Source organism: Synchiropus splendidus, chromosome 6 (assembly GCF_027744825.2).
Source record: "Synchiropus splendidus isolate RoL2022-P1 chromosome 6, RoL_Sspl_1.0, whole genome shotgun sequence".
In the NCBI taxonomy this organism is placed as follows: domain Eukaryota; kingdom Metazoa; phylum Chordata; class Actinopteri; order Syngnathiformes; family Callionymidae; genus Synchiropus; species Synchiropus splendidus.
The window spans coordinates 13,187,574-13,303,086 of NC_071339.1; the positions used below are offsets into that span (position 1 = coordinate 13,187,574).

General features: G+C 43.8%; 9 protein-coding genes across 22 annotated transcripts; 6 read left to right on the forward strand and 3 right to left on the reverse strand.

Annotated features, from left to right (window-relative positions):
* The first annotated feature begins 2,557 nt into the window (after positions 1-2,557).
* On the forward strand, positions 2,558-8,608 carry LOC128760429 (sodium- and chloride-dependent GABA transporter 2-like). The gene is made up of 13 exons (XM_053867842.1): positions 2,558-2,738; positions 4,178-4,312; positions 4,766-4,906; positions 5,025-5,112; positions 5,176-5,308; positions 5,465-5,599; positions 5,961-6,064; positions 7,379-7,503; positions 7,572-7,684; positions 7,752-7,889; positions 7,970-8,072; positions 8,147-8,247; positions 8,402-8,608. The coding sequence occupies exons 1-13, from the start codon at positions 2,558-2,560 to the stop codon at positions 8,606-8,608; spliced, it is 1,704 nt and encodes a 567-aa protein (XP_053723817.1).
* A 1,515-nt stretch (positions 8,609-10,123) lies between these two features.
* On the reverse strand, positions 10,124-21,719 carry fkbp5 (FKBP prolyl isomerase 5). Its single transcript, XM_053867244.1, has 11 exons — positions 21,359-21,719; positions 17,822-17,953; positions 16,981-17,125; positions 15,285-15,427; positions 14,633-14,747; positions 14,406-14,562; positions 14,133-14,223; positions 13,980-14,063; positions 13,706-13,891; positions 12,394-12,633; positions 10,124-11,378 (listed from the first exon to the last, which is right to left on the reverse strand). Exons 2-11 carry the CDS (start codon positions 17,924-17,926, stop codon positions 11,283-11,285), a joined length of 1,362 nt encoding a protein of 453 aa, XP_053723219.1. The 5' UTR covers positions 17,927-17,953; positions 21,359-21,719; the 3' UTR covers positions 10,124-11,282.
* Positions 21,720-28,587: 6,868 nt separating this feature from the next.
* Positions 28,588-34,390, forward strand: srsf3a (serine and arginine rich splicing factor 3a). Of its 2 annotated transcripts, none has more exons than XM_053867761.1 (7): positions 28,588-28,722; positions 29,216-29,262; positions 30,744-30,954; positions 31,032-31,163; positions 33,573-33,641; positions 33,718-33,804; positions 33,878-34,390. In XM_053867761.1, exons 2-7 carry the CDS (start codon positions 29,256-29,258, stop codon positions 33,903-33,905), a joined length of 534 nt encoding a protein of 177 aa, XP_053723736.1. In that variant the 5' UTR covers positions 28,588-28,722; positions 29,216-29,255; the 3' UTR covers positions 33,906-34,390. The 2 variants fall into 2 exon arrangements, with proteins under 2 accessions (XP_053723736.1, XP_053723737.1); XM_053867762.1 differs by lacking the exon at positions 28,588-28,722 and adding an exon at positions 28,884-28,981.
* A 126-nt stretch (positions 34,391-34,516) lies between these two features.
* LOC128761090 (uncharacterized) lies at positions 34,517-45,574 on the forward strand. Its single transcript, XM_053868996.1, has 10 exons — positions 34,517-34,597; positions 34,698-41,739; positions 42,861-42,910; positions 43,392-43,462; positions 43,528-43,656; positions 43,720-43,801; positions 44,161-44,275; positions 44,881-44,979; positions 45,056-45,132; positions 45,196-45,574. The coding sequence occupies exons 2-10, from the start codon at positions 34,789-34,791 to the stop codon at positions 45,281-45,283; spliced, it is 7,662 nt and encodes a 2,553-aa protein (XP_053724971.1). The 5' UTR covers positions 34,517-34,597; positions 34,698-34,788; the 3' UTR covers positions 45,284-45,574.
* A 357-nt stretch (positions 45,575-45,931) lies between these two features.
* trub2 (TruB pseudouridine (psi) synthase family member 2) lies at positions 45,932-49,766 on the reverse strand. The gene is made up of 8 exons (XM_053868494.1): positions 49,522-49,766; positions 49,212-49,406; positions 48,896-48,970; positions 48,762-48,823; positions 48,598-48,679; positions 47,784-47,856; positions 47,421-47,557; positions 45,932-47,158 (listed from the first exon to the last, which is right to left on the reverse strand). Exons 1-8 carry the CDS (start codon positions 49,637-49,639, stop codon positions 46,878-46,880), a joined length of 1,023 nt encoding a protein of 340 aa, XP_053724469.1. The 5' UTR covers positions 49,640-49,766; the 3' UTR covers positions 45,932-46,877.
* Positions 49,767-51,336: 1,570 nt separating this feature from the next.
* Positions 51,337-61,359, forward strand: LOC128760811 (inter-alpha-trypsin inhibitor heavy chain H3-like). Of its 3 annotated transcripts, none has more exons than XM_053868491.1 (22): positions 51,337-51,454; positions 52,176-52,336; positions 52,412-52,516; positions 52,751-52,913; positions 52,985-53,095; positions 53,165-53,293; positions 53,359-53,475; positions 53,708-53,876; positions 54,812-54,922; positions 54,987-55,168; positions 55,240-55,413; positions 55,475-55,596; positions 56,648-56,850; positions 57,140-57,178; positions 57,432-57,464; positions 58,413-58,454; positions 58,580-58,690; positions 58,962-59,069; positions 59,266-59,431; positions 60,826-60,974; positions 61,033-61,108; positions 61,210-61,359. In XM_053868491.1, exons 1-22 carry the CDS (start codon positions 51,383-51,385, stop codon positions 61,313-61,315), a joined length of 2,649 nt encoding a protein of 882 aa, XP_053724466.1. In that variant the 5' UTR covers positions 51,337-51,382; the 3' UTR covers positions 61,316-61,359. The 3 variants fall into 3 exon arrangements, with proteins under 3 accessions (XP_053724466.1, XP_053724467.1, XP_053724468.1); XM_053868492.1 differs by having other exon boundaries at positions 58,583-58,690; XM_053868493.1 differs by having other exon boundaries at positions 54,812-54,898; positions 54,990-55,168.
* A 702-nt stretch (positions 61,360-62,061) lies between these two features.
* LOC128760782 (interleukin-17 receptor C-like) lies at positions 62,062-67,853 on the forward strand. 4 transcript variants are annotated; one of them, XM_053868443.1, is made up of 14 exons: positions 62,062-62,424; positions 63,132-63,321; positions 63,755-63,855; positions 63,926-64,043; positions 64,106-64,147; positions 64,207-64,319; positions 64,485-64,541; positions 64,614-64,668; positions 65,458-65,678; positions 65,813-65,866; positions 65,928-65,979; positions 66,046-66,141; positions 67,087-67,125; positions 67,195-67,853. In XM_053868443.1, exons 1-14 carry the CDS (start codon positions 62,317-62,319, stop codon positions 67,731-67,733), a joined length of 1,785 nt encoding a protein of 594 aa, XP_053724418.1. In that variant the 5' UTR covers positions 62,062-62,316; the 3' UTR covers positions 67,734-67,853. The 4 variants fall into 4 exon arrangements, with proteins under 4 accessions (XP_053724418.1, XP_053724417.1, XP_053724419.1 ...); XM_053868442.1 differs by having other exon boundaries at positions 64,485-64,668; XM_053868445.1 differs by lacking the exon at positions 62,062-62,424 and adding an exon at positions 63,536-63,668 and having other exon boundaries at positions 63,242-63,321; positions 64,485-64,668.
* A 251-nt stretch (positions 67,854-68,104) lies between these two features.
* Positions 68,105-70,485, forward strand: LOC128761030 (protein disulfide isomerase Creld1). Of its 2 annotated transcripts, none has more exons than XM_053868881.1 (6): positions 68,105-68,179; positions 68,589-68,749; positions 68,989-69,072; positions 69,719-69,814; positions 69,888-70,028; positions 70,088-70,485. In XM_053868881.1, exons 2-6 carry the CDS (start codon positions 68,596-68,598, stop codon positions 70,303-70,305), a joined length of 693 nt encoding a protein of 230 aa, XP_053724856.1. In that variant the 5' UTR covers positions 68,105-68,179; positions 68,589-68,595; the 3' UTR covers positions 70,306-70,485. The 2 variants fall into 2 exon arrangements, with proteins under 2 accessions (XP_053724856.1, XP_053724857.1); XM_053868882.1 differs by having other exon boundaries at positions 68,119-68,179; positions 68,564-68,749.
* A 2,742-nt stretch (positions 70,486-73,227) lies between these two features.
* On the reverse strand, positions 73,228-110,366 carry erc2 (ELKS/RAB6-interacting/CAST family member 2). Of its 7 annotated transcripts, none has more exons than XM_053867585.1 (21): positions 110,200-110,366; positions 99,806-100,610; positions 93,393-93,416; positions 92,156-92,590; positions 91,979-92,053; positions 89,466-89,621; positions 88,748-88,915; positions 87,622-87,789; positions 86,285-86,422; positions 85,116-85,256; positions 84,878-85,018; positions 84,318-84,353; positions 82,048-82,250; positions 80,688-80,810; positions 77,356-77,470; positions 77,131-77,291; positions 76,187-76,334; positions 75,511-76,095; positions 75,305-75,371; positions 75,068-75,227; positions 73,228-74,677 (listed from the first exon to the last, which is right to left on the reverse strand). In XM_053867585.1, the coding sequence occupies exons 2-19, from the start codon at positions 100,475-100,477 to the stop codon at positions 75,345-75,347; spliced, it is 3,516 nt and encodes a 1,171-aa protein (XP_053723560.1). In that variant the 5' UTR covers positions 100,478-100,610; positions 110,200-110,366; the 3' UTR covers positions 73,228-74,677; positions 75,068-75,227; positions 75,305-75,344. The 7 variants fall into 7 exon arrangements, with proteins under 7 accessions (XP_053723560.1, XP_053723562.1, XP_053723563.1 ...); XM_053867587.1 differs by having other exon boundaries at positions 75,305-75,368; positions 75,508-76,095; XM_053867588.1 differs by lacking the exon at positions 93,393-93,416.
* Between the last annotated feature and the right edge of the window lie 5,147 nt (positions 110,367-115,513).

Genomic DNA, 115,513 nt, shown 5'->3' on the forward strand with positions numbered 1-115,513 from the left:
GGTTTCATTTTGAACAATCCAAAATCCTGGAGATCCATGGAGCCTGTTAAACGCTCCCTTCGACTATGTAACTTTCTCTGGGCGAGCCGCCCGGACGAGTGTTCTGTAGGTGGCATCACCGCCCCAACTCCACCCCCACCACAAGACTTTATCACATAAGGGCAGAGCACCTCGGCAGCGAGCTGAGTTCCTTTGTTCACATCATGGCAGAAGAATTGAATGACAGAGCAAGATCCCAGACATGTGTCAATATAGGAGATGCATTTACAGCCTGGCAATAACTGAGAGCTACAAAAGGCTTTTCATCTGATCCGGAAGTGGCGACGTTTCTACTTGACTTGTAAGTAAATTTTGTCCCCGTTGTGTTGCCAAATCATGACACAAATGTATATGTGTTTGCAGCAAAACAGATGAACTTGCCGTGATAAAATGGGATAGATATACTTCGTGTATGGTGAAAATAGTTTTTCAAGTAATTGAAAATGATGGATGTCTGCTGTTTGTCATATTGTACTGTCGAAGCACGCAGTGAACATACAGCTGGCCAAACCATTAGCCACCATGCTAATAACCGCACTAGCCATGTGAGTCAATATATTGTGGTGAACAGTGTTTGTACCGGACTTCGAAGGCATTCTTGGTGCTTACAGCGAGTCTTGGATGTGCTATCAAACGTGGGGGACTTATTTTTGTGATGATAACAAACGTGGAAGTGTCCGTTACTCATTTTATTGTGTTTATCACAGTGGCTAACATCCGTGGCTAACGTCCACTAGCATTTATCAGACAGAAAAAAAGCTGATTCACCGTCGTTTGCAGTGTTCATGTTCCATCTGGTACGGACAAGTGTTTGCATGTTGTATCTCATGTTATCTCATCTGTAGCTGCTGCCGTTGAGTCCTCTGATCTGCAGACCTGCTCGGAGCTGCCGAGAGACGCGACTAGCGCCACATTTCATCATCCATGGCGATTGTTCTGGAACTGATTGAAGAAGAATAGTTTCTAACTCTGACGTCTGTGTCCACAGTCAACTCGAAATAAACGTGTGAATGGATGTCTTGATGTTCTCGCTCTGATCGCTGTTTGTCTGCTGCTTATTGAAACACAAGACAGTCACAATGTAATAAACCAGAGGAAAAACGCTGCTCCTTCGTCTTTATTATTCTACAGCGCTGTGAACGACAGTGGTGCACCACCACGGCTTAGATGCTGGTGCAGTTCTACACAGCCATCATCGAGTCCATCCTCACCTCCTCCATCTCCTTGTGGCACACCAGTGCCAGGCACATGTGGGATCTGAGATGACTCTTCCCACCCAGAACACGTACAGTTTGTGTCTCTACCATGAGGCAGGAGGCTACGGTCCATCCGCACCAGAACACCCTGCCACAACAGTTTCATCCTCATAGCCATCTTAATTTCATTCATTCACCACACAATCCTGCTCTCTGTAAATATTCCCATTTCACTTACTACACATATTTTGTTAGGCATCAGCACTCCGCACAACACTGAACAGGACTAAGCACTGGTTACCTGACGATGGATGGGTGTATATTTGTTTGAGTTGGATGGTCAACTCTAAACTGACCATCCAACTCAACCCATCATTTTTCTGTTCGAAGAATTATGGCCCCTATCGATGGTTTTGAATTGCTCTTGTGTGGTCCCTCAGCGAGGACGTCTTTGGGAGACAAACAGCAACATAGACTCAAGGCCCTCTACAGTGGAAAGAGGGTGATGCAGGCAGGTGATTTACATTTCAATGGGTGTAACCTATAGACATTGCTTTTCTCTTTGCCGTCTACAGATTTCAGTGGAATTTTCTGGAACCAGGTGACAGAATTTCTGTGGCATGTCGGGTCACCATGTGGATCCAGGAAACATTAGACGGATTTGTCCCTGTCAGAGAACTGCAGCGTTCAGACTTTGCTTTTAATAAATGGACAACACCGCCTCTCAACAATGAGCTTTGGACAAACTCATTGGTGACAGTCACTTTATGGCCTGCTATGTGGAGTTAGATGTTTTGTTTTATCACCAAGTTTTGATGCTATTAAAAAATTAACTGAAATCCAGTTTTTCATTTATCATATCTTGAAGACAATCTCCCAAGTACTTCATTCAGTATCATTCAATAGTTTTGAATTCTAATCGCTCATCACCTGTTGTCATGTAGAACTGACCCACATTTAACCGCACAATAAGATGGACATAACATTTTTTTGGTTTGTTTGTTTTTTATCCGGTGTTTTCTATCTGGTATCAAACACCAACTGTGAGTGATGGTGTTTCTAATTGAGACATTGGTGCCTGTGGTAAAAGTTACTCACGCCATACTGTTACTATTACCAATTTTAAGTCCAAGGACAGCAGGAGAGGGGGAAGGGTCTGAGAAAAAAGCAAAAAGTTCTACTAGTTGGAATGTCATAAAACAGAAGAGGGGCCGAGGTAGAATCATACTCAAATCTAAAGGTGTCTTCAAAGTGGGTTCTGAAGAAGAATGGAGACGTTCTGTTGAGATTCACGCAGCTTCATCTTCTCTGGTTGCAGCACAATGGCTCAGCACTCTGACCTGGACTGCAAGCTAAGGTTGGAAAAGGACACTTCACATCCTGCTCCTGTCAACCGCGGACAGTGGTCCAGCAAAAATGATTTTCTCCTGGCTGTCGCTGGAGAGATCATCGGGATGGGAAATGTGTGGCGTTTTCCTTACCTGTGCTACAAATACGGAGGAGGTGAGCTTCACAGACAAATTGCAAAGCTCAGGATGTGGATGTGTTTTCATCTTGTGACATTCAAACTCAGATTTCTTTATTGTCATTCAGCATTAAAAATTGGTGATGCACTGCAAAAAATAAATGACGCTACATCACATTTGTAGCAACAATAAAAACAGTTGTGTTAACAATAAAAAAATGTAAGAAAAACCAGATCAGAGAAGGCAGTATAAATAAATAATTATAAATAGTTTGCAAGAGGCAGAAGTTAAAGTGTGAGGTATTTGCATAGGGCCAGGCCGGTTTGCATGTGGTTCGATTCTGTATTTTTCCGCCTTTCTAACCAAGTGACTTAATATGTAAATATATTATGAATGCAGTCTGCGGTGCTCTAGCGAAATGGCACTGTGGAGTGATAGTAGCTCGTGCTCGTAGCATCAATATTCGGTGTTTGCTTGTCACAGGTATTAAACTTGAGCTCAGCTTCCCACAAGTTTACCAGGAAATTGATTCTGCTGACATCAGAATATATATATATATATATATATATATATATATATATATATATATATATATATATATATATATATATATATATATATATATATATGAGAATTGTTTTTCTTCCGAGCCCTATCTTTGCATGTGTTGAATAGTCTGATGGCAGATAGCTAGAAGCTGTTCCAGAAGCTCACTGTTCTGCAAGGCTGGCTGCCATGACTCCAGCCAGGGATTTTTGTTGCCCTCCACAGGCAACCCCAATATGTTTTTTCACTCATCGCACTACTCCTCACAATGCAATCCATCCTCACTCTTATGGCATGATATGCTGGTAAAGTTTCTGTCCTATGCTGACGAAAAAGGCAACCTGCAGCGTCGTGTATGGATGAATTAGGTTTTCAGTTGAAGCACGTTTCACCTTCCACAACACATAAAAAGAGACGAAGGTTGGGGTCGGATGGCGCTCCATTCATTGTAGGTATAACAAGGGCTCAATGCTTTTCAAAGCCCATTAAAAGGCGGAGGTTAGTAATGGTGGAGGAGAGTCGTAGAAGGGGCTATAAATTCAGTGATTCAATGATGTAGTGAAGAGAGCTTCTGTACGTCGCCTGGTCTCTCCACGGTCTCACGACATCCTCACACCCACCTGGAATCCATAGGGACTTTTTTCACTCCCTGCACACAATGCCCATCGCGTCCCCGCCACCCGGCTGGAACCCTACATGGAAAGTTGCGTTATCCACGTACTTGATGCTGTGGTTTGTGTTGTCCTTCGCACAACAATCGTGAGTCATGAGGGTGCAAAGTTTTCTGTATTGTCATATTGCCCAAATCATTCAGCCTCACAGCGGACACAGACTGCCCTGTTGGGGCCACGCAGTTGGACACCTAGTGGCGAGTTTGAGACCCCCCACTTCAACGGTTTGTATTTAAAAACAGTCATTTGTGTTTCCCAGGAGCGTTCCTCATTCCATATGTCATCTTCCTCTTCACTGGTGGTATTCCCATCTTCATGCTGGAGACATCCCTGGGACAATACACCAAACAAGGAAGTATTACATGTTGGAGGAAGATTTGTCCACTTTTTGAAGGTACGATTTAGGACTGAGAGACAAAAAACATTTTGGAGTGTCTCAAAAACCTCATTTACTCATGAGATGAGAGACATATGCGTCATATCAGGCTGATCGAAACAATTGTTTATATTGATTTGAGATCAATGTGGCGGATTGGAGAAAATGGCATTTCAGGAGGTGAATGCAAAGCATTGTATGCAGTCTTGGTATATGAATTTCACCTTTTTAAGTCTGAGCCAAAATGTTTGGACTTGTTTTGCTGTGCGCAGACCTTTGTTAAACTAGTGACTATTTTATGGCAGCATTTTGATGGTGATTCAAAGGTTGTTTTGGATCTGAGCTCTGTTTAAAAAGGGCACAGATTGTTTTACTACTGAGTGAGCATGGACCCCTTTTCTTTCAAATATCTAAATGTGTCAGTCGAAATAAAAGCAAATGTTGCTTGCATATTATTGTTCCAATGAATAGGTCTGGGATACGGGTCTCAGGTGGTGGTCCTGTACTTCAACATCTATTACACTGTCATCCTGGCCTGGGCTTTTCTCTACCTCTTCTCATCCTTCAACGCGGAACTCCCCTGGTCCAGTTGCAACAACACCTGGAACACAGGTCATTATGAATGAATTGGTTTTTAAAAAGCAGGAAGATTTATCCGACATCTCGCACATGATCGTATACTGAATTTTAATCAATAGCAACCTGGATTTTAGTTTTTCTTTCTGATCAGAGAGGTGTGTGGAGTTTGATCGGAATGATGTTCTGTTCAACGTAACCGTGCCGGCCAATGCCACATCACCAGTGAGAGAGTTCTGGGAGTAAGTCACTCAGATACATATTATCCTGAACATGAAACACATAACTTGTTTTTTCTATTGAAGGAGACGAGTTTTAAATATCACCGGAACCATTGATGAATTGGGGGGGATGCGATGGGAGTTGGCGCTGTGCCTCCTCCTCTCCTGGGTCATATGTTACTTCTGCGTCTGGAGAGGAGTCAAGTCGACTGGAAAGGTACTAACCTTAACATTTTTAGCATCACGTGTTCCTGTCAATGCTTCTGTATTCTTTCATGTAAACATGTCGCTCGTATTTTAACACAAGTCAGCAGCAGCAGAGCAGTCGTCTTTGTCCTTGCGTTCACTTTAACATTCCATTGTTTTGTGGCAGGTGGTGTACTTCACAGCCACGTTTCCGTACCTCATGTTGCTGGTGTTGCTTGTCCGTGGTCTCACGCTTCCTGGAGCCTTAGACGGCATCAAGTTCTACCTGTATCCAGATCCAACCCGCCTCTTGGACCCGCAGGTACGTACAACTCTGCTGTTTGGACATGATTTCCCATGTGACATACACTTGTACAGGGAGCCTAAGTCTCCGCCCCTTCTGGTCGGTCCATGGGACCTAAGATTGGACAAAATGAATAGAAGTCTACAGGGAGGTGAAAGTTATTTTCTGGTCCACTTTGCCTCATGCCCTGGATCACACATCTGCTGCACCTCAATTAAAATGATTCATATTGGTGTGAGTTTCGACTCTGTATGTCGTGTGTATGTTGATTTATTTGTTTGTGAAAAGACCGAATTATTTGGACTACAACTCAAACATTGTATGTATGACGTCACACCAGACAGTTCGGACTCAACACTACAGTTTTCCTTGTTTTCAGGTGTGGATGGATGCTGGAACTCAAATATTCTACTCCTACGCCCTTTGTATCGGCTGTCTGACTGCTCTCAGCAGTTATAACAACTACAATAATAACTGTTATAGGTATGTATGAAGCAAATCTCGGCTGATCTGGTGCACACAGAGGAATAGCAAAACTACTCCCTCAACCATGTCATGACAAAAGTCGTCAAAGGTGCAGAATACTTTAAAATAAAAGGGTCAAGATTCATGATTTGTCATATGCATTTAAAACACAGGGTCTGTGATGCAAGGAAAAGCTTGGGATGAGAGAAACCGTAGACTTGCAGAGAACACAAAGTACTAGTAACATGCAATGCTAGTGTCGGATAGATAAAGGTGCTAAAGAGATCAAAGTGCTACAAAAGTTAGTAAGTGTTACAAAACAAAAGAATCCTTCTTGCACAGAAAGTGTGATAGTATTGCGCAGGTAAGGTGGGGAGTGCCAGTGAGGAGGAAAGGTGATGAGCGATCCTCACCACCTGTGGTCTGTTGGAAAGCAAGTCCCATATCCAGCAGCACATGGACTCCTCCAGGCCGACACCAGTTTGGAGGGGATTCTACGCGATTGTACGTGAACTGCAGGGGATCCAGGGTGTTGGGAAGGGAGCCAGAGATGTGTTTCTCAATGATCTGCTCAAGGCACTTCATGGAGATGGATATGAGTGCTATGGGCCTATAGTCATTAGGACAGGATGCTGTGGGCATCTTGGGGATGGGAACAATGGTGGAGGTCTTGAAGATGGCGGGCACGATAGACTGACTCAGGGACAGATTGAAGATGTCTGTGAACACCCCGGTGAGTTGCACAGGCTCTCAGGACCTGGTCGGGGATGCCGTCGGGCCCTGGAGCTTTGGGGGTTCACCATTTTGAGCGTTTGTTATACAGTGGCTGTGTCTAAACATGGCACAGCGTCCTCGTTGTCCATGTGTGCTCTTATAGCAGACGTGGCAGTGTGGTCAGCATCAAAGAGGGCGTAGATGGTGTTTAGCTCATCCATAAGTGTTGCACTGGCCTGCTCCTCGCCCTGCTGTCCATGATGCAACGCAGTCCATGCCACACATGTATGGAGTCATGGCTCTGCCGGTTTGAATCCACTTTCCATGTACTTGGCTGCTTTGTAGGCATCTGGGTCTCCTGAGTTGATGGCAGCTGTGTGGGCCTTAAGTTTGGCACGCAACTCTGGGGTAGGTGCGGATGCTGGTTTGGGGCACCGTGTCCTCAATGTCCTCAAACTTCCCTATGTACCTGATGACAGAGTCTGTATATGCACTAATATCTCAGTCCGTTGCATCACTTAAAACGTTTCACCTTTTTTTTGCATGAGCCTCTTTTGCATGAGTCGTGTAAGGTTGACATACAGAATGATATACAGTGGGCACTTTTTCCTCCTTCAGGGACTGTGTGTGCTTGTGCCTTCTAAACAGTGGCACCAGTTTTGTGGCAGGTTTTGCCATTTTCTCCGCCCTGGGTTTCATGGCCTTCGAGCAGCAAACGGACATAGCCACAGTAGCAGAATCAGGTAACAAGAAGAAGCTGATGAAAGAATCATTTCTCGTAATTCTCGTCCCATAATATTTTTCATCCCAGGTCCTGGTTTGGCCTTCATTGCCTACCCTCGTGCGGTGGCCATGATGCCGCTCCCTCAGCTGTGGGCGGTGTTCTTCTTCGTCATGATCATCCTCCTGGGACTGGACACTCAGGTTGGATGCTCTCAGACAAACTTGTCAACAAGTCCATGTCTTCAGGACTGTTGTGTCTCTGCTTCAGTTCGTAGGACTTGAAGCGATGGTGACGGCCATCTCTGACATGAAACCTTCCTTCTTCCACGTGGGCCATCGCCGTAAACTTCTGCTGCTGCTCATCTGTGTTGTCTCTTTCTTCATTGGCCTCACCATGGTGACAGAAGTAGGATTTCCTTCATCTCTCCCAGTAACCAGACCATTCAGCGATGACTTGACTCACTCAGGTGCTGGTCTCCTCGACAGGGCGGCCTCTACATCTTCCAGCTGTTCGACTACTACTGCTGCAGTGGAATGACGCTCCTCCTCTTCGCCATCCTGCAGTGTGTGTCAGTCGCTTGGGTCTATGGTTGGTACACTCACTCACGTCTGATCTTCAAATCATTGTGGTCCATCAACGCTGTGTGTCTTCGTCTCACTCAGGAGCGGATCGTTTCTATGACAACATTGAGGACATGATAGGATACAGACCAGCGCCGCTCATCAAGTACTGCTTAAAGTTTATCACCCCAGTCATCTGCATGGTGAGGAGACCTTCAGTCTGATCTCAGACATGTTGCTCACACTGGCTTCTTTAAGTTCAGTAGACCCACTGGAAAATCCTTAAAATCCTTTTTTTCTTTGGTGTTGTATGTTTTGTTCCCGAAAAGAATCATGACCTCATTCTCTCTTGTGCAGGGAACCCTTGTTTCCTCTTTAGTTCAGTTCACCCCACTGAAATTTAACAACACCATGGAGTATCCCTGGTGGGGCACCACGCTGGGCTGGTGGTTCACACTCTCCTCAACACTCAATGTTCCCCTGTGGATGCTCTATAATCTGTGGAGAACACCGGGAACATTACGACAGGTAAAGACATACAAGTTCCACAGTAGAACTGTCTGAGTTCTTCATTACAACTTTCCCTCTCAACAGAGATTTGCCACTTTGTGCACTCCGTCCGACGACCTTCCTCTGTGCAAGAAGAGGAAGAAAGCACTTGAAATGGAAAGCTTGGCCTTGAATCCTTCACACGATTGTGAGAACGATTATGCATAAAGTGGCATCACTGCACAACACTTTGCACTTACTCCTGCAATTTTACAATTTTACAACATAAATATTCATTTAATAATCAATCAGAAATCAATTTCATGTTGTATTTTCTTAAGATTTTTTTTTAACTGACATTTTTTGTCAGGATAATAAATTTGATGAAAACACAATTTGTCTCATGGCTCACTCAGCATGAACGGAGGATCGATGTTCCTCATATTGTTCGTCTGAACCTGTTGAAAAGCCAACTGTGTTCTACGGCTCATTAATGAGCCGGTGTCTTCTGCCCACCGCGCATGAAGCTTTGGTGGCTCAGTGAGTCAGAACTATAATGAACAGACAGGGACATTCGTGATGGCTATGAAAGTTTTACGTTACACGTCTTAACAGTCCAGCACCGAGTCATCAGTATCTCATGGAGAGTCTCACCTGTGATCAAAAGCATGACTCTGTACTTTAGTTACTCCGCATCAATCATTCTTGAGATACAATGAAAACATAATAAATTATAATTATATAATAACACACGTTTTATTCAGAAACTTGTGAGTTTAATTCCAAAACCTGGTGAAGGAAGCGTGTTGATGTTGATGACAGCTCCATGACAGTGACAACATTGAACCATTGCTCCTGGACCTCGGAAGTTAAACTAGTTAAACTATATATATATATATATATATATATACTGTATGTGTATATATGTATATATATACTGTATGTGTGTGTATATATATATATATATATATATATTTTTTTTTTTTTTTTTTTTTCACCCCTTGAAATAGTCCTTAGAGAGTGCAGAGACACTTTTTTCGTGCTGGGGCCACCCTCAACTGACGTCGGGCCTGTCCAGCTGCAGTGCATCATCTTTAATAGTTTCCTCCTTGATCCGCTCCAACACTGACTGATCCGCTCCAACACTGACTTCCACAGGCTGCCTAGAGAGTGTGTAGGGCCCTTCCAAGTTCTTGCCTGCCTCCAAGTCTTGCAGCTGCCTCCGCCTCCCGCTGGATCCTGCCTCTCCTCACTGGCTGCATGACAGAGCGCCATCTCTGATGTTGAATGCTTGGTGCTCCTAGAGTTGCCTTTGCAAGCATAAGCTGGACAGCGTTGTGTATATTGCCATCTGTGATTATGTTTTTAACTGTTTCGCCACAGTCTTTCCTCATAAACGAATAAACATGGGATGGGCGGGGCAAATAGACTACGCACAGCGGCTTTAATAATTCCATCACCTATTTTCCATGTAAACTCAAGCAACTCATTCTTCAAATGCAAGTTTTTATTTTAAGTATTTAAAGTGCCAAAAAATAAGACAGACAGTACCATCGATTTGTTCCAAAATATTTGCATAAATGCCAGCTCAACATATGAATTCCTTTATTATCGAAAGTAATGCTCCGCTTTTTTTGAATACATGTTACACATACTGTTACACACCTTGCAGTCCCAACGTAGGCACAACTGACGTGTGGCATTGCTTCTGTCTCAAACCTGGTCACTTTAGTCGAGGATAAATATTCAGAACACTCATAAATACACTGCTGTAGAAAAAAAAAGTCATGCCCGCTGTACAAGACCCCCAATATATATTCAGGCGTGTGATGCAAAGATTCTGGTGAAGACAGCTGATGAATTTACATGTGATACTGCTTCCAAAAAAAAAAAAAAAACTGACTGAATCAAGGTTGTTTGGCAGTCAAAGTGCATCAACACCCCAAAATGTGGTTACATTCATTCATTCCCAAGTCAAGCATCTGGTTTTCATGAGTTGTACATGAATAAAGAATACTAGATTTAAAGGGCATTTTCCACCGCAGCCAAGTCGCTTTATAATCTGATAAATCAAGAAACATGTTCGGCTTGTTAGTCAAAGCCCGGCAACGTATCCACCTCCTCAGGATTTTAACAAGGAACAACCTCAGTCAGAGGCTGCTGGTGACCTGGAAAGCATCTTAACATACTGCATCACATCATGATAGGCAGGTATATTGCACTGTAGTTTTGTATGTTATACTTTTAAATACTGTTTATGTTATGTGTTATATTTTGCTATGTTTGGTGCACATGGGTCGAGTGTTGTTTATGTGCGAGGAGGCGCTGTTTTGTTGTATTCATTGCAATGACAATATGTGCTCGATCAATCAATGGAATATGCAGGGATGACGCCGTTCCTCCAGCACAGTGATTTCTTTTGACAAAAGAAACCAATGTTTTACTGACAACAACAGGCATGCCGTCTTGACAGACAACAGCAAAAGGGTGTTTTGGCGAGTGTGTTCTTCCCGTGTCCATTAGCATCAAACAACTGGAGAAGGAAAATCATTGGGGTTGTCAGTCGCATGTGGTGTTGATCCATTACATCCGACTGTTGTGGTGAAGTAGTCCGTGCTGTTTGGCAAATATCCTCGCTGAAATGACTGCATGAAATGACATGGAGGTTTGGTTAAGAGGTGGCTATATTACATCGTCCCTGCAAGGCCTGTGAATCATTCAGTTCACTCATTTTATAAGAAAACAAAAGTCATTGGTGTGAGAGAAAGTCCTGACTCCTCCGTCGACGTTTCACATCACCATTCAAACTGCACCTCGAGCTTCCATCTCTTTTCAACTTCCCCACCTGGATGGAAACAGCAGCACAAATATAGGTGACAACACAATCGAGGAGCGTGAACAGCATCTGTCGCCAACACGCTGGGCTAAACATCGCACTTCCTTTTCCTCTTCCTTTCAATTTCGCTAAAATAGAAGCCTGACCGGGACCATCAAAATGATAATAACAAATAAGTTAGTGTAAACTTCTCTTCAATAAAAGCTGGTTGGTGGACACATGCCGAACAACAACATTTTCCAGGCCTCACCTCACACAAACATGAACCAGATAACAAGGTAGAATCTCAAATGAACCAAATGCTTATTTGTGTCACAAGCAGAAGTGACATGACAAGTCGAGACCTTTGTTGCACCATATATGAGCACTTCTTCAAATTTAAGTGACACTTTTTCTCATAGTTTAAAAACGTAGGTTGTATCAAACTGATCAATATAACAAAAGACACGAGTGCTCTTCAGTCAAATATGAAGTGATTTGTGAAGTCGCACCTACAGCAATTTATAATAGCATGAATTACCGCCAGAGGTCAGCAAAACGTCATTTTACCATCCACAATAAACCGGACCTTATCCTGCATTTCGTATTGTACTTTGAAAATAGCATTTTAAATGTATTTTAATACAGGAAGCTTTAATGACCTTGGTAGTTTATCAGCAACCAGGTGTCTGGTTCAAGTCCTTGTGTTTCACAGACTGACAAAACAAAATTTAATAACTTTTTTTCTGCAGATTAACCACAGCTAAAGCTGAGAACTGAACAAAACAAACTCCAATACAAAAAAAGTCAATGGTGCAGGGCTCCACTGGAGTCCAACATCATCATAAAGGCCTTATAAATGAGTGAGATAGAGCCCCTATAACACCAGCGGGCATGTTTATTTTTAATCCGTACGTACATGTCCACATCCTGCAGGTGAATAACCTAAATTGACCGGCAGAAACTAGGTATTACAATGCTTCACATTAATGTCAGAACACCTTAAGTTTGTGTATTGTGACTGTGAGAATGGCACTTTTCATACCTTGGTCTCAGGCTCTGCAAGTTTTTTAAACATGTTGGCGTAGGTCCTCTTGTCTTGTTCGTCACACTCCTTTATTTTCCTTTGACAGAGGGCGATCTGACTGCGAGCAGCCCGATTTGCATAGTTGATCTCCAGCACTTTCTGGAAATCGGCCATGGCCTGGTGGTACTCGTTCCGTAAGAGTCTGGCTTCCGCGCGACGGTACAAAGCCTTCTCATTCTTGTCTTCAATCTCAAGAGCCTTACAAGAAAAATAGAAACCCGTATTACTCTCAGCTGAGTCAGAGCTAATGCTTCAACATCAAGGATTATTATCTGTCCCGCCAAGATTTCACTGACTTTTTTTTTATTGATTGTTGGACTAGGTTTTGAAAATATCCCAAGGAAAGTTGCGATAATTTATGGTCATGGAAATTTGCTTATAAAAAAGTCACTTTTTAGCCCCCAAAACGGAGCAGATTTTAGCAAAATATGCTTGATTTGTAAAACGAAGTAGTATTTCAAGAGCAAAGAACACACGCACACACAGACAAAATAAATAAATGTCCATGCTAAATATAAGAAAGTCATCCCCCCACAAGGGCAGAGACTGAGCGCTAAAAGTGGGGAATGTGTGTGACCGAGGTTGTACAGCGGCTCATTAACACAGACAATTAAAACAAGAACTGGCAATTATGTCCTGTTCCACAGGGATGAAGTGTGTCAGAAATAGCGATGAGAGGGATGGTTGTCACGGGCGGCCATGTTTGTTTACGTCCGCCCTGTATAGTGTTCGGGTGACGGCGCACTGCACTCGTGACTTCCACCTATTATACGTTTAAATAATCGGAATTTGGACTTTCATTAACCGATTCAGCATCCTTCACACCCAAATTGTGGCACTTTAAGTGAAGGGTCAAATTTGTGGCAAAGTGGCGGTGGTTGGAAAAAAATGCAGAATCTTGCAGGACACTCAAGGATTGGTTGGAATTGTGTTAGTAGTTGTGGATTTTAATGTGTATTTCATTTTGTCAAGTTACTTTTAGCACAATGTGGTCCTGGTTTTTGGGAGGGGGTTTGCCATTTGTTACACACAGCTATTCAATACACTAGATTTCCCTTGAGGCTAATTGTCCTGAGTAACTGATCCAAAGTTTAACTTACCATTGAATCTTTTTCTGCACAAAAATGCAGTACATTGAATTCAAATTCCTGTGCTTCTCTTACAGCATGAATCCACCGAGTTGTCAGTGCACCCACTTTGGCCCTTGGAGGACCGCTTTGAGACCCATTTTGCAGATGAACATGTTTACTGTTCAACCATTTAAACCCACCTTGTTGCAGTTCTCTACAACTTGTGCGTACTCCTTCAACCTCAGGAAGCACAGCGCTAGATTAAGATGAGCCGTCATAACAAAGTCCCGAATCCTCTGCTGCTGCTCCGGACTGCTCCCACACTCCATCTCTAACCAGGTTATGATGCGCTGGTAGTGAATCGACGCTGAGTAGTACTGTCCTGCCTTTGTTACACACACACAGCAGCAGCGTCTTCAGCACCATGCAAAGTCACAGTATTGGAAAGTTGAGGAAGGTAGAGGGACGCCTCACCTTACAATGTTGGTTCCCTTTTTGTTTAATTTCTGGAGCCAGATTCAGCTTTTCCTGTAAATCCAACTCCCAGAACTCCTTCGCCTTCAGAAGTTAAAATGTTGGATTATTTTTTGGCCAATGACTCTGGATAATTGAAGAAAGGTCACCCACCTTTTTAAAGTCTTTGAGCGTTACTTCATATACAAGATCTTTGTCGGGTCCAATTTTAAACTCTGGTTTTCCACCACTTCCAAAGCCATACCTGTAGCAGAGGTACAAGAGGGTTTTGTACTTCCTAGATTCGACGTTGTCCACATTGGAGGTCTTATCCAGACCATCCCCGACCAGCGCTCATGAGCAGTCAAAACCAGAAGGTATTCCTAGCATACACAAGTGTTGATCTCAGTTGGAAGACAACTGTGAATATATAAAACATGAACTCACTTTGGCTTGAGATAAAGCACACAGCACTCTCCCTTTTGCATCTTGTCCATGGCTCTATCCACTCCCACAGGGATGTTGCTGTCCTCGAAATCACTGATGACAAAGCTGACGTCTCTGCGGTCAAACACTCGACCGTCACAGCTTCCTACTAGATGAACTGCAATTATACGAGCTAATGTTTGATGTTCCGGCCCTTTGTCTCACCATGAAGATGAAAGCACACTTACTATCAACTGTTGCTCCGTCGTTGGGGCTGGTGAATCCCTCTCCTTTCACCTTTATTCTTCTGACGATGCCAGCATCTTCTGTCAGCTTCTCACCTTCAAAGTTCAGCAGCTCCACCTAAATGGGAGTCGACAATGTGTCAGAGCGGAGAGCACAAACGCCTGATATTTGAACAGGAAACCATGCATCAGTCACTGCATAAATATACAGAGACAGGCATGTACGAACTGCTCCTCAAAGGGCCATGAAGAACACAGCCTCACCAAGCAGGTGTCTGACCACTGTCACCAGTTGACTGTCAGAGCGGTGGTTTCTGCTCACATCTCATTGGTTGAACTGGGTGTGCTTGACTGGTGAGAGCAAAAACCCACACCACCCCGACCCTACGAGGAGCAGTTTGGACACGCCTGGCTTAAAGTCTGGGATCATCAAAGGAAACATAGCAATTGCAAGAATTCACATAGATTTCTAGTTCCATTTTTTTAAATTACTATTTACTGCATGACCACCATGTCCGCCAGGCCATAAATGTGCTGCTGACTAGTCGACTTATGATCAAGGTAGTCAGTGACTAGCCGACTATCATGATAGACAACAGTTACAGGCCGTGCACAAATTCCACAGGTGGAATGTTGATGTCTCTCTCGGGCCTACCTCAAAAAGTACTAAAGAGTCCGGCGGAATTTTGTCAGGATTTCCAGTGGATCCATAGGCATACTCCGGCCTACACAGCAGTGTGCACAGCTCTCCACTTTGCATAGACAGCACACCAATGTCCCAGGCCTTGAGGACTTGTCCTGAACGGAGACAAGAAGCTACATTTTACCCTGGAACTTGTGACACAGAAGGAGTAACAAGAGTATAATCGAATTATCGTGAACCAGATCAAATCATTTTTGGTTTTGCCTGAAGCACAGCAATCTTTATTTTTCAGCAGTTACCACAAAATGACATGGAAAAATAGTTAAAAGCATTTTGTTGAGCATTTGAATTAAGCCAACAGGTCTATATGTCATTGCTTAGCTATTTTAACTCCTTAACGCCAGGATTTATTTTACAGCCGCAAACTTCCGCTTGCATCAGTCTGTTTGCCAAAGGTTCCTGGTTTGTTTTGGAACACTGGTCACACAGAGAATTCAAATCTAAACAGAAAACACTTTCCTAATTCTCTTGATCATGTGTGAAATTATTAAAACACAATTTTATTCCACAATGAGTACTCTTTATATTTATACACATGTGACTTCCTCATGAATTCAAAGACGAGTATCAGGCAGAAAATGTGCGGAAGGGCGAATGGGGACACGAAGCAAAAGAAAAATTCATAACCCTGCTGGCGGGTTCATTGGCAGCAGCCATGAGGACTCTGACTCCTGCCTTGTTGCAGACACCACCCTCCTCAGCAGTAACTTTCAATCACGTCCAGAATGTTAGAGCTCCATGAGACCCCCAAACTTGCTGTGCCATCCAGAATAACTTGTCCCATCGCCACCATAATTTTGTAAATCCCTTCTATTAATTGGATTTGGTGTTTATTGACCTCAAATAGTTCCCCTTCACCGCAGACCGAGAAGTAAAGCAGCAAGCATTGCTAGCATGCTGACTGATGCATTCCCCAGCAGTCATGGGGTCAAGCATTCAAGTCACAATAACAGATGCAGATATTTTTATAGGGTTGTTTGTAAAGTTGGCATCACACTGAGAGAGACTGGTAATGAAGTGGCTGGTTGTTGCATACAAAAAATAAGCAACCATTGACGATGAAAATACACGTTTCTAATTTGGACAAACAAGTCAGCAAGTGAGGAGTGACACACAGGAGTGACTCACGTCTGACATGAGCAGTAAGCCTTCTCCACAGACCGCTGAAATGACACTGTTTAAACAAGCACAGCTGCTTATTAATCTAGATTACCATGACCACCCACAGCGATGGGGAGGCGCAAATGTACGCAGTTTTGTGAGTGGCTATCTTTCATTAACGTGATATCGACTTGTCGTTTCACCTGGAGTGATTCTCTCAAACGATTTCACTTGTGGTCTTGTTCTCATAGATGTCCCTGCATACTTCCACTTCTGTCATGGAAACTCCTGTTTCATATCAATGATTCTTTTGGACACCATCCTGAGAGAAACTTGAACTAACAATACACACCATTTCGCCCATTTACTCATCTGGGGTGGGTGACGGATTACAATGCAACATGAAGGGTTGCACTGTTTATAGCCAAAGCGACCCCTAATGTTCCATGGGTCATGAACAACACCAAATCCACTGTGTTAAGTCAAGACACCACCACTCCACAAGTCATTGACATGGAGACTTTGAAGAATAAGAAGGGGTCCTTACCTTTGCCAACATTGAAAGTAAAAGATTCCTTGCGTTTTCGGCTGCAGTCAAAGACCTTCCCTGTTAGCAGCCTGCCAGTGTAGTGAATAGACACTTTGTCCCCAATCATCGGTGTCTCCCCACCAATCCCTTGCTGTTTAACAACCTAAAACAAAGACAACCTCCATGAAAGTGCCGTACGACAACAGAATTTCACAATAATACAGTGTGAATTCATCGCTCCTTCATGCCTACTGCTCTCAGGTTATATAATAGTAAACTTTGATGGGACTGATTGTATCATTTTTCTTGGACGCAGTTATTGTATTATTTATTTGTCATAATATTTGGTTATATATCATGAGTATTTGCCTTGTGTTTGATACCTCTTGAATCCACTCTTGTGGCTTTGTGCTTTCATGTATGATGTTTGTTGTGTATCTTGAATATCTTGTTGTGTCTTTATTTTATTATTTATTTATTATCTTATTTTATATATATATATATATATATGTATATATATATATATATATAATGTGTTGGTTGTCTTTTGTGTCTTTGTTTTCATTGACTGTTGCGGCAGAGACACACACGTTGAATTTCTCCACTGTGGGACAAATAAAGGACATATCTAAGTCAGTCACCACCACCTGAACTTCACCACTCTCCCAGGTCACGCCTGCCTCTTCATGTCCTCACTAGCAACATCAATGAACCTCACTGGTTGTCGTTCTCTTCACCTTATACCTGGTACCACGTGTCCAAACCTCACCACATCGCATGGACTGACCCTCATCAGTTTATAAATCAAACAGATGTTTAAAAATACATGTTTGCAGAAACAAAACTGATGGCAAAATACCTTAATCACTCCTCCGTCCTTCCTTCCTGTGATATCAACGCCCTCAGTTCCAAACTCAGCCAAGGCTGCGTGTCCCTCGGCGGGCAAGTCCTGGTCCATAGTCATTTCTTTCTCAATGTATCAAACATCCAACTGTAGGAAAAAAAGAAAGCATCTGATGCAGCAAATCCACCAGCAGGAGGGTAAAAACAGCATCGCATAAACTCCATGCAGAGAAAACGAGAGATCATTTATCATTTTAGGAATGTGCCGGTAAATCACTCGATTAAACTTTCCATTCAATCCACTCAGTCCCACTTGTGATATTGAAGATCTGTGATGACTCACACAACAATCCTCTCGCACATCTACCATCATTACGTAACAGTAAATCTATGCCGCTTTGGTCAATTTATATAATAAGCACTGGAAAGTACATACGGTTCCTCACTGTTTTGGACAAGATTCTATCAAAAAAAAAATCACATTAAAATTGTATACCGGACTGCATGTTATGAAACTGTAAGCCCAAGAGTAAAATTCAACTATTCTGTGTGGCGCCAAGAGAGCTTTAAATGTGTGTCTGGAAGTGCACCTGAAAACCAGCTCACGTCCACTGCATGCATGATCGTGTTAAGGCCTTGCTATTCAGCAGGCTCTTCTGTAGCAAGCTGAGATTATAGATGTCATCCATCCATCAGAAAGAAAAGTGGGGTGGCACCCCCATCACAAGGCAAGATGGTGGTTAGGGATAATATCATTCTAAAAAGATTCTGGTTTACAGTTAAAAACCACTATCTCACACGGCCGTAACGTAACCCCAAAATAAAAAAGACAGAATGTGACGTCACAAACACAACAGGTGAGTTTGACACTCCGGCATCAGTGAATAACAGCAGCAGACAGTGAATTCGTCGCATGGGATATATGTCAGAAGACACATTCACACTCAAATACTGAAAGCCGTCACAATGACAAGGTCATGTTTTGTGGCCAGAGACACCGTCAGATGGTTTTACAACTGAAAGTGAAAAAGCTATTCACATTCACATCATGGCCGCCTTCAGTGTCACAGTGTCAATACATTCACTATAAATTATGACCTGTGTAAATTGTTGATGAACAACAGCCCAGTCAGAATTGAACTGCAAGCATCTCTCTTAAGAGCCTGACAACAGGGATGATTCACTCTCACAGACATCAGTACAAAATTAAAGTGGGCTCCAGTTTGTCATTCTGCCTCTTAACTCCGGTTTGAAACCTTGGAAAGTGTGATAACACACAATACTAACACACACATACACCACTGGTATCTTTAAAAGCACTAAGAAGGAGAAAGAAATCATGAATACCTTTTCAACAAGCCCAGCAGGCAGACTGGATATTTAATTATTCACTTTAATGTGCGAGTTTTGAGGGCCATTGACGAAGAAGCACTCGAGAAATCGTGTGGAGAATGAAAGGCCACCTTTTCTCAAGGAGAAGAATTTGCCAAACAAACAGCGAGGCTCTTTCTGTCGGGTCTCAGGGAGTGTTCTGAGCTTTCCGTGACCCCAAATTTCACAAGGCTACTCCTCTGTCCACACTTTAAAATGACTTTACAAGAGGAAATCATTCTGCAGCAACACTTCTTAATAAGGGCTGGTGTAAAAAAAATGGATTCTCCAATATATCACGTTGTTTTTAATGACAATATTAAATAACTGAATTAAATATTTTCCCCAGAATCCATTTTTTAAACACTTAACGGCAGGAGGCCGCGACATCATATCCTCTGGGAGCCGACAGTCGGGAGCCGAGCTCAAGCGAGTCTGCCGCCGAGTTTAATACTTGTGACAGGCTTTTATTTTGAAACACCAACTATTGTCAAATGTAGAACACGGACTGGTTGCTGGATTCACGTAGCTGATGTTAGCATTGCACAGCCAACTGTCACTCCACAGTACCATTTCGCCAACACACCATGGACTGCATTCATTATATACAGTATATACATATTATGTCAAAATATTACTGTCAGAACCTGTTCTGACACCTTGTTACTGCACATCAACTGCTCTGTATATTTATAAAGAGGGAATAATACTCTTTATAAATACACAAATATAACCACGGTCACCACTATATATATATATATATTTATATATATATATATATATGTGTGTGTGTGTATATCCACGTATGCGGAGACCACACAGCCTTACTTTGACACAAGCAGTGAAAATGTTTGTTTTTCTACTCCATGTACATTTCAGTGTGTTTCAGAGTGTACGGCGTATCTGTGTGTGTATGTGTATTTGGGGAGTGTATATGTGTGTCTGAACACAATGTTCCCTCTATTCATGTTCCCTGCTGCCAAAACCTAATGGCGTTTTACCACTCTGAAACCAATGTTTACATCACAGGGTAAAAATACACTTTAAGATTGAACTTTTGTTTCAAGCAAAATCAACAGACAGCTCTGTCACACTGTGATAAACGTTTCAGGTTTACAGAGCAAAGTGAGGTTTGGGCATCACGCACTTGGACAGGGACGGCGAATGTTCCTTACAAACGTTATTTTATGAATGTCCAAGTACTAGCAGAAGGAATTCCGAGAGACAGCAACACACAGTTGAGGGCCATATTTGTACATTTTGTCTCGGGCCTTTTTGTCACTCGCATCCTTTATAAAGGGACTGTCTGACACAAGCGGGGCTTTATTCGACTGAACTAACACCAGGTTGTCAGCGATCAGAAAGAACAGCTTGTGCGTTGGCTTTTATCAGAACTACTTCTGGGAAATCCCACAACGGCAAATCAACCCCCCCACCCCTCGACTTCAGAGCTTTTCTTAATGTTGACTTGTACCCAAGTCTAACTAAACAAAGGTCCCTATTTGGCCACTTTTAGAAAGAATGGGTGACATTTTCTGGTGAATTCAGCACAATAATAATGTGTTTTAAAGTACAACTCCAGTCACTTATATCTCAGATATAAATCTTATTTTAAATCTTTATTATGTGCAGTAATAAGTTAGTGGTTACAACCTGGATCAAATGTGCTCATGTCAATACCTCACTGGTGTAGCCCCGTTGAATTTACCCCATGTGAAAATAAAACAGACCGAGAGTGTTTTCTAAGAATGAAAACACAAATAGACTCGGAGATGGAATAAAAATAGCTGAGAATTCTGAGCAGTCTTTTACACTGCATAAACAGAATCGGTTCCATTTTCACTTCAACACCAGTCCTTTGAAATGTCTTAAAAATAAAATTCTCAATTGTAATCTTAACTCTGGACCGCATTTATGAAGTGAAGATCAATTTTTCAGAAAGCCAGAACTGAGTCCACTAGAGATGTGATCGCCTAAAACAAAGTTAATCATGATGATCGATACCCTGTTTTTTTTTTTCCTTGAGCATCAGCTGTATCGCCTCGAATGTCCCCACACGTTTCAAACGCCTCGTCCCGTTCAACTCCACAGCAACACCCGTTCGCCCATCAAATTGTTGACTTGACCGGAATCCACGCGCAGAACACTTGCAGGCATTAACGGAGGAAATAGCGGGACTCACGTTGGTATGATCCGGTCCTCTTATATGGCCAGCCAAGAAATACTCTCTCCTCGTGCGCAGCTCTCTGGTTTCTCCCTCTAAGAACTCGATGTTCCAGCGCGGCTTCGCACTCGCCTCCTGCGCTCGTCGTCACGTCACAGGTGCCGGTGAGTCCACACGGAGACTCGGCTCTGCGATGACCCAGCCGGAGGTGGAGAGTCCGCCACCGAGGGGGGATTTAGAGGGTAGTGGGAGGGTTTTGAGCGTCAAAGGCAGGGCTGGTCTTGGAAAGCCGCCACAAAGTAACACAATGTTCCGGCTGTACCACCGCTGCTGACGAGAACACTGTGTTCCAATAGACACTCTGACCTGTAACCCGTTCTGTGCCGAGCCGCGCACAGCACAGAACAGCCTGTACCGTAGCAGACTGTCCTCCTCCTTCTCCCGGTCAGCTGACACCAACGATCATCAACACTGGCGGAGCACACACACCGACTTCAGTCGCTCCTCGTGTCCGACTCTCGCTTACTCCCGACGGAATGGAAATAAAACAGTAGTTACCGAGTGCATAGATTTTTTTTTTTTTACTGAATTACATTCAGCTCGTGTGTGTGTATATATATATATATATATATATATATATATATATATATATATATATATATATATATATATATATATATATATATATATATATATATATGCCTTTACTACTAGTAAATAAATATGTGCTTTTAAGATGTGATGTTGATATTGATAATATCATTAATGTCACACACTACATTAATTTGTTCTCTATATTTGTAAACTTTTAATAGGAAAGACTGTGTCTGAGCTTTTTTTTTTAATAGGGTGGGGAAGTGGAATTTCACACCTATGTTCTGCTGTGAAGGAAACGAGCATGTTGTTATTGATGTGTCATTGCACATGGTCCTCGGTCTTTGTCGATGCCAGCAGTCCTCCAGTGGCAATATATTAAAACAGGGGCCTCACCGACCACCACCTTCGACAACACTGCCTCTGTTTCCTCTTTTGTGCATCGTCATTTGAATCTTCAATTCCTCTTCCACAGTCTTGTGTTGGTTTTGGAGTGTGTAATTGTCGTAAACCTTTGTCTTTGAGCTGCTCCCCCGGTGGATATAGTGGTGAACGCCAACATAAAGAATGCATGGAAGTAAGTGATCAGTGACGCTAACATTTGAAATGGATGGGTAGAATTGTGTATGTAGAGGGAGCACAAATGGGCCTCAGGCCACTCTAGGCTGATGTGCTCAATGCTTCTATCCTCCACCACCACGGAGGAATATGAGCCTGTCAGCAAAAATCATTTCGATTTCAAATGAACACCTTCAAACAAGCACATGAACCGTGAGCTGCAAGCGGATGCCTTGAAGAGAAGGGATCACGGTGAGATCGAAACATGCAGTGGGAGGGACTGCCGCTGTCTCAACCTGTTGGACCAACTTGTTTTTGATGCAGCATGTTTCATATTGATATATTGATGGTTTGTTGTCCGACCAAAAGCAATAAAAATGTTGGCACACAGAGATGGACATCAGCCAAGAACAAGCTACTCTCTGCTGGCTTATGACATATTCTAGTTAAATTAAATCTCTACTCAGCATTTATGACGCATCAGTGCAGTCTGCATCACTTTATTAATAAATAGTCATCTGTTTTAAAGCAGCTGAGTAATTTCCATAAATCTCTAAGAATGTATTAAACGCCCAAATGCGCGTGAGAATATTTATTATGATTTCAGAATGAATATTTAAATGATATTGTTCTGATGTAGAATTATTTATTATGACCAGAATGTGACCATATTAAAGTGGATTAATTCAAAACTGAAATAGAATTCTATGGTGCATTGTGATTAATATTTATGATTTTATCTGTCATGTTTCTGTGTGTTGAAAACAATGGCAATGCCATATTTTTTCAATGACTGTAATGTATTTATATTCCTTTTTTATGTTGTTTGCTACAATATTTAATACCAAATTATATATCCTTCACCTCCATTGGATAAAGTTATTTTTCATTTTCTCATGAAATATTGTTTCATAAATATCTACTGTATTTTTTCCTATTTCTTTTCCCTAACATGCTCTTGATGTTTTTTGTTTGTCAGTTCTTCACTTCGATTCCTCCCACAAAACTCATCTTTTATGGTATTCTTATTCTCTCTACCCCTCAAAAAATAATGATTAACTGTAATTACTAACTAATGTTGTTATTAGAATATTATTACCTGGAAGAATGTTGACTTCCTCTAGAGGAGCATTTTAAACCAGCCAATATACAGTATAAGCGCTAGTGGGAATTATTATCTTACTTTTTTTTTAAATAAAATATTAACAAGTACATGACTAAACATCATAAATACAAGAATTTTAATGAGAAAAGAATTGACCGCTGAATGCTGTATTAATCTCAGGACGATACAGGACCTGCTTTCACCTGCAACATTTCATACTGTGACAAATAAAAAACACTATCTTTACGGTGTTTACATCTTTCTTCAGTTCCGCTCCGACTGCAGACAACAGCTAATAAAAGCAATGAAAGATGTTTAGTGGTCCAGCCAAGGCTCGGGAGGACACAGTGATATTATGGGCCCATATGTTTGCAGAACAGAACATGATGTGACTCACCGTCATTCCATGCATAATTTCGAGCTATGCGCTCCTCTTACTTGCGATCAGACGGCAGAAGCACAGTTTGCAGAAGGTGACGGCTCAGTCAGAGGTGGCAGGGATACAGACAGGTGGCAGACGGCCTGACAGCAATAGCGGGGGAACATGATGATCCTTGTTATTATGATGTGACGTACAGTACTGTGACAGGACATGATCAGAGATTGTACAATCCTGGAATGACCTGTGAAAGCCAGACAGGCCAGCAGCAATATTATTGACTGACACTCTCATGGTACCTGTACACTTCAAACTTGGGGGAAACTCTAAAGGTGGCCATTGAACTACCCAGATTTACGACTTGTCTTAAATGAGAGTTTTGTTTCCAGTTTATTAGTCGTGAAATGTGAACATTTATTTAAGTCGCAAATTATTCATGCGTATACATGCGTTGCAAGGGTTGAAAGTAGTTGATTCTCTCACACAATGACACAGTACAGTAACACAATATATGACCAAAAAATCAAACCACCATCACCATCCATCAGGAACAGAACCATTCCAAGATTCTGGTTCCTAAAATGGCCACGGTGGTCAACACACTCAGACAGAAGAAACTCTCCCACCACACCATTTTGGTGGGAGGTGTATCTGCATCTGTAGTTTGTTTTTTCATACACATTTTATTCTTTTTTTCTGTTACAAGCTGAAGAGGGTCATTCATTCTGATAGACGTGTTTACATAAAGCATTTTGAATCAGACAATGCACCATGGCAACATTGAACTAAGTGGCGCTACTTGTTTACACTGGAGATGGAAACACTACTGACTGTATATGCAGAAGTTCGACTTAAAATTTAAATTTCAGAGCAATTTTAGAATGAGCATGTCTTTGGGAGGAAACCGGAGTACCCGGAGAAAGCCCACACGCACTGAGGCAGAAGATGCAGACTCCACCCAGAGAGGTCCAGAGCTGGATTCAACCTCCTTGCTGAGGGGCAGCAGTGCTAACAAAGTAGTAATGCATTCTAATCGCTTTAATATTTTGGTTCTACTTGCACTGGGACATGACCAATCATGACGTGGCACAGAAGCATCTTAAGCCCTGATGGAACAGTAAATGGGCACCTATTGTCAAATGAAAAATACAATTGAAATAAGGCTTTGTATACAGTGATGCCTTGAAACGGGTCCCAGCTACTTGTGCTGTAGTCAAGAGAAGCTCCTGCAAGACAGTGTCGAGACCGAGACCAGAGCATAGGGAGATCAAGTTCAAGACTTGGAGGGTCCCAGACTGAGTCATGGCCAAGACTGAGACCAAACTGAACGCAGAACTAACAGCATTTCAGTTTCTGATTTATTTTGACAAATGGATTCTTTAGCTGTCAGAAATAAATGTGCGTCTATATGATTCATATGACTAATGCATCAGTATTCTGTGTTCACTTTGCTCTGGCTCTGTGGTGCTGTCAACTACGACTCTTACTAGCAACACAAAAAACCAAGTACGGATGCCACAGGTTAGTGAACCCCTAGCGTTCCATGTTACATAGATGCCAAACTCAAGGTCCTGGGTCCGATCGGGGCCGGAGTGTGGCTCAGAGTAAGTGAAACTAGGTGATTCTTAGTATCGATAATGACTCATGAATGTCTGTGAGGAGAGAAAATTATGAGTGTGTCAGCACTGTGGTAAAGTCATTCATTTTGAATCAAAAAACACATATCTATGAGTTTGCCTCGAGGATTTAGCCCTGTGTGTGTCACGCCAGCTCTCATTCTCTACTACACACACCTCAGTGCCAGTCCTGAGTCAGAACATAACTGTAAAAAGAGTCCTTGACATAATCAGTTTATCTTTCTAATTGAGTCATGTATGGCAGGTTACAGGGAGTCTGACATGTGGTCGTGAGAAGCATTTGGTAAATGAGTGTCGCGGTGTAACTAGAAGCATGGGGGTGAGTTCATCCAGGGACAGAGGCTGCACTGTCATCAGGAAGTGAAACAGAACAGAATGTCCTGTGCTAATCTGATTGAAAAACATTGCCCCAAGTGGATATATGCGAAGAGAGAAAATAAAGCCATGTTTCACCGAAGCAGCTAAGTGGAGAATCTTGTGTGCAGAACAGCTGCTGATATATAAGATTAGGTGAGGAGATGGCCACTGCTGGCGGGATAAAGCGGAGCACTAGAATGCTCTTTGTTTTTGTTCGAACCATCTGTGTTACGTGCATGGAGTAATCTCCTGAGTGATCCTATTTAGCCCTGAACTTTTGCCCTGAGAAGCACAGGTTCTGCACAGTCAAGGTCCTGGGATAAACAATAACTCCACACAGGTGATTAGGAGAAACGTACTGTTCCTTTACATGGTCTCGCCACCACTACAAAGAACCTACAGTGGCAGCATTTATCACGGCAATAAAACATCTGCTTTGCTGATGAAAATGGACAGAAAACATGTGGAAATCTGGAAATCTTCAATTTTTCTATTCAAAACTGTATTTTATTTATCAAAATGTATTTTATTAAATATTATTTGTTTGTTTGTTCTCTGAAAATATTTATTTGCAAACATTTGCAATGAACTTTTATTCTCTTATTGCCACTCAGAGCTGCTGCTTTATGGTTTCATTAGTTAAATAAATAGATTGTTTTAATCATCATATTTAATTGAGTTAGTTATAGCAATTCTAATCCATATTATTTGACGCTACTGACTGTTGCCAGGACAATATGCATTTGGCCCCGTTCGATATGTTCCCGATACGTGGTTGCCAATTTGATTTACATTATATATTGAGATTCTTTGTCCGATTTATATCACAATTGTGAGTTATTAATCTAAATATGAATAATAAGAATGCACATCATATTTTTTCCCACCAACATTTGGTCAAAGTGTTGCTGTGATTGTATTTGTGTATGTTTATAATGAGTATTATTCACTCTTCATGAATAAAATAATAAAATAAAAGAATCTAAAGTAGCTGATGTGCAATATCAAGGAGCCAGTACAGATTCCGACAGTAATATTTCGGAGGCTAAATTGTTTCGCCGTGGTAGCTGGATTAAATAACCATTAGCCAACAACTTTCCCCACAGTTTTACAGCCCAGGACGACCATCCATCACATAGATGGTGTTATTCCACGTTCCCCCAGAGCTATACTGAGCAGCGGTTAGCAGAGAGCGCTAACATGTTAGCACAGGGCTGCCACTTCTCTCCTAACTCGCGTAAACCTCTGGCACAAGAGGCTTTTGTCAGGCCACACTTTCCATTTGTCTGGCTTTTCTAGCCAAGTGTATATATATGATGAATGCAGTCCGTGGCGTCCTGGCGAAATGGCACTGTGGAGTGACAAGTTGGCTGCCCGATGCTATGTGAATCCAAATACCAGTCCTTAGTCTACATTTAACAATAGTTATTTTTTGAAAGAATAAGCTTGTCACTAGTAGAAGAAATTGATTCAGGGGAAATATATTGATATTTCATGTTCCAAATATTATATATATATGAATTCAGTATATATATATATATATATATATATATATATATATATATATATATATATATATATATATATATATATATATATATATATATATATATATAATGCATCTATCTTGAAATAAATAGACAAATAAACAGTGTAAACATCAAAATTGACATGGAAAAAGTAGTTTCAGTTAGTATTATATATATATGAATTCATATATATATGAATTCAGTATATATATATATATATATATATATATATATATATATATATATATATATATATATATATATATATATATATATATAAAATGCATCTATCTTGAAATAAATAGACAAATAAACAGTGTAAACATCAAAATTGACATGGAAAAAGTAGTTTCAGTTACTGAGCAGCTCAAATGGAACCAGTTACTATCCCACTTCATGTAGGAATATTGTAGCTACTTAGTTTGTTTCCAGTGATGTCTGGTGCTCACTGCGCCAGTTCTCTCATCATGGCCATCTGATTATTTAATTTCATACTTTGTTACATGAAGAACCAGCTGAAATGCAAAATAAATGTATCTTTTTTTTAATCATCAATAACAATTATGTTGTGATATATACAGGTGATATACAGGATGCTCTCAAACATATCCGAGCAAAGGGAACTCTAGAAATGGGCTTTGTTTGACACCAGGAACTGAACGGCTTCATTTCAAGCCAGTGAGCAAAGACCCAAACAAGTGAAAGTCAGAGAAGTGGGAAAAAGACCTTGGCATGTTGCCATTTATAAACCGGCAAGCACATCCTGGATTGTTCACCCACAATGTCGTCTTCGATGTGCAGCAATGAACTTTCCTCATGTTACATTTTCAACAGACTGTTTTGCCAGACTGTTGAGCAATTATGTGCGAGGTGTTTTTGACCAAATCTCTGCAGGTCAAGCACAAACAACTCTTTAGATTCGATTTCAGTGGTTAAGCCCGGTCAAGAAAAAGGTCAAGAAAAGGTATATATATATATATATATATATTCATTTCAGTATTTCAGTTTTGCATGATATATTTTCCGTCTCCGGTCTGACCCTCCAAATTTCCAAGTGTGTGCAGCAGGCGGCACTGTGGAATCTGATGAAAAGCGCAAACGAAGAAGAGATTCCAACATCACTTCCGCTCTTTTGCCGGCGTCTTCAGGCGCTGTTTGCAAACGGTCCGGTCGAAACGTGCCTACTTCTATAGCTTTTTTATTTTTTTTTTAATCCAAGAAAGGTGGGTCTTAATTTTGAAAGTATATGTTGTTTGAATCTTCTCGCTGCTGCTTCGTTTTAAGCTCCTGGCCTCGAATAGCCGATGCTAACATCGCCCGTGCTAACAACTGCATGTTAGGGTGAGGGGGGAGGGGAGCCGTGCGTTTGTTCGCGAGACCATATGCTTTGTCTTGTGGCTCGGTCCGCAACTTCATCAACTTCACCTCACAAACTTATCGTTTTCTCCGAACTAGCCAAACAAAAGCCGGCGACCACCTGGTGTAAGTGAGGTTGTGCTATTCTTTTCTGAGTCTCATGTTGGCGCCCACCATGTTTGTGACGTCGACGGTGGCGTCATTGAACAGGTACTACCTGTGTGCTTGAATTCAGTGCGATGTGGGCTCACGGATGCACTGCCGACGGTCCGGAATGCGGCGTTACTGTTGGGGAAGGCGTTTACGTAGTTGATTCGATTATGTTTTCATAATGTGCTGTGTTTGTCTTTACTACTTTAGGTACCTTTGCTTTTAACTTCTGACCCCTCGACTTGGCGAAATGGGAGGTAAGAAAATAGCCACTTTATAAATTGTGCCTGGCTCAGCTTGTTCATGACCGTGCATTGATGTGTGTGTGAGATTGAAACTGCCAATCGATGGGGATTCTTGTTGCCCTCGAGACGTTCTCGATCTCAAGCTAAAGTCAGGCTGTATTAGGACAACACTACGTAGTTGAAATATTCGTTTCGTTTTTGCCGCTCCCACTGGTAGAAGAGTGTAATTGCAATCTGTGGAAAACCGGGTCTCCATTTCCACCCTCCAGTCGTGTGCGCTTCCGTTTTTAAGGAAGGATCACGGATAGCAAACTCTGAGGTGGTAATATACAGGATGCACTCAAACAGACACTTGCAAAGGGAGCTGTTTTTTGCTTGCCACCAGGGACTGAGCTCCTTCATTTCAGCCAACTGAGTGAAAGTCAGAAGTGTGAAAAAGACAGAAAATAAAACATTGACTAAAGCATGTGGCAGCTTGCTGTTCACAAATGTTTTACTGATAGAAGAGAATAGGAACAAAGTTAAAGGTGCAGCTTTTGTGATTTGGAACTGTATTCCATAATGAATGCAGCTTTTTTAAGTCATGAGTAAACCACCCGCAGTCAATGATCACCTAAACCTCTGTCAATGTTTCATTATTGTGAGTTTAAAGTGGAGAAAGACATCAGAGCAATGAGCTAGTTTCTAAGTCAGTTGCAATAGATCATGTTGTGTGTGAACATTGCATCAAGTCAACTAATGAAATAAAATTGACTACACTCTTTGTCTAATATGATGCATAGTCAACGCATGTTTGTTTGTGTTAGCCAAATGCCTTCCTCACAAACTTTACCAAGACCAAGAGTGCGAGAAGTCGTCCAGTAGAAGCATTGCCATTTCAGCATCAGAACCCTTTAGGGCTCTTGGGTTCTCATCAGGACTGCAATTCATTTGTTCACTCTGGTTTGTTTGGTTGCTTTTCTCATCCTGAACTCATTAAGAATGTTCACTTCTACTTTGACACTCTTCTTTCAAAGAACAGTGTCGCTGGCATCTCATAATGGCACATCTCTACTTTTTTCATTGTTCAGCTTTCGTTATGTTGACGTTTGTTTGTTCGACTTTTTTCAGTTTATTTACTCCATTTGTGTGTGCACACTTAAAATGTCGGTTGTTGGATCCCTAAAACTCAATTTTACAACCTAAAAGACAAGAGAACTGCGTTTGAAGTAGCTTTAGGTGCTACCATTAACTGTTATCGACTGGGCTTGTTCTTGATGCCACAGAGGTTGTCCGTTCACAAATGTTTGTTCACAATTATTACCTATAGAATAAACCGTCAATATGATGGTAAGACCAATCATAATATACAGGGTTTCTGCCAGGATTTCTTTGGAGTTCTGGCACACCCACTCCCCACAGAGGTCACTAGATTTTTCACCTCTGTGCAGTCTTCATACCTTGATGCCCACTTACTTTGTGCTAAATCCACCTTTTCTTTGTGTTCTCGCTAGATCCATCGTTCAATAAAGACTGTCCCCTGGACTGCAAAGTCTATGTAGGCAATTTGGGCAGCTATGGGAACAAGACTGAACTGGAGAGGGCTTTTGGCTACTATGGTCCACTGAGAAGCGTTTGGGTGGCCAGGAACCCCCCAGGTTTTGCCTTCATAGAGTTCGAGGATCCGAGAGATGCAACTGATGCTGTGAGAGAACTGGATGGAAGGTAATTGGTGTTCTAGTAGTGTAGGCTGCAAAGTATTTTTCCTCAACCAATGTCTTATTTTATTTTTTTAATCCAAGAACAATGTGTGGCTGCCGAGTCCGTGTCGAGCTGTCAACTGGTGAAAGACGCTCTCGAAGTCGTGGCCCCCCTCCGTCCTGGGGCAGACGTCCACGCAGTGTTGGCAGGCGCAGCCCACCTGTTCGCAGACGGTATGTTCAATTACAGCAGATACTCATGTCTCTCAGCCTTGTTACGTTCTCACTCAAACAGTATTTAATCTTTTAAATACCTTCTGTGATGATCACCATCCACCTTAAGGACAGACTATTATTTAGTTATCAGTGACCATTATTTAACAGACATGTTTATACTGTAGGTTGCTCTTTATTCTTTAAACATGAGCATTTTTAAGGGATGGTGAAGTTTTCTTTCATACTTTGAGTGGAACTTTGTTGTTTAACTTCTTCTGAGTCCAGTTTCCATCAATAAATTCCCCATTTCAGAGTCACCACCATTCTGCTCTCCGTCTGAGTCAGTCTACTAGTCCTCGTCCGTTGTAGTCACATGGCCAACACCGCCAGCCTTCAATTCCCTTTGCAACTTTGACTCCTGAGCGTGCAGCGCCCAGCGTCCTCTGGTTCCGCCAGCCTTTAACCCGTCAGCAGTGCTTCACTTTCAACAATTCTGATTTAGTGTGAGACCTCGACAGCAATCCACCATGTTACTCGTCACCGCCGGTGGCTCACATTCGTCTCTGTCATCCCAACAAAAAACTGGTTGAATCCTCAACTACTCCTTCAAGCTGCCAGGCAACTTGCTATCACCAACATTATCTCCATGTGGCAAATCTACAATCACACCTCCCTCATCAGTCCAGCTCCTTGCATCATTCCCATTGCGTCAGAATTCCCCACAATAGTAAGTTGATGTTCTATTCTTTTGTAATTGTCAACTTTTGTCATCAGTTTTAAGCTGACAATAATTGGACTCATTCTACCTTGAAAGTGGAATGCAACTTGTTCAGTAACAGTGGAAGCGGAATAAGTACCGTACTTTCTGGACTACAAGCTGCTTTTTTTCCCCTCGTGGTCTGAATCCAGCAGTTTATACAACGACGCTGCTAATGTATGAATTTTTTGAAGGCTAAAGAGCGTCATGCTGTCAAGATATTGAGCCTCATCATATCAAATGATGAAATCGCTGGCGTATTATTGACCTTAAACTGCTCTAAATGCACTGGTTTCACCCGCATGTCGACAGCTCCGCCCACAGCGTCGATCTCCTGGAAGACGAGAAGCAGCAGCTGAGATCGGATGTGGTGTCAGAACTTGCAGACATGCAGGCGAAAACAGTACATTTTGAGCGCTTTAATGTCAACAAAAGAGTTCAGAACATTGGGCAGTTTGTTTCATGCTTCAGTCTCCATGCTGGAGTCCATTTTTAAAACTAGTTTAGAAGTGATTTTTAAGTGCATTTTTAAGTTTGGGAGCACCACTGACCTTTCTACGGCGCAGACAGCACCACTGCACCTGCGGCTCATCGACCGCTGTGGCTTATGTATGAACAAGATCCATTTTGGTTCCTTAAATCTAGTGGTTGGGGCTAATATTCCGTTGCACTCTGTGGTCCGGAATTTACGGTACTCATTTTGAATGACCTATTTGTGAGGTCTTATTCTTGACATTCTTTACTTAAGCAAAGAGACCCATCTTAGCTGAGGACATTCAGACCTTTTAAAACAAGCACATATTTAAATCAGTTCTAAATGAGGCACTTGGCCAGTGTGACAACTTTATCAGTATTGTGCGCTCATTTTTTGGTCTTGGTCAGCAGAAGCAAATTTGAAAACTGCAAAAGAATTTCAAAGAATAAGAAAATGAGTACTGCAGTAGATATCCACTTGTGTTGGGAAGTAAGTGCAGTTGACAAACTGTGTGGAGTCATGCCAGGAGTTTGCTTGGGGCCATCTTCTGCCTTCAGCTGACACTGTACAGTGAGTGACTGTGTCCGTTGTATTCATGCTAAGCTGCATGTATATAACTGCTGTTACTGCATGTGAAGAGGTGAGCGTTAGTGATGGGTAGAAGAGAAACAGTCTTATTGATGAAACGGTGTCCTCGTTTTCAGAGGCCAAATCAGGACACTGTTTCATGAAACCTCATCTACCCATCACTAGTGAGTGTTGTTGCTGTCAGCACCAGCTCCTCTAAGGGCTGAGCTTTAAGCAAACGTGGGCTCGCAACCTGCTACTTGGGGTCTACAGTCCCGTCCAATAATAATGGTGGGTTTGGTCAATTGTGTTTATTCATACAGAGTAGTGATTGCACCTCACGTTGAGTGATTTGAGCTGAACTGTGCTCCAGTTCCGCCTTGTCCGCTCTATGTAAGGGGTCTCTTCTGGAGGTCTGTTACCCCAATTTATTGTTTGATCCGGAAAGGATTTGTACATCGCATTGACTTGGTTTAGTTTCCAAAGTCAGTTGTTGCATTCTTCTGTTCTGAGTTGGATGATTTATTAGGTCTCCGGTGGTCACTTCTGATTTTGTGGACCATTATGGCTGAGATGCCAAAGATTGAAGCGACAGCTGCTGACTGAAAATGATGCTCCTGCACTTTAGGTCCCCGAGAAAGAGGAGCATGAGTCGCAGCCGGAGTCGTAGCCGCAGCCGTAGCCGCAGTCGCAGCAGGTGAGTCCCAAAAACTGTTGACAAACTGGTGACGTTTTTGTTCTTTATGCAATTTAAACTTGGACTTGGGTCGCAGGTCAGTGTCAAGGGACAGGCGCAGGTATCGCTCCGTCTCCAAGGACAACGGTCGGAAGCGTTCAAGGTCGTTCTCACGATCAAGGAGGTTTGTTTTGTTTCTTACATGCTGCTGCTGTTGTTGCGAATGGCAAGAGTTGACGGTTTTGTCTTTTCCACAGTCGCTCCCATTCAAATGAGAAGAAATGATGCGTCCAAGAGAAGCTGGCTGGTGCAGGATCTGGCTCTGGTTGTGGAAATATGCATTTTTTTAATGATCACATTTTTATTCTGTCGTTTCCCAGTAAAGGCTCAGTCGTCAGTCACAGTTTTGAGTCAATTAAATACATTGTTTCTTGCTGTTTTTGTTTTGAACTGATGCCCTTCGTGATATTAGACTTTCTTTTTTTTTTATATATATACAAGTTGTCAGGCTTTTGTTTTCCTCTGGCTTCACTGAATGTAGGTAATGATGCACCCATAAGTCACAGTTGATGGTAAACTAGACTCGCCAGCAGTGTTCACACTGTTGCTGTTTACAACCCGTCTAAGAAACCAAATGCCACTTTGGTAATTTCATTTTGCTTGTTTGTCCACAACAGGACACATTTTCATACGTTTTGCTCGCGTCTAAACTATATCAATTTACGGTGATGCAGACAAACAACTTTAAATAAACATTTTCAAAGGTGCAAGTTTTCTAAGCCTCTTCTTTACCACGGTAGCGTTTTTCGAAGATTTTGAAATGGAGTGTGTGTTTGAGGAAGTAAAGAGAAGAGCTGCAAGAGCCACCGGAGCTTCCTGTTTCTCTGAAAGGAACACCCACATGGGTGAAACCTTTATTCACACATACTTTACAGCAGCGTGTTGGCAAGGTGCAGCTGACTTGTCGGAGCAGACCCGTAAGTAAATCTTCCGTTTTCCGGTGGCTGTGCATTATTTTTAGATTAAAAGCTTTGCGGTCTATTTAATGTGAACATTGTTTTGCTTGTGCTGTTTTAGGTAATGAGCACATCAGAACAGATGAATTGCTAGGAATTTAAAAACACATTACAAGTCTCAGGACTGTTACGCTGGTGCCAAAAACGAAGTCATGTCTGCAAGGAAAAAGAGATTTGGGTCGCGACGCACATTAGCAAACCGTAACAATCCATCTGAACCAGGCCAGGCGCCTCCGGCACCACAGATTTTGGAGGATGCTGGGTCGTCGCAGCCCTCGCCTGTTGGTCCAACAGAAAATCCGGGAAAAGAAGCAGAACCAGGCATCAGCTCAGGAGTTAATGTTCGTGATTCTGTGGCTGACTTTCGTCAACACCCTGCAGAGGAAGGCGTGCAGAACATGACTCATGAAATGACACTGTCAGCGGTGGCTCAACCTGAAAGATGTGTCGAGTTGCTTCAGGCAAGTGAACACAAGATTGCTTTCTCACATGATGGTGAAAGGGAAAGGACGATTGACTCCCAAGATCTCAGCCATTTGCTAAAGGAGTCAGGCGAAGGACAGGATCGTTCCCCTCGTGCTGCTGACCAATTGACCAAAGCACTTTCATGGCAAGATGAATTGTTGAACAGTAGTTTGCATGTTGTCGAGGAACAGTTGCCTGCAGTGCCAGAGATGTCGAGTGAAACAAGTGCCGGAAACTACGATCGAACAGCCAAGCAAAGAGATGAAGTAAGCGTGACACACAAAGTCCCGGTCATCTCTGTGAATCAGGTGCTGAGTGAGCAGGAGCCATTGGACACAAATGAGTCAAACAGTGAGGAAACTGATGACAAGCCAGCTACCAGTGAGTCTTCTCTGTCACCTCTGACGTCCTCTGTGCTTGACCCTCAATGTAAAGATCCTGTAGAGTATGATAGTGAAGAGGAGGCTGCAGTGTCTCAAATCCCTCCAACAGTTGACTCCTGTCAGCTGCAGGAGAGCACTCCATCAGAGCACGATGTCACCGTTTCAAATGCTCCGGCGACTGGTCACGACTCAGTTAAGATGGGAGGTGAGGTCAATGACCATGGAGAGGAAGTCATTCCTGAGAGTTCAGTTGGCAGCGCTCAAGTTGATGAAGAGCACATCAAGTCTCTTAACTCTGATGATCAGCCAAGGCCCTCTGTCAGTCATGATCTTTCTGAGCATCTGACACCCACAGCAGTTTCACGTGAAGAGCCTACAAATATTGAGACCAAATATAAAGACTTAGAGGCGTATGACACCTTACATTTTGTGAGTGAGGACCTTTTGCAGCTGCATGACAGAAACAGCCAAGATGAGAACCACAGTGACGGTGTGAATGCTTTATCTGAAAATGAGGAACAGCGTGAGCAGTTCACATACTCAGAAGACAAGGTCGGTCACTTAGTGGATGAGCTACACGCCCTCAGAGAAAATCGAGATCCAGTTGAGGGTATTTCCTCAGGGAAACCAGAGGACCTTACCCTGGAAGGAGCATCAAATGTGGAGGACACAGCAGACAATAAAGCGATGAACATCATTCAGGAAGCTCAGAATACCAGCCTGGATGATTTGGCTATTGGAAATCTTGTCCAGGAAAGACTTGAAATTTCAGAGATAATATCTGTAGATGTACAGTCAAATGTCGAGTCCAGCATGGATTCTCCTTACAGAACAGGAGAAACCAAGAACGAGATCCCAAACCTGGAGTTGTCGCAGACATTTGAGCGTGTGGCTGAGTCATATGGAGCATTGGAGCACAATCCCGAGGCGGAAAAAGACGACGCAACATTATTAGCGGAGAATGAGGAAGACTTGACGTCTGTGCTCAGCGCTGAAGACACGATCGTGGAACAGTGTGGAGACGAGGTGAAATCGAACACGTGTCTTGACGGGCCGCCACATGAAAGTGTGTCGAGCGCTGACGTCCAGACTGACACCGGGGACACTGAGCCTGAAACTATTGAGGCCATGGCAGACAAAGAAGTATTTCCAAGAAGAGTTGAAAATGACTCTTCGTCACCAACAATGGAATCTCAAAATGATGGAGAGAAAGCTGGAGTTGCAGCGGATGACTCGTCCACCGAGGCAGACAATCCAACAGTAAATCTTGATGATGGAAGCCATGAGGCTGCCAGTCTCCTGGAGGACACGAGTGAAACGGAAGCAAACTCAAAAACCGCTGATGGTAAATGGGAACATGTGATCGAGGGCCAGATTGGGCCAAGTGCCATTTCTGAAAGCGGCGTTAACATCCCAGATCCAGACGTTTCACCGTTGCCAGTTCACTTTGAAATGGTGCAGGACATCAGCTTGAGCGACACATTTGAAATTGTGGACTTCACCGAAGGCCACGACTTTGCCACCAAGATTGTTCTCCGTGGAGACGAGAAGGACAGCGTGACGGTGTCAACGCCGAGCAAGGATGAGCGAACTGCCCAGCAACACCTGGAGAGCTTCCCCATGCTGGACACCACTCTCAACCCTGAGGTCGTCTTCAGTGAAGTACCTGAAGATGGAGCTCAGTTATCTGAAACGCAGCGTGTCGACAATCGACCTGAACGTGAGATCATTGATTTGAGTGAAGATATTGACACTTTGGCTGGGACCCTCCAGACTGACCGTGAGAACATCCACAACTCAGACCAGAGTGAAAATATAATGGAAAATCAACCAACTATTACACATGAGGAGAACAGAGAAGAACCTAATGTGGAGGCTACAGAGTCCAACAGCGAAGTAAATGTTTCGGATGCAAGCAACACGAGCTGGGACCTCAGTAGGAACCGAAGAAAATTGGGATCAAGTCGACGAAATAAAGGCAGACAACCCATCAAAAGCGACGATATCCCTGCGGAGTCGGTGAGTGCCAAAGATCTGAGTCATGTTAGTGACATTGTTGACGTCGTGGGACAATCCCCAAGCCTCACAGAAAGTTCTCCACGTTCAGTTCAACCTGAAAGTGATTTGAGAGAAGCTTTAGATACTGAATCACATATGACAGAAACTCTACCTGAACCCAGTATTTTCGGTCATGATGGTAATGTTTTGGGCAGCGAGGAGCCAAGCAACACCTTCTCCAACCGGACGGGGAGTCGAAGAAAACTGGGATCCAGTCGGCGAAATAAAGGCAGACAGCCCGGCAAAAGTGCCGTTGCAGGTCCAGAAAGTCATGATCATGCTCCACAGTCACTGAGTTACTGTGATCTGAGTGATGTTAGCGGCATCGCTAACATCGAAGAACAGTCCACCAGCTTCACAGAAGGTTCTCCACAGCTGGGGGAGTCCGACAGTGATGTAAAAGTCATGGACATGCGTTCTGAAGAGGTGGCAAGTGAGTCTTCTTTCCTGACTTTGCAATCAGACAACACATCTCTACTAGAGGCTCAAGATGATGCAAACATAGCTGAAGGCTACAGTGCGAAGGACATGAAACAGATGGGTCATCAAGAGGAGACTGTAGTGGCTGGTGAAATCCCACCGACCACCGACTCCAGTGAGATGCAGGAGACGACCCCACCAGAGCATAGTGTTATTACTTCTACCATCATAGATGCCCAGGAGGCCCATGACAAAAAGGAGAGTGACCTAAACAAAGGTGAAGCATTAACTCCTGAGGAAGACGTTTTATATCTTGTTCCTGACAGTTCAACTAAAAGCCAAGTTGTAGATGAACACCAGGTCAAGGTTTCCAACTCGAGTGACCAGTCAGGCTTCCTCGCTCGTGATCTGTCTGAGCAGTTGACTCCCACAACAGGCCCAAGTCAAGAACTTTCACATGTAACAGAGATCAAGGCAAGTGAAATTTTGCATGGTGTGAGTGATGACTTTTCACCGCCGCAAAACCAGCCCAACAAAAACAGCAGCGGAGATTACAATGACCAGGCTGACAGTGCAAATGTTTTATTTAGTAATGAGGAACATAGACTTGCGATGCCCTCAGAGGAGAAGGTCAGTCAGGCCAGTGAAGTGCAGACTGAGGCCTCAGACAACCAACATACGGACCAATCTCCTGTCTGCGTTTCGATTGACACTCTGGAAGTTTCTGGAACTGACACTATGGACACCAACAAGTTCACTGATGCTCATGCCGAGAAGCTCCCTGCAAGCCAAGCAGATGTTTTGGATCAAAGTGAAAAGGAGGATGAACAAACCGCTGGCAACACAGAAACACAAAATTCAGAAGAAACTCTGTTTAGAGATGTTGAGAGTTGCTCTTCTGTACAGATGCTCCAGTCTGAGCTAAACTCTCCTCTGGACGTCCAAAGTGATGGCAGCCTTTTGATGGAGGTGGATGAGACAACCAAAGATGGAAGTCATGATACGCTGGATTTGGCTGATCAAACTACTAAATCAGGTAACCTGGGAGACCCATTTAAAATTGTAGACTTGACAGAAAGCACTGACTTTGCAACTAAGATGGTTCTATCAGAGGAAAAGGCTCAAGCCGAAAACAAGAGTGACAATGCGACTGTGTCAACACCAAAGGAGACCGATCGAACTGCGGAGCAACTGGAAAGGTTCCTCACACTGGACGTTAGTCTCAACCCTGAGGACGTCATGTCTGAAGATGGAGCTCAGTCACCTGAAACACGCCGTGCTCAAGACCAACCTGAACGTGAGGTCACTGATGCGAGAGGAAATTTTGACAGCTTGGTTTGGAACCAGATTGAACCTCAGAACACTCACAAATCAGACCAGGGTGAAGATATAATGGAACCAGCCGTTACAAATGACAAGAACTTAGAGGAACCTTCAAGTGGTGAAGGAAATGTTTTGGGCGAAGAGGAGCCAAGCAACACAAGCTTGGACCTCCGTAGGAACCGAAGAAAACTGGGATCAAGTCGACGAAATAAAGGTAGACAACCCATCAAAAGCGACGATATCCCTGCGGAGTCGGTGAGTGTCAAAGACCTGAGTCATGTTAGTGACATTGTTGACGTCGTGGGACAATCCCCAAGCCTCACAGACAGTTCTCCACAGCTTGGAGAGTCTGAAAGTGACAAAAACATCATGGTATCACTCTCTAAAGAAGCGACAAGTGAATCCACTTTCCCGACTTTGCAGTCAGACAACACATCTCCAGCTGACCCGAGAACAGTTCAACCTGACAGTGATTTGAGAGAAGCTTTAGACACTTCAGGCGGAAATCTGCTGGAAACCCATGACTCACATATGACAGAAAGTCAACCTGAACCCAGTATTTTCGGTCATGATGTTTTGGGCAGCAAGGAGCCAAGCGACGCCAGCTCCAACCGGACGGGGAGTCGAAGAAAACTGGGATCCAGTCGGCGAAATAAAGGCAGACAGCCTGGTGAAAGAAACTCTGCAGGTGGTAATGATGCAGAGGCAGTGAGTCACAAAAAGCAAAGTAGCGATCACGATGGAGCTGCTGCTGAAACATACATTCCTGAGTTGCAGCAAGATGATCAAATACATGGCAGTGCCGCTGCAGATGGACAGCATGGATCAGGTGTTGATCAACACATGAAAGAAGAGGCTGCGCTTGTTGGAGAATCTCAGCATCTGGATTTGACCCAAGAGCAGGAGGCTTTCTCTCAGGACTCAAGTGAATCTCAAAGAAAATCGCCGGACAAAAAAAAGGGCAGCGACGAAAAACCTCTCATGGTTTCAGAGCTTTTCACAGCGCGGCAAAGTGGTTTAAACACCTCCGGGGGTGAAGGAAAGCCATTCTCTGAGAGTCAACTTGTTGACAACTCTGCAGATCTTTCCCAGAGTGGCACCACCCTCACAGGACATGTTGAAAGACTAGACCTCAAACTTGCTGAGGAAGTCAGCACAAATTGCCCAAGCATTCATGTGACAGAAAACCAACAACCTCCGGTGGAGGAGGAGAACGTTTTGGATCGTAACATGAGAGGCATGGTTTCAGGATTAGACCACTCAGACAGTGCAAGCCAAGGCGGTGAGACATCTGACGGCATGAGTCCAGTAAATTGGGATGCGCCTGTTTTGGGAGACTTGAAAGACTCGAGCGCAGCTTCCTCTCAATCGCACAAGCACACACTGATGTCCGACACTGGTCATTTGGAAACAACAGAGGCGGGGTCACTTGGCACACCAGAAAAAAACAGTGAAAAGTCTGACCAGAAGAAAAGAAAGTTGGGCTCCACACGCAGGTCCCAACTGAACAGGAAGCACAGAGGCTTAAACACTGAGCCTGATAACACACAACTTATCAATGTCACACGGGAGGATGAAGCACGTGAGACTGCGTCCACAGACTTGTCAAAGTACCAAAAAGCAGAACTATTACTCAGTGATGTGGGCGAAGAGAAACAGGAAACAACTGATCAACTCATTATTCAAGACCCACAACCTACAATGCAAGACTCTTTGACACGTGATGAGGCTTTCCTTCCTGACCAGGTCACCGCGCCAAGTCAGTCCGTTCATGCCGGTGAAGACCGGACCACTGAAGTGGGCGTTTCCCAGCCTGACCACTGGACACAGAATCTGGAGAGCAGCCTTGTCTCATTTAAACCTGATGAAGATCTGAAATTGTTCCAGGAAAACAGGCAGACCCTCCCAGTTGTTGAGGAACGGATCCTTAAGTTGGATGTTCAAGAACAGGAAACCTGGAGGCAGACAGGATCTGATGCTGCAGATGTGACAGACACAGCAGACACTGAGAGTGAAGATGCTCCAAACAGGAGAAGAAAGTTGGGGTCTTCACGCAAGACATTGAGAGGTCCATCAAATCAGGATGAGCTGAGCCAAACACAGCAAGTAGAGAGTGAGGAGACTGAAGCTGCAACTCATCCAGAGAATGTGCTTGACAAGGAATTCACTGCTTCTGAACCAAACGAAGAAAACGCTGCTGTTGGCTTCAGCTTGACTGCAGACCGAGAGGCAACAACTCTTCTGACCGGTGAAGAGAGTGAAGCGGCAGTGTCACGGTTTGCTCCACATGACTTGGCCACTCATTCACCTGGAGGAAGGAGAAGAAAAATGGGGTCCCATCGCAAGTCACACGGAGGACTGAGTCACCAGAGGCAGACGAGGGAAACTTCCACTGGAGGCGAAATTGAGACCATTGAGGAAGATGTTGAGCAGGACCCGAGGAGCAAAACTCAGGTAAAACACGTCGACGTCTTATCTCATTTACAGGCGCCCGATTGAGTCATTTCCTCTGACTCACCTGTAAACATTTTAATGTTTGAATTACCGAGTTATATTTAGCTTAAAACAGGTAGAGTTATAAAGACTACAAAAATGTCTGACACATCTTCCCTTTCATCCTCACAAGCCTTTGCAAATGTTCAAGTAATCCAAATATATTGATATATATTGATAACCAAAGTATGATGAGCGTCTTACATGGACTGGCTTCTGATTTACCTTCTTTTGCATGGTTTTATTCTAGTTTGGGGACATTCTTTGCCTCATATGCTTCATAACAACAATGACAAACTTTAAACAACAAAGCAAATGTTGGCGATCGACAAGTTTCAATAACGTTTTGAAGGGAGGCGTCACGTTATCCGTTAGCTCTGCGTGGTTCTTTGGCGTCGCAGGTCCGACGAGGATCACTCCATCGTTCTGTCGTGAAGGTGTGTGGTCAAGTTAAATTTCCTAAAAGGCCACATTGTAAGCTGTGACTGTTGGGAGGCCCCATCATGGCAAAAGAAAGGCGGCGATGACTGCGAAATGTGTTGGAAAAAAAAGTTACAAAATGAACCATAAAAGGTTCAGTGGAAGCAACGATATTACGAAGTGTAAATATGGCATGAACCTTGTAAAAATATTCGACATGCATTTTATTTGAATAGAAATCAGAATAAAACTATGAACGTCGAAGATGAAAAGGGAATTTATTTCAAAATACATTTTTAATTTTCTTTCAACAAATTTTGAAATACTAAAATGACAAAGGAAAAACAGAAGCAAGAATGCAGTCATGAATGTGTTGTATTTGCTGTTTAACTAGTACTGACTAAAGCTGGAACAGGATTAAAAAATGAAAGAAAATGACAGCTTATCAGTTGTATAGTTTTAGTCTGACCTCATGAGGACTGCAAAAACACAGCCAAAGGGCCACGTATGGCCCCCGGCCCAGGTCTGTTCTTACTGAAGGTGACACAAAATTCCTTATAAACGTGTGAACATAGGTTTCATCATGCTGACGCTGTAGATAACACTTAAACTCTGGATGTCTCATCTAAGTAACAGAATTTGTCACACATTCTTGTTCGCAGGTGAAAGAAATTCACGAGTCCACCATCGAAGAGCTGGATGGGGCCAACAGGTGTGTGAAGAATCTAAATATCCAAAATACTTTGATAATTAAAATACGTTTCTACCTCAACAGCTGATGACTGGCTGTTGAAGTAGTAGAATACTATTCTTCATGGGTACGTCAAACACAAGTTAGAAAAGTGTGTCAAAAGGGCGTTTTACTCTCAACCCACAAGCATTCTGTATCAAAAATTTAGTTTTATGACCTTAATTTGTGTTTGAGGAAACATGCTTGTGAAGAGCAAATGAGGAACTTAGTGGCCAGAAGTTTCAGGACACTGAAACTTTTGTAGAAAACAAACTACGCAAGAGAAGGAAGGTTCACCTTCTCACTTCTCCTGTTTTCCTGGTATCACCTGCCAGAGTTTTAGCTCGCCTTCTGTGTATGTTACAATAGGGATGACCGCAGTATCTTTAGAAAGAGACATGTCAGAGGTGCGTTTCTAAAGTTGATCCAGCTGCTTCAACTCTCTTATTGTGACCGACTCCAGAGACGGGACGTCTCAACAAGAGAGGAATCGCCAACGCTCTCCCCGTGAAGATCAAAGAAACAGTTCTCTAGGTAAACTCCAGATTCTCTGCTGAGTCTTCATGCTATTCCTTCAAACTGCGATTTGATTTCACCAGGTAGTTCTGTGGGCTTCATTGGAGACTGTTACAATGTCGTCATGGTGGGAGACAGCAGCGTGGGCAAGACCTCCTTCATCAGAAGAGCTCAAAGTGGGAAGTTTTCTCTGGAAATACCTCCATCTATCGGTAAGATCCCTGCTGCGGGTTTGTGGAAAAGCAAGAGTTTGCAGTGCTTAAACCTTCATCTAGGTTTGGACACCTGTTTCTGGACTGTGATTGTGGACGGGACGCCAGTGGTGCTGCAGTTGTGGGATACAGCGGGTCAAGAGAGGTACAACACAGGCTTCAACACAGCAGCCCAACACATACCGTAAATCTGACCGGGTTTCTAAGTGAGGGGTTTCTGACCAACTCAGACTGACGTAGATCACTTTGAACACTAGTTCTCATCAGATTCAGTTTCGCAGTAGCATTTCATAACTCAAGATTCCAATACAAACTGTAGCTTAAGTCATAAACAATGGGAAGTTCTTGAAATCACTTGAGAATCTGGCCACTTGAGAAGCCACTGTTGACACCAGATCTGCAAGTTAGACGACGGGACTACACCTCTTGGCCTCTCTGCTTCTGTCACACATGCAACGTGTCATCTCCATCACCGTAACAAAGAACCGCTGTTTTCCGTTTTAGGTTTCACAGCATCACCAGGAATGTGTTTTATAAAGCTCAAGCATTTCTCCTGATGTATGACGTCACTTCCTCAAAGAGCTTTTCTAATGTTCGATACTGGGCCAGTTGCATTCAGGTACATTTTGCTGTTGTTATTGTCTCACTGTGTTTTCTTTCAGAAATAAGATATATATGAACATCACTGCAGAGAAAGTGTGAAAATTTGAATGTTATTGAGGACAAAAAAATAATAAATAAATCAACAAATCCATTTTAATTTGTAATATGATTGACTTAAGATGGATAATTCTATTTGGAAATAATAAAAATGTTTAGTGTACAGTTTCTTAAATTTAATGCTGCATATTTATTTTTGATTAAATACACATGAAAGTAAACTTGCATTAAGAAAATGTTTTTTCAAAAATTATTTTTAAAAAACGATCATAAAAAAATAGAACTAATAGAAAGTAAATATTTCCAACTTTATTTGTATTAATATTTCCTTATTTATCTTCTCATTTGTTGATTCATCAAATATTCCTCAAGTCTATGCAAATAAACTAAACCACTAAACCTTATACATTAGTTTCAAAGTCACAATTGCTTTGTCATCTTTACAGTGGAAATGGAATTTTTAAACAGCAGAACATTAAAGGGAACATTTTGCATAAACTACATCCCAACCGCTATCATCATTTCATAACACAGCCATTGAAAAGCCTAATCCATGTGTTGCAGGAAGGTGCAGTGGGCGATGTGAGCACATTACTCCTTGGGAATAAGTGTGACGAAGCAGTGCGACAAGTGACAACTGAAGAGGGGGAAACTGTGGCCACGGTATGGGATATTTTCAAAGTAAAAAAAAAAATACTAACACACAAAGAAAGGATAAGACTGGCTGTTTTGATGACAGGGGTACAACATGACTTTCATGGAGTGCAGTGCCGCGACGGGTCATAATGTCATCGAGTCTTTGGAGGCCATCGCCAGGTAGATGATTTCTCATTGTGCAACGTGTTGTGCAAACCTTTCATCACTGGATTTCATTCCCAGGCTGGTGAGTCAAAAAGCCAACAGAAGAGAAGGAAATGTGGTGTTGAACGATGACACCAAACGGAAGAAGAGATCTGGATGTTGTTGAAATCCTCTGAGGCGATGGAGCTTCTTTCAGCATTTTCAGTTTGTCTGCTGCATTTGTTTGCAGTGAATTATTGGCGGTTTATGGGCGCAATTTATGACATCATTAGACTTGAGGCTGCGATAATGTTCAATGGGATTGTAGTGAAAGTCTTTTATATTACATTATTAATCAATTTGCACAACTTTTTTTTCAAGTTTTTAGAGTTTGGGAGTTTTGATTAGAAATGAACAAGTCGCTGCATCTCTCTCACGGTTCTTGATGCTATTTTATAATGATCAATAAACATCTTATTTATAAACAGACAGAGCTGTGATTCAGTGACTCAGAATGGCAAGTTATAAACACTGATCCTCCACAGGTCCTGCAACGCGCTTTAAGACAGTCACGCCGAACTGTGTTTATAAGGAGACGCATCTGTCAACAGGATGCAAATCTAATTTGTGAATATAAGAGGCAGCTCCAGGGAAACCATTTTGATCTCCTGTCGGAGAATAATGTATATCTTTACCAAGTTTGTCCCAGATTTTCGACTTCTCTTGTTCCATTATAATTCAAATTAATTTAAAGGTATAATTTAATTTAGAAAATTTAAAAACATTGGAAAACTATTTTATTTTAAATTAAAATTTGTAAAAACAAAACGTCCACAAGCATAGACTTCATTCACATTATGATACACGTTGACATTATTTAAAGATATGGAATATTACAATATGAATGCAAAGACTTAAATGATATTATTGTATACAGTAGGTCATCAAATCAGTATCAATTCAGTCTGTCAAGTCGGTTGCCTGCAGGGATTTTTAATGTCCAGTAGGTGTCAGTATTCAGTGGCACAGTATCAACACAGTATCAGCAGTGAGTCGTTGAGTCGAAACACTTTATGATGCCTCTTTCACCCATCACTATCCATAGCTTTCTGAGATCAAATCAATTTGAGACACACGGAGAGCAGATAGAGGGGACATGATGGACCAACAGGAGAAGGCAAGGAGGAGGCGCCTCATGGGAAATGTGGCAAGAAGATCACGCTCAGTCATGTCCTTGTACATCTGTCGCAACAGCTTTAACAGGCTTGTGGGGCTTCCACCTTTTTTTCTGATTCAAGCTGTTTTCAATTTCCATTGCTAATGCAGACCAGAGGACACGTGACTGAAACCCTCGGAGTCTTCCCTCCCAACAACTGAAACTAGTGCTCCTCATGTCTCATCTCATCTGCATGCTCAGGAGGTTCATTTTTATCTCTAGTGGAAGTTTCGTCCTCCAGACTGACAGAGATGATGGCGTCACCATGGGGACCAGTCAAGCCACACGGATGAGGGTCGAAGTGTCTATGAACGAACGTCATGACTTGGTAGAAAAGTTTGCATTGTCGTCACTGTCCTCAGAGAAGCTTTGTTTGGCAGACAAAAAAAATACACTAAGTGTAGTGAGTCATGAATGAATATAAATGTTATGATGGGACATAACAGTTGTAGTATCCAGGAGTATATTTTAATTCCTTTCAACTGGTACTGTAAATATATTTTATTGCCAGTTCTGACGAACGCATTGTGTCTTATTAAATCAGTCCTTCAAACCCTGGTTCAGCCTACAGAGCCGAACGCTCCTCTCCAGTTTGTGAGGCAGATGTTGCCGTCAATTTATCCGTTGTCATTTTTCTCTTGCTCTTCTTAGTGGCATGATAGTGTCGGACAGCCTTGATGATGTCATCACTTGTCCATTGGTGGTGCGTCAGCGCGTCCTCCACCGTAAAAGGTCCGTCTCTGGTCCTTCGCACCCCTTTGCACACGGCGGTGCTGCGCAGCTCAAGTCCTATCTCGTGCACGATTTTCCTCAAGTATTTCTGAGTTTCGTTCAGGCACCGCACCTCTGCAAAAAAAAAAAAAAATTAAGAAAACTATGAAAGTGAGCAGTCCATGAAGAATATTAACTAGCTAAACCGGTTATTTCTGTGGTTGACATAATCAAATTCAGTCCGGCAGAATAAAAAACTGGCCATGTGAGCAACATACTTTCTCATGAATAAAATATATTTTCATTTCCATTGGTTTTTTTTTTTCATCATTTATATGCTATTAACAGCCATTGCAAGTTCTAAAAAATATATATATATATATAAATAATTATTTACCCAGAGTGAAGTTGGGAGGCTGGAAGTGAGTGCAACGTAATCCTGTTAATATTGGGTGCGATTTTCCCTCGGGGCCCAACAAACCGTGCGCGGCCAACTCATACGCCTCCTGCGACTTCATGTCCACGTTGGAATACCTGAAAAGCGAGAAACCTCGTGAGAGAAACATATAAACCTGAGGATGAGGATCCTTGATTTAAATGGTTTAAAGCTCTTCCACAAGGGGTCGCAGTCCTGACTCTATGTATTAGAGAGAGCAACGATGACACTACATAAACATTGTATCACAAAATGAATACAAATGACAGTATTTAAACTCTAAAACTTAGATGGTAATAAAGGGATATATAATGAATAACTTACATCAGTAAAGCCTTCTGATTGGCTCCCTGCAGCATCGCCAAGACTCGGTCCATTTTTTCCAGAGTAATGTGACCTGACAGACAGAGACAAAGAAAACATGTAAAACTCTTTCAAAAGGTTTCTTTCCATTATTGATGAACCTTATCTGGTTCAGATGTTTGAGTGGTGCAGCTGTGAATGAGAGGTCGTCGGTTCAATCCTAGCTTCTGATGGCTTATAGTGTTAGAACATTCCGCTGTGGTCATTCTTAAATGTACGCAGCACAACACCAACATCGAACAACAGCAGCTCTGTCCATCGTATATTTGAAGCGAAAAGCGTATCATTTCTTGAATATGAATCACCGTAATTTCCGGACTACAAGTTGCTATTTTTGTCTCGTGGTCTGAACCCTGCAGCATGTACAACGACGCGGCTAAAATGCATTTTTACAGGCTAAAGTGCATCATGCTGCCAAAATATTGAGCCTCATCACATCAAACGGATGAAATCACAGGCGTTGTATTGACCGTAAAGCACTAAAATGTGCTGTTTGTTGCCCGTGTGTCCGCAGCTCCGCTCACAGAACCAATCTCCTGGAGGACCAGAGACGAGAAGAAGCAGCCGAGACTGGCTGTGGTGTCGGAACGTCGGACCCGCGGGTGAATACAGCGCATTTTGAGCGCTTTAATATTAATAACAGATATGAGGAGTTCATGATTCATGTTCAGAACATTGTCCAGTTTGTTTCATGAGTCATTCTCCATGCTGGAGCCCGTTTTCCAAACTACTTTAGAAGCCCCGTCATGCACTTTTTATTTTATCTTACTCATACCAAAGGTGGCTCTTTCCAGGACTCTGCCCTGATGAGAGAAGTCATCCGTAGCTGTGCCGAACTCCCCCTCCAATGTGTAATCCTGTTGGATCAAACATTCATCATTGAGTTACAGCAATGACTTGTCATGCATCAACAAAAAAAATCTAAAAACTGAAACTCACCCTTGTGACTGCAGAGGTGTGGGCTTCATTCAGCACCTTAGTTCCATTTCCAACTGCAAGAACTGAAGTCAAATGCAATGGAGGCCTCTTTAGTTACACAACACACATTTTTCCCAACAAAATATTATTGCCACCTAAAACACCAGATGAAAAGGCATCCAGGCGATGACCTACTGCCACACGAACACGTCGGTACTCAGGTCCTGTGACTGTAGGGTGGAAAAAAGAGGGCGTTTTAATCAGCTTTACACATTAAAGCACTCAACACAATTTGATATTGAACGTATTTTTTTGGCTGATGGAGCTTGAAAATGTAGCTGTTTCATTACACACAGGAGTAATAACCATTCATATTCAACCATAACACCATAATAACCATTCAACATTTTTAAGTCAGTTTTTCCTTTGTTTACCACCTTGTGTTGTATGTCAGCACATGAGCGGACATACCAAGAGGGTGCTTTGATAAGACGGGCACCCAGGTTGGAGTCCGTCTTGCGACTACGTTGGTCTCTGTCCGCGTCACTGCGGTGGTCTCCGGTCCACTTGGAGACGGAGCGGCCCGCTCAGCTGCCGCTACGGCGGAAGACGGTGGCAAGAAGCGGACTTCTTTGGGAAGCGACGGAGCCGGTAACGCGTTTATCCCTGGAGGAAAAATACGTCAAGATAAGAGACTCCTCTATCCGTCCTTCAATGGTGAGATGTGGCTACTGAATAACAGAGGAAAACCAGATCGTAAGACAAAGGGATGTTGACTTGCCTTTAAGTATAGTTGTCTCGATAGTGTCTCGCACTAACTTCCAGTGGACGCCAGCGGGTTTGTAAACGCAGAACAAACCATCAAGCTTCCGGTACAAACGGACAGCACTGGTTGTCATCTTGTTAAGTGAAGTTCATCCTGGTCCATACATTCACGAAAGGCGCACCACTGAAACCAACGTGTTCTATCACATATACTGTCCTCCAGAACTACGGATGGCATGTGGCACATGCGCAGAAGCGCTATAGTTGCTCATTTCCTTGTCGATAGCGCTACCTGTCGTGTAGGAGGCCATATTGCAGTTCAAATAAATACCTTGGCATGTTTCTTACGTGCCGCGAACACCCAACTACGCTCCTCAATTGACGACGTATTGTGCGAAGATGATGTGTTTTCCAAAAGGATCTAGCTCTCTAGATAGTAGAATGTCAATTAAGTGCTGGAAGTGGTTGAAAAGCAAGACAACAAAATGTTTGCATTCACCAAATGACATGTAGTCAAAGTTTGCAAATGGCGGCCCTGGCTCAAGATGCTTTACACTGACAGAACGACAAGGACTACATAAATGTTTTGGTTTACGAATGACAAACATCATTTTCCAAAGTATTTAGAGCGTCTCCAACAAACTTGTCTGTGTATGAAAATGTTGCATGCTGTGTAAAAAACAAACTTAATTCACCGAAACATTGTGCCGGGATATTTAGAGGAAGCAAATACAGTGGTGCCTCGGTTCTCGACCACAGTCCGTTCCAGACGGCCGTTCGAGAAGCGAATTGTTCGAAATCTGAATCAATTTTCCCATTACAATGAATGGAAAAAGAAATGATGCGTTCCAAGCCTTAAAATAGGCTTTTGTAGGAGTGAATGTAGAGTGTCTGCTGCAGGTGCGCTGTTCCTCTATGTGTGTGGCCGCTGCATGTGGGAGGGGTTGCCGAGTGAGTGACGTCTCTCCAGAAGTGAAGAGGTGCCCGGTGCGTGTCCAGCTCTGAATGTGCGCTTCTGTGCAGTTTGGCTGTGACAAAGTCATAAACCAAGTCACGCTCTGTCCCAGACTCGCCTCATCCCTGTCCCAGCTCCAGCCCACAACAGGACATCAAACCCTGGAGTGAGCGTTCCAGCCTCGGAGGTGTTGAGGAGCACCTCCCCTGTGACACTCTACCACAGTCCAGTGCGGAGACAGGAAAGGTTTTATACCTCAATTTGAAGAAAAAACAGTCAGTAAATGTAGCTAACGGGACACGTCTGCATACAGAGGCTGCGTTATACACAATAACAAAGCGCGTCGTGGGTCAGCTGAGTGGTCCGCGCGCGTTATGTTTTTTCCGGCATTTTTCGGGGGCGTTCCAGTTCTGGATTTTCGTTCGAAATCCGAAGCAAAAAAATCTCGAAATTTTTGTTCGAACTCCGATTTGTTCGAATTCCAGGACGTTCGAAAACCGAGGTGCCACTGTATATGTCCCTGTCTCTCACTGTCAAAAAAAACCTTTCCCCTTCTCTCAGGAAAATACACAGCCTCTGTAACAAAGGTGCTCAAATCAGACACAATGTAGCTAAATTTGCTAGTAGCGGATACACACGGTCCTATCTCACTTCAGTATAATATGGTATTGTTTCGCCTTGCTTCAACTTCAGATATTTGCTGTGGATAAGCAAAAAAGGGCCCCTACTTTTAATATAACCTGCGAAATATATTTCTCAGTAATGTGTTTCGTCAGCATGATTCCCGGCAGCCTGTGTTGGTGTGTAGGAGTTTGTCCAATATTTGTTCAAATCACATGATAGTTTGTAAAATAAGGATAGTGGCCTCTTGTTCAGAAATAAAGGTCAGCAGTCACCGGCCAACAGTCTGACTTGGGAAACCATGGAGAGGACTGTGGTGCTGAAGCTCCTGTGTGGCCTGCTGTTGGCCTTCACAACTGCTCTTCCCAACTCGGTAAGAACAAAGGACGTGAGACTTCAATTGTGTTTCTTTCATTTATATTCAGTGATATTTCAATGTTTACAACATAAACATGGATCATTTTTACCCGCCGGTCGTTTCTGCCACTCGTGGTTGCATCACTGTGAACTCTGCCTTTCAGGTAAACAAATAGTGACAAATAAGACTTCCACAGTCTTATTGAGCGATATTGTTAAACTCTAACATAGTTGTTTCCAACTGATATACTGGTCTTCAATAGTATTGTTTGTGCATGTTAAATAAAAACTGAAACACTGAATTGACTACTATTTCATGATGAAATTTGTTCGAAACTCTAATTTTAATATTCAGTTATCATGGGGGGCAGGGTTGAACTTGCATGAAATGAAACTAAAATAACGACATGGAATTGATAGGTTGATGAAAGAAGGGCAAAGAATGTCGATAGTCTTGCATCGCAGCCACTTCTTAGTTGCCGTCATAGTCAAGAAAGATAAACATGTGGAGAGAAACTGACATGAAGAGACATGAGTTTCAAGATTATTCATGCTATTTTCATCTGTTCCCCCCCAATTATTACATCACTTTAAACTTGACTTAGTGGTTAATGAGTATGGAGGAGTACTCTATGGTCTAAAACATACAGTCTACGTCAATATAATCTTTGGTCTGCTGGTTGTCAGCCAACACAGACAGCACAGGGCACATTTTCAGATTCTTGCTGTTCTACAAGGATGACTGGGACATCTACAGTTTCCACATCAACTCCACCGTCACCAGCCGATATGCCACCACCACCATCACCAGTCGAGTGGTCAACCGCATGGATGAGGCGAAGGAAATAGAATTCCACGTCCAGATTCCCAAGAACGCCTTCATCAGTAGATTCAGGATGTGAGTGAGGGATGGCCTACAAAAAAAAAAAACGTCATGAGGTTGTGATGTTTGACTGCGATTGGCCTTGTTCAGGTTCGTCGACGGTCAAGCGTATGATGGCGAAGTGAAAGCTAAAGAGGTTGCTCAACGGCAGTACGCAGATGCCGTGTCCAGAGGTCAAAGTGCTGTGATTGTCAGGTACATTTCTTTAGTTTTTTCATGCTCAAAGCTCATTGCTATGAGGCGTTTTGACAGTACGGAATTCAGGCATGATCTGATATGATGGAATTCTATGAACAGAGTTTCAACTCCTGCACTCTCTCAAGCACAAAGTCACAGAAAATGTGTAGCTTTCAAATCAAAACATCAGCCTATTTCATCCGCATATCTTTGAAACTCTTCATTCACTCATTCTGTTGTTCCGTCCTGCAGTTCTGTGGGTAGAACCATGGAGGAGTTCAAGACCTCTGTGACCATAGCTGCCTTGAAAAAAGTGACATTTGAACTGACATACGAGGAGCTGCTAATGCGTCAACTCGGCAAGTACAATCTCCAAATCCATGCTCAGCCCCTGCAGCCTGTAAAGGACTTCAAGGTGGGTCTTGCTCTTAAAATTTCAGGCCAGTTAGACAAAGTCCTGTACAGCCATTTTCTTACTCCTCACAGGTGGATGTCTACATTCATGAGCAAGCTGGCATCAATTTTGTTGAGATCAAAGGAGGCCTGACCAAAGATGTGCTGGCCGACGCCATCACCATGACGCACTCTGGCCACGAGGCATGACATCCATCATGGCGGTAACGTCTCTGATGTATACACACTTGAATAGGCTTGTTGTTTTCGCAGGCTTGGGTTCATTTCTACCCAACAGTGGACCAACAGAAGACATGCAGCGGTTGTGGCGATAAGGGCCTGAATGGTGACCTGGTCATTGTGTACGATGTCGACCGAGAAAACTCACTGGGTGATATCGAGGTGAAGAAAGAGAAAGAACATTGTTGATGTCTTGTAAGTAACCGAACGTTTGTCATCACCTCCAGACGTCGCCGGGTTACTTTGTTCATCACTTTGCTCCGGTTGGTCTGCCCCGCATCTCAAAGAACGTCGTCTTTGTCATTGACCGAAGTGGCTCCATGCACGGCCGCAAAATGGAACAGGTATATGTTGCTTGAATGCACTCACATGTGGCACATTTATTGACTTGACTTTAACAACACAACTCGTGATGTAAATTGAATCCACTTGGGCATTTCTGTCAAGCGGCTGCACTATTGTCCAGACATGGAATCATTTTTCACAATATTACAACGTGAGGCGGGATTTTTTTTTCTACACCTTTGTGAATAAACACAGGACTCCAGCTGATAAGAATCACCACCTCTCTTTCAGACTCGAACAGCTCTAATCCACATCCTGGGTGATCTAGCCGAGGACGACTTCTTTGGTTTGATCACCTTCGACGGGGAGATTTCTCACTGGAAGAGAGAATTGCTCCAGGCAACAAGTACCAATGTAGAAAGTGCCAAGAGTTTTGCTTCCAACATTGATGATGGAGGAGGTGAGAGCTTTCGGTTGATGATATAGTGAGGCACCACGGCCACATCAAAGGCGTTTTATTGCTTAGATTGTATGCTGTGTCATGTTTTATCTGAGCCGAATGTTATTAACATTAGTTACACTTCAGACAAGACCGGCTTTAACTAAGGGAAGTCTGGGCAGCAACCCATTTATTATTATTATTATTATTATTATTATTATTATTATTATTATTTATGTGAAGGCGGACAATTAAAAAAAAGTTTTCTCTACTTGCTCAGTGCAGGGTATTTGTAAAGAATCGTGTTGCTCAGCTTATATGAGAGACGCTATGCCTTCAGAAAAACTCTTCTCATAAAAAAACTCTCTCTCATATTAATATGAAGTGAAAACATCAAAACATGTGGAAGACAACACATCATGGAGGTGGATATAATCAAGTTTTTTTTTTTTCAACTGAGGTGGTGCCGCGTGTTATACAGGTAGCATGTGACTGAAGAGGGGAGGGAGCAGGGAATGCCTTCTTTTCTGTCATATATAGATACCGTATTTTATTAATTGATGTTGTTTTCTTTGTTCTCGCTGTTTTTAAGATTTACTTATTTATATTATTTAATATAATTTCATATCGCCAGGACCGCCTTTGACTGTGACAGATGTATTACCTTAAATAAACTACTTGTTCATGTGTGTAGAACCAGCTTGCTAGTTTGTAAGTCATTGATATAAAGTTCTGATAGACAATACTCACCCTGGAACGCTGTTCGCGGCCGGCCATATCACCAATGGCTCCATTCAGAAAATGTCCACTGGGTTGTGCTACTGGGTATTGTCAGTCAGGGTTATCCATTTTCAGTAGAGATCTTAGCTTCATGACCAGTGTGTTACAGCGTCAAACAGCAGGTAATGGATGAAACAGCATGCTTGACCAGACGTAAAACATTTCGATCTTTGCAGCTACAAATATCAACGACGCCTTGCTGGCAGGGGCTCGGTTACTCAATAACCACCCGAGAGAAGGTTCAGCATCCATCCTCATTCTTCTCACCGATGGAGACCCCACCGCAGGTTTTTATCGAAGGCAGTTTCATCTATGAATCAGAACAGAGCACCTAGCCTCACGTTGTCACAGGGGTCACCATTCCTGAGGCCATCCAGTCAAACGTGAGGAGAGCGATATCTGGAAAGTTCCCTCTTTACTGCCTCGGTTTTGGATCTGATGTGAACTTCGACTTCCTGGAGAAGATGTCGCTGCAGAATAACGGTGCGGCTCGGCGAATTTATGAACATTCAGACGCCGACTCGCAGTTGAAGGTCCTGCTCTTCAATATCGTTGGCCATATTCAAACAGGTTTCGGAGATGACTTTCTCACGTGTGTCAACAGGGTTTCTATGAAGAGGTGGCCACTCCTCTGCTCACGGACGTGACCATGGTCTACGTCGGGGGCACCAATGTGACCCAAACTAAGTTCAGCCAATACTACAATGGCTCCGAGATTGTGGTGGCCGGTCAAATCACAGACAATGAAAGTTTCACACCTTATGTGGAGGCCATTTCGGTAATAGATTTGTGGGATTGACAACATAACAAAATCATACGTAACCATTTACCTTTTACAGGTGAAGGTGCCGATCAAATTTGGTGAGATGAGTAAGACCATGAACACCAGCGATGCTGCCTTTGACAGCAGAATTGAGAGGGTTTGGGCCTATATCACTGTCAAGCAGATGCTGGAGAATGAGTGAGTAGAAATCTCACTTCTTTTCCTCCATCTCCTGGATAGGGATTAATTCTCCTCACATGTAAGAAGTGGCGAAGGATGTTGTCCTGCTCTGTTTCAATGGTGTGGAGTGAACATGTAACTCAGGGGTTGAGGACCAAAGGCTCTTGGAACAGCTCTCCGACATCAAGATCAGCGAGCGGAATTCCGTTGCAACTAGTTTCTTCAACAACATTCTAATCTAGCCATTCTGTTCGGCCACTTTAGTAAATGGCTAGCATGTGAGGTGCCACCACCCTCAACAGCAAATTCAGTCACGGTGACTTCCCATGATGCTCTGCGGTGAACTTTCAAGCGCGCACTGTTTTCATCCACATGTATTCCAACCCCTTCTTCTTCCCGCTTCTCTTCTCTTCCTGGAGCGCCGTGCTGCTCAGCTGACTGGCTGTGGTGGCGGAGCCATGTTGTGGCTATCAACCACTGTGAATTGGTGGACTTGACTTCAAAGCATCATAGGCACTGTTTAGGTCACTGCTTGGTATCACCATTTCACTGAACCAATCATTACCGCAAGATACCAGTAGACATCAACTTGTGTGATCTACCTGATGCAGGGGGAATATAACTTTATCCTGGGAAAAAAATATAAAAAACTCAACTCACCTTAAAAATTATTTAGTTTTTGGAGCGTATAGAACAACAACAAGCAAATAAAGCTCACTTCATAAGTTGAATATTTTAATTACAAAATAGACAAATACTTATGAGATATTGCGGGGAAGAAAGTCTAAAAGTATTTAAAGGTTCACACAAAATTAAAGACAGAATGTTGACAGCTTTTTATCAAATGGTGAGAGTCAAAGTTAAAATGACTCAGAATAATGAACTGCATGCATGCTTCATATGAAGATAGAAAATGAAAAACAGCTGTTCGCTTTGATTGTAGTTTTGAATTTTCGGCGCCCTACCTGGGAAAACATTCATGATTAGGTTAGTTCAGAAGGATTCAGTTGAATCACAGACAACACGTCTGTATAAGAGAGGAGAGACCTGACTAACACTCTTTGTACAGACTGCTGTTATCTGGCGCAGCGAAGGACCAATTAAAAGAGCAAATCTTGGAACTCTCCCTGAAGTACAAGTTCGTGACCCCGCTCACATCCATGGTGGTCACCAAGCCACCGGGGGAGAACGCAGATGTGCTCCACAAGGGGAAGGAGACATCCAGTCAACAGAGAGCAGGTCTACCACTAAGTGGAGGAAGTTCACCCCAAGGTCTATATTTAATTTCTCAAGCTTTTACCTTTTCCTTCCCTAAGTTTTATGTAACTGCTGACATGTTTTTGTACTTTAATTCCTGCCAAACGTTTCTCCTCTCTATTCATATATGACAGTGTTCTTTTGGGAAGTGTGGCGTGGCGTTAAGTTTTTTAAAAGCTTGCGACCAAAGTCCAACTGAAATGCCCACTACACATGTAGCTGGCACAGACCACAGTTTGCCCAACTTACCCAAGTCATTATTCATGAATGTTTCTAACTCTGATCTTTTTTCTTTGTGTGACAGTTCTTCCACCACTGGGTGTTCCTGGGATCAGTCGGCACCGTAAGACGTCACGTCACTAAAATGCACTTAACCCCCAAAATGTCTGTTGCTTCACTGCTGTCATCATAACTAGCTATGGTCTTTACACTTGTTTGCGATCCAAACTGATATACTGTATCCATAGCCCCCTTTTTAGTTTGGGCAGGTATGTGTTCTCTACAAACCAGTAACTGATGATAGATTTGGAAATAAGCAAAGCATGGCCAACAAAACCCACTGTTGAAACTTTTTTTTTTTTTTTTTTTTTTTTCAGATTCTGGTTATCCGTTCCATAGATTATTTGCAGGTATGGGAAAGTTTTACGTTCTACACTCACACACACACACGACAAATATATATATATAATGTTTTTTTGTTCGATGAATGTGCATGCTCAGAGTTTTTTGTTTTGCGAACTGTGTTTAACAATCAGTTTACTCAACCTAAAGTCAAAGTTCTTCTCAACAGTCCATCAATGTAATATGGAATGCAGATTGCATGCGTTCACCATGGCTATATAAAGTATACATATACGTGCTTTGGGTCTTTTAGAATTGTCATGAAAGCATGGCGGAACGTGGCTGTCCAGTGCGCGCATGCGTGCTAATCCTAGGTAGGTTTTTTCTGTCCGGTACCAACAGTAACACAATGTTTTTACGCTGGCAAACCTATTTGTGTGTGGCAACAGGAGTTTCTTTCTAAAAGAATAAAATTCTAAAAACAACATCAGAGTTTATTTGCACAGGACAGTCTGCAGTTAGACAAAGAAACATGACGACAGATGGACTCAAATTGAAATGTTTAAATCACAATGTTTCTGTCCTTAATTTCTAGCTCCAGTCTCGCTCACAGAAACAAGCTCTGAGAATCATAGACCAAGTCAATGACAGAGTACACACAAGTGAGCGACGTCTCATGTGAAGCTTTCACACCTGATCGTTGGACCGGCACTCTTAGATGGTATTCACTGTCAGGCGAGACTGCAGACCAGATCTGTTTGGCTTCAGAGCACGGAGCACACCTTCGTGCTCACCAGGTTTCTAACAATGCAGCATGGGATTAACGACAGGAAGCTAAACCTTAGAAAAACATCTGTTGAGGACCTAAAAGCCAAGATGGGCTCTCCTCGCTGCACGGCGGTGGAGCAGTAACACAGGGTCACGGCCCAGACAGCAGGGTCATGGTGAAAGTCTGTGACAGCGATGAGAACATGACAAACAAAACGGTCAATATATTCTTCTGCTTATATTCTCAGTTCCATCTCGACCAATATGGGATTCAGTCTTGTCTGCTCGAGGTAACAACCCAAGTATACAAATCATCTTGTGTGCAGAACAGTGAAAATCGTTTTGGCACAATGGGTACTTTTGCAAGAGTCTGAATATTTGTCAAATTTGTACGTTTATTTTTTTGCATTTGAAGCAGATGACGAAGATATGGAAACAAGAGACATGTTGGAAATGGATTATGGTCCCACCTACAGCAACCCACCCACACAGGCCCCCCACATGGCCCCAACCACCACCACCCCAGGTAGCATCCGGCATCCTGACAGATCTCAGGTTCTATTTGCAATTTGGGTTCAATTCGATGTGCTTCTAACGCAACTCCACCAAACCATTGTAGATGTAGATGACTATTTTCATTAAAACGTTGACTTTTTTCCCCCATTTTTTAATACACTGGCAAAAAATGACCATCTCTGAGCCCGACCAATGGAACAAGCTCCTTTCCAAATCAGCTTTAAAAACACCACACTGGATCTGGATTCAACTGCGACTTCCTTGTCTGTGTTCCCCTTCAGCTCCATTCACTCACAGGTTTTTGCTGAAAGCTGAGAATCAGTCTCTCCCACTTTGTTTTGATGCCAGTGGGTCCGTCCACCTCAAGCTGTTTCACCACCTCAGCGCTGGTGAGTCTTTCTCTTCTGCTGCGCAACAGCTCTGTCATCTTTATGAGGAGATGATGTGAGCAGGGCCACATGATTCTGAATCTTTTACCTCTCAGCCTGACCACATGAGAAGTAGTGAGAGGCCAGATGTAACCCACTGGCCGCCAGGTCTCACTTTTCTTGATGTGCTTACTTCAGTTGTTGCTCCTCTGTTCAGATCTCTTTGTGGATGGGCAACTTGACTCACTGAAATTGGGGGGGTTTACAAGGATCGTGGTGCACCTCAGAACGGACCACTACATTGACATTGATGTCTCCGGCATCTCGGTGAACGAGGACCACACAGTGACATTGAAACCTGAACCCCTCTTCACAGCTGGAAGGTAAGCCAACCTGGCTAACTCTACTGACCTCTCCGTCCCTACTATCGTGGTGAAAAATGGCTTCATAAGATCATGAAAACTTGTGGATGCATTGTACAAACACAAACAAAAAAAACCCCAACAGATCTTAAGCATTTCAGTATGTCACATTGTCCGTAGTGATGGTGTGATGAGGCGTGATGAAACAGCGCCCTTACTTTCACAGCCCACCAGATGGCGAACTTGGTTTAAAGGTGATGTGAGGAGTCAGCGAGACGGTTGTTCGAATCCCAAGATTTTGGCGCAGACAGTGCCATCTAGTGAGTTCTGAAAATAAGGACACTGTTTCAGGAAGCCCATCAATGTCAAAGTCAACAAATAATGTATTCAGAACTGAACATGAAATCAATAAATAAACCATCACATCATCAGTATAATATTGAGTGGTGCTGCCATTAGAACGCAGTAGAATGCACATAGTGATGTACAGTATATGGGACGTTCCACAAGATAGAATCCTGTTTGCTAATGTCCAGTTTTCATTTAATATCCTGGTTTGTCGTTCCATTCCTCTCCCACATTTTTAGTACATATGATACATGAATTAAAAACACTGCACTTCAGTAAAAGTACTGCTATTTTAAGTACAAATAAGCAGAAGTCATTTTTTTACCTCAACAAGTGAGTGAAAGGTCCTCTCAAGTACTGATATACTTTTTTATTCTGTCAATTAATCAAAAAATAATATAAGAAAGATGTAATGGTTCAGCTGTATTGCTGCAGATGTGGGCAAGTGTGGCCCCCATGTGGTCAGAGCAAAATAATCTCTAGTCCTGTTGAGGGTTGCAGGGAGGGCTGGAGCCTATCCCAGCAGTCATTGGGTGAGAGGCGGGAATACACCCTGGACAGGTCGCCAGTCCATCGCAGGACACACACACACACACATACACACACCTAGAGTGTCATAATTAACCTAGTGAGCATGTCTTTGGGCTATGGGAGGAAACCGGAGTACCCGGAGAAAACACACACAGGCACACAGGGAGAACATGTCGCCTAATAACAATGTAATTCCTAACTATGTGTATTCTTATGTGTGGGTTTCCTCCCCCCATGGTGAGTAACACTTGGAGTACCACATTTTCACTCAGTATTTCTTGTCCCTCAAACATTTAGTAAAATATAATGGGAAAAATGCTTTGCAATGAAGTATTATGTTTTACCCTTCATATCTGTTATCAAGATATTCGCGACTTCAAAAGATGACTGGATATTTCTGATGATGTTGAGAATTCTTGTATAAAATAATTGACATTTTTCCTATTAGGCCTGTGTCTTTTTTATCGCTTTCAAATGAGACGTCTCATGTGGAACTCTAAGGAAAAGGGGGGCTGTAACATGGTGTGAATTTCCAGGGCCACGGTGACCACTAGAGACAAGGAGATTGACATCGCAGTGGGTGACAGTCGCCTGGTCATTCTTCGTCATGAGAGAGATGGGAAGAGGTTCCTCTGGCCAGTTCTAAAAGTGATGCCATCTGGGGATGACATCCATGGAATTTTAGGTGGGTAGGTGTGGTCGTCTGGGCACGTCAGTGTGGTGACACAAGTGTGCTCTTGCAGTTCATAAAGCTCCAGAGTATGAAGAAATCAGTGCCTTAAGACTCAAGATCGGCCAACAAGAAGTGAACGTCTCCAGGTCGGTTTCTACAGCTCCGATGAAAATGGAACGCAGCACTGCTGCGTCTGTTTCACGCAGTTAAAAATCGTTTCTTTTTCACTTGTTTCTCCCTGTTGCAGAGCTAGTGCTTTGGACTACAGCGTGGCGTCGTCTCCAAATGTGGACTGTCTGCTCACTTCAGCTGATTCTGCCCTGCAGAAATCCCTGGGAGATTTCATCATCTAAATGTGGCTGAATCACTTCAAATAAAATGATCTGGACACATGAAATTGTGAGCATTTTTTAGACATTATATATATATATATATAAAAACCTCTGAATGTTTTATTTACATTTTGCGTACGTATTTTATCCCAGACACTTGCTTTTCCTCAACTATATATGTATTACTATATTCAAGTTTTTATATCACCTTATTTAAACTAAAGCTCTTTTAATGTCTTGAAAATATTTGTATAAGAATTTCAATTTCATAATAATTTCAAATACATTCAGAGTAGTGGAAACCCTGGCCATTGTGTAGCGGAAAACATCCCTGAACAACAAAATTACACATTTACGTAAAACATACTGAAATAAAAGAATCCCTTTTTGACTCTGTTACACCGACATTACTGCGAGATGACAACGGTCGGGGTTGATCTTAGCCTTCATATCCAGAACTACTTTTGTAACGCCATCAAGGCGATATGTAGTTTTCTGCTTCTGCAGGCGAGTGAAGTGTTGCGACTCTGTGGGTGACTCAATAGTAAACCAAGGTGAACAGAGGTGAGACAACCTGTTGGGCCAGACGCATGCTTGCTGAAATCAAATGCAGTAAACACACGACTGTGGGAGTGCTCAGATTACACTGCGCGTTCTGCCTGGATGCGAACGACAGAGACTTTGACCCTCATTGAGCGTCATGTAGGTGTTGTGAGCTCAGAGATTTTATGGTCAGTCACAGTGTTTTCGCAGGTGCGTACCTGAATGTGCCGTGCATGATTTGTGAAGTGGAAAGCTTCAGCTCATAGAAGGAAGGGTGGAAGCCAACATTCATGATTGGCATTTCTTCCCTCACACCCTGTGAGTCAGAAGGGATCCACGTGCTCCAACCGGCCGACTGCCTTCCCAGGAAGTGGAGTCATTCATCATCGAGATGGCGAAGACAGCGGCAGACCTTGTCACGACCCACTGGAAGCACTATGGAGTAGATTAGAAGGTGGATCCGTGGAGCCGGCAGTGAAATGTTCTCATTTTACAGAGCTCTATTATGTGTTTTATGGTTTCCTCACGCGTCACTATTAAATCTGGACCTCCCTGGGAGAGACCGGACCAGCGTCTCCTGCTCTCAGGTAGGACACAAACAGCACGGCTTTACATTCCTGTTTCACCACACAAAACCATGACCCACATATCCACAGGAGGACTGAACATAGCTATTTGTAAACCTTGCTATTTCAATCCAGTTCACAAAAGTGAAAGTATGATACAAGTAAATGTGAGATAAACAACTAGGGTTTGAGACAAGTACATTGAAAAGCACATTGTCTATATATCAAATATAAATATATAATATTTGCCTGTGATTTTGTGGACATGAGTTACAGTATGCAGAACAGTTTTTTTTCCACATTTTTCTTCATTTTTAAATTTTTCTGTGGGGAAAAATACACCAGATCTTTATAGGGAATTGTTTTCATTCTTTTAATCTTCATTGTCTTTTTTTTCCTTTCGGTTTATATTTCTCTCTTTCTTTTATTAATTGTGAATTTTCTGCAAACCAAATTTTGTTAACTGTCTTTCCTTGATGACTTTTGAAATGAGTGTAAAAACAGCATGACCATGAAGGACATGAGTGCGAAGCTGTGGCCATAAATTGTGACCCAAATGGACTCCGCTACTTGTTCTGCTGCTTTGTTACTTTGGCGATATAAAAGTGAGCACAAATAGTAAACGTTTTAGTCCTCACAGAAGCAGATGTCTCAGTCAGTTGTTTGCAGAGATGAATCACAAATATTGTCAGAACAATAACTTGCTTGATGTCATATCCTCCTGCCAGGGTCTCTCCCAGTGCACTGTGGATGACGCAAACACTGTCTTAGCACCAGAAAATGGACGAGTCCAGGTCAGGAAACTGGCGCCGCAGCTGAAGCTCCGCTGCCGGGGCAGCTCACCGTGCTGCCTGTGTCTGCTGATAGACACGGAGCTGTACATTTCTCCGGATACACTGCAGGATGATGACTCGACAGGTATGTCAACCTGGAGCCATGTCAAACAGACATTTACATCTGAAAACACATCAGTATTTCTTTCAAGTTTGACCGGTAGTTTGAGCGCTGATTCAAACATTAAAGACATGGACAAAGCAACAACACAATGGACACTGCAGAAGACACTACAGAGACATTGCACTGTAGGGCGGAATAAGCACAGTCTAATATTTGATTTATTCCTACGCAAAAGCCAGCTCACCAACAAAGGTGATGAGCTGAACGCTTGGCCATCAGCTACAGTAGAATGGAAGGTCGAAGGACGGATCAAAGGCAACGTTGGGAAGTCTTGGGATGTCACGGCTTTGCCCCACAAAAAAGAAGTGGTAGCCTCACCTTACCCTTTACTCCATGCTCCTGTGCTGCTGCTATCTTTGTTGTGATTGCTCACATTCTTTCTCTGCCGAAACAGGATCTGTGACATTGTGTTACCAAACACCATCAGCTCTGCCAACATGCAAGAAAGTGGCGTTCACAATAAACAATGGCAGCCTTCAGCAAAACCTGGGAAAGGTGTTGTATTTTTATACTTGGATTTGACTTTTCTCCCTTCTTTGTCAACATCTGTCTGTCTGTCTTCAAGGTGTCCTTGGTGTCAAATAAACCAGTGGGCGTTTCATTTGGCTCTGAAGTTCAGATTTATTCCTTAAACCCTCCAGCCTTTCCACTTCAAAAGATCTCAGCTCCTTTGCTGAAAGAAGGTGAAACGCTTTGTCTCCACGCTTGTCTTTGAACCCTCACTGAAGTGTCACCCTGTTCACAGAGTGTGCCAGACCTCCCTTGAGAAACATTGAAGAGTGCAGAGGTAGATGTTCTTCTTTGTTCATCTGAGTGAGCTGATCTAACCAGTGTGACGCCTCTCAGCGCCTGAAGTCCTCACTCAAATCCACCAGGACCAGGTCCAGCTGCGACTAGATGGGGAGGCGTTCGGCACCACATCTGTCTGCGTCCAGTATGAGCTGAGGGGGATGTGTCAGGTGGGTCCTTTGTAAAGCAACTGGACCTTTAATACGGACCTTTTAAAGTGAACTGAAATAAATGAAGGCCACACGGAGCAGCTCCACCTGATCCACTTCCACCCTCTTCATCTGCATCACCTGTCCTATATTGTTTCAACCTATCACCCAAAATCTCCATTTTAGGCTTGGCCTCACACCACCATCCCTCTGCCGTCAGTGGTGCCGTGCCTCTGCATCCAGGTAATGTCACCGCTCATGTTAAACAAAACGGAAGACGTACAAACAAAGAAAGTCCATGGACTGTGTTTGCAGGCTTGGCACCACAGCAGCGCTGTGCGCTCTCTCAGCTGCCCCTTTCGGGAAACAGGTGAGCCACGCCGCCGCCTTTGTCCAGTGACAACTACAAGCTGAGCACCGGCAAAAATTCAGCAGCCATTTTCAATTGTAACGCACATGCTTTCATCTTTATTCCCACACAGTGTAAGATAAACAGGTCAATAGAAATGTATACTTGCATCAACAGTTGAAGAAAAATATGTTTTGCAAAACTTGATATGGATTTCTACACTGTGCTGTGCTTCTCATTTTGAGTATTAACAATTGAACTAAAAAATATTACTTGCAATAGAAAAATGAAAAAACAAAACAAACAAATATTTTAATGTACATGGAGTATACGTACACCGAGTATATTTGTTGACTACAGCAGTTTAATCAGCTGAGACCAGTCGCCAAGAAAGCTATGTTTCCAACAGTTTTGGTTCGTCTGTCTGTGTTCAAAATACCTTGAAAAGATATGGGCGGATTTGGATGAAATTTTTTGAAAATATCTAGAATGAGACAAGGAACCGATGCTTCAGTTTTTCGGGGTGATCCAGATCACTGTCTGGATCCAGGAATTTTTTTTAAAGGATTCTTTGAGATTGTGTGGGGTTTGGACTGAAGCTGCTTCGCGGGAGTTTGCACTCTCTCAGTGCTTTTCTAGTTTATTAATACATCACAAGCTCATGTATGTGCTGCGGAAGCTCCAAGGCTCAAATACATTGTGAATGTTAATCGTTTTATTTATAAATTCTAAAAGTATGCAGATGACTGTGGGTGGCTCTTGCTTCTGTTTATGTGTGTGAGTGAGAGATGTCATGCTCGTGCTGTGCAGCTTTCCTGTACAACAACCTGTGGCAGAACGTGACGGCGTCCGCCTGGCCAGCTCACATGACCCACGGTGGCACAGTGATGCTGTGGAACCTGTCAGCACCCTGCACGCTGGAAGGTCACGTGTGGCCGTGCGAGCGTACGACAAGCCACTGCAGGGAGATCCAGGGCTTCCGGCAACAGCTGGAGAACCACACATGGACGCAGCACAAATCTGGACGCTGGGTAAGACAGAGCAGACAACCACGATGATTTTTTTTTATTTTTGATTTATGGATTTAATCCATTGATAAAAGGAAAGAACCCGAGATCAGTCCTTGAGTTTGACCTTCCTAAAACACAGCTAACTTTCCCCTCAGGTGAATGAAGGAGCTTTTGAAGACATCAACCTCGGGCTCTTACCGTGTGTGATGGTAACCAGCAACTTGAACACAACAGTGGAACCATCAACTCATGATCCTTCATACATCACAGGTGACACTGGAGGGAAAAGGCCACCAGCTGGGACCCTTCTGTTTCAAACACAGTGAGCAGTAAATTCCAACCTGTCACCACCAACATGGCCAGTAAACTAATATTCTGTTTGCTCCAGCTGAGAGGTGGCACTGGAGTCTTCTGCCTGTTGGTCTGATCCTGCTAGTTGTCCTAGTTGGGATTCACATATGTCTGTTTCACGGCCGCATCAAGGGTAAGTTTTGACACTTGACATTAACAATACTGAACAAAACCAGCAGAGGGCGCGCCAACACATACACTACATGCATCCAACAAACGCAAAATAGAAATATTATTTTTGGTTTGTAGGGAATTTTCTTTTTTCTTTTGTAGCTAGACATAGTTATGTGGGTAAATTCAACAGCTGCAGAAAAAATATAAGAAAACAAGAAATTAAAAAAACAACAATAGAAATATGAAATTGTGAATTAGAAAAGCAAAACACTCTTTTTTTTTAAACAGACAATGTAGGAAAGAGGAAAAGAAGGCAATGCACATAGTGCACATAAAGGCGGACATGGAAGCAGGCTATGTGCAAAGTGCAATAAATAAAAACGGATTCAATTAAAAACAGATTGAGATGACAAAAATGTGCCAACAAAACCTTTCAGTAAATTTTACAGGGATGAATTGTACTGTTTTCATTGCCACTGGAAGAAAGGACCTTGTGTGGTGCTCAGTCTTAGTCTGAGATGGTTGGTCTGAGTCTATTAGTCCCTGTGCTTCTGTGTTGGACCAGGAGCTGATGGAGGGGGTGAGTGGTGTTGTCCAGGATGCTCCTTAGTTTCAGGAGCATCCTCCTCTCCATAACCGTCTCTAAGGAGCCCACTTTGCGGCTGAGTCTGAGTCTGTTAGTGTCTGCAAGCATTAATCTGCTGCCTCAGCAAACCACAGCAGACAGTTTTGCGCTGGACACCAGCGACTCGTAAAACATCCTCAGCGTTGCCCAGCAGATGTTGAAGGACCTGAGCCTCCTCAGGAAGTGGAGACGGCCTGTCCTTTTTTTGTAAAGGGCCTCTGTGAACACTACAATAACAATGATCATCAGGATCAAGCACCATGACAGTCAATTCAAATTTCATCTAACCTGTTGGCATGTTCTTCACAAATATACATTTTTTCTTGTCGGATATTTTAGGATACATATGGGGCTGCCGTCGTGATGGATTTGCAAAGAGTGAGTTTTCTCATTTTGCTCAGTGAACGGGGATCACAACAAATGACTTTAATATTTTCCCTTCCACAGTGAGAAGGAGGGGACACATTGTGGTTATCAGCCCTCCAGACGTGGACGCGGCTCTCTCAGAGTCAGTGTGTGGCCTCGGCTCCTCGCTCATGACCCTGGGGTTCAGTGTTTCGGTGGACCAGTGGTGCAGGAAGGAGCAGTGTCGCCTGGGGCCCCTGCCTTGGCTGCACTCACAGCTGCTGGACATCACCTTGCAGGGCGGCTGGCTCATCCTGGTCTGGACCCCCACAGCCTTGGAGAAAACGGAGCAATGGACTTGTCAACTCAATAGGACGGTTGCAGCTAAACCAACCGACGCTCTGCAGACGTGGGGTCCTCGCGCTGACATTTTCACTGCAACGCTGAGTCTCCTGCAGGCAGACAAGCAGCTGGGCAGGAGCAGACAACACTTTCTCCTGGTCAGCTTCGACTCAGCGCAGCCAGCTGAGCGGCAGCCACAGCTTCTGGACAGGATTCCCTTGTTCCAGCTGCCTTCCCAAATGCCATGTCTCCTGGCTCAGCTCACTGGGAATCTGAGAAGACGCTGTGTCAAATGCTAAAGCAGCGTGTCAGACGATCATATTACACTTCTAATTCAAGTCGCATTGTTCACAGACACATGTGCATGGTAGCAGTGTCCTATAGTGGTGTCCTCCAGTCAATAAAAGTAATGTTTTTAAGCTGTCTAAAACGACATCACTGCACACACGCTGGTCTAAAAATACAACACCGCATTCCACCTGCCAGCGCTTATCCCAACTTGTGATTGGTTGTTTCTGTGAGAGGGCGGGACATTGCCGCTGACGTCAGTTAAAGTACGTTGAAAGCTTACAACTGGACATTTTCAAGGGGCGGCAATTGAGTCCGTCGAGTGCGCCACCTGCTTGAATCGTCGTGATGGTTAACGCACAATACTCTTAAAGGAGCCGCAGTGAGCGTGTCGCGACTTGTAAAACGTTCTTAAAGTTTCATGGAATCATTCAGTCAGTTTGTGCGCGAAGAGGAGGTAAGCGATTTGAGTATGTCCGTCTTTATGTGTCAGACTAACAATATATTATAAAATAAGCCGTTATGATCGTGAACGTTAACACCGTTAGTTTTAGTAGTTATCTGAAATATCTGTAAAAAAGCAAAGTGGATATTTTTATTCACTTGTTATCACTATAACCACAATGATTTTCCTATACTAGACCTACAACATCTCATATAAAGGCCTCTCTCTGCATATAAGCCGTTCAATTTCACTCCGAGAGCGCCACCTACTGATATTGACCACATTCTCAACATTATTCAGCTTTTCTGCCTTGACTATAACATGTATTTCAGCCGTTCAGTGAAGCCTGTTTTTAAGAAATGATTGATTCCGGATGAAGATCATCTTTTATAAAAGAGCATCCCTGTGGTGGGTTACCAAGGCAACAGATGGGACCAAGGACGCTGCAGGTCACCTGGCTGTGTGTGCTGGTGTTAGAGGCGTTCGGCTGCCCGGATGCCTGCGCTAGGTGCGCGCTCACGCCCGCTGACCAGTGTGAGGAATGCAGGGTTGGGTGGCAGCTCCATCAACACACCTGTGTAGGTACAGTATGATGCTCTGTTACCCAGCAAAGTTATGTATGTGACGCTGACAGATCTTGCAGTCCAGTGCATCGTTTGAGACCTTTAATCCGGTCCAGAAAATATGGACCAAGGCGGCGGCCCTCCACTTTTCACTGGTGCCTTTTTAGTTTGGAGCAGATCGGTCAAAGAGCAGCAGTGATGGAGGCCGTCCCTCGGACCCACCACACTGTCACGGGTTATCTATGACTGTACTTTCAGATGTTGATGAGTGCGATGGTGAGCCGGGCCGCTGTCCTTCCAGCAGCTACTGCGTCAACACAGAGGGGTCCTTCAAGTGCAGAGGTCAGTGGGTCACGAGCAGACGCCTCATCGTTTGGGCAGCAGGTCACAGAACATGCCACATGTACAAAACTCCTGACAAGCTTATTGCTCCTCCTGACAGGAAGTGAAAGGTCAGAGCTCACAGGCGCCACAGGATGCGACTTGTTGGTTATAAAGTAAAGAGTTTGGGAGCAGATAGTGATGGGTTGATGAGGTTTCATGACACAGTGTCCTGATTTTCAGAGGCCACCAGATGGCACTGTCTGTTGTAAAATTTGAACACTGAATTCAATGAAACCTCACATCATTTGTAAACCAAGAGCGCCATCTAGTGGCCTCTGAAAGTCAGGGCTCCGTTTCATCAACCCTGCCATGCTGTTTCATGATAGCTCACCTTGCCATCACTAAGACCTGAGACACTCAAGTGACATCAAGAAACCAAAACTCTTTTCTGAAGTTTGTTTGTTTGAACTTTTTATTCAAACATATTTCTATTGATACATTCATGATCATCATATGAGAATTCTGCTTACATTTTAGCATCAATGCAATCAATGCAATTTCATTTTAAGATTACATTATTTTTGTTTCATGGTATGAAATAGTATGAATATAACTGAATGAAATCGATCTTTGCTGGAGCCACATGGGGTCGTTCTCATGACAGACTGTGACCAAGCTTGCGTGGGCTGCATGGGAAGTGGAGCGGCTCGCTGTCGGAAGTGTGCGGCCGGCTTCAGGATGACCGGAGCCAAGTGTCTGGGTAACGTTCAAACCTGCTTGTGAGTTTCATGTCTTCTCTCGGGAATCGAATGGTTCTGTTTGGTCGGGCTCAGATGTAGACGAATGCAGCGACCTGGTTCTGGCTTGTCCCGGTCTGAATGAGATTTGTATCAACACTGCTGGTTCCTATCACTGCCAATGTGCCGAGGGATTCATTGCCAAGGACAAGGCCTGCGTGAAGAAGCAGCTTCCAGGTGAGTCGATTCATAAACAGCAATGCTTCAGCTGGAAAACTCGATTCATTTTTCCACAGGAGTTGAGGAGAAGGGACTGTTTGAGGACATCCAGGAGGATGAGGTGGAGGTTCTTCAGCAGATGTTCTTCGGGGTGGTCCTCTGTGCTCTGGCGACTCTGGCCGCAAAGGGAGATCTGGTCTACACATCTGTCTTTGTGGGCGCCGCCGCCGGCATGGCAGGTTACTGGCTCTCTGACAGGGGACACCGCTTGTTAGACAACCTCGTAAAGAGGTGAAGTTGTTACTCTTTCCTGTGCTAAAACTATCTCTTCATTCATAAGGGAAAAACAAATGAAGAAACGTATAGCTGTGTGCTTTCTTTATGTAGCACTGACAAAAGATGTCCATGTTATGAGACAGTTAAACAAGTCTCGGCAGTTAAAGCTAACACTTCATTATGTTTGTATGTGTAATGAAATATCTTGACACTCTGCAAAGATGAATTAAACTGAATTTATTAACAGCTCCTGCGTCTGACATTTGTTTTAATCTTGTTTGGCTTCTTACAATAATAATAATTTCATCTTCAAGTTTTAATATTTGATAGACTTTGCTCCATCATTATGTACAAGTGCTGACTCAGGGATATTTGTACAAAGTCATTTAATGTTAGATTAATATTGTTTATGTCAGAGGAATAATATAACAATACATATAATACACTTTGTTAAATGAATTTAACAAGTGCTGTTTCCCCCGGCCTCTGCCCCTAAACCCAACCATCCAAAACACATGGCTAACCTCCATCAGGACCAAACTTATTACGACCCAGTTATTTTGAAATATTCATCCTCAATTTTAGGCTTAACCTTGCAGGGGACTGGCGTAGGGTCCCCACATACACAATTAAATGAAGGTAAATAAAACAAAACTTAACTTAAAGAAGAGAAGGACAAGTGAAGCTTGATTGTCCTCTGAATTAAACTTTAATCCGTTGCACAAATCATGCCTCAACAACAGAGGCTGATGGTGTAAGTCAGGGATGTCAAACTTTAACAATATACAGCTGGCATTTTATTTTATTTATTTACTTTTTTTTTTTTTTTTAGGATTCCGGTCGTGATGTTGACATCCATTTGTATCTATTTTTTGGTGAATTTTAACTTGACTTTATTGAGTTTGATTTGAGCACACTTATTTATCGTGGGAATGATGGTTAGCCGCAGTAAGATGGAATAAATGAATGAGGGACCTAAGTGGACAGGTGAAGTACTTAGGCTCTACTGTCCAAGGCGATGGAGAGTCTGAGAAAGAGGTGAAGAAGCGGGTGCTGGATGGTAAATTGGAGAAAAGTGTCAGGTGTCAGCAAGGATGAATGGGAAAGTGTCCAAAAGGGTGGTGAGGCCAGCAATGTTGTATGGTTTGGAAACAGTGGCACTGAGGAAAAGACAGGAGAAAGAGCTGGAGATAGCAGAGATGAAGATGCTGAGGTTCTCTCTGGGAGTGAGCAGGATGGATAGGATCAGGAGGCAGTAGATCAGAGGGACAGCACATGTGGTCAGGTGTTGAGGAGACAAAGTCAGAGAGGCTAGATGGAGATGGTTTGGACATGTACAGAGGAGAGAGAGAGCCAGTACATTGGTAGGAAGATGTTGAGGAAGGTGATGGAGATGGTGAAGGAGGACATGAGGTTTGTAGGTTTGAGAGAAGAGGGAGCAGAGGACAGGGGGAGATGGAGGAAGATGATCCACTGTAGCCACCCCTGAAGGGAGAAGCCCAAAGAGAACGAAGAAGAAGAAGACACTTATTTATCATGGGTCGCATTTCATTTGATCCTTGAGATTGACCTGTTGAGGAAGGCAACAAAATTATTAACATATAATAATAATAATAATGTGATAAAGGAGTCCACTGACAGAAAGAAAGTCACCTTTATTTGTTGATGGATATAAACAAGCTGGCCAACACAGTTATATTCTGATACAGCACATACAATAGCAAACTGTGGACAGTCTCCGAGGTTCAAATGAAAAACAGGAAACATCACAGAGTATCCATGCGTCATTCAAAGATCTGTCACGCTTTTTTCCCCAGCCCCTCCAGGGACGTCCTCTGATGAAGTTTTTTCACTTGATCCACCTCTTTGATCGGCACACCCGTACAAACGATAAATGCGTTTACACACACACGCGCGCACGCACACACACTGCCTCACTCGCTCTCCAAAAATCATGCTGCACTCTCACGGAACTGCACAGGCTGTCTACCAAGGGGACACAGTAGGTGAGACACACATCACCCTGGAACACGTCACACCGTCACGATGCAGCTCATGAGTGAGGAACGGTGCTGGGCGGGAAGAGTGATCTCACGTTCACACGAGAAGTCATTCAGCATGCTTGACACTCACATTAACTCCTAAAACCTCACTGTACAGCCCGAAACATTTGCCTTTACAAATAGTACAATTGAAAACGGGCATATTTCAATAAGCATAACCCATACAAAAAAATAAATACAAAAATAATAAAAGTAATCAGTTATATGTAACAAAACAAAAGAAAAAAAAAACAAACAAAAAAAAAACTCTGGTCACAGTGGTTTATTTCAATCTATTCAGCGGCCACTTAAACCAAAGAAAGCGATAATGTAGTCTAGGCTTTTATTTTGAAGGCCCTTTAACCAGTAAGCCTTTTACCTCCAGACGCTTCCAGGCACAGACTCACTGACTCAGACAACCCAGACAAGCTAAGTCTCAGCGCTGTCCGTCTCCTGAACCAGGAGATCATCCTTTCATCACCGCAAAGTTGGCACGTAATGTAAAAGTCATGCATGGGCACGATTGAAATGTTCTCTACCATGTGGTCACATACGCTATTCAAGTATCTTCAAGTAATCAGTAGATAAGGACCTGAAAATGGAGGTTTTGTATTCCCCTGATGGTGAAGTGAGAGGACTTCAGCTCCTCTGTCTGTTTGCATTGTCTTCCCTTCCTTCTTTTTTGGATGAAAAAGAAACACAGGTGATCTTGTAAACACCAAGGTTGACTTGGTCAGTGACAGGTAAGAAGCAGAGACTATAAAAAGACGATGGTCCTCGATCACAAGGAGATGGGAAACACACCTTATATACAACGTTTGGCTGGGAGACACACGGGCACGGTGATGGCCGGGGGAGGAAGAGAATAGTCTGGTTCTTGTTTCCACTATATTGTATCATTGTGTTTTTTTGTTTTGTTTTTTTTTTTTTAAATCTAGCTATAACCAGCTGACACAGTCAAGTACGTCACCACTTCTGTTTACAGGACGACAACGACGACAAACACTGAAGGAAATGCATCTGGACAGAGTCACTCAAACCTCCACTTGGATGTTGTCCGCGATAGTCCTCACACACACACTCGCACACACTCACTCACAAGTGCAAGTGTCTCCGCTACTAACAGCAGTTTCTACTTATGTGAGCTGCAACAGTCACCACAGGCCGAGTGGTCTTCAAGAGAGCTTCCACACCCACAAAGGAATGTTAATCTCTAAAGTGGATTTGGATTCTTCCTTCTACTCTATGAACATTTTTGGGCTGTTATTTATTTTTTTTTAACACTGGGAATGTTACTGTATTCTTCTCATGATCTCCTCAACCCTTTAGAAAAATAACCATTAAGAATAAACATATAGAATCTTCAAAACGATTTTCTGACCACGCATAGACACACTCTATAGATTTCTCTCTATGTGTATAATATATGCATATCTTTCATATATGTGTACAGTATTTTCTTCTTCATATGAGGCCACCTTGTGGAGAAGGAGTCTCCAGGTTTTTTTTTTTTTTCTTTTTTTTGGGGCTAGCGTTGGGAGGAGAATCACATGGGCGACTACTGTTGGTGTCGATGGCACAACTAGACCTGCAGAACAGGGACGTCTACAGAACTCCACTTCACAGTCTATAGTGGTGGTTAAATGGGAGAGTCACGCCTCTGTGGGACTCAGGAGCTGCCCACAAAACTGTAGTGAAACTCTATGTGCAAAATTGTTCTTTGTACAGTTGTTGGACCGAGTCTCTTTTCATGTCCGTGACCTTCTGACACCGTTTAGTTTCAGCACCAGCAGAAGCACCATAATATGAGTTAATATTTCTGCAATACGAGGAGGTGCGCGGGTGCATAGTCTCCCAAACACTCGTCATGCTCGTCGTCGAAGAAATGGGAAATGAAACAAACAAAACCTTCCACTCTATTCCGACAGCTGCATAGATTAATCGTCGACAAAATGAGGTAACGTGAATGGAAAACTTTGACGGCAGCCACGGGTTTGAGCCTCAGAAGCTCGTGCAGTCAGGGGAGCCCTCTGTGCTGCGTTCAAGGCTAAATCATCAGAGAGTTGGTCGCTCTTTCGTTTGCCAACAGAAAAACAGAACCAGAAAATGTCTTTTGTGACGGGAAAAATGGATTCGCTGAGTGTCAGGGACAACTGTCGTGAGGAGAGACTGCACACTTGGAGTCAGAAAAGCCAGTTTGTGATGTCACCAGGTGGGTCTGCAGGGCAGTGAGGACGGGAGTCAGTCACCGTGATGGTCAACTGTTCACCAAGGGATGGACGCAGGACGGGGACTGGCCTGATGTCAGCGGCAGTCTTGGGAGAGAGGCGGCGCCAGACGAGCGGGAATCTGACAAGAGACACGAGAAGTGTTGGGCTCAACAGTCCATGGATTATAGCGTCATTTCTGTCAACACAAAGTGGATTGTTTTCTTTAACAGTAGGCAACACGATTTCATCTTCACGCAGCTAAACCACAGGTGACAATCTTGCAAACCCAGTCCTTACATCACAAACATGTGCAGTGGTGTGCAAAAGTGTGTCCTGACTTCTATTTCATAGATGTTTGAGATCATCTTCTTCTTCCATTGAACGCAGGTGTGATAAACCACAGTTGGGGAGGCCAAAATGAAGGTTTGAAAAATGCACTGCGCACCGTGGTTAGGTCATTCTACTTTTACATTCTACTGGCTTTTTGGGTTAAATTAGCAACAAGTTTGATGGAAAACTGGCCCCTCACCTGCTCAGCTGTCAGCCCCCCCCACGTCTGACCAGAACACCTCAAATCCTCTCTTCTCCCTCTCAAGTTTTAGGTCCAATTGTTTAGTTGACTCCATGTTGTTTGGCTTGTGTTGCATCATCATGGTGTGGCTGTGCTCCTCCAGTAGTGACCCACTCTTCTGAGGACAGTGAGGCGCAAATGATCAAACAACAAAAGCCAGGAATCTTATTTCTTTAAAAAAAGGACTTTTCTTACCCCTCAAATCAATTTTGGCGCTTTGGTTGTTGCAGCAGGATTATGCCCAGATTCCTTCCTCATCGTCCTGTTGGTGGACGTGTTGTAGGTCCACGGGATGGAAAAGAACAGACAGAATGAAGTGTTATCCGACATTAAATCTGGTCTGGATTTGTTAAATATCAACATTGATCCCAGTGTAAGATCATAAAGTGAGAAACAAGAACCTGGTCTGGAGAAGGGCGATGGCCGGCGTGTGGGGGTCCTCGTGCTGGTCCTCCACGGTGGTGGGGGGACGGGTGGCGTGGATGCTGAGCGTGGTGCGGGTGCTGTGGGTGATGCGGCTGCGGGGCGTGTTGAAGGTGCTGCGGGTGCTGTGGGTGCTGCGGGTGTGGGTGTTGTGGGTGTGGCCCCGGCTGTGGAGGGCCGTGCGGCTGCTGAGGAGGAGGGTGTCCGTGAGGGTGCTGGGGTGGGTGCTGGAGCTGGGGCTGGGGTTGACGTGGGTGCTGCTGATGCTGCGGCGGAGGTTGGCTGTGCGGAGGGTGCTGCTGTGGATGAGGAGCGTGTGGATAGGGCATCTGCGGCTGCTGCGGGTGAGGGTGCTGCTGGGGACCCTGGGGGTGTGGAGGGTGCTGAGGGTGTTGCGGGTGTGGCTGATGCTGCGGGTGAGGGCCGTGTGGATACTGAGCCTGCTGGGCGTGAGGAGGGTGGGGGTACTGCGTCTGAGGCTGAGACGGAGGATGGTGAGGGCCGTGAGGGTGGTACTGCTCATCTTCATAGTTGTCTGCTATCAGTTTCATCCTGCTCTGTGTCTGGGTGTAGAGACACGCCGTGTCAGAGAGACCACAATTCCTGCTTTTCAAATTTCCAACAGTAATGCAGCAGCTGAAGGGGAGCACTCACGTGTTGCTTGAGCTGGTGCATCAGCTTGTCCCGCTCTCTCTTCAGCGCCATCACCTCTTCTTGAGTCTTCTTCTTATTCGAGGCTGACAGTTCCAGGAGAGCGATGTTGGCATCTTTCTCACTGATGGCTGCCAGTAGAGCTTGTTGTCTGGAACAAAACGGGGCCATTCATGAATTTGCTTATGTCATCAACCGCAATAGCAAACTTATGAAGTCGATTTCTTTAAAGATTAAATTGTATTTGACTCAAAGCAGCTTTTGGAATTGAAGATTATGCTGGGACCTGATATGTTCTTCATTTCCTGATTACATTCTTTTCAAATGTTCATTTTGTCTAATTGCTTGTGCTGAAGCAGACCTCGGCAAAGTGCGGCCCGTGGGCCAAAAGTGGCCGTTTGACTGTATTTATGTGGCCCTCCTGGAGTCGGAGTAAAACGCTAAAACTGACATTGTTGTTGTCTCTGACAGTTTTGTCTCCTGCATTGTGTTTTGTTCATTATGATGCAACTGAAACACAACTTTCTCGCGTGATTGTTTTTCTTCATTGTTTGTCTTTTCCATTGGTTATTTTAGGAGTATTTCTTGTCCCTTAAAATACATCAGAATTGAAAGCAGATTTTGAAATGTATGAGACACATCGAGAATCTTTAAATGGAATGTGGTTTAAATTAAATAAAACACAACAAAGCAACATTATACGTGCATCTTAAAACTGTAATTTCATCGTCACACATGAAGTCATCACTTGATTTTTATTTCCAGTTGGTGAGAGACAAATGATCTATAATGTGAGGAGTTCCTCTTATATTGTCATGAGTCTTATGAAGCCTGTCTGGTTGATCAATAATAGCTGTGTCCTGCGAGCAGCTCTGTGTTCCCTGTGAAAAATATGATCTACGACCAAAAGAGCACCCGATGTGCAGAGCAAAAGCCGAGACACCAACTTCATCTCCAGGATCTCCTCCAGCTGTTTCCGTCGCTCTTGTCTCATGTTGGTGAGGTGCGAGTCCCGTTCCTGCAGAGACTGCTGCGTGGACGAGAGGCGCTGCTTGGTGGAGTCCAGCTCTTGTCTTGTTCGCTCCAACGTGTTCATCAGCTCCTCCAACTGTCGAAGGTGAAAATGATTAAAACCCACCATGTAACAGAGAAAAAGAAATTGGCGGACTGACCTTGACACCTTCCAGGGAGCCGTCCTTACGTGGGTCCTGACCTAAGATTTTTTTGTCGCCCTGTGGTCCCAGTTTAATGTTGGAGCCCTTCTTATTCTGCTCTTTGCCTCCTTGCCTGTGAAGTAAGATGCATTCAACAGCAGGTTCACATCACATTCTTATCCGAAACACAGCCTCAGTATTTCGCATGATGAGTACATGGAAAATACGACGGTGAGGCAGCACTGTCACACAAACGCTTCATTATACCTCTGGAACACATGATAAGGCCGGTATAATGGACTGTATCAGCCTCATTGTGCCGAGCACCAACAGGAACCACAGAGAGGGACAGTTGGATTCTAGTAACAAAAGCTGTTCGACATGAGATGAGTCAGACATGTGGGTGAGGGTCTCTACTTACTTGGGCGCAAGACTGATGATGAATAGGAAAACGTAGAGAGGAGACAGGACAAATGTAGGCGAGACAAGGACATAGAAAACAAACGAAAAACAGAGCCATTAGACAGAAAACAAACAGACAGCAACAAGAAACCGATGCAAATGACCCAGAAGAGACACACATAGTTCCGTGTCACTATTGGTGTCTCTGACAGCTGCTGATCCGCAGCCCGACTCAGGCAATGCAGGATGCACTTTCTGGAAACAAGATACCGTTTGCATCTGCTGCCAGGCCTGGAAGTGGCAGACATGCAACCAAACACACCAGCAGGAGGCAGTAACAAGGGCCAAGGGAGACACTTGACTTCTTAGCAAAAGGCGCAGGAAGGTCAAGAGTCTGTCGACTGGGAAATTAGTAATGGATGCAGGCTTGGTCAGACATGAGTTACTGGACGTGGCCAACACACTTCAGGACCGAGGGGTCAGTCCAGACCCTACTTACTAAGTGGCTCGCACACTGAGCGCCTGTCGACCCGGAGAGGCTTTATCATGCAGACCACTAGGCTCAATAGTTCCCTCAGTGTCTGGTAGAGCAAGCTCAAAGGGGAGGGCCGGGCCACATGGAGACTGGACAGGACTGGGTCTCAGGTGAGGCTACTACGTTGACCACACACCACAAGGATGCCTTGATAGCACTGAGGGTGAGGGAATGCGGGGAAGACAGGCAGATGGGAGGCAGGAGCAGGGGAAGCGTGCTCTCGGCAGGAGGAGGCCTCAGCTCCACACAAGCACAAGCTGGAAGAGCATGCAGTTCATGAAGACAGAGATGTGTGTGTTTTAGGGTTGAACACACACATTAAGGCAGAAAAAGAACAGTAGTGAGCAATGGCTGCAGCTCGACACTAAATCTACCACTAGATATATATTTGCGCTCAACAGTAATGTTGAATTTTGCAGTAACACACTAACACCACACAATCACAAGTGAAGTCAGATAAACGTACGTCACCAGAGGATTTAGAAAAATCTCATTTCAATTCACCTCCCTCTTCACAGAACCCGTGTGTGCTGGAGTGCAGTGGTGGTGAGTTTGTGATGTTTAAAACATTACTGTGGGGAAGCGATTATTAAGGCTGGAAGACTGTAATACACCATGCTGTATCATTTCCAGTTACGGGTGGGTGAGAAGGCCGAAGTATCAGATGAGATGCCTTTTTTTTAAAAAATAAAATCACAATTTTCATTTTATCATGATTTTACACACATTGCAAGTTTCTGCTAGGTGTGGCCAAACTACAGTGGTGCCTCGGTTTTCGAACGCCCTGGGACAAATCGGAACAAAAATTTCTAGATTTTTTTGCTTCGGATTTCGAACAAAAATCCAGAACTCAAACGCCCCCGAAAAAAAAACGTGTGCGGACCAATCAGCTGACCCACGACGCGCTTTGTTACTGTGTATAACGCAGCCTTTGTATGCAGACGTGTCCCGTTAGCTACATTTACTGACTGTTTTTTCTTCATATTGAAGTGTAAAACCTTTCCCGTCTCCGCACTGGACTATGCTAGAGTGTCATAGTCTGGGACAGAGCGTTACTTGGTTTATGACTTTGTCACAGCCAAACTGCACAGAAGCGCACATTCAGAGCTGGACACGCACCGGGCACCTCTTCACTTCTGGAGAGACGTCACTCACTCGGCAACCCCTCCCACATGCAGCGGCCACACACATAAGAGGAACAGTGCACCTGCAGCAGACACTCTACATTCACTCCTACAAAAGACTATTTTAAGGCTTGGAACGCATTATTTCTTTTTCCATTCATTGTGGGAAAAATCGATTCAGATTTCAAACAAAACGCTTCTCGAACGGCCGCCTGGAACGGATTGTGGTCGAGAACCGAGGTTCAACTGTACTAGTGTGTGCATAGAACAGTCTCAAAGCGAAGAAAAAAATCACTTAATGTTAACCATTTTTATCTGACTCTGACACTGGGGTAATGTTGGCACAGTTCATAACGTCTCTCCATTCGAATATTTATTTCTTATATAATTTTAATAATTTAAGTTAGTTTTAAGTCAACTACTAGATAAAAAGGAAACCCCTGATGGTCTACGACTGTCAATAAAGGTTTGAAGTGCAACGTCACGATAGCGTTAGCTCTGTTAGCTCAGTAGTGAAGACGGTCTTTGATGTCGCGGGTCCGACAAGGAAGACTGCATCATTCTGCTATGAAGGTGCATGGTCAAGTTAGAGGGTAACAGGTTAAAAAAAAACAACAACTCAATGTTGCATTTTGACCGGCTTCTTCGTTTCGAACGAAACGATCATGACGTACTTTCCAACACCTGCAGGATGGAAATGCGCTGATATATTTGACCCCACCCCATTTTCATAAACACGCAGTTCAATTTGAATGGAAGTATTACTATTTCCAATGACATATTGTATCTAATGATTGAAGAGAGCTTCAACTCTGCTAACCCGAATACACAAATATGCTTTTATGTTTGGACCTGAGTGCTATTATATACTCTTATGATGAATGTTTTTGAATAAGTGGTACTGCATTCCAGTGAAACTACGCATAATATTAATCACATAAATTGATCAATATTATGTCTAGAAATTGTAATATTGTTATTGAAGTGTTGATACATGCACAAATGAAACATGCTAATACAACCGCTGGCTAACTCTATCACCGACACGACAGAAGAGACTGTATGGCAGGTGTGCATACACTCAAAAAGAAATAGTCAGGCAATGAAAGTACTCGAGAATTCAGTGATCTTTGCATCATGGGGATGGGCACAGCAACACAGAGTAGACCACCGTGACGCAAAGATCTGTGAATCAGGCAGACCGGGTGAAAGCAGATGCTGTGGCAGCAGTCACACGTGGAGGTTTGAAATCACGCAGCCGAGCTCAAGTGCCAGGGCAGAGCACTCACTTTCCCAGGAAATCCCACACCATGCCCCCTATCTGCTGGGGGGCAGCGGACACAGAAGGGAGCGGGTCAGGAGGGGCTCTGCCACTGGGACGAGGGGTTGGACGTGGGGCAAAGGGTGGGGGACTGGGCATTGGAAAGAGTCCCGTTTAGGGCCGAGGTGGGAGGTGAACGGTGACAGAGGGTCATGAGAGGGAGAGACGGGCGTGAGACGGAGGAGAGAGAAGAGAACAGGGCGGGAAACAGTGGGCAAAAGAAGGACAATTAATCCACTGAGGAAATAGTGGGGCACAGTTACTGCGAGGCCCTCAAGTTAAGTTAAGGGGGGTCTTCAGATGGCACAACCTGCTGAGGTTTAACTACCTCAGGGAACCTGCTTCATTCATATCTGCGGATGGTACAAATCTAACCATTTCACTGCATCAAAACTGTGAATCTACTACCGACTTCAACGTTTATCAAGGCAGAGTTTGGAGCCTGTGCACGAGCCAAAAGAATAAACATGACACAGACATGAACTTCATCTTTCAATACACACGCAACAGAGCACGCCACTTCATGATTTTGTTATCGTCTGAATGCAAGCAACGTTTCAAGTACTTATTATTTACAGCAATAAATGCCACTTAACTGAGGAGGAGCTGCTCAGTATCCGTCCACTCGAGGTTGTAAACTCTGGATTACCACCATCAATATGATGATATTGTTTAAATGTTGGTTATTTAATCCAGATTCTGATCGCTAACTCGCGCTACGTCTGTGAGCAGAGGTTACGCTTTATGCTACTGTACAATTTAGCTCTACACTTTTACTGCAACAAGATGTTCAAGCCAATTGTAATTTAACCTCAAAGGTTTTCTGTCATTCAATGTTATGTTATGTTATGTTATTAAAATAATAACAATAATAACACCAAAATAGCGTTAACTAAATATCAATATCGAGCTATCTGGAATGAAACATGGTGATATGAGCTCTGCACTCCCAAATCCAAATATGTGGCACCTCTAGTGGTTTAAATCAAGCTGGGTATGGATCATATTTTAGAAAGTTGGCTACCAAGTCATGCTGCAACACTGACAGCGATCATGCTTATTAACAGCTAGTGGCGTGGTAGTCTTGGTCTGGACTGGGCGATCTAGACTACAACATTATCGATGCTGGTGCTAACAATCGTATGTAGTAGAATCGGGGGAGATAATGTGAGACAAAATCTGACTCCTATACTGGAACAAGTTTCTGGTTTGTAACTAGTCTCAGATGGTGTTTTGCTGGTATTTTAAGAACACTTCCATAGTGAAAAGCCTCATACGGGATGTTGTAGAATCCAAGACAGAAATGCGTTGGTTGAAAGCTGCCTTACCTTTCCAACTCTGCGATCTTCTTGTCCTTGTCATTTTTCTCCGTCTCCACCTCTCGCAGGATGTCCAGCAGTCTCTCCACCTCGGCCTGGCTCTTGTTGGCTTCATCTTTGTAGTAGTTCACCTCTTTCTCCAGCAGTTTGACTCGGTCGACATACTCGGGGTTCCCCCTGGGCCCGGTCTGATGCTCCACCTCGTGGGCTTTCTGCATACACACACATCGACAGAAACCCAAGTCAGAGAAGCTCATCACTAGATCATATCAACTATTCCATTCACTTCCTCTTTCTGTCTGGATAAGAAGAGCAGAGGACCTGAGCAGAGTCAAGGCTTGTTCACTTGTTCAAACTGTTGCTCACTTAATTGGGTTGTCTGTCTTTGGAGACTCTGTGTTTGCAACTGAATGACTCTGGAGACGTGAAATAAAAACAGTTTACCACATAAGTGATGGTTTTATCACAGTGCAATCGAAACACTGGCAGCTGTCTATACACCTGTCCTGGGACAGTCTGCCAGTGAAGACCACATTTAACAGTACAGGACAGGAAGACAATATTCAGCCACAGTGCCACACAGTGCAGACGGGTACAGCGCCAGAGTACAGGGTGTTCACTATCAGGTGCCTTGGAAGTACGACCTCCGGATGACAGGATCGGACTGAGCCAGAAGAGAAGCATGGAAACACCGAGAGAGACGACATGCAACAAGATTGACCACGTCATGCAAACCCCACAAAGCTGTCAAGAGTTTGAATCACCAGGCGGCTAGAAACTACACTGGAAGCACACAAAGAAAGGGACGGCTGTAATAAACAGCTCCTAATCCACCACGGAGCCAATAGTTAGTGGAGCAATTTTGGTTTCACATTGCAACAGTAAGTGGTATTATGAAGTTTATTTTCAGGGATGGTTATCGGTATCGGCCTGGATTGGTGTCGGCAGGATTGAGTATCAGACCAGATCCGTAAGACTGAATATCTTCACTGTCAATCTGCAAGACATGTCGGAACGTCTTTGGATTTCATGGTGATACATTGAACAAGGTGAATAACTCAGTGTTTTGCTTTGTTTGTTTTATTCTGTGAATATTTCTCACATATTGCACTGTCATTTATGCTGTTAAAAGCTTTATATTTCAATAAAGCCAAATCATTTGGAGTGGCGTTTTCAGGTGTCAGCCTTCAGCACTTCACATCCACTAACATTATGTCGAAGGTATCGGAATGGTGCCATCCGTATTTAATTTTCACCGACAATTTCAACTGCTAGGTTTCACCTCAAGGTCCCATTTCAAAACAATACATGTAGAAACACATTTTATTCCAGTGTATGTCTTTTATATTTGAAATTATACATTATAATTTTTTTTCCCTACAATCAACCGCACCACATTTAAAATAGTGTGCGAGGGAGTTTTGTTTGTATGTTTTACTCTAAAATAAGAATATACAAAAAAATGAAAAGCTTTTTCAATGTTTCATAATTGTTTTGCAGCATGTTTAAGTGTACTCAAATCTATTAGGTGGAAAATGTCAGTGATGAAAACATCAAAATTGACACTTGTCTATCGGGAATAGTGGCAGGCGCTGCTCTCTCAATGGTTGATCTGACAGATGACTGCGACTGGGGCTACAGAAACCAGAAAAAAAAGGATTGAAAAAAAATAGCAGCGCAGAACTGTTCATTTATAATTAATATACAGCATCTTAGGATGACTTTATATTGTCCTTTATGCAGTTTGAATGTTTACAGTGGTTTCAAAGGGACCAAAACTACATGTTTTTTGATGGACCTCATAAGAGAACTTTCCCAAACTGTTAGCATTTTTATTGGCTCACATTTAAAGTTGACAGTTATAGTTACTTTTAATCGAATACTCTTTCTATTTTAAAATTTAACATGAGTTGCTATATTTGTGCTACGATTTGTCCAACATGAACATCATCTTATATGACAAGAGTGAATTTGATCCACAAGCACCAACAGCAACCATCACATAACAACCGAGGCAAAAATATAAAAGTGACTCAAAAGGTATTCATTGTATATACAGCACCAGCTTCACCACGAGTGTCACAAACACAACAGAAAGTTTGACAGAACTGAGGGCGCTATGAAGCTCCGGCTAGCAGTATGGTGCGATGGTGAACATGCATCTCTGTGGGTGAAAGCAGGTCCTGCGCTGGAGACTGGCATGATCACCACCTAAGCACGTTTGAGAGTTCTCAGTGTCCTCATGCTGCCAATTCACGGAGCTCAAGAGAAGAACTTACAGGATTGTTCATCTGACTGAAAAGCTGCTCAGCTTGCTACAGGGCAAACGCAGGGTTTGAAGGAGGCAGTTGGCGGGTGAGGAGGGGAGACCCAGGAGAGCAAACGTTAGGAGTCAGAGCGGCAGCAGACATGTTACAGTCAATGTTTGACAGATGAGCAACAGTCTCAGTGCAGCTCAACAACACAGACAAATGGAAAGGAACGAGGAACAAACAAGAGGCATCTGAGAAGACAGAGTCTTTCTTGACTAACACTTTTTGTCACCAGATAAAATCCAGAATTAACATCACAAAAATATCAGTCAATGTACGATACACTTGGAGCATTTAACAAGCCGCTGTCACTGGGAAAGAAAATATCGAATGAAAGTAAACAGATAATCTTTTCATCACCAGCAGTGAGGTGACTATAAAAACCGGCTTCATCAAAACCTTCCTCTGACCAACACAGTCAAGCTCTTGTTGTTTTCATTATTTTGCAGGAACGCCGCTGCTGACTGTGCGGTTTGCAGTGACATACAAAGCAGCTGAGTGTGAGGGACCGCAGCGCTCTCCCTTACCTTCTGCAACTGCGTCTCCAACTTACTACACTCCTCTTTTTTCTGCTCAATGGCAATCTCCAGCGACTTGAGCTTGGAGTCTTTCTTGAGGCCGGACGATGCCAGCGAGGAGGCGTGTTCTTTTAAATCGATGAGACTGGACTGTGGATGGAGAGACAGGGTGTGAGCATGTGACTGAGACATTACATTCAATCATAACAAAGTCAACACACACACAGACACACACACACAGACTGACCTCCTTTTCAGTTAATTCTATCTGCAGGCTGTTCACTTTCTCCTTCAGGTCCTTGTTTTCTTTCTTATATAGATCCACTTCCTCCAGGCGTTCTCTGTCTTCTCTCTCTCTTTGGTCCTTTAGACGTTCGATTATTCTCTCCTATCAAGCAATAAATAGCCATTATTTGGTGCCACATTCTTCTCTGCTAATATGCCTATATTGTTCTCCAATTGCCACTGTTTATATTCATTACAGTCACATTATTTCAGCAACTTAGGGGTAAATATAAGAAAAAAAAAGAAACGCACAACAACATTTTTCAGAGCACATTAAAGAGCAGTTAAGGAAAAGCTGTATTCACTTCACAGCGGTGCATAATGGTCAATAATTGCAGAAGAAGGCTGATAACAAAATAATAGTACTATGTATTTACAGCTAACAGTGAGTCTCAATGCTATTTACAATGCTATTCAGAAGACTGTTTATTTATTGAAGAACCAAACCACTCCATTAGTGAACAACACACATCAAACATTGACAGAACTAAACACAATATAGCTATGGACAATTGATGGATTAAAGAATGGAGAATGTATTGTTGTTTTACAAGCTACTTAAAAGAACAGAAATAACCCAAATACATATCTTGGTGGTACTTAAACCATTATTACACAATTGAGGTCACCCGGGGTGAGAGATTTGTTTAAGATTTCCCAGTCGGAAGGTGGGAGAACTCTCACTCACACCGAGAACCCAGTTTTGAATCAATGAAAAACTGCACATTCCACGAATTTCAGCTCATCTTGGAGGTTGCAAATGTATTTATGAAAATGTTACGCATCAGAATAGATTCTTCTTTTCCGACTCATCATTCCCACTTATTTAGTAAATATCATTTCAGCTAATATGCTAGCGTTTGTAGCATTAAATATACTGTCTGCTTGTATATAAAATTATTATTTTTTAAGTTTAAGGCCCACTTGCTTGGCAAGACTCTTGACAATGTATGAGCATTGTTAGCATTGACTTACTCTGTACCTGTGTTGTTGACTCTTGTGTCTTTGCGCGAAATGTGGCTAATAGAGCAACAGTTTAAAAAAGAAAACAAAAAAGTACCATGGTGCTGAAAAGCAAAAATGTGACGGGTGGTCCAAAGAGGTTAAAGGTCAGGTTTTTGGAGTCAGTACCTTCTCTGATAGCGCCTCCTCCAGCGTGGCCAGGGCAGTGTCAGTGTTACTGGAGTCGGTCTGCAGAGACTTGACTCTGTCTTTCAGGTTCCCCAGCTGCTTGTCTTTGTCTCTCAACTGTTCCTGAAGATTCTCAATCTGTTCAAAGAAGAGGAACACACATCCTTTCAGAAGGCCAACAACAACAACAGTAGATGATATTTACTAGGTGTATTGTTGAGTACTACAGTTTGAAAGCTTGAGGGTATTTGACAGATAAATTAACCTCACAATGATCAAAAAAACTTTTTCAATGAAATAAGGAAAGTTATCATGAGCAGATACTGTCAAGCCAAGTGGTTATTCTCTCTTTTAAATCACTAAACAAAATACTTAAACAAATAACATATTTCAATGCAGTAGCTAAAATTGAGATCTCTTGCTACTTGCACAAAAGGAAAGAAGAGTACTGCAAAATTCAAAACCACATCTCTTAATCGGATAAACGTATGTTTCGAGGTGATGACTTGGATGTAGAAAATCAATACAAAATACCATGACACGAGAAATAAAAAGGAGATGCTGTTGCCAGTGCATTCACAAGTTAGTATTTCTACTAAGTTCCATCTGTGCAAAGAGGCAGTGAAAACGCAGCAGATGGTGAAATGCACGTGTATAGCTGCTTTTAGAAAGACTGGCACATCAGCCTGGCAAAAGTACTTCACTCTTTATTTGAGCACAGGAGGGAGAAAGCTACTGTGGGTTGAGAGAAACCCTTTCAGTGGTGTGGAAAAGGGACTGCATGAGCGAGAGGCGGACAAAAAAGAGCAAAGGGACTGGGTGAGCAGGTCAGAGTACGAGCTGGAGTAACAGGGCGAGTATTTTTAGCACATAAAAACATGGAGCCGACGCATGTGCGCGCACACACACATGCACACACACACTGAGCTAGTGAAGCAGAACTATTCGACCCTTGAGAGTCTCCATGTAATGTTCAAGTAAGTGTTTTTAGAGTGGGACCTCTTCCCCACACATCAGACATCATCATTATAACCAGTGCTCACATTTATTCTCCAAATTTCCATAATTAATGAATCAAGCTTAAGGATTTAAGCGAGGATGTTTACACGTCCGACAGCCTCTAAACAGAGACAGCTTTGGAAGAGGTTAAGCTCATTAAAACTGGGCATTTTAACAAGCTCCCAGATGAAAGGAAGTCAGAGGTATTACTCTTCTGAAAGCCTTACTCAGCTGTTTCACTGCCAAGCTGCCAAATATAACATGGGCATGAACAATCGCATTCACATTCTGCACCTTGTCTTTATCGCCTTCATTTCCATCTCATCCTCTCAGTTCACCTTTTTCTGCAGCACATTAATCTTCCTCTCTTTGACTTCCAACATGTCCTTCATGTCCCTGATTTCTCCAGCAAGAGTTCCTTTCTCCTCCGTCAGGTCCTGCAGCTGCTTCGTCTTCTTGTTCAGGAAGGATTCCTTCTCCTCCAGACGCAGACGCAGCGCGTCCACCTGCACGACGCACACACAAAAATACTCGTCACTCTATTTGTCTACTAAACCTCCCCACACTCCCGTCTTCAGTGGGAGAAATGCTGTTGGTTTTTGCCCTAAATACCAAATGTTTCTGCCTCACTGACTCTGCCTTTCTGTGTACGAGGCATGAGAACTGAAAGTTTCACTTCAGTGACTGATCCAGATTTCACTTTCTATCTCTGCATCTGGGTCCCCTTCATGCTAGTTGTATGTGCTGAGGCGGCATTATAAAGGAACAATCTTTTCCAGTGATCCATAAAACAACAGTGTTTTGTGCGTCCCTTGAATGCAAAGCTTCAGAGCTTTGCCGACGTGAGACAGCTCACCGACTCATGATCAAAGGCCCTGTGAAAAAAGGGCAGAGCTGAGCCAGAGGGTGTTCAATGCTATTCTGACTCACACATGACATAAAGAAAGATGACATAAGCAGCCCAAATACTCAATGGAAGTCCTTCCTCCAATAATGAAGCCATTTCAGATTCTGAGTCTGGCGACAATGCAAGAAGCTAGTGTTTTGAAATGGTCTTGTTTACTGCTTCCTTTTATCCTAGCGGTTTATGAGTGGCTAACATCCATTTTTGTGGTATAGCCACAGATAATATATTCTCACTGTTCAAGACAAGCACACCACACACAGAACTGGCTGCTACTATCGGTCCCTTAGCAGCTTTTTCTATGGACATATATTGAAAACTCAATAACGAAGCTATCGTAAACTATCGAAGGAAGTACCTGTAACTGCAGTTTTGCAATGATTAGAATTTAGGCTAGACTGACAGGTCTGTTTTATAACTTGCAAAAAAAAAAAGAAAAACATGAGTCATTTCTGAAACAGTTGGTGCACTCGGGAGATCATAAGGAGCGAAGCAAAACTTCTCTAAAGCTGGTCGAGTGAACTCGCCTCAGAGGGAAATCATCAAGGACTTGCTTTTACCTCCGTCTGCAGGATGGCAGCTCGTTGCTCTTTGGCAGTGAGAGACTCTTTGAGCACCTCGATGTGCTGTTTGCAGTCTGAGTTCTGGTTGTTCAGGGTCTCTAGCTTGGTCTGCAGAGCCAACAGCTCCGACTCCTTCTTTGACAGCTCCTGCTTCAGCTGGTCGATCTGCAGACAGAAGGAACAGGCGCCTTTGATCACCACACCGACAAAACAATGCTGACGTGAGAACACGTTGGAGTCAGTTTTGCTTTGCCGCCGTTTTCTCTCATTAAAAATGCATTTGGGACTGATTCCCCTGCATTCGCCATATATTATACATCATCTGTGTTCATGAATGATGAAATGGTCTAAAAATAGAAGGACAAAACTGTGGCTGGTTTGCAGCTGGTAGCAGTGGAGCAGGTCTGTAAACACAAGCGCAGAAATGGGATGTGTGTGACGGTGAGCAGACGCCTGCTCACTTTTGTTTGGTGACGTTTCCACATGCTTGTGGCACTTTGATAGTGTTATGATGTCACTAGGTTGCACCAGCATCAGCAGCTCTCCTTCCTCAGGTTTGCCCGATTACGAACAGCTGCTCTCCTCAAGGCTTCATAAGGACACGCTCTTTTTCTAAATCTCTCTCTGGACACTCCTCTGATGACACTTGACGTTGAAGTGGATCATTTCAGCATCACACATCCATCACCCAGGAGTGTCGCTCCGCAGCGCTTACCTTCGTCTTCATGAACTTGGAGTGGTTCTTGTAGACCTCCATCTGTTTGATCTCCTCCTCTCGGTCCTCTGAGTTGAGCAAACCGTTGGCCTTCAGCATTTGAATCTCATCCTCCAGATCTCGGATGTTGCGCTCCAAGGAGGCGATTTTGGTGTCCTGCACAGACACATGCAGAGAAGACACGCCTCAGCATCCACAGTAGCATTGCCAGAAGTTGCAGATCAAGTCCAGAAGTCACACAACCAAAGCAGGAAAAAGACAAAAGTGAGAGTGATATAAGTAGAGACAAAGGCGGTGAGATAAGCAGAGCATGGCGGAAGGTCTCTGGCGAGGCAGCAACTGCAGTATCTGTCGGTGTAATCAGCGGCTCCTCGCTGCAGTCCGGAGAATTAATCACCATTGGAAAATATTGAGCACACATCCAGCGTGGACGGCTCAGCCAGAGCTGGAGACACGCGTCCAGGGAAAAGGAAGAACAAGCAGAGGCTTTTTCCTTGTTGCTTGCAGATCAAAGCCTGAGCCGGTCTCCGGACTTCAAATGAAAGTGCGGCTTCAGCTCCAGCGCTTTTTAAATAAATAATACAACGTCTTCAAGATTATCCACGGTCCATCGCCCTCTTCAGGACATTCAAGAGCAACATTGTTCCTCCTAAACTCCTTTTTTTGTGTCTGTCTTTAAGTCCTCCTCATGGATGTGAACTTGTGAACTTGTGCAGGGTCAGTCCGCCGCGGAGGACGTGGGTTCACTAAGATGGGAGGTCAACATCACTGCACTTCACATGAACATGCACTTCAACCTGCCGCTGCCTCTCACCTTATCGGTGAAACAGTCGTGAAAGCTGCGAGACGCCGTACCTCCGGAGGGGAGATGGCTTACTGCATCCACATGTAAGCGCCACACCTAAACTTGGTCAGTAAATCCTGCTCTTTATCTCGCTTTCGCTCGATGTTGCTGCCTACTGGGCTCTCACTGTCATAAACAACCACACCTGTTTCCATGGCAGCAGCAGCAGCAGCAGCAGCAGGCTCTATACTGTGCACCGTCTCTGGTGAGCGAGGAGGAGAGGGCGGTGGGGATGGAGGAGAGAAAGCGAGGGAGGATTATTTGCAACTCCATCAGCAGAGAGCCAGCGCTGGAGCAGCAGTGGGTGAGGGCGGGGGGTGCGGGGTCTTCCTGCCCTGCACATGAGGAGGCGGGTCCTCCCCTGCTCTGAATGCAAATCAACAAGCTCCCACAGATCCGGTATCACATGACCGCCTCGGCGGAGGCTGAGGCCTGCACTGGCCCGATTCAGCAGAGCAAGAGGGGCTGTGTCAGCTCAGCGATGATGTCATGATTTATTTTGAGGAAGTGATGTCAGTCCTCTGCAGTGAGGCCGGTCCTGTCTCCTGCAGCTGTTGAATAACAACACTTCCATCATCATTCTCTCAGAATATGAGAAGGCGTTTATCCATCATTTATATTTTAGATGCTACAGCTGCATGGGCTGCACCGATGTCCTGAGTGCACGGATGCCTCCTCACACCACTGGGTGTGGCTCTCACATCTCCAGGTCTGCATCACTGGACGCCTTTGTGGGTCACAAAGGAGGATCCCACACATCCTTCTCCAAGTCAGGTCGAAGTGAAGACGGACATTCCCAAGCCAGAGTGGAGTGACTCTGAGCACTTTTCATGCGGCAGTTTCCGAGACGTATCTGCATCCATGGAGCTGATCATCACAGCCTGCCCCCACCAAACCCTTCATACAACGCACCTACAACATCTTGAGGGTCTCTTGGCTCCTTCTTTCTCTAGGTCCGTCCGACCACCCAAACAATTCTGACACCAATAACAAAGATCAGTGAGGACGCCTAGGCAGAGGGTGACAATCTTTCTCCTTCAGGCTTTTTCAGAGAGAGGAAGATTAATAAGGAGAAGGTGAGGACTTCTCCCACTGCTTCAGAGTCAATCTACCCTCTTCTTCTGTCTGAAAGGATTTGCTCTGATACAAACACGTTTAGGCTCTAACAGGCTGAGCTCCTTCCTGAGAAAGACAACCAGCAACCAACGGTGTCTGCGTCGCAGAAGCTGAAACACCAGGTTGAAAGTCAGAGAAAGTCTAACAAGGATGATACTAGCAGCAGCAGCAGCAGCAAAAAGTAGCTCACAAAAGAAGCAACCAGGTGTGTCACAAGACACGGCAGGACCATCTACTCGATCAATAAGCGGCGGGTTACTCACCATGTTGATGAGTCATGCATGAAATAAGTCCATCACTTGTCCAGAGCGTGTGTGCGTTTGTGTGTTTGATCTTTGTGTGGGGTATTGACTCAGCTGCTTCAAAAAGGGCTTGTATTTGGCTGCATTGTCCACATGCGCAGCTCTCATGTTAAGCCTTTCTATCCTTCTGTGCTGTCACTTGAAGAGATGCAAAATGATCCACTGTCCACTGCAGGGAAACTATCACTCTGCCCTCCACAGACCATGATTCTGAGACCATCATGCGCTACCATTAAATGAAGCACGCTTACTTTCATCTCTATGATGGTCTGCAGGGCCTTAGTCTTACTTGGATCCTGATGCAGTTGGTTTCTCCTGTGCAGTTCCTGACAGACAAGAAGGCAGCTCGATGTGTAAATAGAATAAATACAACCGCTGCTGCCCTCTGGCGGCGACATTGCCAACTGAAATCTCATCTCTTCACTGACCTCTCTAAGATGGATGTTTTCCTTTTCCTTCTGATCCAGTATGACCTCCAGGTGACCTAGCTGAGCCTCTGCTTCAGCAATGCGCCGGCTCCTCTCCTGCTCCTCCTCGTCAGAAGCCCGGCCAGGTCCGGACGGCAGCCCTTTACTCTGAAGCATCTCCAGCAGCTTCTTGATGGACTCGTCCCGGGCGCCCAGCGTCTGTTTCTGGGTCTCGATCCTCAGCTCCATCTCCTCCAGGGTTTTCCTCAGCAAAAACAGCTCCTTGGCCTGTCGGTCATGCTCGGCCTGCAGCCTGCGGAAGTTCTCCTCGGTCAGCTCAATGGTGGTGAAGTGATCCGAGGCGGCCCGGTTCCCGCTCTCCTGCTGCAGCAGGTGGTTGAGGTCCCGTTGGGTGCGCAGCTCGTCCTGCAGAGCCTGGATCGTCATCTGGAGATGCTGATGAAGGTCAGACACACGTATGAACGCAGGTGCGCAGCACAGGTTATGAGGTTCGGGTCTTCAGTCAAAGGGGCGTCAGTGATGGAACAGCACATAGAGACCTGCTGAACCTGATCTAAGGGAGGTCCAACACCTGCTTCCATCACTTACCTGTGATGAGCTACACAGCTGCTGATACACAAAGAGGTTCAGCTCCAATCTAGGTGTAATAACTTCTATTTTCTCATGAATTAAAAAACGTCATAATAATATTTATAAATAATAACTTCTGACTAACTAACTGTATCTTAAAATCTTCACGCTACCATGGTCATTCCCTTCATTTTTATCCCCATCATCTCTGCAGCACACTTTCGACTTTTGGATTGAAAAATCTAACTTCTTCAACCACTTTTTTGACTCTGAATAACACGGTGCAGGGTGAAGACTTTTCAGCAAACAGTATAGTTGTGGTGCTTCTGTCATGGGGATCCATGATGTATTGCATTTGTTGCTTATGAATACAGTTAATGCACCACTTCATCACCCTATTTTGTATTTAATCTACTTATTATTCTCCCACTGAGGGAAGAGAGACACGGAAACAGGGGAACCTGGACTGGATCAGACATATAAACAACTCTACGGAGTCTCAGGGGTAAAGAAGGTAAACAAGGGCAGGAGTGATCCGCGGAAAAGAGACAGGTTCATGGAGGTTTATTAGGGGCAGAATGGGGTTGCCAGGTGTTCGATAATACACTTCACACTGAAGGTGACTCTATGTTGTGCACTCACACCTGGTGCAAACATAGGGACAAACCTTAGTTCTCCTGGCATCCATCAGCTGCAGAGCGTGGAGGCAATGAACAGAGAAACAGTGGATGGTAAAACAGAGTCAGAGCATGAAGCAACACAGAGGGACGATCAACATATCTAGCTTGACAGTGAACCCTCAGTCCGTCCGGCTGGAGGTCACACTCCAGCAGCCGAACACTGAACACACCTTGCTGGAAAGACTTGCCCGCAGAAACACACTGAAATAAATGTTGTGTGATTGCATTTGGTTCTTTAATTGAGAAAAACAAAATGTCATCACTGTCCAAAAGTTACTGTATAGTATGTTTATTATTAAAAATATATATCATTATTAAATAATAAAGTCTTAAAATGTCTTTTCCCCAAAAATTGTGTTCCTTTTTATGTGTTTGGTTTACTTCCAGCTGCTTTTCTTTTGTGCATATATTTTTTCTTTTCAAAATGTTTCACTTCTTTACACCTTTATTTTTAGTTTCAATCAAAAGGAGTAGATCGAAATAAACGGAAAATAGTTTTCTTTCTTTCTAGTTGCCCTCGTGACATGTTGCCTCGCGCGCCGTCCTTAACCACCAGGGGTCACTGTTACTCTTCTTTAACGTTCATCCTGATGTCACAGCGCCCTGAGTGAGTCAGAGGCGCTTGGAAGGAAAACACCTTCCATCTTTCTGATTTCATATTTCACACCAGGAATGATCTTCTAGTCACAGCTGAACCTAGTCAGTAACTCAATTTGTCTCTCCATCTGCCGTCCCGAGAATGAATTTACATTCTTGTCATACAGTATGAGGATGTTAAATAATCCACTTTACACTTTTTCTTCTGCTTATATTTCACATCGATAATGTTGATGTTGACCACGTAAACAAGGCATAAATATCTCTCCTCTTGATCGATAGGCTTGTTTGATGAAGCACTTGCCAGGCAGCCAGGGAAGCCATTTGCATAATTAGACTCAGGGTTATAATGAATGTGACCTGCCTCCTCCCACCAATGTCTGACCACAACCAAGACCTGTGAGTCAGTAAGTGACTCAGCTGATAGCTTTTTTGGCTGTAAACGGGCAAAATGCAGGGGACATTTTCGAGATAAGGAGGTATGTGACGGTGTGACTCATCTTGCTTAGGTGAGGAAAAACTAACTGGAAGTGAGATACGGACAAATAGTGGAGAGAGAGTTTCACTGCTACCTATCATCACAAGAAGCAGTAGAAAAACAAAAAGGTCCGTCATCCAAGCCAAGTCAGTCACAGATCCAAGCATGAAAAACGCAGGAGGTTACTGTACTTTTGTAAGCGTGAAAGGAAGCGTGCGGCGGCAGATGGACGGCTGCTGAGTCAGAGCCTCCTCACTACGTAGCTAATCTCTCTGTTGTACATTGTGAGAGCTGACTGCATACAATTAGACCCGAAAGAGGTCAGCAGGCGTCGCCTTTGGTTCAACTGCAGTCAGCTGAAAAAGAAGTCAGAGAGAGGATATGGGACACTGGACCAGACAAAAACCTCGAGGGCTCAAAATCCCAGGTTTGACTTAGATTATTCTGAACACTGGCTAAATGCAGTCACTTGTTTATCTGCGTCTGATATTGACTGAGGTGAAACATCAACGATCTGCAGCCTCCAGCTCCATTAAGCAGGATCATATTTCAAGCACAGAGTGTGTATTTTCATGTTGCTGTTGTGATGATGAAGTACGTGGTGGAGTTGTAAAACATGAAACGGTGTGTATTCTGCATCACCGGTGGGATTAGCATGTACCTAACAGACAGCAGAGAGAGGACTGTCAGAAGATGTAATTGCATGCTCCTCGCATCTCAAGGGTCCTGAAGAACAAATCGACCTCTTTGCCTCTGAGTTCTTTGTATTGATCATGTGTTAGGTGCAGCTCTGATGGCTCTGATTGGGGGGAGAAGGGGAGCGGGGGGGAGGGGTGCTTCATGACACAGTACTGAAAGTACTGAAGGGTTGTTGGGGTTTCATGAAACAGTGCCTTGATTTTCAGAGGCCACCAGATGGCACTGTCTGGGTCCCAGCTCCCCCCAAAAACAAACAAAAAAAACTAAAGATTAAAAGTACGATACTACTATACCACCAGTAGTACAACTACACTACTATAAGGTACTCTATAAGGACCCATATTCAAATGTTTAGAAAAGAATTTATGCTTCCACATTGCCAAAAATTGAAAATATTGAATACAGCATCGAGTCTACTGTTGCTTTGGCATCATGGAGGGCGAGATTGCACCTCTGCTGCTACTGACATTGATCTTGATGCTGATGTGCATTCTTTGATTCATCTATTTTCAAATGTTCTTGTCTATGCAAGCATCACATGTCAAAGCATCCTTGTGCCATTGCCTGGTGTTGGCTGATAATTGATTCTTGGGGTTGAATTTTGCCACATGACGTCACAAAACAGGGGCCCTGATGAGAGCCCCCTGAACACAGATGACATTGGTCCATATTGGGGACAAACTACATACAGTGGTACCTTGGTTCTCGACCGCAATCCGTTCCAGAAGGCCATTCAGAATTGTTCGAAATCTGAATCGATTTTTCCCATCACAATGAATGGAAAAAGAAATAATGCGTTCCAAGCCTTAAAATAGTCTTTTGTAGGAGTGAATGTAGAGTGTCTGCTGCAGGTGCGCTGTTCCTCTATGTGTGTGGCCGCTGCATGTGGGAGGGGTTGCCGAGTGAGTGACGTCTCTCCAGAAGTGAAGAGGTGCCCGGTGCCTGTCCAGCTCTGAATGTGCGCTTCTGTGCAGTTTGGCTGTGACAAAGTCATGAACCAAGTAACGCTCTGTCCAGGACATAAAATCCTGGAGTGTGCGCTCCAGCCTCGGAGGTGTGGAGAGCGAGCACCTCCCCTGTGACACTCGGAGACAGGAAAGGTTTTACACCTCAATATGAAGAAAAAACAGTCACGTCTGCATACAGAGGCTGCGTTATACACAATAACAAAGCGCACCGTGGGTCAGCTGATTGGTCCGCACACGTTATGTTTTTTCCGGCTTTTTTCGGGGGCGTTCGAGTTCTGGATTTTTGTTCGGAATCCAAAGAAAAAAAATCTAGAATTTTTTGTTCGAATTCCGAGTCGTTCGAAAACCAAGGCACAAGTGTACCAGATATGTCCATGAAAACACAAGTTCAGTTGACTTTCTTTTCATGTGCTTTATTATTGTAAGTATATAAGTAAATTATTTTGTAAATTATTTGCTTCCTGATCGATAGGGGTTTTGCCTGTGGCCACCAGGGGGGGTTAGAAACGCCACAGTTCTCTATTCTACGGCACATGCCGGTTAAAATGAATGAGACAAGAAGGCAGCATCAACACGTAGATTTTAGTCAAAGCAAATGATTGATGCATAAAAAACTGAAGGGGAAAAGGGCTTCCTTCGTTGAATTTTATTTGCGGGGACATTAATATTGCAGATGCAGCAGACATGCTAATTTATTTTAAAATGAAGAACAAATCTGACAGTGAATTATGTACCTCATTATTTGGGAGGAAATGACTGATCTGACAAATCAAATATCAGCCACAGCTAATTTCAAAATTCATACAGTAATGTCGGAACTAAACACCGTAGTGGAGGGCAGCTATGTACCGATGGCTGATTAACGCTGGGAACATGCGGGCAGCGGCGACTTTGCGGCGCCCTCCGTGTGACAGTTGAGAGCGACACGTCATGTGAGCGACTCAGCGTGACACACAGGCTGAGCGGTATGATCTCAGAAGCTCGGCCTCCATTTTAGGGTATTGTGTTGATCAGGAGTGACTGGGTGGCTGAGCAGCGTTGGCCGTGACTCAGGCAGACATGGTACGCTCCAGCTCACACATTCCCCTCCAGCAGCTCCCGTTCAGCCTCGGCACCACATTAAATCTTGCTCAACCTGAGTGACACAGTGCAGCTGGAGCTTTTGGATCCAGCATTTCAAATCCGCCTGAAAGGACCTGCTGGGTTTCACGCTGCGTTCCGACAATGTATTCCTTAAATACTGCTGGCCTCAATAATGCAGGACACGAGCTGGTACGAGGTTAAGATGTGAGCATCGGTTAGAAGTGAGATTGACCTGAAAGACAGTTGCATCACAACCATGATCAACTGTCCACTGGCGAGCGCAGGCTTATGTAAGGAGCCAGGAGACGGATCGTCCAATTACGATAACAAGCCACATATGGCTTTCACTACCCAGCATGCCCCATTAATAAGGTCAAACAGGAGAACTATAAACATCAGCTTGAAGAAGCCAATAACAGACAGCCCTCCCCGCACCTGCACACCATGAAAGCTCACACAACCGCCCAGCCTTCCTCTGGTCACGTTCAGCTCCAGCCATGAATGAATGAAGATAAAAATATACTCAGGGAGTATTAAACGATGCGTGAGCAGATAAATGGCTCTCCATCTGTCTGCGCCCCAGCTGCATTCAGATTAAAGATTGAGGGCTTCTTCCTGAATATGCATTTTTTATATAACTGCACATCATGCCGGGAGAATCCAGTCCACTCTGGTCCAGCTGAGGAGGGCCAAGAGAGAACACACAGAGGGAAGGTGGGCTTCAACCACGTATCCTGGAATTGGATAGAGGAAAAGGGGTCACTGCATTGGACTTGCTGACCCCTGGTGGGTGCCGCCAAAAGACTTTTATTTTTCTGAATGGCCTCATATTGAACAATAGAATCATTGATTTAATTTTTAAGGAAGTGATCTGGCTGTCTGTCACCAAAACAACTTGAAAATTTCAGGACATATTTCAACAAAACGGTGGCGAACTAGAGGTCAATGAACACACCATTGCATCACTATAAGAAATCACCTTTCACTTGCGACTGCGGTGACACGATTTGTCGCGATTGTTCATCCAACGTTACTATATGTTGCTAGGCAACACAACTGAAGTGCTAAACTCATTGATGGCCTGGTGGTAAAGGTTTGCATTTTTGAAGGCGTTTCATATTCAATTCTATGCTTTAAAAAGTCACAAGAATTGAGCTCCTTGGTGACTGCAAAAAGGATTAGTTTTTCATTTTGCATCAAAGACAGTAGTTTGAGGTCGGAATTTGAAATGTTAATTATTTCAAAAGGGCTGGGACGATATGCATTTGGCCAGATTCGATACTTTTGTGATACTTGGGTGGCAATTCCCTCCTGAAATGGCAATGTGGAGTGCCAGTTGGCTGGCGATGCTAGCATCAGCTACATGAATCCAGCAATGGGTCTGTGGTCTGACAATAGTTTGTCACGAGTATTACACTTGTGAGCAGGAGACGGATATGACGCAGCGTCTTGCCACGCCGTAATGTGGGGAAAAAAAGGATTCTTGGGAGAAATATCGGCATTTAAACATTTTTGAGAATCTATTTTTTCCCTATCCCTACAATTCTAAATATTATTAACCAGGGTTCTCAGGAGGGGAGAGTTTGTTGTTTGGAGAATAGCAGAACACATAACATGTTCTTAACAGTCCTCCTTAACGGTCCACCTTAAGAGTCCTCCACAAGTGACTGTGAAGAAGTGATAAAACTACGAGCTATAATTCACGTCAGGCTGACAAAACAGCGGAACCTCCCCCCTTGTTGTGACTTTAGCATCAAGGTCATTCTCCAAGCATTGAAAAGGCTTATATAAAGGAGGCAGTGGAAATGAAGAGGCAGTTTTAATCACGAATCACAGGAGGAACCAAATATCTGAGCGGGTACGGACAGCAGACGGCTGCGAGGGTCACACTGACACCGCCTGCTATGACCTTCCACGCCGACTGTCTGCTGCCTCCAGTAATGAGAGTCTCCGGGCGGACAGACAGGCAGTCCACAGACAGACTGCAGATCCCTCTGACATTTCTGTCCGTGCTGCTTCAGGCTTCTCAGGCCAATTTGCTGCATCACGCCAAAAAAAAAGGAGGAAAACACTGTAAAGCTTAATCTGCCCAATGTGCTGACACTTCCTTTGGACTGAAAGAGGAAAGTGTCTTTGAAGCAAAGCGTCTTCAACAAACGATTCGGATGCCTGTAGTGTAAGTTGTGAGTGTGAGTTAATCCAAGAATCATATGAGAGAGACAGTATTTCCACAACTATTGAATGAATCATGAAACTATCTCAGTCCCAGTTGACAAAAGGAAATGGCTGGTTTAACATCTGCTGTGGTTCAAGCTGTCTCTCTGACATGTACTCTGGGGTCCCGGGCGAAGAGACTCAGTGTTAAATATTTAATAACTCCAAAAAGTCTTTCCAGTAAGGTTCTTTCAGTGCTGGGTCAGATGACGCCCATTAGGTCTTTAAATCTCGGACTGAGGCTGGTGATGGTCCATGACAAGTGTAGAAGCCGACAGACGTGCAAAATAGACCGTACTGACACGAAGGCTGAGCAACACAAGCGCTCCGCAGGCGTGAGTGTGAAGAGATCTGGCCTCACCTGGTTCTCTTCGTGAGTGACTCTCATCTGCTCCTTTAAGATGGAGGTCCGAGCCGCTTCCTCCTTCCTCATGATGCGCTCCTTCTTCAGCTCCGGGCTCCAGAAGCTCTTGATGCTGTTAGTGGATGATCCCAACTTACTGTCCTTCAGGTCAAGCTCCCTGCGCAGCAGCTCATTCTCCCTCTGCATATCTCTGAGCTGGGCCTGCATCTCCAGCAGCTCCCCCCCACTGCTTCGCACCGCCTGCCTCAGCAGGGCGGAGGGCACCCCCTGGTGGTGGTGGGAGTGCAGCATGGAGAGGGAGCCCAGGTCACTGTAAGACAGAAGGTCACCGTGGGGCAGCCCCACAGAAGCAATGTTAGGACTGCTGCCCATGGCTGTGACGCGGCCCCCGTACATGGCCCGGCTGGTGGCGCGGCCCAGAGTCACTGTGCCTTTCGGGTACGTGGCAGTGGAGCCCACAGCCTCGTGGTCACTTAGGTACATGGGCCCTGAAGTAGCGTAAGCAGCATTCAGGGACTGGATGTTCTCCATGGAGAGCGTCTTGCCCCCCGCACCACCCCCACCCCCACTGTTGGCCCTGCGATGGCCCAATCTGGGGGACCTTGGCAGGCGCGGGGACCGCGCGGGGCTGCTCTCGATATGACCTACAGCTCTGGCACTGCCGTACATTTCCTGTGAATCAGCGGCGCAGCCACCAGGGGTCCTTAACAGGGGCACGCTGGAATGAGGCTGCTCAGACACTCAGAAGTACACATGGGTGACTCAGTCAGGCGTCAGCAGGAAGGACACGTCAGCATCAGATCTGAGGAGACAAGGAGAAAATGGTGAAAACAAAGCGTATTTAGGCAGAAAAATAAACATTACAGTCACTTTGACGATAAGAATTTCTGGCTGGTCTACTCTGTAACCAAGGAGGGAGCGTCTTCCTGGGCACACACCGAAATGAACCCGAGTTTCCAGACTAAACGAATCGAGTGGCATGTTTTACCGAAGCTGTCAAATGTATATCATTATTAGGACAAAGTTCCACTATCCACAAGGGTAACTCAATCTGTGACACATCCACATGCCAGATCAATAGATTATCTTCAAGATAATCCAATAAAATCTCCAGTGAAAACCACTAATGTGACTGAGTCCATGGTAAATGACCACAAGCACTGACTTAACATTTAACTAAATGCAATTCAAATCTCTTCAGACTTGTGAGCCGACTCGCAGTGAAGCTACTACACTCAAGTTAGAAACCACTGTCCTAGTTCTAGTCACACAATACCACATCATAGCAAGACATAGCAAGACACCAAAAACACTACCAAATAAATATAGAAGACTAAAACCCCTTTATCACTCTCAAGTTATGTATTTGTTTGTCTGAGCTAGCTAATATTGCATATTGTAACCCCCTTCTGTGGTAGGGTTGGGCATGATTTAAAAAAACAGTTATAAGACAATTTAGTAAGTCAGTCAAGTTAGTCAGCATTTTCCTGTTCAACTCAAACAATATTCTGTATATCAAGTAATACCAAAGCCAAATATGACAAATATCGGCCCAGAATATCGGCCTGATATCCGTTATCGGCTTTCCGACGCCACCAGATATCAATATCGGCCCCTAAAAAAAGCATATCGGTCGACCTCTGCTCAGTACACAGATCAGCAATAACTCGTCTTTTTGCTCCTCAACAGTAAGTACGGAGCACCATCCTGTCTGGTTTGGAGGAAACAGACGTCTGATCTTCCATATTTAAGCATAATTGCATTTTACAACATCGATCAGATTCTGTCTGTGAGATATGAGATGTCGGGTCGGTTCTGAAAGATGGTGTCGGGACTTGACTCATGACTTGTGCCGGAGCTTCTCTTTTACACGAACTATAGATTATGAGTAAAAGTCGGTGGCAGGATATCAATAGGTGGATGAAAGAATGATCATGTGGAACAGTAAACTACGAGACTTCAGGAGCAAAGTATTTAATGCTGCAATAGTTACCGCTGTGTTTCAGCCAATCAAATGACGGCTCATGTATTTGTGATGGATCCAAATCAGAAGAGAGAGGCAGGTAATCATCTGGGCACTGTGGGAAAGAAATTATTTCCCGCAGACAGAGAGGGATGAAGCGTCAGAGGTTGGTGGGTGATAATGAATATCCGAGAGGCTCTGGGAAGTTGACTCCTTACTTTGACGGCGATGATTGCTGCTGCTTGGTTCCCATGGTGACAGTGATTCAGTTGAAAAAGATCTTAACCCACAACTGAGCGTCGGCAGAGTAGGAATAATGTCCTGCAGCCATGGCAAAGAAGCGCAGGCTTCTAATAAGTCTTATATGAGATTTAGAATGGGAGAAAAAACAAATGTGGTGGGACACAGAATCCTCACGGAGGGAGACTCTGCAGATTTTGGGTGACAGCGTCATCTGCGAGGAGGTCCAGCGGCCGCGGCTGCCGCCTGAATCAGAGGGAACACTGATATCCTGGAGGTGTCTAAAAACGGATGCAAGTGATGTAACACAAACATGGACCAGCAGCTTTTTCTTGAAAAACAAATCAGTTGTGGGTGGTATTTATGGAAACAGGAAGTCAATGTCAATGAAAGAAAAATATCCACCTCTGTTTGTTTGTGCGAGTGGAATCATGCATTGCTACGCAAAGACATTGTTATTTGAACTACATTAAGACAAAGATAACTCTAGGTAGCATTGCTTCTGTGGACGTCAATTATGCAACAATTTATGTCCAGTTCTCCGACTTTTAGAACAAAGTGTTGGTCCTCTGAGAGTCGTTCTGTGCAATTACAAACCACACAGCTCTTATCTGGACCGGTCAGAGGCCTCCGACGTCGGTTTATTTAATTAAAGCCGCAGCAAAGACAGAGGCAGAAACACCTTCAGTGCAGATTACAGGACACACTGTGGCGTGTTTGGTTGTTGCAGCTTGTGATTGTTTTGTTTTAAGAGGTGATTTTTTAACTCAAGAGCCGTCCTCGTACAAAGAGGCATTTACTTTTTTTTTTTTTGGTTTTGTGTGGGCTGGCAGCAAGAGGCGTGTTTTAAGTTACTGTCTACTGCAATGGCCACTTAGCTTAGATAAAATTTGAATGCAAACCGGATTGAATTGGTGCACACCAGTTTCATACCGAAAACCTTGGTTTGATGGTATGACACGAATATGGGCTAATAGCATTTGCTGCAACACATCCTCAGTCCCATGGCATCGTGAATTGAGGCAAGTAAAGGCCACCTTTTGCGTCCTATACTGACGAAAAAGCCTTCAGCGTTGCATGTTGACGCATTGGCAGCTGCTCCTCGCGATCCACACCACCACCTGGTGCCATATGGAGGCAAAACGTGTTTTTTTTCCGCTCATGATGCAATGTACACCTCCCCGCCTGGAACGCTACACAGGAAGGAAAACGCTCTTTTACTCCATTAAATTTACTCCATTGAAACACCTGTGCGTCAACATGCAACGCTGAAGGCTGCCATTGTCGTCAGTATAGGACGCAAAAGGCAACTTTCCCAACGTCACTTTATTATGATGGATTGTCTGGTATGTATGTCGCAGGAAAGTGCTTCAGCGGGGATCGGATTCCTTCCTTAATCCGAGCACTCAGACCGACAAGTGCAAGGGCTGCCCTGACTCTCGTGAAGTTAAGTTGGGGAGTGACATTGAGAAGTATCCTCCTCAATTTTGGGATCAACAGGAATCTATTTTAGGATTGAGGAACACCCAGAATGCTTTGCGTATAGCCGGATGGCGTCCAAAGTGGCAAAGCAAAGTGAGCTATAAATGTGAGTATTTTCATTTTTAATGGAGATATAAATGTTAGGAAAACCATCCATGTACATTTACCTCACTGTCACATATTTATTTACGACCTTTTGTCAGTCTTTTTCTTCTGAATTGACAGACAGAACGCCACTGTTGTGCAATGCTGCCCCCACCATCTGAGGAAGTGTCCATTTAAGGGGTCACACATAGCCCTGAACACTTGGCTTAGAGGGCTAATGTTGAGGGTTAAGATTGCGGATTGAGTTTGAGGGCTAATCCTTAATGTACATCGATCTGTGCTCGGCAGGTTGACCTTCTGAACAGCATGCATCGATCTAACGTCATTTTAATCAATGTGATCAACCAATTGTACTGCGATTAGAAAACATTGCCATTAATTGTTGACAAAACAACAGGAATCTAGGACACTTCACACGCACGAGTCTAGCATCCAGGTCATTGTTTCACGGGTAAAAGCTATCGTTCTAAATGAACCAATATCATCGTTGACATGATGCTAACGGATTCATTGTTAAAGTGAATCGTTGAACCGTTGTAATGCGATCTATCGATCTATCCCTCTAAAAACTGTCATGGGAAACAGGAGTCTACACCTGCCTGGCCTGTAGGTGGCATTGTAATGCTCTTCCAAAAAAGGGGGTTGCAATGCCACATTAAAGCTTGCATGGTCTACAAACTACCAAAGAACAACATGAACATGGTGAGCAGTTAATATTGGCAAAAAATTATACCAGCCGTCGTCGTGAAGCAAGGAATTATTGGGCAAAAGAATGAGGCCGTTTGGTCAGGAACAGACAACGAAGCAGACATTTTCCGTCCATCTGTAATTTCTCGCACGCAGTTCCACAAAGTATCAGTGAACACAACAGTGTCTTGTGAGTCTATCCAATGCAAAGTCGTGGTGTGTTTCTCAGTGGTTGTTTGTCAAAGCACAGCTTTCCAGCATGTCCATCAGACTAATGTAACAAGGACTGGCATCAAATTCACCAGAATAGCACTAAACTTCAGAACACAATAAGAAAGCTGGGACTGAAATCTGTCTCGTGATCTGACCACATATGGGACAGAAAATGTGGTCAGTACTTTCAGTGCTCCGCAAACCATCAAGGGTCTCCGTATGTCCACTCACAAGCTTTAATCACAGATCAGGACTGCAGCAAAAGGTCTCTCTGATTTACTCCCCGGTGGCTCGGCACATTGATCCAAGCGTTAAGTGCATAGCATGATAGTAAATAAGGACCCAGGCTTGACGTCGACAAATCTTTCTGCGTAATCTTGACTTTCTACTCGCTGTACTGTACATGGGCTGCGTCTGTGATTCAATAGCAATGATATTTTGACTGAAAACTTTTGAGATTGATATAAAGAAATAACCATGGGGGAAATTATTAACACTTCAATAACAGTATTATCTTCAAGAATTCAAAATACTTTGCTCTTGCTTTTGATATTACAGTATCTATACTGTGCCACAATACACTTAAGTCATTTTGGACTCCAGATTCAATGGTAAAAGAACAACACAGGTTTATATCACAACGAGCAGGAAATGCTTTATTTTATTGTCCCCTGAACCTTTTCTGTTACTGTTCCACATCCACATTATGAGAATACATCGTGACATGAAGCAGACCCCAGACAGCTGAGGGCCGAGTCAATAACAGGCCCCTTTATTGTTTGTGGAATGCAAGCGAGGAAGCACTGCTTTCTTTTGATATAACTCGAGTGGGAACAAGTGAAATAATCCAACTCCTAATTCAGAGGCTTTCTTCCCAAGGTTGACTATGTTATCGGGACCAGAGAGAGATTGTGAGTCATGTGGCCCCTGGGTACCACCACATGAAGCACCCCTCGCTCCCCACCAACCCTGACGCTCCCTGCACAAACCCACCTGAAGCTAGGAAGCAGCCACCAAACAGCACAGCTGAGTTACTTACATAACGGGAAATCAACACCGTGACGCAACTAATTCAATCCCTTTCAGTGCAGCGCCTTGCTTCAGAATAGGAACCAGTCAGAAACTGCATTTATAGGGGCAGTAATGGGGCTGGAGGGGAGACCAAGACCAACCTTCTGCCACCACGCCACAGCCCCACTTGCTGTTTCAATCCATCTTAAACTCCTTTACTTTAACCTTCAGTCGAAATGTGTGTCAATCTCAACTCTGTATCAGGTTCGACTGAAAACATCGGCGGTACATCACAGCTCGCGTCCACTCGAGTGACCAGGCGCATTCTATTTTTGAGATTTGAAAATCTCTCTAGAGTAGAGCAGGTTGCTCAAGCAGGAGGTCAAGCAGTGACAAGAAACGGCAGTGAGCTGCATTTTACCATGAAACATCAATGTTCACTTCACTGGCCGACACTTGACACCACGAGACGTTCGTCTTGAAGGTGAAAAGTCACACCGTTTTGTATACCCCCAACATATTCCTGCTACAAAGCCAAGGCATGATGTGTTCGTAACTCCCTTTAAATGCCTGCAGGACGCCCACCATCGAGCAAAATTGTAGTCAGGTGGTCCGGAGAAAGCAGCCACGGCAGAGACACGCCACTCTGAAATGCTCTTTTTCTTGCGAATGATGAAAAAAAAAATGTTTATTGGGGGTTTCGATGCTAGTCCTGTAAGTGTCGCTGAGCAGTATCGCTGTTGTAAACAACAAAGAAGAGACTCCAACTGCTGAGCGTGCATTCTCTAGGGCCTTGTTCTGTCACTAATATTTTGTGGTTAAACTGTGGGTAAGTGTGACCGAGGGAGTTTTCTTGCTCTGAGACAGAAGCTTCTGTTAGCCTCTGTCTCAGAGCATCTCTCAGCGTCTCTGTCTCTGATAGCATCTTCATAAATAGCGGAAAGCGCTAACAATGTGAGTCCTTATGATGACCCAAGTGCTTGCTAAACATCTGAATTCAAGTTCTTGCCTACGTCCAGGTTTCCCAACGTTTGCAAGATATTTACACGTACCGTGACCATTGCTGAATACAAGTGGAGCGAAGTCCACCCCTGTGACCGAGGGTGGACTTCTGGGACTATAACTGTCATGTGAGAAAGAGAAGAACGTGATGCACTGACTATAGCGAGGGAACACTGTAGTGTCAGGTTCTGTCATGAGCCAGTATTTGGCAAGTATGAGTACAGTGAAATAGGCCAGTATCAGAGCAAGCACCGACACTGGTATCGGTCGCAGAACATCCCTAATATTATGAGCAGGTTTTCTGTACTGTTTTCAACGATAGTGCTGAAAATATTGGGAAATATTTCCAGCAAGAACGACATATATAGCATGTGGGATAACCTGCTACTGGGGCGTCAGGTGACCAGTGTGCAAACTTGATGTTAGCTGAGCTAATTCCATTACGTGGCATCGGTGGAACTGAGGGACTAACACTGCTATATGTCCCTGTACATCCGGGAGGTAGATAAATCCATGAATCTAATCTAACATCCTTATTTCTGAGTGTCTGGTGGAAGGATTAGGTAAGCGAGAAATTCCCTTTAATGTGGCGCTGCATTATCTTGTGTAAACTAATATCATTGAAGTGGCGTAGTTTTCACACAGCATGTCCCTCGCCACAGAGTAGAAAGGTATTTTAAGGCAACTTTCTCCTCAAAAGGGTAGGTCCTTTTGAGTGAAGCCTCGTATCTTCGCAGCTAGTGTGGGTACAGGCGTCCACCTAATGGGATTACAGCTATTTTGGAATACAACAAGAACTGAATTGATGACACAGAGAAGCCAGGGGGATCTGCTGCGAGAGCACGGTGCTGGCAGGAGAACAGTGTGGGACTCGACGGGAGCCATGCTGGTCTGGCAGAGATTCAGTTGGATTGAATTGTGAAAGTGGAGCGTCAACCTCGTCACTACGGTGAAATGTTTACTAGTGATGGGTCCATGAGGCTTCATGAAACGGTAATGAAGGGTAGATGAGGTTACTTGAAAGAGTGTCCTGATTTTCAGAGGCCACCAGATGGCGCCGTCTAATGTAGAAAGTTTGGGCTTCAACAAGTCATTCAATGAAACCTCACATGATTTCTAAACCAAGAGCGCCATCTAGTGGCCTCTGGAAATTAGGACACCGTTTCAACCGTCCTACCATACTGTGTCATGACACCTCACCTACCCATCACCAATGTTTGAGGGGAACCTGTGGTCATTTGACACCTTGGATTATTTCTTTCACTTATAGCTGAAGACACTCAGACCAGTTCTTCAAACAACAAACGACAAAATGTCCTGAGCTGAAAAGACACATTTCGGCGAGTTTGAACCTTTAATTTGTACTTGCTTGTCAGTGACACAAGCTTTTGTCACTCCTCTGTCTCTCATCCATCCATGTTTGTGTCCAATCCATCCCAAGCTGCACTTTTAAAAAGAATAAAGGACAAACACCAATTTGCACGACTGAAGCCGAGACTCATGATTTCAAGAAATGAGTCTGACTGTCAAGTGTCAGTGGTTTTTGTCATGGCCTCGAGGCGATTTAATGGCCTCCTCTCTCTCAAGACGCGACCAAGACTTGCCTGGCTGAGAGTAGCTTATTAACAGCTTAGACGTCTTCAGAGACCCTGGCCCTGCAGGCCTGTTTGGTGGCTCAACCATGAGGAGGAAGTGGAAAGCTCTCAGCAATTCAACTAAAGGCCACAGCTGAAGTCATCACTGGTACTTCAGCAGGCAGCGGAGCGGAACCATTGCGGCACATACTGATGTTCTGATCCCAGATTTCCACGTGTGCAGCCATCAGTAGCAAAATAATGATGTTACATCAGCTCGATTTTTAATTTAATGTGAAAGTGAGAAAACATTCGTTGACAAAACGTCCCCCAAGTTCAACGTTGATTACTGTCAGTTACGTAAGCGTCCATCATTGTCTGTTGTGGGGCGAGTTGAAGGGAAAGAGACGTGTTTTAGCCCCAATCTTTGCTGACTGATCTCATGGGCCAAAGTGAAAGTGGCTGGATAACAACGCAGATTTTGACCTGAAGGATGGAGGGGAAAAGGCTAGAAAACCCTGCCACGCTATTAACTGGAAGGTTGAAGTCACAGAGAAAACCAACCAGCTACATACACCTGCAACTGACAATTGGCTCTACTGCCTCACACAAACATACCGTCATTTCTGGACTCAAAGCTGCTACTTTATTCTTGCGGCCTGGCCCCTGCGGCTTATACAATGGCTCGGCTAATATATGGAGGCGATGATATCGATGAAATCAGAGGCTTTAGGCACTCAAAATGTGATGTTTCCGCCCACATGTCCACAGCTATGCCCAGAGAGTCGACCTCCTGGAAGACTGGAGACGAGGAGCAGCAGCTGAGACCAGCTGTGGTGTCGGAACTTCGGACACGCCGATGAATACAGCGCATTTTGGACACTTAATGTCCATAAAAGATGTGAGGAGTTCATGATTCAACTTCAGAACATTGCCCAGTTTGTTTCATGAGTCAGTCTCCATGCTGGAGCCCGCTTTCAAAACTAGTTTAGAAGTGATCCTTATGCATGTTAAAGCCTTTCTACAGTGCAGACAGCACCGCTGCACCCACGGCTTACAGACCAATCTTTTGTCCTTCTTAAATATAGTGGGTGGGGCCAATATTCTGATGCGCTCTATAGTCCAGAATTGAGGGCAATTTCAAGATGTTCTGTATCCTTATGTCTGTTTTGGTCCTCCCTTCAAGAAACTACACGGAATATTGATGGGTTTAAAATATTAAGGAAATATTTGCCCTACATGACCGACTGTCCGCAGGTGTGTTCAGGGCATCAAGGGCCCAGTCATAAGCCCCGCCCCACCACGGATAGGAACGCCCACCCCACACCACCACAGCCCATATATATATATATATATATATATATATATATATATATATATATATATATATATATATATATATATACACACACACACACACACACACACACACACACACACACACACACCTACTGAACCCTTGCTGTAATTGTGTCACATCCTCCCTACAATCGATGACAGCTGGTGTAAAGTGTCACTGGGTGTGTGTTTTGGAAGGCTCCACCAAAGCAGGCACAGACGGACAGTTTCTCAGTCATATCCTTGGACATGGTGTATTAATAGATTCATCTGAAACATGCAGCCTCCTCATCACCTACTCTACTACTGAGCCTTGACGTTGCCCACTCACGCTGCCCACTCACTCCGACGCCTGACTGGGGGAAGAAGAGCCACTTTAAATGGCCGATCGTGTTCCACCACAGAGTAGAAAAACGGCTGGATACAGCTGGAACCGGAGCGATGGACCTGTAAAGGTTGTGAATGGCATGTGATGCGGCGATGAAGCCAGCGGACGCCGGACTGGGCCTCCGAGACATCGAGCACCTGAACGCACCACGATGATATCTGAAGCCGGCTACATCCAGAGGTTATTTTTAAATACCGCGCTGCTAAATCGGTTTATTATCGATTTAGAAGCCGTAGCTCTCATACCGCTCAGCGGGGACCGGCTGACTTCGCCTTCATCGAGCTGGTATCCCGCGTATCTTTCCGGATATCCCGCGGAATTGGTTTCATAAACGCACGTCCAGCGTCGAAAACAATCCGAGCAAATAAATAAATGCTCAAAAATGTACCTGTTTCTGTGTCAATCGTCGCCGTGGACAGCATCTTGTCGCCTCCATTCAGCCAGCAGCCTCCCGGAACATCCTGCTCTGTCATTGGGCAGCGGAGCATCGCTGGTGCAGGAGGAGCCCCCCCATCCTCCTCCTCCGCCCCCTGCTGACATCACACGCAGGAGAACGGACACATCTTCATCCTCTCTCTGTGCGGAGTTCGCTACTCCGACACTTAAAAGAGACGCGTTTGTAGTCACATGCGCCGAACCTTTATCTCGTCTGTATAGAATCACAAGCTCTGCAAAAGTTAAAAAAAAAAAAAAAAAAAAAAAAAATGAATCGAAGGTCAAAGGTGGTTCATCGTCTGAAATATACAGAGATGTTTGCTGATAATCCCAGTAGTAGAGGCGGGATTTACAGGGACGCGTTGCCTGACAGTCTATAATCAGGGAACCAACACTTCATTTTAGCCAAAAGTGGCTCTTAAAACAAGCAGTGAACGAAGATTATAAAAAAAAAAAAAAAAAAAAAATCAGAATTGTGAGCATTTTATATTATTTAGTTATCGTAATAACAATTGTATTATTTGTGATCAATTTGTAAATACAGTGGAACCTCGGTTTTCGAACGTCCCGGACTCTGAACAAATCGAACAAAAATTTAAAGATTTTTTTGCTCCCGATTCCGAACAAAAATCCAGAACTCGAACGCCCCCGAAAAAAGCCGGAAAAACATAACGTGTGCGGACCGATTAGCTGACCCACTACGCGCTTTGTTATTGTGTATAACGCAACCTCTGTATGCAGACGTGTCCCGTTAGCTACATTTACTGACTGTTTCTTCTTCATATTGAGGTGTAAAACCTCTCCTGTCTCCGCACTGGACTGTGGTAGAGTGTCACAGGGGAGGTGCTCGCTCTCCACACCTCCACTCCAGGGTTTGATGTCCTGTTGTGGGCTGGAGCTGGGACAGGGATGAGGCGAGTCTAGGACAGAGCGTGACTTGGTTTATGACTTTGTCACAGCCAAACTGCACAGAAGCGCACATTCAGAGCTGGACACGCACTCGGCAACCCCTCCCACATGCAGCGGCCACACACATAGACGAGCAGCGCACCTGCAGCAGACACTCCAAACCGAGGTACCACTGTATTTGTAAAATATATAAATGAATGCTGAGTCTGCATCCTAACTTTGGATCTTCAGAAACATTAATTGCACTGTACACGCCAAAACCTTCAGGAAAATCTAAACTTTGTTGCCTTATTGAACAAAAAGAAACAGCAAATGATGATGCTTCTGGTTGGTTTACATATAATAGCTCATCTTATATTACTTCATTTATTACTCCTTGACTGTGGCAACAACAACAACAAGTGGCCAGTGTTGAGTTCAGTACATGTTCTTCAGGTTGGTAGTTTCAAGCCTGCATTGACTCAAACGGAAATCCTTTACACTAACATCAATACCATGTGTCTTCACGTCAAAATAATAAATACTGTGTTACGTCATTAAAAATGTTTCTACAGACATGGCTGTTCAACGTTGCACTTCCTTCCTTGAGGTTGAAAATCAGCTCTCATATTCGGACTCACATCCTAAATGTTGAAACTGGAACATCGACACACAGCAAGCATGACTTTCACAAGTGTGAAAACACTTGCATGTAAAATCCAGTCTCCTCCTGCTCTGCGTCCTCCAGAACACCGACGACCAGATCTGCCACGTGAACAGTGATTCTGAATGTGCTTGACAGAGCCTGCAGAAACGTCCCAGCACTTGTCACACAACACCAGACACCTCGCTCTGTCATCATCACACAACAGGGCTCAGCTCACGCCTTGATTTCTAGCTGCTATACTTCTGATCATCTGTGTAAGACCCGTCTGCAAGGGTCGATGCAGCTTTGTTGTCCGGAGCAGCAGTGGCCCTGCAGAGTCTTGGCTCGCTTTCCTGCTCACTATTTGACCTGCAATATGTTCAGTGAGGATGGAGCTGAAAAGCTGCCAACATATCCTCTTTGTCCACGGCAGAGAGAGAAGCACATCTTCAGTTGTTGTTGTTTATTTTGCATTTAAATCAAATCAACGTCAAATTAAATGGCGCAAACTACAGTATTTTCATTTTTGAAACCTTGTTTCAGAATGTCTCAATGTTCCAAAACAAAGGCACCATGTTCACATCATACACATAATGTGTGTCACGTTTTAGAGTCGTTGTAATAACATGTGTCTAGACACACTGTGACGATAAGAAGAGCACTGCTACTACATATTGAATTAGAGGTGTCTGTGGATGAGTATCAAGTTTAAAACCTGCTGAGAATGTGACTGAATCTTACCGAACCTCAGATACTGAAGCAGTTTAGCCTTGTTACTTAAATGAAGATCTGTGGGGGAAGCATCATGTCAATGAGGGGTCCTCACAAAATATGTGTTTTGTGTAGCTAAAACACATATGGGGACTGATTCTACTTGTGAGGACATTTTTGCTTTATGAGGACATTGTGTTTCAGTTTGCTTCAGAGTGCTGGTAAAGGTTAGCCATGTGTTTTGGATGGCTGGGGAAAGGGTTATCGCAGTGAGCAGACCGACCAAGGACAGACATTAGATTAGATGTCCTTTATTTGTCCCGCAGACAGGCAATTCAACACACGTCTGTGTGTGTGTGTGTGTGTGTGTGTGTGTGTGTGTGTGTGTGTGTAATCCTTAACCATGTGTTTTGGATGTCGAGGGTGAGAGGCTGGGGAAAGGGTTATGGCAATGAGAGTTCCCCACAAAACATAAGAACATAGACTGTGGTCTGTGTGACTGTGTGTTTTGACAAGTGATTTTTCATATCACTAATATAGTGTAATCTAACCAATGAATCCAGTGATTCTTCCTCTGCTCTGTCTCTGCACGTCAGACGCTACATGGGCTCACTACTGCCACACAGGTCACATTGCGAATTGCACACAGTACATTTCTCTTGAGGGAAATGGTGACTGGGCTTGTCTTCTCAACAAACCTGATTTAAAATTCTTTTTAGGATCCTGCACAACCAAGTCTTCGCCACAAGGAGGTTGATGAAACACCTGTGCAATAAAAGCAAAAATATTTTCGTAAGGCTTGCGCATTTAGTTTCAGTAGTCAGTAGTTGTTTATTTGTTTTTTTACTGAATTAATAATGTTAATCTATTCAATCTGTTTCAAACACGTTGAAACGTGCTCATTCAGCAACCAACGCTAAGGGGGTTGGGAAGGCTTCTCCATTATTAAAGGCTGTGTATCGATTATGCCGGACACTGACCAGGGCGCGGAAGAACGTGACGGAATCTGCCTCGACTCCGTCCACTTGACTGGGTCACTACCGAGCCCTCTGCTGCCCTCTGCTGGTCACATTAAATCCCCATTCACTCAGCTTACATTTTAACCTTTGGTTAAGCTGAAACAGATCACAGTCTTTGACTCACCTCCAGCATACTGACAACGAATCACAACGAGCTTCACCGTCACTCATTTCGTCGTCTGCTTCCCTCACTCAAGTGCACGTGTAAAAGCCATGTTTAAGACCAGAGCAGCTCAGGCTCTCCACAATCAGTGATCACTTCCCGTCACTCCAGTGTGAGTCACTGGTGACTTCTCAGCAGCGATTTGATCACGACTGGCGGGAAGAGAGAGATAGCATCAGTTCACCAGGTCCAGGTCAAGAAGAACAAACACTCTGCTGTGGTGGATACACAGTGTGATACACATGTTCGGATTTGATGACACAAACATGTCCTCCTCACCACAGACTGTGCATTACTGTACTCCGCCGTGACATGACAGATGTAGTGTTTTCACTCAGCAGTGGACTGCAATAGGGTAGGTAACTGCAGATAACTTGAGCCTGTATGCAAACTGAGGTTCAGAATGGCTTGGTGCTAGTGATTCTGTTTGATACTTTTCATTTTTTGCATATGAAATCACCAGTTCAGTGTAAATAAAAATGCAGCAGGTCACCCATAGATGGTGCCATAGTGCTATTTGCTTTCTATCCCCCCTTCAGCTTAAATGCATTATGTTGCTTTAAAAAAAAAACCAATATCGACATTTAAAAGTAGTATATCACCAGATTCCAATTCAATCCAAGTCAATTCTTTTTTTTCTAGGGATCAGGCTTTTTGCTGTCGATCAACGATACCGATCACATGGATTGACAATGAATTTGTAATGAAAATGATGAGATCGTCTGTGTACATGAAACCTACACAAAAACCTTGCTGAATGGAGCAACTATTCTGTCAAAAGGACGACTGAAAAAACATTTTATTTAATGGGAGACGTCGCAGGTGAATCTCTAGAGACTATGCTATGTCCGTGAAGTATTTTCATACTGTAGCTGGACTCTGAGACAGAGAGCAGTTCATTTATGGAAGTGTGGATGTTTTCAAAAGTTTCAGATTCAGGTGGCTAATGAACGCTTCACCTGATTCCAAAGCGGCGACGGATCCGGTTGTTTCCGTTTCCATCCCCACATAGACCACCCCTGAGAAAGACTGCTCAGCTAGCTCAGTGAAATTAATAATTATTTCTTATCATTCTTATCATGCTCGGACCCGTGTGCGTTGCTAAGCGTCAGCTGCTGCTGAGGAACCAGTGGTCTCACTTTCATGAGCCCAGAAAACTCTTTGTGCTTTTAAAAGCCGTGTTTAATCTGAAGGCGCGTCCCTGCACAGCATTTTCCCGTGCATGTGCGGCCGATCATGATCGGTGACCGATCGATCGGAGCACCCCTAATTTTTTTCTATCATCATTAAAAAAGGTATTCAGTCTGGCCGATAAAGTGCTGTTTCATTAAAAACTGTCTTACATTCAGATGGTCACTCATCAGTCACCCTGAAAACTGGCTAACGCTGCTGTCAGCCCGCCCACACTGTAATGAAGCCGAGCACAACACCTGGTCTAAGAGAAAGAAGGAGAGTGAGAGAAGTAACGGTGTTCTTGAAATGTACTCAAACGGCTGAATCAATGCAGCACACACACACAAAGACTCAAGGACAGAAACACAATGCACTCTTTTCATATTTATTCTTTTCTTTGTTTGGAAATTGAAGGGTCATAATTTTTCATTTATCACATTACTTGACATGATGCACCAAAATGTACTTTTGTTTACAGGAATACACTGAATAGAACACAAAGTTTCACAATGAATACACGACTGACATTTCGCCCATTGCACTTACAACAGTGTATGTCATATTCCCAGATTTTTTGTTCGATTTTTCTCCTTTTTTTCTTGCTCTTCATACCCCGCAGATCACATCCATTAGATCTCTAGAGATGACAAAAGGAGTGGTGTTTTTT

Bases quoted from the DNA above. Each gene is read 5' to 3' on its own strand.
- fkbp5 (XM_053867244.1), bottom strand. From the start codon at position 17,926: ATGACTATGGACCAGGACTTGCCCGCCGAGGGACACGCAGCCTTGGCT. The intron at 12,634-13,705 runs GTGGGTTTAAAT...TTTTCTTGTAAG, and splicing joins TTGTAGAGAACTGCAACAAG to GCTCTTGAGATTGAAGACAA. The intron at 11,379-12,393 runs GTATGAAAAGTG...GTTTCCATCCAG, and splicing joins TTGCAGAGCCTGAGACCAAG to GTGGGGAAGTTGAAAAGAGA.
- LOC128760811 (XM_053868491.1), top strand. From the start codon at position 51,383: ATGGAGAGGACTGTGGTGCTGAAGCTCCTGTGTGGCCTGCTGTTGGCC. The intron at 52,337-52,411 runs GTGAGTGAGGGA...GGCCTTGTTCAG, and splicing joins TTCATCAGTAGATTCAGGAT to GTTCGTCGACGGTCAAGCGT. The intron at 52,517-52,750 runs GTACATTTCTTT...TCCGTCCTGCAG, and splicing joins CAAAGTGCTGTGATTGTCAG to TTCTGTGGGTAGAACCATGG.
- LOC128761090 (XM_053868996.1), top strand. From the start codon at position 34,789: ATGTCTGCAAGGAAAAAGAGATTTGGGTCGCGACGCACATTAGCAAAC. The intron at 42,911-43,391 runs GTGTGTGAAGAA...GACCGACTCCAG, and splicing joins GAGCTGGATGGGGCCAACAG to AGACGGGACGTCTCAACAAG. The intron at 43,802-44,160 runs GTACAACACAGG...TTTCCGTTTTAG, and splicing joins GATACAGCGGGTCAAGAGAG to GTTTCACAGCATCACCAGGA.
- erc2 (XM_053867585.1), bottom strand. From the start codon at position 100,477: ATGTACGGCAGTGCCAGAGCTGTAGGTCATATCGAGAGCAGCCCCGCG. The intron at 88,916-89,465 runs GTAAGCGCTGCG...TTCTGTCTGCAG, and splicing joins CCAAGTTCATGAAGACGAAG to ATCGACCAGCTGAAGCAGGA. The intron at 77,471-80,687 runs GTGAGTGCTCTG...CTTACTTCACAG, and splicing joins GTGTGGGATTTCCTGGGAAA to GCAAGGAGGCAAAGAGCAGA.
- LOC128761030 (XM_053868881.1), top strand. From the start codon at position 68,596: ATGGGACCAAGGACGCTGCAGGTCACCTGGCTGTGTGTGCTGGTGTTA. The intron at 68,750-68,988 runs GTACAGTATGAT...CTGTACTTTCAG, and splicing joins CCATCAACACACCTGTGTAG to ATGTTGATGAGTGCGATGGT. The intron at 70,029-70,087 runs GTGAGTCGATTC...ATTTTTCCACAG, and splicing joins CGTGAAGAAGCAGCTTCCAG to GAGTTGAGGAGAAGGGACTG.
- trub2 (XM_053868494.1), bottom strand. From the start codon at position 49,639: ATGACAACCAGTGCTGTCCGTTTGTACCGGAAGCTTGATGGTTTGTTC. The intron at 48,971-49,211 runs GTATGTCCGCTC...TCCACCCTACAG, and splicing joins CTTATCAAAGCACCCTCTTG to TCACAGGACCTGAGTACCGA. The intron at 48,680-48,761 runs GTGAGTTTCAGT...TTGATCCAACAG, and splicing joins ACACCTCTGCAGTCACAAGG to GATTACACATTGGAGGGGGA.
- LOC128760782 (XM_053868442.1), top strand. From the start codon at position 62,317: ATGTTCTCATTTTACAGAGCTCTATTATGTGTTTTATGGTTTCCTCAC. The intron at 63,856-63,925 runs GTGTTGTATTTT...TCTGTCTTCAAG, and splicing joins TTCAGCAAAACCTGGGAAAG to GTGTCCTTGGTGTCAAATAA. The intron at 66,142-67,086 runs GTAAGTTTTGAC...CGGATATTTTAG, and splicing joins GTTTCACGGCCGCATCAAGG to GATACATATGGGGCTGCCGT.
- LOC128760429 (XM_053867842.1), top strand. From the start codon at position 2,558: ATGGCTCAGCACTCTGACCTGGACTGCAAGCTAAGGTTGGAAAAGGAC. The intron at 6,065-7,378 runs GTATGTATGAAG...TTCCTCCTTCAG, and splicing joins TACAATAATAACTGTTATAG to GGACTGTGTGTGCTTGTGCC. The intron at 7,890-7,969 runs GTAGGATTTCCT...TCTCCTCGACAG, and splicing joins GCCTCACCATGGTGACAGAA to GGCGGCCTCTACATCTTCCA.
- srsf3a (XM_053867761.1), top strand. The intron at 31,164-33,572 runs GTATGTTCAATT...CCTGCACTTTAG, and splicing joins AGCCCACCTGTTCGCAGACG to GTCCCCGAGAAAGAGGAGCA. The intron at 33,642-33,717 runs GTGAGTCCCAAA...CTTGGGTCGCAG, and splicing joins CGTAGCCGCAGTCGCAGCAG to GTCAGTGTCAAGGGACAGGC.